The sequence below is a fragment of the Oncorhynchus mykiss genome, chromosome 2 (genome assembly GCF_013265735.2).
Source record: "Oncorhynchus mykiss isolate Arlee chromosome 2, USDA_OmykA_1.1, whole genome shotgun sequence".
NCBI lineage: Eukaryota > Metazoa > Chordata > Actinopteri > Salmoniformes > Salmonidae > Oncorhynchus > Oncorhynchus mykiss.
The window spans coordinates 85,991,269-86,121,025 of record NC_048566.1 but is presented as its reverse complement, the minus strand read 5'-3'; the positions used below and the strand labels follow the sequence as shown (position 1 = coordinate 86,121,025).

Genomic DNA, 129,757 nt, shown 5'->3' with positions numbered 1-129,757 from the left:
TGAGGTAATAAAAAAGTATCCATTTCACTTCTAGATGCTGAGATGAGCTGTCATCTACTGACAGGGCAAGGTCTCCACCATTTATGTATGGCAAGCACCCATTCAAAGTGAAGGGGACAGATGAAGCTTCTCCACCCCTTATATAATACTGATAAAATAATAAGCAGCAATTAATGGCATATCTGTAAGTTCTAATACAAAGTAAGCTACCGAAATATACATATAAAGACTGAATAAATACTATCATATAGTGGTATTTCTTTCTTTTTCAGTCCATTTGTATTGGTGTATACAGTATAATGTTACCTGGACAACAATCCACATGTGCAAATAAGTGAGCTATTGCCTGCCAGTTTTGCTCATATTCGGGGGAGGAAGTGTGTCACAGTCATGGCAGTGGTGGCCTTTTTGCCTCTCTTCAGACGGCCATGCTTGCTGAGAGCAATGTAGGAGCCTCTGTAAACGGAAGACTCATAGGCGTTGTAGTTGTTTGGAAGCATGCTCTCTCTGAACTTGCACTCATCATGGAAGACTGTCTGAAAATAACAAAGGAGAAAAGGTCAAAGAAAAAGTATGGCCAAGTTAAGCTTCAGTTACCAGTTTTATACAGTTGTACAAGATGCACTGAAAAATACATGCCATGCATACATTTCATCCTCACCCAGAATTAGTTCACATGTATAGTAGGGGAGCCATGCACTAACATATTGTAGCAAATTTGGGGTTGTTGGAAGAACCTGTAAACCTTTGTCTCTGAAGACTAGCACATATCTTGCTCCATCCAAAATTCATAATAAACTAAATTGTTTATCATGTATGTTCTTGCAGCTAACTGAACAAAAACAAATGTTGGTTTACTAACTCCTATAGACTACAGGTCTATAGACTTATTTATGTGTAGTAATAAGTAAACGTGAACTAGCCTTTTAAAACATCAATGAATGTGTATCATACACAGGTAGCACTGCTGTACAACTTATTTCTCACCCATATGGGTAATTAATTAGCCTATTAACCAATGAATTATTAGTGCAATAATTAAAGAGATTATCTAGTACTTTTGTATACTTTTTAGCCAGTAGTTCTGAATGTATCACTCACGAACCAAAAGTGGTCCCTGAAAATTGCGTACTACGTCACACATGTGCACCATGTAATTGCGCTCTCTCTCTCTACTGTGTCCACTGGGCCGTGCAACCTCATTGGATAACACTCTTGCTAGCTGTCAATCAAAGGCTTGAGGGGCTGAAGCTCATTGGTTAAAACTCGAATTGCTAGGAGGCTGGCCTACATTGCATGAAATGTAGGGAAAATGGCACAACACAGCTTCAAGAAAACAGTTACTTTCAAACTAGGGATTTCGTGGCTAATTGAGGTAAGGCAGTAATTCTGATCATAGATTATGCATGCATGAACTACACATTGACACATCCAGCCCAAAGCGAGAGGTTTAAAAAATACTTTATTAGTTACCAAAATACCAGAGTATGTCTTAAATGTAAACGTGTTGTTAATTGCATGCACTATGTAACTGTATCCTTTAGGTGATGCTCATTGATGCACAATTGGAAAGCTGCATGGACCTTCTTTTGCTCACCTTGCAAGTTGTTCATTGTGAATCGTATTTGTCTATCCTAATAAACATTTCACAAATAATATTTTTCAGAGTGTTATTTTTCGGACAATTTCTGCAATAATTAGTTGTGAAAAGATAGCATGTGCTGGGACTATCGACAAGACGGGGAGCTGGTGAAGTCCATCAGATACCCTAATACAGTGGTCTCCAACCTTCGAGAGCTAATTAAAAATTATTTTGTTTTAATTCTAGCTTTCAAATAGGCACATTCTTTCCTTCTCTCTGCAACTCTTTCTGGGTCCTTGGGGTACAAGAGAAAGTAGTGCATTGTTTTCTGTCAATATACCTGGAAGAATAATAGTTCATCAACAACTCTAAGGGGGCTCTATAAAATCTGTATTTTTTTTTCTCCAATTCTGTTTTATATTTTCACAAATTATCTTTTCTCAGTTTTCTTTTTCCTGGTTTTCGATGTTTTTTGTTTTTAACTCTCAAATGTACAATTGTTCATAAAGAAACAACAACATTGGAATGTTCTGAGTCCATGTTAATGCTTAAATCACATCAGAAGACAATTTTGGGGGGGTCTGGAAGAAAACGAACACATTTTGATTCGAGTGTAATTCCCCTTTAATTGTGCATCTGGCCCCTTTAATTACGCATCTAGCAAACGAGGAATGTGTAATCTAACGAGCCGGTCTAGCATGGTTATGTACTGCTGCTGCTCATTTAATTGCAAAGTTTGCAAATAACACATAATAGATACAAATACTTACTCATGATATACTTCTACCAGATAATCCTACTTTGCAGTTAACATTTAATTGAGAAGGTTTTGGGGAAAGTATTTCTGTCAAAATCACGTCAACTGGCTACACACGGAGTGATAGACAAACGCGCGCACCACAGACAGACAGGGGCAATATTGCTGGAAATTAATTGGCAGATATTGTGTTAGGTTTGGCCAATAGTGGCTAACCTGGGGTGGGATAATGTCAATGTTGCGTTGATTAGATAGTAGGCTAGCTGGGAGCTTGCGGTGTCTGATACTTGTGAGAACACCTGAAAATTGCATGTATACTGAACAAAAATATAAACGCAACATGGAAAGTCTTTGTTCCATGTTTCATGAGCTGAAATAAAAGATCTCAGACATTTTTCATACACATAAAAATCTTATTCCTCTCAAATGTTGCGCACTAATTTGTTTACATCCCTGTTAGTGAGCATTTCTCCTTTGCCTAGATAATCCATCCACCTGACAGGTGTGGCATGTCAAGAAGCTGAATAAACAGTAAGATCATTACACAGGTGTACCTTGTGCTGGGAACAATAAAAGACCACTCAGTTTTGTCACATAACACAATGCCACAGATGTCTCAAGTTTTGAGAGAGTGTGCAATTGGCATGCTGACTGCAGGAATGTCCACCAGAGCTGTTGCCAGAGAACTGAGTGTTAATTTCTCTACCATTAGCCGCCTCCAACGTCATTTTAGAAAATTTGGTAGTATATCCAACAGGTCTCCAACCACAGACCACATGCAACCATGCCAGCCCTGGACCTCCACATCTGGTTTATTCATCTGTAGGATCGTCTGAGACCAGCCATCTGACAGCTGATGAAACTGTGGGTTTGCACAACCAAAGAATTTCTGCACAAACTGTCAGAAACCATCTCAGAGAAGCTAATCTGGGTGCTTATTGTCCTGACTGCAGTTCGGCATCATAACCGGTTAGGTTATGGTATGGGCAGGGAGAAGCTACTGGACAACGAACACAATTGCATTTTATCAATGGCAATTTGAATGCACAGAGATACCACGACAATACCCTGAGGACATTGTCATGCCATTCATCTGCCGCCATCACCTCATGTTTCAGCATGATAATGCATGGCCCCATGTAGCAAGTATCTGTACACAATTCCTGGAAGCTGAAAAAGTCCCAGTTCTCCCATGGCCTGCATACTCCCAAGACATGTCACCCATTGAGCACTTTGGGATGCTCTGGATCGACATGTACGACATCGTGTTCCAGTTCCAGGAAAATATCCAGCAACTTCGCACAGCCATTGAAGAGGAGCTGGACAACATTCCACAGGCCACAATCCACAGCCTGATCAACTCTATGCGAAGGCAATGTGTTGCGCTGCATGAGGCAAATGGTGGTCACACCATATATTGAATGATTTTCTGATCCATGCCCCTACCTTTCTGTGACCTACAGAGGCATATCTGTATTCCCAGTCATGTGAAATCCATAGATTATGGCCTAATGAATTTATTTCAATTGACTGATTTCCTTAAATGAACTTTAACTCAGTAAAATCTTTGAAATTATAGCATATATATTTTTGGAGTGTAGTTTCAGAATTGTTTGGTGAGCTACTCACAGGTGGGCAGTGAGCTACTGGTAGCTCTTGATCGACCTGTTGGAGACTAACTCAAGCCAAACTCAAAACTATTTGTTCAACATCCATAGTCAGAGGATGCACTTCACTCAAGCCCCATTTATACCTGGTTCTAATTTGCGTTTTTTTGTCCTGATATTGTCCACATTCTGATTTTGACCACATTTGTAGACAGGTTTGTAGACAGGTGTAGACAATCAAAAGACACATTGTGATCTGATTGTGGTCAGATCATCCTGCCCACCTCCGGAGGTAGTCAGTCAAACATTGTGTCTGGATATCTTACAAGTGTAGACAGATCTGGACAGAGAAACCATTTTAAATCCTAATTATTTTGCCCTCTAAAATCATTGACAGGGGGCACCATTAACTGATTACATCAATATGTGTCTTACAATAAAGAAATATTATTATCAATATTATTATCAGAATGTATATAAGATCAGGACAAAGGTCCCATATTAGCACCAGGTATAAACGGGGCTTCAGTGATAGGCATAACCTACAAATGTAACCTAACATGTAAATAATATTCATCTTTAATGGACGAATTTCATATGGTCCCAAGTCACGATGGCAGGTTATGGAGTGTCGGTGGGCTTTCCCCCGCACGCAGGGCCATATTACTGAGCGTGACAAAATGATGCGTCTGTTAACCTCATCATTATTGCCAAAGGCAAGTCGACCATGAACAGGCCCCTAGCTCATTTGCTGCCTACAATTAAATACGAACGCATAATAAGGGTAAACATATATATAATGAACCATCAAAAATACCAAAATAGCATTCCACTAACGTATCACATAATTCACAGCACATGTTAAGATAGGCACACCCAATATCTTTACATGTCATGCAAATAAAACCCGATCAGTCAAAATAGCAAATGCCACGCGGAAACATTCAAACAGATATTGCAGGACAATAAATGTAATACTGAGCATACCTACCGTTCCGTATAACCTTCCTCGGCCATTCATTGCGACAAACAGCTCACTTTTCACACCATACAAGCTAACCACTCCTCGCTCTACCGTTGAGATCTCTAATAGACCTAATTGAACAAAATACCAAATATTAGATGTTGGAAAAACACATCCGATCAGATTGGCACAAAATATGTTTCGAAATGGTTGTAGGCTAGGCTATAGCTAGGATGTGCTCTACGTCTGTGGGTGTAACCTTGCAGGTTGCTACGCATGATGCTGAGTCTTTGTTCTATATACATTCCCACATTCAATTTTCGATATTTGCTCAGTTTAGGCTATCGTGTAATAATTGCCGTTTTGGACGTGTGCGGTGTCGGTGACTGTTCGTTTCTGGGCCGCTGTAGGAGTCAGTGTAAAAATAAGTTGTTGTCTAAATACGTCCATACATTCATGTCATGTTTGAGCTTAATGAGATATTTAGCACTGGTGGATAGTGTTTTTAATAGATCTGTCTTTGCTCTAGAAGTCATCCAATGTTCCCTTCGCGTCTTATGACACATCATGCAAAATATGGGCTATCGGCTCTGTTAGATGCATAATTATTGACGTCCCCTTTATGTGATGTCTATTGCATTACATCTGTGGAAGCAACTCACTGTACTGGTTTTCATTATGTACACCATTTATCCTGCCGTCTGGGAGGACCTGGAGGTGAAACCCGATGCCCACGTTGCAGTAGAGCCTCCGCACTCTTTTGATACCTAGCAAATAGTCACTCTCCCAGTTCAGGTCCGATCTCTCCCCCGAGATGCCCAGAATGGAGCGGGAGAAGAGGGTCTCCCATCTTTTCTCCAATAAAGTTGCATTTGTCCTGCTTGGAATAGGATATGATGACACAATCCCGACTAGGTACCCCAAGAGAACAATCGCAGTCAACGTCCAGTGCGTGCTGGCCTCGTAGGACATACTGATGAGGAGCCTTTGCGCAATGGCCTTCCGGTTTACCTTCGGGGCACGTGGTCAAAATTAATGGCCCTAAAAATACCACTCTTCTTGTTTTTCTTCCTTCGGCATGCTGGCAGTGGATTATTTTTGGAACGCAAGTCTGAACTCTGGGTATGAAACGAGAGCCCCGGTGCAGAGGGGTAGAAATAGGAGAGTGCGCGGCAGAGCTTGAGGTGGTGGCGGTGATGATTACCATGTTTTGCAGCTCCGCGCCTCTCTCTCTCTGTAGGCAACGCAGGCCGTGGAGAAAACCACTCACCAAAACTCTGTTTCACCTTGCCAGGCTATCGCATATCTAGATGACGTCATGCTGACTTCACCGCTGCCAAGTCGAACAATACAAGGGCCGAGGATGGAGAGAGTGAAGTTGCGAGCAAGCAAGAAAAGAGTCGCTGAACTGCAGTGCCTTGTCTGTGGAGAGTTCAACGGAACACTGTCACAGCGCCGGTGAAACCAAGGAAGGGAGAGACCTCATTGGTTGGCGTTAAGCAACTGCGGGACATGATGGACACTTTGGCAGCTCCCAAATTGGGTCGGTGGTCATATGTCTGACAGGCTGTTTCCTTATTTAGAAGGAAGGTGTAAAAACAGTCCACTTGTCACCGGAGAGCAATGGCACCCTTGCAGGCCACATCCTATGCTGCTTGTTTATTAAGGCTAGGCCTAAGTGCGCAATTCGGTTACCCCGAAACGTCTCTCATAGCCTATTCCTTCCCCTTGCCTTAAACATAGAAGCATATAATATTTTATTTTTAATGCCACCACGGAGCATGCCTATACGTCAATTGATTATTTACAGTTGCGCGCTTCCACCGGACCCCTTAACACATGCCATCCATTTGGTTGGAAATTCCGATGGAAGGCGCTATTTCCAAAGGTTTTAATAACTGTGCTTCATACGCAACCACCATTGACCATAGTTCAAATCCTTTTCACAAACTGTACAAAGTTGTTCTTAGTGACATACAACATCTCAGACAAGCATTTTACAATGCAGTACATTTATTTGTATACAAATATATTTGATGACTGCACATTGATATCCAATCTGGATTTATAATAAAAATGATTCGATTTCTATGAAGGCTGAAAATACCAAGGACAACACATTCGGAGCATCAGTGAAAACTGAGGACATAATAGCAGATTCACAATCATACAGTCATCGGCAAATAGGCCCAATGTGAAGATCCTTGGCACTTGCTATCATGAAGCACAACTAACCCAAACACTGGACATTTGGACAAATAAAGGACCAAAACATTTGCTAACTTTTTGAAATTCAATGGTTACTTATGTCTATGAAATATCAACAAAACTAAATATGGGGGGAACTCAAAACAGAGGAACAATGGTTATAATTGACCCAGATGCAACAGTATTGACTACTTCCTATTTACAAATAAATAATGATACACGATGCGTTTACCATATTCTGCACAGGCATTAGTCATCATCAGGAAATGCACATTCAGCAAAGTTGCTCTTTTAAAACCAGAACTAATACAGGAAATGGTCAGGAGGAATGAATATATATATATATTTAACTTTAAAGCAAACAAAACCATATTTTTAAATATCATGAGTGTACTATTCTGCAGGATCAACCAGGAAATCATTAACTTTGTGACAGCAGTCGAGATCAATAAACTATCTGAAAGTAAGCAGCCAATGATGAAAGAGTGGGATGGAAGAATATCCCAATAAATTATAGAGCAGAAGATGTCTTTATACCACATTTATACTAAATAATCATTTATCATTTTTTCACAGAAATAGCTTTTGCACCTTACACCTTTGACAGATGGAATGAAAAGAAGGCAAAATACTTTAATATGTGCTTATGATTTTAAAAAGAACAATAACTACCGACATATGTACAAAAAATACTGACATTTTTAATAGAGGCACTTGCAAAATTAGTATTCTCTGAGTGTGGGGGGAATTTCCAAAAAGTAAATCTGTTATTTTGAAAAAGTTAACCAGTGTCTGTATTCTTTTGCCCATCTTCATCTTTTCTTTTTATTGGCCAGTCTGATGTATGTCTTTTTCTTTGCAACTCTGCCTAGAAGGCCAGCATCCAGGAGTCGCCTCGTCACTGTTGACGTTGAGACTGGTGTTTTGCGGGTACTATTTAATGAAGCTGCCAGTTGTGGACTTGTGAGGCATCTGTTTTTCAAACTAGACACTTTAATGTACTTCTCCTCTTGCTCAGTTGTGCACCGGGGCCTCCCACTCTTTTTATTCTGGTTAGAGCCAGTTTGCGCTGTTCTGTGAAGGGAGTAGTACACAGCGTTGTACAAGATCTTCAGTTTCTTGGCAATTTCTCGCATGGAATAGCCTTCACTTCTCAGAACAAGAATAGACTGACGAGTTTCAGAAGAAAGCTATTTGTTTCTAGACATTTTGAACCTGTAATCGAAACCACAAATGCTGATGCTCCAGATACTCAACTAGTCTAAAGAAGGCCAGCACAACAGTTTTCAGCTGTGCTAACATAATTGCAAAAGGGTTTTCTAATGATCAATTAGCCTTTTAAAATGATACACTTTTATTAGCTAACACAATGTGCCATTGGAACACAGGAGTGATGGTTGCTGATAATGGACCTCTGTACTTCTATGTAGATATTCTATTAAAAGTCAGCCGTTTCCAACAACAATTGTCATTTACAACATTAACAATGTCTACACTGTATTTCTGATCAATTTGATGTTATTTTAATGGACCAATTTGTTTGCTTTTCTTTCAAAAACAAGGACATTTCTCAGTGACCCCAAACTTTTAAACGGTAGTGTATGTTTTCAGAAACTTTGCTATGAGACTCGAAATTGAGCTCAGGTGCATCCTGTTTCCATTGATCATCCTTGAGATGTTTCTACAACTTGATTGGAATCCACCTGTGCTATATTCAATTGATTGGACATGATTTGGAAAGGCACACACCTGTCTATATAAGGTCCCACAGTTGACAGTGCATGCCAGAGCAAAAACCAAGTCATGAGGTCGAAGGAATTGTCCGTAGAGCTCCGAGACAGATTTGTGTTGAGGCACAGATCTCGGGAAGGTTACCAAAAAATGTCTGCACCATTGAAGGTCCCCAAGAGCACAGTGGCCTCCATCATTATTAAATGAAAAAGTTTGGAACCACCAAGACTCTTCCCAGAGCTGGCCGCCTGGCCAAACTGAGCCATCGAGGGAGAAGGGCCTTGGTCAGGGAGGTGACCAAGAACCCGATGTTCACTCTGAGAGAGCTTCAGAGGTCCTCTGTGGAGATGGGAGAACCTCCAGAAGGACAACCATCTCTGCAGCACTCCACCAATCAGGCCTTTATGGTAGAGTGGCCAGACGGAAGCCATTCCTCAGTAAAAGGCACATGACAGCCCGCTTGGAGTTTGCCAATAGGCACCTAAAGACTCTCAGACCATGAGAAACGAGATTCTCTGGTCTGATGAAACCAAGATTGAACTCTTTGGCCTGAAGGCCAAGCATCACGTCTGAGGGAAACCTGGCACCATCCCTACAGTGAAGTATGGTAGTGGCAGCATCTTGCTTTGGAGATGTATATCAGCGGCAGGGACTGGGAGACTAGTGAGGATCGAGGGAAAGATGAACGGAGCAAAGTACAGAGCGCTCAGGACCTCAGACTGGGACAACAACCCTAAGCACACAGCCAAGACAACGCAGGAGTGGCTTCCAGACAAGCCTCTGAATGTTCTTGAGTGGCCCAGCCAGAGCCCGGACTTAAACCCGATTGAACATCTAGCTGTGCAGAAACGCTCTCCATCCAACCATTCAACCTGACAGAGCTTGGGAGGATCTGCAGAGAGAAATGTGAGAAACTGCCCAAATACAGATGTGTCAAGCTTGTAGCGTCATACCCAAGAAGACTCAAGGCTGTAATCACTGCCAAATATGCTTCAACAAAGTACTGAGTTAAGGGGCTGAATACTTATGTTAATGTGATATTTACATTTGTAAAAAATATTCTTAATACGTTTTCAAAATTTCGAAAAAAACGTTTTTTCTTTGTCATTATGGGGTATTACGTGTTACGTTGATGAGAGGAAAAAACAATTCAATCAATTTTAGAATAAGGATGTAACGTAACAAAATGTGGAAAAAGTCAAGGGTCTGAATACTTTCCGAATGCACTGTATATCCAATAGTGCCAACTGTATTTAGCAACCTCATAATTTAATAGTCCATTTATGCAATGATGTGTGGTTATTATATTTTGATAATGAAAATGTAGGCACTCACTCACTACTTACTTTAAGTCACTCTGGGTAAGAGTGTCTGCTAAAATGCAAACTATTATTTAAATATACAGTAACAGATGAGATATAGAAAGACTGCAGTATTCTCTTAGGTGAGGAGAGAATGCACTTATCCAAAGTCATACCATGTTGCCCTGCTCTCTTCACGGCACTCACACTTGCACTTTGAAATTTTCTCTCTCTCTCGCACGCACGCACACACACACGCACATGCACACACACACACACACACACACTTATGGTACACAGAGCAAAGTATAAAAAATTTAACAGAACACAGAGAACTGTCATCATACCAAAACTGTTTTCAGGAACCCAGTTCACAGTATCACTGCAGTGTTGCTAGTATGACTTTTTGGTATTTTGCTCATGGGAATATTAATGGAGTTCCGAAAATAAGTGTACCTGGATTTTTAAAGTGTTGGATAATTCACCTCATTTACTTTCCTAGATTGTCATGAGGTTGAACATGGGATGATAATGGCAGTAGAGATTATGTAATGAATGGCACTAAATGGCACTGTCTGATATTTCTTGAAAAGAGGGAGAAAGAAATTCCAATGAAAGCTTTGAACCACTTCATCCTAACAACAATGCAGTTACACAGATTACCTCATAGATGACCTCTACCAAACAGGTCGCATAATACATTCCCATAGGGATATACATATATGTACTGTATTCATATACAAAATATATATGATAAACCTGTTAATTCCCAAAAAACATCCAACACTAGGGGCCAGTGACACTTAACATTCCCAATATTTCAACCTGGCTGATAACAACAAACAGACAGAAATTCTTTCCCAAGCAGGTAATGGGCTCTCCAGATTAACTTGTTCCTATCTTCCTCGGCCAGTCTGCATGAGAACTGACCAATAATCTCCTGTTGACTTCGACTAATAGCAGACTATTTTAAAGATATAGCATTGACAAACTCCACCACTTCACACATAGATGAGAGTAAAATGGTAATACATAATTTCAGTTGTCTAAGGTCTGATGGAGTCTGATCAAGCTGTGTAGCTAGTTGTACCTGAGGAGAAGGTGAAGGTACCTATCTGAGCGGTCTTCTATGTGACTGAGGGGAACAAGGTGAGAAACGCTCTTAAGTACACAGACAGTGTCAACAGACCAGCTAATGCCAGCCAGTCTCTCTCTTGTAGCCATAGTAACTGCCTGCAGTAATCTCTGGAGGTAACAATTGTCACGGGTTTACATTTTCTTTTAATTCTGCAGCACACATACATACAAACGTACAGACAGGCTGCCTCATTGCAATGTGTTGGTAAAGCCATAGCAACGGCCAGCGATGACACTGGAGTGTTGCATGCTGGAAGCAGTCGTGCATTCCTTCACTCCTGGTTACTGAATCTTTCAGCTATTGAGGTCCTTTTGGTCAAAGATGATCTGGTTGGCCAGATAAATGGCGATGATGCCGAAGATGGCGGAGGAGGCCATATAGGCAGTGACGGACTTTGTGAATTGAACAATCATGCCCATGAAAAGAGTGGGAAAGACCTGAGAGAGGAGGAAGGTGCTGTCCAGGATGGCAAAGTCCAACCCTACACCGCGCTTCTCGTAGCCCTCCGGTTCCTCCTGCTCGGGGGCTGTGGCGCTGAGGGACGATCCATTCTGGCCGTGGGGAGGGGGGTAGTAGTCTGAGTCTTCCTGGCTGAAGATGGCATGCCCTTTGGTGTCCCCCAGTTTGTGGGTCAGGCCCCCCTCCTCGTCCATGGCTGTCAAATGAGTGATCGAGTCCCGCTTGACCGCAATCCCGTTCTTAAGCATGTTTTTGGTTTTCTTATTTGGCATGTAAACCTGAAATACAAGGAGATACAAGTACATTCAATATACAGTCTAGGCCTAGGCAGTGTGTGCAAGGGATTTTGTGTGTGTAGGGCTAGATATGAATATGTGTCAGGAGAGAGCTAGAAAAATTATGCGCAAGATGTGAGCGTTTGTTTGTATTGGAATATGAGTAAGATACATGGCTGTTGACTCAGCCGATACATGGCTGTTGACTCAGCCGATACATGGCTGTTGACTCAGCCGATACATGGCTGTTGACTCTTATAGCGTCGAAAGGAGTCAACAGAAATGTATCAGGGTTAGAATATGATCCCATATGGGTCTTTCTATAAATAATGGGGCCAATGTGTGACATTGGGATCCAAAAATGTCAAAATGGTTTGAAACAAAAATAAAAATGATTTTCATGCAGTTCCACAGTGAATATATGCAAATTGGCCCATAACTCCACAGTGACGACTCTCCCACTCTGTCTGCCGAAATCTTTCTCTTTGCTCTTGTTTTCCTTTATATGATGTCGGTGGGAGGGTCGTCAGCGAAATGGGACACACCTGGGCTCGGGTGTGTTCCGGGATAAATACACCTCTTCCCCATTCATTGAGGAGACTCTCTCCATGTAGACATACTGTTAGTGTTTGTTTGTTTGTTTGTTTGTTTGTTGCCATTTTGTTTGTTTGTTGCCATTTTGTTTGTTTGTTGCCATTTTGTTTGTTTGTTGCCATTTTGTTTGTTTGTGGCCATTTTATTTGTTTGTTTGTGGCCATTTTATTTGTTTGTTTGTGGCCATTTTATTTGTTTGCTTTTGCACCTTTCAACACCCCTCATTATCACATTTATGCATGCAACCACTCACTTACACTACTGACTACACACACACACACACACACGCACCATTGTTAATTGTATTTAGCTTACTTCAGTTAATAAATCTATTTTTGTTACTCCCCATCTCTACGTTGTCTCCCTTTTTGTCATGAACTTCGAGCCGGTTTGTGACAAGTGGGGGCTTTTGCCCGGGATCATAAGGTTGGTTCCTAGACATTTTGGTGTATAGCACTTTGTTGCATTATGAAGGTCTAATACTAGTATCGTTTGGCTTACTAGTATGTGTATTGTGTTTGGGAGAAAAAATAGAGTTAATGTTAAACTCCTTAGGTGCTTTGTTTGCATCTTTTGTTACAGCTTTTTTGAGTTGTAATGTTTGGTGCCCAGAGTTGGTTTCCTTTGTTTGTTTGGTAAACTTGCCACTGCGGTGGATAGTTGGTTGTGCGCTGCATTGGAGAGAGTACATTGGTTAGTTTCCAGGCCCCTTCCCAGGCTGGAGACACTTGCTCTACTCGCTGTTGGGACATCGGTCTGAGGTGAGTACAGTCGACTGTGTACCTCAGTGGGAGATTTGGGTACGGTAGTGAAACTTGCTACCCGGAGCTATAGCCTTTCTTTTTCCCCTGTTAGGCTTAGCAATGTGTTTCACTTTGGAATATGTTGGGCATGGTTACTTTGTTTTGTTATTTTTATGGTGTCTGTGGACTGAGCAGTTGTCTCGGGGGCACTTTTAACCAGGTAAATGAGAACTTGTTCTCAACTGGCCTACAACTGCGACCTGGGCAAGATAAAGCAAAGCAGTGTGACACAAACAACAGTTACACATGGAATAAACAAATGTACAGTCAATAACACAATAGTAGTCTCTATACAGTGTGTGCAAATGGCGTGAGAAGGCAAGGCAATAAATAGGCCATAGTAGTGAAGTAATTACAATTTAGCAAATTAACATTGGAGTGATGTGCAGATGATAATGTGCAAGTAGAAATACTGGTGTGCAAAAACTTAATTTAAAAACAATATGGGGATGAGGTAGTTGGATGGGCTATTTACAGATGGGCTGTGAGATTTTTTTTTTTGTATTTACTTGTGACTATGGCGTCTTACGTAGATGAGTTCATTCGCTTTCCATCAGAGGAATGGTCAGAATTATGTACTAAAGAACAGCTGTTTAAGATGGCTGAACACTACAAGGTTGAAATTAGTGATAAACGTCAAAAAAATAAATAATTGTTAGGTTGATCTTGAAGGCCAATCTGATGGAGAGTGATATAGACGTTACCACGGGGGCAGCTTCTGCTGAGGACTCGCCATCTCCCCGTTTCGTTACAATAGCTGCTCCATCTGTTAGCCCTAGTAGTCTTCTTTTTGAACAGCAGAAAGAACTGTTTCTGTTACAGATAGAGTATGAAAAGGAATTGGAATTTAAACAGGATTTGGAGCATGCTAAAATCAAGCTGCAACAAAAGCGGCTAGAGTTGGTTAGGGAAGGAAAGCTCTCAGGGGAGAGTGTGCTCTGGGAAGGTGACCCAGATTCACCTAGGGGTCGCTCCTCTTTCGGTCGTGCCCCGGATACATTTGATATTGTTGGAAACTTAGTTGCCAAAATTTAATGAGAAGGACCCTGAGACATTATTTTAGTTGTTTGAGCGTGTTGCTGACGTTAAGAGTTAGCCTGATTCTGACCGCACTTTAATGTTGCAGTGTGTGTTGAATGGTAAAGAGCAGGAAGCATATTCAGCTCTTAGTGTTATAAGGGTAAAATGGCTGTTATAGATTTACGAATTGGTTCCTGAGGCTTACCGCCAACGATTTAGAACTTTAAAAAGGGATGATCGACCGACTCATGTTGAGTTTGTGTGAGTTATCTTCACAGTTTAATCACTGGTGTTCCACCTCTGCAGTTATGACTTTCCAAGGGCTGTGTGATTTGATTAATTTAAAGGACACAATCCATGATCGTATAGCCACGTACATTAACGAATGAAAAGTAAAGACTGTCGATGAAGCTGCGGTTTTGGTGGATGAGTGTTTTGACTCAAGTGTCTTTGCAGAGCCCTGTATTCGGAGTGAGTGGGGGCGTTCAGCAAGATTTGGGCTTCGCTCACCGAGATACTCTGGTGCAAGGGCAGAGTTTCATTCAACTGGGGTTGAACCTGACTCCTGTGGTAAAGCTGACTTTGGTCAAGTGTCACTGTCAGGGTTCAGGTCATTGGAAAAACAAATGTCCGGTTCTCAGGGCTCAGGGTAAATTCAGTACTTGCGCTTAAGTTAAATCTAAGCCTAAGGCGTTAGCAGTGCCTGTCCCACATCAGTTCACTCCGGACACACTGTCTCATGCCCAGGGGCATGTGAAAGTCCATATTGACCCAGACTATTTACCTTTCATTACGGACGGTTTTGTGTCTGTTAGGAAGTAACGACCTAGCGCCAGTGAGGATCCTGAGAGACACAGGTGCCTCTGAGTCGTTTGTGTTGGAGTCTGTTACCCTTCTCTGCTGAGACTTATTTGGGGAATAGTGTTTTAATTAGGGGAATAGGTTTGAACTCTGTCAGTTCCATTGCATAAACTGATGTTGGATTGTGGACTGGTGAAAGGTGAGGTTGTTGTGGGGGTGCACCCTTCGTTGCCTATTGAGGGTATTGACATTATCCTTGGGAGTAACTTGGCTAGTGAGCGTGTATGACCTGTTGTGTTTCCATCTCTAGTGATTTCCGCTAAGCTGTCATTTGTAGGGATTCCTGATGAGTGCGCAGAGTTTCTCAGAAGTGTTCTCTGCGTGTGACGTGTTCTATGAGCCGTGGCAACCTGGTCACTGTGCCGGCTAACAAGAATGGCACAAAGAAATCTGTCACTACTTTCCTTGTTATCCTATTATCTGTACCCCGCTCCGATGTAATCAAGGAGCAACGGGTTGACCCCACATTAGAAGAGTTGCGTTACCAAATTGTGCATGTGGAACAGTTGGGAGGTGTCGCCCATGGCTATTTTCTCCAAGAAGATGTCCTGATGAGAAAGTGGGTGTCATGGTGGTAGTTTTGTGGGAGGCTATTAGTCAGGTTGTTGTACCAGTTAAGCTTTGTGAGTTGGTGTTGACAACTTCCCACAACGACGTTGCTGGACATATGGGTGTGAGGAAAACCTACAATCGCATATTAAGAAATGTCTTTGGCCTAGGTTAAAGAGGGAATGTTTCTGAGTTCATCAAAACTTGTTACACCTGTCAATTAAAGGGCGACAGGGTAGCCTAGTGGATAGAACGTTGGACTAGTAAGGTTGCCAGTTCAAACCCCCGAGCTGACAAGGTACAAATCTGTCGTTCTGCCCCTGAACAGGCAGTTAACCCACTGTTCCTAGGCCATCATTGAAAATAAGAATTTATTTTCCCCATGGAAGTTTGAACATGTACCCCCATGGATTTGAGACGCAGGCTGCGTCATTTGGGACGCAGGCTGGGTCTTCTATTAGGATCCAGGGCAATATTTTGTTTGTGACTGGTATGATGTTCCGGGGTCCTTGTTGGTCCCCAGTTTTATGGGGGGGTGTGATGACCCTCCCACTCTGTCTGCCAAATTCTCTCTCTTTGCTCTTGTTTTCCTTAATAGGATGTCGGTGGGTAGAGCTGGGAGGCTGTGTTCCGGGATAAATACACCTCTTCCCCATTCATTGAGGAGACTCTCTCCATGCAGACACTGTTAGATTTTGGTTGTGGCTGTTTTGTTTGCTTTGGCACCTTTTCAATACCCCTCATTATCACATTTATGCACGCAACCACTCACTTACACTACTGACTACACACACACCATTGTTAATTGTATTTAGTTCAGTTAATTAATATATTAGGTCATTAATTCATATATTGTTATTCCTTATCTCTACGTTGTCTCCCTTTTTTTTGTTATGAACTTCGAGCCAGTTTATGACTCCACCTACACAACAACATAGGTCTGGGACTATACATCCTTTCAGTAGGGTTCATACAAGTCAAATTCAAGGACTTTCAGGGACTTTTTCAAGCACTTCATTGTAATTTTCAAGGATCTCAAAGTTATATAATTGTACATACAGGGTTTAATATACAGTGGGGCAAAAAAGTATTTAGTCAGCCACCAATTGTGCAAGTTCTCCCACTTAAAAAGATGAGAGGCCTGTATCATTTTCATCATAGGTACACTTCAACTATGACAGACAAAATGACAACAACAAAATGCAGAAAATCACATTGTAGGATTTTTAATGAATTTATTTGCAAATTATGGTGGAAAATAAGTATTTGGTCACCTACAAACAAGCAAGATTTATGGCTCTCACAGCCCTGTAACTTCTTCTTTAAGAGGCTCATCTGTCCTCCACTCATTACCTGTATTAATGGCACCTGTTTGAACTTGTAAGCAGTATAAAAGACACCTGTCCACAACCTCAAACAGTCACACTCCAAACTCCACTATGGCCAAGACCAAAGAGCTGTCAAAGGACACCAGAAACAAAATTGTAGACCTGCACCAGGCTGGGAAGACTGAATCTGCAATAGGTATGCAGCTTGGTTTGAAGAAATCAACTGTGGGAGCAATTATTAGGAAATGGAAGACATACAAGATCACTAATATCCCTCGATCTGGGGCTCCACGCAAGATCTCACCCCGTGGGGTCAAGATGATCACAAGAACGGTGAGCAAAAATCCCAGAACCACACGGGGGGACCTAGGGAATACCCTGCAGAGAGCTGGGACCAAAGTAACAAAGCCTACCATCTGTAACACACTACGCCGCCAGGGACTCAAATCCTGCAGTGCCAGACGTGTCCCCCTGCTTAAGCCAGTACATGTCCTGGCCCGTCTGAAGTTTGCTAGAGAGCATTTGGATGATCCAGAAGAAGATTGGGAGAATGTCATATGGTCAGATGAAACCAAAAAATAACTTTTTGGTAAAAACTCAACTCATCGTGTTTGGAGGACAAAGAATGCTGAGTTGCATCCAAAGAACACTATACCTACTGTGAAGCATGGGGGTGGAAACATCATGCTTTGGGGCTGTTTTTCTGCAAAGGGACTACTGATACATGTAAAGGAAAGAATGAATGGGGCCATGTATCGTGAGATTTTGAGTGAAAACCTCCTTCCATCAGCAAGGGCATTGAAGATGAAACGTGGCTGGGTCTTTCAGCATGACAATGATCCCAAACACACCACCCGGGCAACGAAGGAGTGGCTTCGTAAGAAGCATTTCAAGGTCCTGGAGTGGCCTAGCCAGTCTCCAGATCTCAACCCCATAGAAAATCTTGAGGGAGTTGAAAGTCCGTGTTGCCCAGCAACAGCCCCAAAACATCACTGCTCTAGAGATCTGCATGGAGGAATGGGCTAAAATACCAGCAACAGTATGTGAAAACCTTGTGAAGACTTACAGAAAACGGTTGACCTCTGTCATTGCCAACAAAGGGTATATAACAAAGTATTGAGATAAACTTTTGTTATTGACCAAATACTTATTCCACCATAATTTGCAAATAAATACATAAAAAATCCTACAATGTGATTTTCTGGATTTTTTTTCTCATTTTGTCTGTCATAGTTGAAGTGTACCTATGATGAAAATTACAGGCCTCTCATCTTTTTAAGTGGGAGAACTTGCACAATTGGTGGCTGACTAAATACTTTTCTGCCCCACTGTAGAACCACTCCTCCCCCCAAATAGCATGCAAAAAAGTGGTCATTACCTCTTGCAGAATAATTTATATTTTAGGCCTTGCCAATGCATTGATATTCAAAGTATTATTACATTCTAAAATATGTGTGAATAATTAGGACAATTCCTGATTTGAATAGACTGGATCCATGCATGGCGATTTTTGGGCCGACAGAGTCCCACAAAGTAATGAATAGCTTTAGCGTTCATCTCACCATCACTGTTTAAGTAATGAGAAAGTGACCAAAAAACAGGTTCCTTTTCTAATGGAAGGATTTGTATGGAAAGCCAAGATTAGATATCGTCCTCATAATAACCGCATGTGGTTTTACAGCAACAGAGTAGCGCAACACCCTTCAATTGAAGTGGAGGGAAATAAACGAGTGGCCACATCTCTCAAAAAAATTTATAAGGGAGCAGGAGAACATAAATTGGCTACAATAACTTTTTACCAAATTGAGGACATGTCTGATTTTCAAGGTAGGCTGATTCCAGTACTTGAATTTCTGAGCTCCCAGTTCAAGTAAGCTACTTCAAGTCCCTTGTATTCTTTAAAATTGCAGGTCTAACATGGAAAACCAAATGCTTTTGTCATGTTATTTATTTACCAGGTTATATTGTGAATAAGCCCACTAGGCTATGTCATTTGTTTTCATTATATCTTAAATAATTCATAGAAGAGCGTTGGGTGTTGCACACAATTGTAGACTGCGTCCAATCCGAGGCACAAAAACATGAACTCATTACCTTGATTCTTTCTCTTAAATCTAAGGAGACCCTGCTGGAAATCAAGCAGTCAACAACAGATTATCAACATCAATTCGCTAGGGATATTAGATCCAACAGTGGATCCAGGCACAATGGTCTTCACCGGTGAAATGAACGAGACACCAAAATATTCTGGACATTCCTTGCATTTCTTTTTCCAGCACTTGAGCTGTTGCATGGCATGTGCTATCACAACAGCTGTTCCTCACTTGACTGTCATTTGTAAAATTCCTTCCTGAATCAGATTATGTGTGAAAATATCACGGCATAACTAATCAGCTGGACACCAAATGCTCATCCAATAAGTATTGTGCATAATTATTGAAGAACTACATTAATGACAGTATCAATTTAGGTGTTAACTATCAAGGTAAGGTGACTCTTTATCGGTTAGAAGCATTCGATTTTGCAATGCATACATTATTTTGAATTTGTGTGCCCATGAATACCAGTAACATAAGGAGACCCTAAATGTACCTGTACTTACACTGCATGTTCCGACAGCTCGATCCAGGATTCTTACAGGGTTCAAGTTCAATGTCTAATTTAACCGACTAATCCTTAACATATATAAGAACAACTTACATTGCCATAAATGCAAGAACAGAAATGTTATGTTTTATGTCACATGATTTTGGGCAAATCTGTCAAGACACCAACAATGATAAAGGGTAAAACATAGGTTTTAAATCAACTTGTTAATTTGATTGAACCCCCCTTATATCAATGTAATAACAGGAAAAAGGCATTATCAATGACTTATCAACAGCTGTAACAAGCTGTTAATTGTAAGAAATCCTCACTGGTACCCTAATTTATAGAAAGACCCATATACACTATTCACAGTGCAGAGTCCTGTATGTAAGTGTGCCTTTCGGTCCTTACCTCCATTTCCTTGTGGTAGTGACATGTGAGGGTGTAGGGCAGCGTCTGCAGCGTGGCATAGGCAAAGCCTGTCAGAGCTGACATCAGGCTGACCAGGACCACACTCTTGGACATACATATGACCAGGGCAGAGATGGTGAAGCTCACCATGCTGCTCAGGTAGACCTGGCGCGAGCCAAAATGGCGAACCAGTCGGCTCATGAGCAGGGAGAAGACGGTTGAGGTAGCACACTGAAAGAACAGGCCCAGGCTGCCCATACGGATGCCTGCAAGACAGGATTGAAATTGTGGCAACAAATTAAGATAAACTATTATGTTATATTAATTCTATGCACTAACACTCAAACTGGACAGTTTTATCTCAATCTCTGCATTCAAAGACTCAATCATGGACACTTACTGACAGTTGTGGCTGCTTTGTGTGATGTATTGTCTCTACCTTCTTGCCCTTGCCCTGTGCTGTTGTCTGTGCCCAATAATGTTTGTACCATGTTTTGTGCTGCTACCATGTTGTGTTGCTACCTTGTTGTTGTCATGTTGTGTTGCTACCATGCTGTGTTGTCATGTGTTGCTGCCTTGCTATGTTGTTATCTTAGGTCTCTCTTTATGTAGTGTTGTGTTGCCTCTCTTGTTGTGATGTGTGTTTTGTCCTATATTTATATTTTATTTATTTTATTTTTAATCCCAGCAGGGAGGCCGCAGGAGGCCTTTTGCCTTTTGGTAGGCCGTCATTGTAAATAAGAAGATGTTTAACTAGGTTAAATAAAAAAATATATACATTTAAAAAATGGTTATTGGTTACAGTATTGGTTCTTCATTATTCTAATTCTATTTATTTTTGTATTTTTTTTACCCCCTTTTCTCCCCAATTTCATGGTATCCAATTGTTAGTAATTACTATCTTGTCTCATCGCTACAACTCCCGTACGGGCTTGGGAGAGACGAAGGTCGAAAGCCATGCGTCCTCCGAAACACAACCCAAACAAGCCGCACTGCTTCTTAACACAGCGTGCCTCCAATCCGGAAGCCAGTCGCACCAATGTGTCGGAGGAAACACTGGCTACCTTTGTTAGCGCGCACTGCGCCCGGCCTGCCACATGAGTCGCTGGTGCGCGATGAGACAAGAATATCCCTACCAGCAAACCCTCCCTAACCCGGACGACGCTAGGCCAATTGTGCGTCACCCCACGGACCTCCCGGTCGCGGCCGGCTGCAACAGAGCCTGGGTGCGAACCCAGGGTCTCTGGTGGCACAGCTAGCAGTGCCCTAGACCACTGCGCCACCCGGGAGGCCCATTATTCTAATTCTAGTTAGTAAGCTAGCCATTAGATTGCTAATCGCCTCAGGTGTACATATCGCCTCATGCACACATATCAGGTATGAAGGTAAGACCCAGATGCAGACCACATCAAATAAACAATAGTTTAATATTCCAACAGGGGCAGGCAATAGACAGATCAAGGCAGGCAGGGGTCTGTAAACCAGAGGTGGGGCAACGGTACCAGTTAGGCTCAGGGTCAGGGTAAGGCAGAGGTCGGTAATCCAGAGCGGGGCAAAGGTAGGCTCAGGGCCAGGGGCAGGCAGAGTGGACAAGCAGGTGGGCTCAGAGTCAGAACAGGCAAGGGTCAAAACCAGGAGTGCGAGAAAAGAGAGACTGGAAAAAGCAGGAGCTGAGACACAAAACGCTGTTTGACTTGAACAAACAAGACGAACTGGCAACAGACAAACAGAGAACACAGGTATACATACACAGGGGATAATGGGGATGATGGGTGACACCTGGAGGGGGGTGGAGACAATCACAAAGACAGGTGAAACAGATCAGGGTGTGACAATACACGAACAGGAAGGTCAAACACAATACTAATACACCACAACCTGCAGTGGTTGCAAATGTAAAATACAACCAGTAGCCTCATCCGGACACTAAGTATTCAAAACTACCCCTGTAGGATCCGGGTTATGATCTGTGTTCTAAGTGTGTTTTTTCCATTTCACGTCATACTTTCAACCCGTCTAAATATACAACACACTTTACCACAGATGAACCTATAGCTGCATTAATGGTTCTTTATGTGTTTTGTAATTCTGTTTGCATATGCCATCAACACACAGAAGATATCTGCTCAGTGAGGAATTTAAAGACCAGCAAACAGTTGAGTCAGCAAACAGTTTGACTGGACTGTATCGGAAACCATCACAGACCAAATTGACATGTTTGCTGAGGTGGTAGCTCTTGCTCAAGTTCCACCAGATCTGGGTTAAAAAACTATTTGATATCTTTTCAAATACTTAATATGTGCTTGATTGAACTTGCCTGGCTTAATGGACTAATAGAATAGTCCCAAAACTGAAAACCCTGTCCGTCTGGCACTCCAGGTGGGATATTGCAAATGCTCCAAAGAATTCAACTACAGTGCCTTGCGAAAGTATTCGGCCCCCTTGAACTTTGCGACCTTTTGCCACATTTCAGGCTTCAAACATAAAGATATAAAACTGTATTTTTTTGTGAAGAATCAACAACAAGTGGGACACAATCATGAAGTGGAACGACATTTATTGGATATTTCAAACTTTTTTAACAAATAAAAAACTGAAAAATTGGGCGTGCAAAATTATTCAGCCCCCTTAAGTTAATACTTTGTAGCGCCACATTTTGCTGCGATTACAGCTGTAAGTCGCTTGGGGTATGTCTCTATCAGTTTTGCACATCGAGAGACTGACATTTTTTCCCATTCCTCCTTGCAAAACAGCTCGAGCTCAGTGAGGTTGGATGGAGAGCATTTGTGAACAGCAGTTTTCAGTTCTTTCCACAGATTCTCGATTGGATTCAGGTCTGGACTTTGACTTGGCCATTCTAACACCTGGATATGTTTATTTTTGAACCATTCCATTGTAGATTTTGCTTTATGTTTTGGATCATTGTCTTGTTGGAAGACAAATCTCCGTCCCAGTCTCAGGTCTTTTGCAGACTCCATCAGGTTTTCTTCCAGAATGGTCCTGTATTTGGCTCCATCCATCTTCCCATCAATTTTAACCATCTTCCCTGTCCCTGCTGAAGAAAAGCAGGCCCAAACCATGATGCTGCCACCACCATGTTTGACAGTGGGGATGGTGTGTTCAGCTGTGTTGCTTTTACGCCAAACATAACGTTTTGCATTGTTGCCAAAAAGTTCAATTTTGGTTTCATCTGACCAGAGCACCTTCTTCCACATGTTTGGTGTGTCTCCCAGGTGGCTTGTGGCAAACTTTAAACGACACTTTTTATGGATATCTTTAATAAATGGCTTTCTTCTTGCCACTCTTCCATAAAGGCCAGATTTGTGCAATATACGACTGATTGTTGTCCTATGGACAGAGTCTCCCACCTCAGCTGTAGATCTCTGCAGTTCATCCAGAGTGATCATGGACCTCTTGGCTGCATCTCTGATCAGTCTTCTCCTTGTATGAGCTGAAAGTTTAGAGGGACGGCCAGGTCTTGGTAGATTTGCAGTGGTCTGATACTCCTTCCATTTCAATATTATCGCTTGCACAGTGCTCCTTGGGATGTTTAAAGCTTGGGAAATCTTTTTGTATCCAAATCCGGCTTTAAACTTCTTCACAACAGTATCTCGGACCTGCCTGGTGTGTTCCTTGTTCTTCATGATGCTATCTGCGCTTTTAACGGACCTCTGAGACTATCACAGTGCAGGTGCATTTATACGGAGACTTGATTACACACAGATGGATTGTATTTATCATCATTAGTCATTTAGGTCAACATTGGACTGAACTTCTGGAGAGAGTTTGCTGCACTGAAAGTAAAGGGGCTGAATAATTTTGCACGCCCAATTTTTCAGTTTTTGATTTGTTAAAAAAGTTTGAAATATCCAATAAATGTCGTTCCACTTCATGATTGTGTCCCACTTGTTGTTGATTCTTCACAAAAAAATACAGTTTTATATCTTTATGTTTGAAGCCTGAAATGTGGCAAAAGGTCGCAAAGTTCAAGGGGGCCGAATACTTTCGCAAGGCACTGTATTTCCCTCTACAACTGGATCCTGGACTTGCTGACGGCCGTCCCAAGGTGGTAAGGGTAGGCAACAACACGTCTGCCATGCTGATCTCTCTCAGGGGAGTGTACTTAGTCCCCTCCTGTACTCCCTGTTCACCCACGACTGCGTGGCCAAACACCGGTACCCCTTGTATATAGCCTCGTTATTTTTATTTTATTGTTTTACGTTTCATTATTTTTTACTTTAAATATTTTCTTAATTATTTTTCTTGGTTAAGGGCTTGTAAGTAAGCATTTCACGGTAAGGTTTACACTTGTTGTATTCGGCGCATGTGACAAGTAAAGTTTGATTTGATTTGATTTAATAATACATGCTTTGTTATAACTTCAATAAATATGATGTCAGGCTTCAGACTTTTGTGCTTGGCCTGTCCTGTACTTGAATGAACATGCTTGAATGAACATTAAGAATGCATTGAGCGACTCCTCTCACAGGTACGCTTTCACTTTTCAGAATTAGAAGTGTGTGGCAACGGAATGACTATTGTAAATAAAGGATTTGAAGAAAAATATATATCTGCCTCGTGGGACTAGAACTCACAACTATGAGCAAACTGTCTTGTGGAATGTGCCACCAATCAGTCATAGCGATTGAAAGAAAATACGAGCTGAAATGACCACCATTGTCAACTATTTCTTGTTACGATGGATGTAGCTACAACTTTAAACGTGTAATCTTCATAGCATATATGTTTTTTTCTTCTTTGTAACAGCACATACAGTATCTGGATTGAAATGTACTTAAGTACAGTGGTGGAAAAAGTTGTACATTTTTATACTTGAGGAAAAGTAAAAAGTAAAAGTAAATGCTATACATCAAATCCCTTATATTAAGCAAACCGGACAGCACAATGTTATTTTTGTTATTTTTATGGACAGCCAGGGTCACACTCCAAGACTCAGACATAATTTACAAACACTGAGTCCGCCAGATAAGAGGCAGTAGGGATGACAACGTGTTATATTGCTAGGTGCGTGAATTGGACCATATTGTTGTCCTGCCTGAGCATTCGAAATGCAACAAGTACTTTTTAGTGTTAGGGAAAATGTATGGGAGTAAAAAGTACATATTTTATTTAGGAATGTAGTGGAGTAAAATTTTAAGTTATGAAACATAAATAGTAAAATACAGGTACCCCCAAAAAAGACTTAAGTAGTACTCCAAACAATTTTTACTTAGTTACTTTACACCACTGCTCTATTGGCCACTTGAGAACTTTGGGTTCTCTGATTGTGAATCCATCAAATATCAAGGATCTATACTCCCAATGAAGCAGAGCTTGCTGAGCCCAAGTGTTTATGTGATAATATCAAATAGTGTCTACATGAGAGATTGAGAGGCACTCTGAAGCTTGCCCTGCCAAAGTTAGTGATAGAGTCACACAGTATATCTAAAAAAAAAAGAGTCAACTCACCATCCTCGTAGCGCTGCCTGGAGGCGGTCCCGGGGGCGGCGCTGGGCATGCCTTCGTACAGCCCCTCCCCCATAAAATCTGTGTAAAAGAGCATGAAGGACATGACGGCCATCCAGCTGCAGAGCTGGGCCATGCACAGCTGCCTCATCACCCGGGGCACGTGGCAGTAGCTGCGGTAGATGGCCGGAGTCATGGACCAGCACGTCCTCAGCAGGCACAGTAGCGGAATCGACTTGAGCAGGTAGCAGCAGGAGCGCGGCACACCACAGCGACCTGCCTCCAAGAGAGGACCAGGCTCCAGGGCCGCGGTGCACGGCGGCTCCTCCGACACCCTCATGGTGATCAGCACGCTGGTCACGAAGATGAGGATGAGCATGAAGAAGAGGCACTCTGCCTGGCCACCCAGGTAGACTGACAGCAGGCCCCGGCTCCAGTCCAGCGCAGGCAGCAGGTAGCCCACACAGCCTCCCAGGCTGACCATAAAGGAGAACATGGCAAAGGCCTGGTTGCAGTCCTCCTCATTGCGGTACAGGTCAGACAGGAGCGCCTCCAGCGGAGTGAAGCACACCTGGCCACAGAAGTCGAGCAGGCCCACACCGAGGATGAGGAAGGCTACCTGCAGGGCGCATCCGCCCCAGGTGAAGTAGGCAGCCAGCAGGTCGGCATGGGGGATGATGAGGAGGGCTAAGAGGACTCCCAGGGACAGCAGCCAGATGAAGGGCCGGCGGCGGCCGTAGCTGCTGTTGCAGTGGTCACTGGCTGAGCCAATCAGAGGGATGAAGATGAGACCTAACACTGGGCCGATACCTGGGAACAGAAATAAGGGAAGTAGTGAGGTTGATTCATTGGTTGTCAGTATCAAAGTCAAAGCCAACATAATAGTTATTGGATTTGAGTTTTACCACAATATTTACCTGTGAACTGGGAAATGTGCAATCCAACAAATGTCCTGGCTGCATCTGATGTTTTCTGGTATCTTCCAGCTTACTATTTCACTACCTTCCCCGTGCTGACAGGGCTTGGAGGCAGGCTCTGTGGCCCCACTGGCCGCTTTACTGCTACATCCATCTCTTTGAGTGCTTGTGAAGGATGCCTACAGATGGTTCTGTGCCCCGAGCTAACTCACCGTCAACCTCCCTCTCCTCCCCACTGCTCCACACTGCTCCCCACTGCTAGCTTGGGCTAATTGGAACACCTCATGACAAAGGCTGCTTGTGGAGCAACACGACTCACATTCGACTCACATTCCCCACAATGGCCAGATGTATGCCTCTGGTTTCACAGTGGGAACACGCACGGAATGCTTCTTTTGAAAACTTCCATCAAAATAAAAAATAAAACATATTAACTAGATCCACATGAGGGACGTCAATGTGTCAATCTGATTAAATGTGTGCGGAGACTGGAGAGTATAATGAATATTCCATTATTCCATTCCCAGACAATGACCTTTTATGTTTGGGATTTTTCTACCTGGATGGATATGTGACAACAACACTTTGTTGGAAACTGTTACACAATGAAATGAAAGAAACCAGATATTATTTTATTGGCATTAAGTTGTGTAATGGTTCCCAGGAAAACATTTCCTGAGGTAAAAAAAAGTGGTTGGTTGGGGGTTTATATCATGTTGACAGGCTCTCAGTGGAGCAGCCCCACAGACAGACTGACGGACGGACAGACAGGCGGACGGAAGGCCAGAGACAGAGACATACAGAATGGGTCACTGCAGTCAGACCCTCACTCACATTTCTGCCTGGCTGCCACAGCTGTGGAAGCCCATCATAACAATCCAGTGTGTAGAGCCTGATGGTACAGTCTGAACTCTCACACACACAGTCCTACTCTGCTAAATATGAGCTCTCTTTCCCTCACCACACACCACAAGCATTTCGCTACACCCGCAATAACATCTGCTAAATAAGTGTATGTGACCAATCAATATGATTTGACATACAATCCCAGTATGTATGCACACCACAATGTACTTTCTCATATAGAATATACACACAGCAATGTGCTTTTAAACTTGATACAGTACACACGCACCACACGCACCACACACACACCCACCCACCCACCCACCCACCCACCCACCACCATGTGATCACTAACTTATAAGCAGTATAAACACACCACCATGTGAACTCTAATTATAAGCAGTATAAACACACCACCATGTGATCTATAACTTATAAGCAGTATACACACACCACCATGTGATCTATAACTTATAAGCAGTATACACACACCACCATGTGATCTATAACTTATAAGCAGTATACACACACCACCATGTGATCTCTAACTTATAAGCAGTATACACACACCACCATGTGATCTATAACTTATAAGCAGTATACACACACCACCATGTGATCTCTAACTTATAAGCAGTATACACACACCACCATGTGATCTCTAACTTATAAGCAGTATACACACACCACCATGTGATCTATAACTTATAAGCAGTATAAACACACCACCATGTGATCTATAACTTATAAGCAGTATACACACACCACCATGTGATCTCTAACTTATAAGCAGTATACACACACCACCATGTGATCTATAACTTATAAGCAGTATAAACACACCACCATGTGATCTATAACTTATAAGCAGTATACACACACCACCATGTGATCTATAACTTATAAGCAGTATACACACACCACCATGTGATCTATAACTTATAAGCAGTATACACACACCACCATGTGCTCTCCAACTTATAAGCAGTATACACACACCACCATGTGATCTATAACTTATAAGCAGTATACACACACCACCATGTGATCTATAACTTATAAGCAGTATACACACACCACCATGTGATCTATAACTTATAAGCAGTATACACACACCACCATGTGATCTATAACTTATAAGCAGTATACACACACCACCATGTGCTCTCCAACTTATAAGCAGTATAAACACACCACCATGTGATCTATAATTTATAAGCAGTATATACACACCACCATGTGATCTCTAACTTATAAGCAGTATAAACACACCACCATGTGATCTCTAACTTATAAGCAGTATAAACACACCACCATGTGCTTTGCACTCATATACAGGACACACACTATAATGTGATTTTCTAACATAAGACATGCCCCTGAGCCACTCTACAGAAAGCAGAGTAGAAGAGTAGATTAAATAATTAAAGGGAGGCAACTGGGAAGTATAAATCCAGAGAAGTAGCCATTAGATAAAGTAGATGGACTGCATCTGAGAATCTGACATTACTGCTAGGAAAACCAGACATAAGCCTCCAGGACACAAGTTCCATCTCCAATAACTTAACACTTGACCGTTCCATTAGAAGAAGCTAAAGCAGAAAGTGAAGGAGGTTTTGTGCCATTCCCCGATCAGGTTTACGGGTTGTGTGGGAACGATACAAATACATTTTTTTCTCCTGTTTGCGTGCAGCTGTTTAGAGAGAGGGAGAGTGGAGTGTACGTTAAGACACCTCATAGTATCCATCCACTGGAGTTATATATATAGCTATATATACACAGAGCCAGTGGTGCAGCACGGTGGCTATATATACACAGAGCCAGTGGTGCAGCACGGTGGCTATATATACACAGAGCCAGTGGTGCAGCACGGTGGCTATATATACACAGAGCCAGTGGTGCAGCACGGTGGCTATATATACACAGAGCCAGTGGTGCAGCACGGTGGCTATATATACACACAAAGAGCCAGTGGTGCAGCACGGTGGCTATATATACACACAAAGAGCCAGTGGTGCAGCACGCTGGCTATATATACACACAAAGAGCCAGTGGTGCAGCACGCTGGCTATATATGCACACAAAGAGCCAGTGGTGCAGCACGGTAGCTATATATACACACAAAGAGCCAGTGGTGCAGCACGGTGGCTATATATACACACAAAGAGCCAGTGGTGCAGCACGGTGGCTATATATACACAGAGCCAGTGGTGCAGCACGGTGGCTATATATACACAGATCCAGTGGTGCAGCACGGTGGCTATATATACACAGAGCCAGTGGTGCAGCACGGTGGCTATATATACACAGAGCCAGTGGTGCAGCACGGTGGCTATATATACACAGATCCAGTGGTGCAGCACGGTGGCTATATATACACAGAGCCAGTGGTGCAGCACGGTGGCTATATATACACAGATCCAGTGGTGCAGCACGGTGGCTATATATACACAGAGCCAGTGGTGCAGCACGGTGGCTATATATACACAGAGCCAGTGGTGCAGCACAGTGGCTATATATACACAGAGCCAGTGGTGCAGCACGGTGGCTATATATACACAGAGCCAGTGGTGCAGCACGGTGGCTATATATACAGAGCCAGTGGTGCAGCACGGTGGCTATATATACACAGAGCCAGTGGTGCAGCACGGTGGCTATATATACACAGAGCCAGTGGTGCAGCACGGTGGCTATATATACAGAGCCAGTGGTGCAGGACGGTGGCTATATATACACAGAGCCAGTGGTGCAGCACGGTGGCTATATATACACAGAGCCAGTGGTGCAGCACGGTGGCTATATATACACAGAGCCAGTGGTGCAGCACGGTGGCTATATATACACAGAGCCAGTGGTGCAGCACGGTGGCTATATATACAGAGCCAGTGGTGCAGCACGGTGGCTATATATACACAGAGCCAGTGGTGCAGCACGGTGGCTATATATACACAGAGCCAGTGGTGCAGCACGGTGGCTATATATACAGAGCCAGTGGTGCAGGACGGTGGCTATATATACACACAAAGAGCCAGTGGTGTAACACGGTGGCTATATATACACAGAGCCAGTGGTGCAGCACGGTGGCTATATATACACAGAGCCAGTGGTGCAGCACGGTGGCTATTTTGCACACAAAGAGCCAGTGGTGCAGCACGGTGGATCTATATATACACAGAGCCAGTGGTGCAGCACGGTGGCTATATATACACAAGAGCCAGTGGTGCAGCACGGTGGCTATATATACACAGAGCCAGTGGTGCAGCACGGTGGCTATATATACACAGAGCCAGTGGTGCAGCACGGTGGCTATATATACACAGAGCCAGTGGTGCAGCACAGTGGCTATATATACACAGAGCCAGTGGTGCAGCACGGTGGCTATATATACACAGAGCCAGTGGTGCAGCACGGTGGCTATATATACACAGAGCCAGTGGTGCAGCACGGTGGCTATATATACACAGAGCCAGTGGTGCAGCACGGTGGCTATATATACACAGAGCCAGTGGTGCAGCACGGTGGCTATATATACAGAGCCAGTGGTGCAGGACGGTGGCTATATATACACACAAAGAGCCAGTGGTGTAACACGGTGGCTATATATACACAGAGCCAGTGGTGCAGCACGGTGGCTATATATACACAGAGCCAGTGGTGCAGCACGGTGGCTATATATACACACAAAGAGCCAGTGGTGCAGCACGGTGGCTATTTTGCACACAAAGAGCCAGTGGTGCAGCACGGTGGATCTATATATACACAGAGCCAGTGGTGCAGCACGGTGGCTATATATACACAAGAGCCAGTGGTGCAGCACGGTGGCTATATATACACAGAGCCAGTGGTGCAGCACGGTGGCTATATATACACAGAGCCAGTGGTGCAGCACGGTGGCTATATATACACAGAGCCAGTGGTGCAGCACAGTGGCTATATATACACAGAGCCAGTGGTGCAGCACGGTGGCTATATATACACAGAGCCAGTGGTGCAGCACGGTGGCTATATATACACAGAGCCAGTGGTGCAGCACGGTGGCTATATATACACAGAGCCAGTGGTGCAGCACGGTGGCTATATATACACAGAGCCAGTGGTGCAGCACGGTGGCTATATATACACAGAGCCAGTGGTGCAGCACGGTGGCTATTTATACAGAACCAGTGGTGCAGCACAGTGGCTTTATATGCACAGAGCCAGTCAGGCAAATTAATTACTTAAAAATCATACAATGTGATTTTCTGGATTTTTGTTTTAGATTCCGTCTCTTACAGTTAAAGTGTACCTATGATACAAATTACAGACCTCTACATTCTTTGTAAGTAGGAAAACCTGCTAAATCGGCAGTGTATCGAATACTTGTTCTCCCCACTGTAGATACTGTTCTACCTGTTCCCTCCAGCATCTTCACAAGGTTCTTTGCTGTTGTTCTGGGATTGATTTGCACTTTTCGTACCAAAGTACGTTAATCTCTAGGAGACAGAACGTGTCTCCTTCCTGAGTGGTATGACGGCTGCGTGGTCCCATGGTGTTTATACTTGCGTACTATTGTTTATACAGATGAACGTGGTACCTTCAGGCATTTGGAAATTGCTTCCAAGGATGAACCAGACTTGTGGAGGTCTACAATTGTTTTTTTTTAGGTCCTGGCTGATTTCTTTTGATTTTCCCATGATGTCAAGCAATGAGGCACTGGGTATGAAGGTAGGCCTTGAAATACATCCACAGGTACATCTCCAATTGACTCAAATGATGTAAATTAGCCTAACAGAAGCTTCTAAACAATGACATCATTTTCTGGAATTTTCCAAGCTGTTTAAAGGCACAGTCAATTTAGTGTATGTAAACTTCTCACCCACTGGAATTGTGATACAGTGAATTATAGGTGAAATAATCTGTCTGTAAACATTTGTTGGAAAAATTACTTGTGTCATGCACAAAGTAGATGTCCTATCCGACTTGCCAACACTATAGTTTATTCACAAGAAATTTGTGGAGTGATTGAAAACGAGTGTTAATGACTCCAACCTAAGTGTATGTAAACTTCCGACTTTAATTGTACATAGAGCCAGTGGTGTGGTGTCTATTTTAAACCTAAACATCTAATTCAGCATTAATGTTAGGTCAAATATAAGAGCATGCCACAGTTTGCAGGCAATGAGGTCTAACAACAACAAAAACCCCTCTTTGTATCTATTGGCAAGAGTAGGCTGCTGTTGTTAGTGTAGAACAAACCCACAGCCACAGTCCAGAACCACATTTGAAACTCAACTATGGGGATCAAAAATGAGCCTGTTCCATCAGGAGGACAAGACAGTGAGTATGTTTTTGGAAATGTGGTCCTGTGCCAGCAGCCACAGGAGACAGCAAGCTGTTGTAGATACATTTTCTAACGGGCTGTTGGGGCACTGCCCTGTCCACTGCCATTAGGACAGGACCCCTCCAGAGCACTGGGACTCTGTACCTCCACACTAAGCCCTCTGACACCCCTAACCAGTAAAAGCAATTATTTCAATTTCAATTAGCACCTGATTATGACCTGAACAAAGCAACAGGTGATTTGGCCTCTGATTAAGGTAACGGCCTCATTGACGCCTACAAGGCCAGTGGGAAACGGACTAATAGCGAGAGACCTGTGACCCTGCCCAACCCTATCTCCCAGACACAGTCACACACAGTCACAGGCCCGCTAACAGACAAGCACACACACACACACACACTTTAATAAGAGGTTTGTCTCCTATCCTTTACCCTTCCTACAGAGGACATAATCAATTTGAATATCAAGTCTGAGCCACCAACAACTGATAAATCATTCACATATGCTATACAGTTGTTCATCAACCTGCAGAATACATTTCCATTTGTTTGGCTTTCATACACATTTCCTGGGACTACATTAATGAGTCTCAAATTAGATTGACACTGCAATCTGCAGGCAGTTTCTTTAACTGCAATAAAAAGGGACATAATAATTATGCGATGGGGTATAATCATATTTTCTACTATAAACATGAAAAAGGCACGGCAGAAACACTGGGAAAAGAGAGAAGTGTCTAATGTATTAAATAATGGGAAACAGTTGACACCCAACAATCCATCAAGTGGTCAGCTAGAGAACAACAGAAGAGACGGATGAATCCTATTCTCCAGTTTCTCTCCCCAAGGGAGTGTGTATGTGTGTGTGTGTGTGTGTGTGCGCACGTGCGTGCGTATGAGCATGGGCGTGTGCACACGACTGTTTCTGTGTGTGTGTGTGTGTGCATGCATGCATGTGTGTGTGTTAGGTGATATTTAGCTAATGGGGCGGGGGGGGGGGGGGGGGGGGGGGGGGGGGCTCTCATCTTCCCCTTAGATGAAGACTCTTTCATGTCTATTGAATGTCCTGTCAGAGAGAGTGGACAAGGGGGGAGTAACCAGAGCTGGCTTACCTAGTACCATAGTCATGTACTGTTCCTCTACCCCAGCCTCCAGCAACAGGGGGGGAACGTACGTGATCCCAGCTGCCACGCAAATCTCCAGGCCGCAGGTCAGGGAGTTCAGCAGGACGAGACGCCATTGAGACCTCCATCCAGACATATTTACAGGGTCGCCTTTCCACTGCTACTCCGCAACTGGGGGCTGCTGCCGGAAGACGGAGAGCCAGATGGGGCCCCGAGGGACGAGGCTCGGGGATGAGGGGGCCGTCGCAGACGGAGAACAGGGAGAACACGCGGACCGTCTCAGATGACCTGTAGGATCCATCCTGGCTTCAGCATTCTGGATCTGAAAGAAGAGAACCTAGGAGAGAGGTGTTGAGAAAAACAAAATAACAGATTGACTCACGTTGGAACGCATGGAGGCTGATAGCTAAGACCGGCCTGAGGAGGGAGGGAAGCTGGGAGAGAAAAGGACCGAGACAGGTCCCTCTAAGGCTAAAGCACCTGGTGGTCAGCCTTTCTCACAAGACAAGGAAGAGGATTCCAACATGTAGAGACAGTGACAGGGACTGTTAAGCTCGAAACAGCTTGTGCATACATAATGACAATATTTTGTGATGTTTTTGTTCGTTTTGAACTCCAGTAAGTTTTTTTGGGGCAATTCAGGCACACAACATTTTTTCTCAAGGCCAGCTGAAGTTCAGGAGCCGAAGTCTACGCCCCTTGTCCATAATTGGTCAACTATAACGATTATTCAAGAAAGTCTTTGTTGTCAACGACTCGTTTTCAAGCAAATTTCTTAATTGAGAAATACTGAAAAAATATCTTAGATGTAAAATTGCGCGACTAAGATCTCCTCTGCATTTTTTTTAATATTAATGACAGATTCCTTAGATTAATACGGACTATTTTGAGGACGTATATACTGGCTACGTCGTCTCGAATAGGAAAAACAGTACTATTGTCACTTTCTTCTTGTTTTTCAAGTGAAGATCTTGTAAGGGAGAGCACACTCGAGCACACTCGTTTGGTTCGCCAATAATTTCGCCAATAATTTTGCACGCCCAATTTTTCAGTTTTTGATTTGTTAAAAAAGTTTGAAATATCCAATAAATGTCGTACCACTTCATGATTGTGTCCCACTTGTTGTTGATTCTTCACAAAAAAATACAGTTTTATATCTTTATGTTTGAAGCCTGAAATGTGGCAAAAGGTCGCAAAGTTCAAGGGGGCCGAATACTTTCGCAAGGCACTGTATGTTCATCTCTAGGAGACAGAACGCGTCTCCTTCCCGAGCGGTATGACGGCTGCGTGGTCCCATGGTGCTGATACTTGCGTACTATTGTTTATATAGATGAATGTGGTACCTTCAGGTGTTTTGAAATTGCTCCCAAGGATGAACCAGACTTGTGGAGGTCTACAATTTTCTTTCTGAGGTCCTGGCTGATTTCTTTTGATTTCAAATCAAATCAAATTTTATTTGTCACATACACATGGTTAGCAGATGTTAATGCGAGTGTAGCGAAATGCTTGTGCTTCTAGTTCCGACAATGCAGTAATAACAAGTAATCTAACTAACAATTCCAAAACTACTGTCTTGTACACAGTGTAAGGGGATAAAGAATATGTACATAAGGATATATGAATGAGTGATGGTACAGAGCAGCATAGGCAAGATACAGTAGATGGTATCGAGTACAGTATGTACAAATGAGATGAGTATGTAAACAAAGTGGCATAGTTTAAAGTGGCTAGTGATACATGTATTACATAAGGATACAGTCGATGATATAGAGTACAGTATATACGTATGCATATGAGATGAATAATGTAGGGTAAGTAACATTATATAAGGTAGCATTGTTTAAAGTGGCTAGTGATATATTTACATCATTTCCCATCAATTCCCATTATTAAAGTGGCTGGAGTTGAGTCAGTGTCAGTGTGTTGGCAGCAGCCACTCAGTGTTAGGGGTGGCTGTTTAACAGTCTGATGGCCTTGAGATAGAAGCTGTTTTTCAGTCTCTCGGTCCCAGCTTTGATGCACCTGTACTGACCTCACCTTCTGGATGATAGCGGGGTGAACAGGCAGTGGCTCGGGTGGTTGATGTCCTTGATGATCTTTATGGCCTTCCTGTGACATCGGGTGGTGTAGGTGTCCTGGAGGGCAGGTAGTTTGCCCCCGGTGATGCGTTGTGCAGACCTCACTACCCTCTGGAGAGCATTACGGTTGAGGGCGGTGCAGTTGCCATACCAGGCGGTGATACAGCCCGCCAGGATGCTCTCGATTGTGCATCTGTAGAAGTTTGTGAGTGCTTTTGGTGACAAGCCGAATTTCTTCAGCCTCCTAAGGTTGAAGAGGCGCTGCTGCGCCTTCTTCACGATGCTGTCTGTGTGAATGGACCAATTCAGTTTGTCTGTGATGTGTATGCCGAGGAACTTAAAACTTGCTACCCTCTCCACTACTGTTCCATCGATGTGGATAGGGGGGTGTTCCCTCTGCTGTTTCCTGAAGTCCACAATCATCTCCTTAGTTTTGTTGACGTTGAGTGTGAGGTTATTTTCCTGACACCACACTCCGAGGGCCCTCACCTCCTCCCTGTAGGCCGTCTCGTCGTTGTTGGTAATCAAGCCTACCACTGTTGTGTCGTCCGCAAACTTGATGATTGAGTTGGAGGCGTGCGTGGCCACGCAGTCGTGGGTGAACAGGGAGTACAGGAGAGGGCTCAGAACGCACCCTTGTGGGGCCCCAGTGTTGAGGATCAGCGGGGAGGAGATGTTGTTGCCTACCCTCACCACCTGGGGGCGGCCCGTCAGGAAGTCCAGTACCCAGTTGCACAGGGCGGGGTCGAGACCCAGGGTCTCGAGCTTGATGACGAGCTTGGAGGGTACTATGGTGTTGAATGCCGAGCTGTAGTCGATGAACAGCATTCTCACATAGGTATTCCTCTTGTCCAGATGGGTTAGGGCAGTGTGCAGTGTGGTTGAGATTGCATCGTCTGTGGACCTATTTGGGCGGTAAGCAAATTGGAGTGGGTCTAGGGTGTCAGGTAGGGTGGAGGTGATATGGTCCTTGACTAGTCTCTCAAAGCACTTCATGATGACGGATGTGAGTGCTACGGGGCGGTAGTCGTTTAGCTCAGTTACCTTAGCTTTCTTGGGAACAGGAACAATGGTGGCCCTCTTGAAGCATGTGGGAACAGCAGACTGGTATAGGGATTGATTGAATATGTCCCATGATGTCAAGTAAAGAGGCACTGAGTTTAAAGGTAGGCCTTGAAATACATCCACGGGTACACCTCCAATTGACTCTAATGATGTCAATTCGCCTGTCAGAAACTTCTAAAGCCATAACATAATTTTCTGGAATTTTCCAAGCTGTTTAAAGGCACAGTCAACTTAGTGTATGTAAACTTCTGACCCACTGGAATTGTGAAATAAGTGAATTAATCTGTCTGTAAACAATTGGTCGAAAAATGACTTGTGTCACGCACAAAGTAGATGTCCTAACCGACTTGCCAAAACTATAGTTTGTTTACAAGAAATTTGTGGAGTGGTTGAAAAACAAGTTTTAATGACTCTAACCTAAGTGTATGTAAACTTCCGATTTCAACTGTATGTGGCGACGTGGAAAATGCACCCACTTGGCACTATCTTTCCCTCTCTGTTTTCTTAAGGCGAAGAGAGGGAAGGAGGGAGGGAGCTCATAACAAAAGTGGTGGTTGACAAAGAAAGAGAAAGAGCGAGAGAAACAGTCCAGATGAGCTTTCTCTCTCAGCAGGTGGGAGTAGGTGGGGTCTGGGGCCAGCCCTCCACATCTTGCTGCTCTGTCATTAAACTCTCCCATCCAGGCCTGATTACACCATACCAAGTCAAGAGGCTCCTAACAAGGAGAACCTCACTCTCATTTTCACCCATTGTTCTCCTGGATCGCTGCTAATGAGCCTGTTTCTACCACTTCCTCCTTTGAGAGGACGAGGACCTCACACACAACGAACAGTGACATTGGCAGATCCACTCAGACCAAAAGTGATTTTAAGTCAGTGTCATTTTCTGCTACACTTAGAAAAGGAACACTACGATACACAGGGGTCTTTTATGCAAGTTTTCATGATGCGGATAGACTCCAGGCAGCAGTCATCCATTCAAATTGGAGTAAAAAGCATAGTCAGCATAATGAGACACTGTCTAGATGAGGGCCAATGGTCCCAATAGCAAAATTATATTTCCTGGTCTCCCAATAAAATATGAGCAAAGTGGCATTATCTTTACTTCCACTCCATTAGACAGAAGGAAAGCACACCCTGATCTGCAAATGCACGCTGCAACAACAGAGCCTCAACAGATCTAGGCCTACATCATTTACCAATTATGATTTCACATTTCCTCAAAAAACTGCCCCATCACACGCACACACACACACACACACACACACACACACACACACACACACACACAAACACATACAAACACATACACACACACACACGCACACTCTCATGCGCAGACACATGCCTATACAGACACACAGGTACAGACACACACACAGACACACACACCCACGAACATGCACACACACACAGAGAGCCCAACCCAGCTCCATTCCATGCGTAACACAACACCACAGTGTACCCCATCTATCATTTCCTCTCATAATCCTCCTGGGCCTGATACATCAATCTCCTCTGAAGAACATCTCCCCCCAACGATGACAAGTGTACCTTACTGCCTGCACAGCCCTCCTTCACTCACCCTGTGTCCTTTCCACCCTGTGTCCTACTAGAGCTGGGAATTGGCAGGGACCTCACTATACGTTATGATCATGATAAATAGGTGCTGATATTATATGTATTACGATTATCACGATTCTATATGAGATATATTGCGATTCGATACTTTGATTTTATTGTGATTTGATGTTCCAAACATATTGCTCACTATGTCTGCTGCAGAGAGACAAGAGAGAGCATGAGAAAATGATTTTTGATCAGTCATGGAAATTAAAGTGATGAAAAGATGGACAACAAAGATGGACAACAAAAATTCCAGAGTTTTGGCAAAGGTATAGTACAGCCGCCTAGCGCTAGCTAACGCTACCTATAAAAAATATGTACAAATTGATACTTGGAGTCAAATATTGATATAATATCATCCCAAAATAATATTGTGATATGTAACTGTATCAATTTCCCCCCCTATGAATAACAAATATCCTTATTTTTTCATACATATTATTTTCTCACGAGAGAAAAGCTTGATTTTTATGTGAAGAAAATAGAACAGGAAAAGCACAAAGTGAGATGGGTATAGTATCAAGCAACAGCAGCATACTCTAACCATCAACTGGACTAATTTACTGAGGTGATGCAATATCACATATAAGAACAATAAAAGAGCATGGATCAGGTGTTCTTCAAGTCGGTCACTCTGGAAAAATGTATTGGGAGAAACCCCAGCTGTTATAGGACAGGATTTCATCAGCCTAGGTACCGGACTGATTCTGAGTCAGGCATAAAAGGAACTCTTGACATGTTCCCAAGAGAAAAGACTCAGCCTACTGCCAAGGTGCCATCTGAGCAAGAGATGTGTGAGAAGACTGAGAACAGTTGCAGACGCAAAAACAACAAGATGTTAAATTCAGATTTGATGTGAAATTCCTCCACCACTGTGGTCCATCTCCTTAGCAAACCAAATAGATACAGTTGAAGTCGGAAGTTAACATACACTTAGGTTGGAGTCATTAAAACTCGTTTTTCAACCACTCCACAAATTTCTTGTAAACAAACTATAGTTTGGGCAAGTCGGTTAGGAGATCTAGGGTGTGCATGACACAAGTAATTTTTCCAACAATTGTTTACAGATAGATTATTTCAATTATAATTCACTGTATCAATATTCCAGTGGGTCAGAAGTTTACATAAACTAAGTTGACTGTGCCTTTAAACAGCTTGGAAAATTCCACAAAATTATGTTATGGCTTTAGAAGCTTCTGATAGACTAATTGACATCATTAGAGTCAATTGGAGGTGTACCTGTGGATGTATTTCAAGGCTTACCTTCAAACTCAGTGCCTCTTTGCTTGACATCATGGGAAAATCAAAAGAAATTAGCCAAGACCTCAGAAAGAAAATTGTAGACCTCCACAAGTCATCCTTGGGAGCAATTTCCAAATGCCTGTAGGTACCGTGTTCATCTGTACAAACAATAGTACGCAAGTATAAACACCATAGGACCACGCAGCCATCATACCGCTCAGGAAGGAGACTCATTCGGTCTCCTAGAGATGAACATACTTTGGTGCGAAAAGTGCAAATCAATCCCAGAACAACAGCAAAGGACCTTGTGAAGATGCTGGAGGAAACAGGTACAAAAGTATCTATATCCACAGTAAAACGAGTCCTATATCGACATAACCTGAAAGGCTGCTCAGCATGGAAGAAGCCACTGCTCCAAAACCGCCATAAAAAAAGACAGACTACGGTTTGCAACTGCACATGGAGACGTTCATACTTTTTGGAGAAATGTCCTCTGGTCTGATGACACAAACATAGAACTGTTTGGCCATAATGACCATCGTTATGTTTGGAGGAAAAAGGGGGTGGCTTGCAGGCCGAAGAACACCATCCCAACCGTGAAGCACAAGGGTGGCAGCATCATGTTGTGGGAGTGCTTTGCTGCAGGAGGGACAGGTGCACTTCACAAAATAGATGGCATCATGAGGTAGGGAAATTATGTGGATATATTGAAGCAACATCTCAAGACATCAGTCAGGAAGTTAAAGCTTGGTCGCAAATGGGTCTTCCAAATGGACAATGACCGCAAGCATACTTCCAAAGTTGTGGCAAAATGGCTTAAGGACCACAAAGTCAATGTATTGGAGTGGCCATCACAAAGCCCTGACCTCAATCCTAAAGAAAATTTCTGGGCAGAACTGAAAAAGCGTGTGCGAGCAAGGAGGCCTACAAACCTGACTCAGTTACACCAGCTCTGTCAGGAGGAATGGACCAAAATTTACCCAACTTATTGTGGAAAGCTTGTGGAAGGCTACCCAAAAAGTTTGACCCAAGTTAAACAATTTAAAGGCAATGCTAGCAAATACTAATTGAGTGTATGTAAACTTCTGACCCACTGGGAATGTGATGAAATAAATAAAATATGAAATAAATCATTCTCTCTACTATTATTCTGACATTTCACATTCTTAAAATAAAGTGGTGATCTTAACTGACCTAAGACAGGGAATTTTTACTAAGATTAAATGTCAGGAATTGTGACAAACTGAGTTTAAATGTATTTGGCTAAGGTGTATGTAAACTTCCCGTCTTCAACTATATGTCATTTACAATAATAGACTAGATAGTAATGAAGCACAACAGAGCACAGTAAATGAATACTATTCAGGTGCACGGAATGAATTGGCTGCATTTCCATGGTGAGTTTTTATAAAAATAAAAATAAATTGAACCTTTATTTAACCAGGCAAGTCAGTTAAGGACAAATCCATATTTACATTGACGGTCTACTTCCTCCAGGAAATATTTTCAGTAGTGAATATTTAGTAGTTCAGCAACAATGATCAGTTGTGAAGAAACAGAAAAACAAAAGCCAATTTGTAGAGTGGGGAATGTAGTTCTATAAAATGTTCTATTCAGCATTGGATACCATTACTGATGTCATCATCATAGGCGATTGGAGTGTCAGTAAGCAACGTGAGAGGACTGTGAGAGAAAGAGACGTGAGAGGTGTGTCAGTGAGCAACGTGAGAGGACTGTGAGAGACAGACGTGAGAGGAGTGTCAGTGAGCAACGTGAGAGTAGAAGGGGAACAAAGCAAATGCTTTAGCAGCCTGGGGCCAGCAGGGTCCTGGGTCACTACTATGGAGGAGAGAGGGGACTTTCACACTCGTCAAATCCCATTCCCACCAGACTCAAATACCCTGAAAAGAGCCCATCAGGAGACCAGTCAGCACCTCCAGTGCCTGCCCAGTGCCCACCCCCTCCCGTACACCTGTCTTCTTCCCCTCCCTAAACCATCCTCACACTCCTTGGCTCCAAGGTCACCTTCAGGGCTGACCTGTAGTCTTAGAATTCTAAGAGGACTTCTGACATTTCTGCACATGACTGGCTATTTTTTGATGACTCTCAATCACAGTTTGAATGCCCTCTTTTCCCAGTCCCAGTCAGACTTTCTCACTGAAACCACAAGTCCCACATGACATGAACAGATAAAGAATCTTGTTTTGTGCAGGTCAGACAGACTCCAGGGTTAGAAAATGGAATGGCTGCAGAGGTATTGACCTAAGCATTGGTGGCCACACTGGGCTGAGGTAGGGAGGGATGTGAGGGAGTAGAGACTAGACAGACTACTGTGCAGAGAATTTATCAGCAGGTTTAGCGAACCCTGAATTATGTGTAAAATAAAACACAAATGTGTTTGGTTCAAACCTGGCTCTCCTCGAAAATAACATCAACATAGCACGGCGCAGAGCTTTAGGGGGCAAACTCCTAGACGGAGCAGAGTGAGGGAGACAAGGTGCACACAGCAACCCACACAACAGCCATTCCACACAAGTTTAATGACACCTCTGGCTCCACAATATATTCCAGTCATGCCCATCGATCGTCAGCCATAATCAGTACTTAATCAGAGCATCTCAGAGTCTTCTGGAGTGATTATACACACTGGGCCTAGGCACAAGGGCACAGAAGTGGCTGAGGGGGGAAGAGATGGGAGGTAGAGGGGGGAGAGGGGATATTGTCATGACAGCCCTGCTCTCCCTTTGTGCCATTACCAAGCCCATTCAGGCCCAGACCCCCAAATCAGCCTTAATGGCCCCGAGGAGTATTATTACAACACCAAACCGGTTTTGTGTACATTGTGCCAATCTGAGTAGTAGCACTTTGATCTATTTTTTGAAGACCTGTTCAATTGGGGCTTTTATTAATACGGGGGTTCATATAAAATGGTATAAAAAAAAACAGCAACTGGAGAGACAGGAGCAGGAGAATTGCTGCGATATGACATCAGAACCACAAGGACTCTTGTGGTGTTCTGGCTCGCTCTGAATGTCTCCAGGCCTGCAGCACAGTAGTTCTCCCCCTCTGTGTTCCTGTTCAGGGATTGCTGGCAGGAGTTAAAGGAACAGAGCCGTGTCCACAACAGCAGGCCGCATGTGTGGCTTTAACCTCCAGTCATCTAGACAGTGAATTCCAGTTGAGGTTGGGCAGGCTGGGGACTGGGCTGGGGAGGAACTCAGAAGTGAAAGGCCTTCTCTTTGGGCTCGGAGCCTTGGACTTCCATCACATCAAATCAAATCAAGTTTATTTGTCACGTGGCTCGAATACAGCAGTGAAATACTTACTTACAGGCTCTAACCAATAGTGCAAAAAAAGTATTAGGTGAACAATAGGTAAGTAAAGAAATAAAAACAACAGTAAAAAGACAGTGAAAAACAGTAGCGAGGCTATAAATGTAGCGAGGCTATAAAAGTAGAGAGGCTACATACAGACACCGGTTAGTCAGGCTGATTGAGCTAGTATGTACATGTAGATATGGTTAAAGTTACTACGCATATATGATGAACAGAGAGTAGTAGTAGCGTAAAGAGGGGTTGGCGGGTTGTCAGTGGGACACAATGCAGATAGCCCGGTTAGCCAATGTGCGGGAGCACTGGTTGGTCGAGCCAATTGAGGAAGTATGTACATTAATTTATAGTTAAAGTAACGTAAAAGAGGGGTTGGCGTAAAAGAGGGGTTGTTGGGAGGGGGGGGAGTCTTATGGCTTGGGGGTAAAAACTGTTGAGAAGCCTTTTTGTCTTAGACTTGGCACTTCGGTACCGCATGCCATGCGTTAGTAGAGAGAACAGTCTATGACGGGTGGCTGGGGTCTTTGACAATTTTTAGGGCCTTCCTCTGACACCGTCTGGTGTAGAGGTCATGGATGGTAGGCAGCTTAGCCCCAGTAATGTACTGGGTCGTACGCACTACCCTCTGTAGTGCCTTGCGGTCGGAGGCCGAGCACTTGCCGTACCAGGCAATGATGCAACGAGTCAGGATGCTCTCGATGTTGCAGCTGTAGAACCTTTTGAGGATCTCAGGACCCATGCCAAATCTTAGTTTCCTGAGGGTGAATAGGCTTTATCGGGCCCTCTTCGCGACTGACTGTTGGTGTGTTCGGACCATTGTAGTTTGTTGGTGATGTGGACACCAAGGAACTTGAAGCTCTCAACCTGCTCCACTACAGCCCGTCGATGAGAATGGGGGCATACTCGGTCCTCCTTTTCCTGTATTCCACAAGGTCTCTGACCTCCTCCCTATAGGCTGTCTCGTCGCTGTCGGTGATCAGGCCTACCACTGTGGTGTCGGCTGGAAACTTAATGATGGTGTTGGAGTCGTGCCTGGCACGCACCCCTGGGGGAGCTCCAGTGTTGAGGATCAGTGTGGCAGAGGTGTTGTTACCTACCCTCACCACCTGGGGCGGCCAGTCAGGAAGTTCAGGATCCAGTTGCAGAGGGAGGTGTTTAGTCCCAGGATCCTTAGCTTAGTGATGAGCCTTGAGGGTACTATGGTGTTGAATGCTGAGCTGTAATCAATGAATAGCATTCTTACATAAGTGTTCCTTTTGTCCAGGTGGGAAAGGGCAGTGTGGAGTGCAATAGAGATTGCATCATCTGTCGATCTGTTTGGCGGTATGCAAATTGGAGTGGGTCTAGGTTTTCTGGGATAATGGTGTTGATGTGAGCCATGAGCAGCATTTCAAAGCACTTCATGGCTACGGACGTGCGTGCTACTTGTCTGTAGTCATTTTGGCAGGTTGCCTTTGTGTTCTTGGGCACAGGGACTATGGTGGTCTGCTTGAAACATGTTGGTATTACAGACTAAATCAGGGACATTTTGAAAATGTCAGTGAAGACACCTGCCAGTTGGTCAGCACATGCCCGGAGCACTGTCCTGGTAATCCGTATGGCCCCGCAGCCTTGTGTATGTTGACCTGCTTAAAAGGTCAAGTCGGCTACAGAGAGCGTGATCACACACCGGAACAGCTGATTCTCTCATGCATGCCTCAGTGTTGCTTGCCTCGAAGCGAGCATAGAAATGATTTAGCTCGTCTGGTAGGCTTGTGTCACTGGGCAGCTCACGGCTGTGCTTCCCTTTGTAATCTGTAATAGGTTGCAAGCCCTGCCACATAAGACGAGCGTCGGAGCCGGTGTAGTATGATTCAATCTTAGCCCTGTATTGACGCTTCGCCTGTTTGATGGTTCGTCGCAGGGCATAGCAGGATTTCTTGTAAGCTTCCGGGTTAGAGTCCCGCACCTTGAAAGCGGCAGCTCTGCCCTTTAGCTCAGTGTGAATGTTGCCTGTAATCCATGGCTCCTGGTTGGGGTATGTACGTACAGTCACTGTGGGGACGACGTCCTCGATGCACTTATTGATAAAGCCAGTGACTGATGTGGTGTATTCCTCAATGCCATCGGAAGAATCCCGGAACATGTTCCAGTCTGTGATAGCAAAACAGTCCTGTAGTTTAGCATCTGCTTCACCAGACCACTTTTTTATAGAACGAGTCACTGGTGCTTCCTGCTTTCATTTTTTCTTGTAAGCAGGAATCAGGAGTATAGAGTTGTGGTCGGATTTACCAAATTTAGTGAACATTACCTGGCTGTTGATCAGTTGACTGAAAGACCTCTGTCTGGTCTGAGGAGAAAAGACGTCCTTGTCTTATTTCTGGAGAGTCTAATCATACATTTGGCCATGGCACTCTCCATCTACATAATTAAGCCAATGTCTCAGCACAATTCATCTCAGAAGTAAGTTGAATATGAAGCTGATGTTTATCTTTAATGTAACATTTTTGGCAATTAATTAGAGTTATTAATTATTTTGAAACTTTCTCCATGGTTGTGTATTAAGTCCGATCATGAAACTGAAGTTGTAACATATACAATTCACGCAATAAATAACAATAAAATTAAATATATTTGTTTATTTTTCTGAAAATACAGATTTAATTGTCCTTTACACTTTTGAGGGAACTTCAAACCCAATCAGCTCTCCTTTCGGAGTCCTGGCAGAGCTGTCAACTGTCACAAGAATTTTCAATCCCAATGATAATAACTGACAATCAATAGCTCTGACCAATCCCCGAGATCTGTAAGACCATGGGTTTAATAAAAATTAGGCAAAGACTCAGCTTATGCAAAAAGATAGTACAGTTTATTCAGAGAACGTTCTGAAGTCCATTATACAAAGACATCCATTTTATAGCTACCCACATACATCCACACAAACAGTAGATATCCTACCCACATACATCCACACAAACAGTAGGTATCCTACCCACATACATCCACACAAACAGTAGGTATCCTACCCACATACATCCACACAAACAGTAGGTATCCTACGCACATACTTCCACACCAACAGTAGGTATCCTACCCACATACATCCACACAAACAGTAGGTATCCTACCCACATACTTCCACACCAACAGTAGGTATCCTACCCACATACATCCACACAAACAGTAGGTATCCTACCCACATACATCCACACAAACAGTAGGTATCCTACCCACATACTTCCACACAAACAGTAGGTATCCTACCCACATACATCCACACAAACAGTAGGTATCCTACACACATACATCCACACAAACAGTAGGTATCCTACCCACATACATCCACACAAACAGTAGGTATCCTACACACATACATCCACACAAACAGTAGATATCCTACCCACATACATCCACACAAACAGTAGGTATCCTACCCACATACTTCCACACCAACAGTAGGTATCCTACCCACATACATCCACACAAACAGTAGGTATCCTACCCACATACATCCACACAAACAGTAGGTATCCTACCCACATACTTCCACACAAACAGTAGGTATCCTACCCACATACATCCACACAAACAGTAGGTATCCTACACACATACATCCACACAAACAGTAGATATCCTACCCACATACATCCACACAAACAGTAGATATCCTACCCACATACATCCACACAAACAGTAGGTATCCTACCCACATACATCCACACAAACAGTAGATATCCTACCCACATACATCCACACAAACAGTAGGTATCCTACCCACATACATCCACACAAACAGTAGATATCCTACCCACATACATCCACACAAACAGTAGGTATCCTACCCACATACATCCACACAAACAGTAGGTATCCTACGCACATACATCCACACAAACAGTAGGTATCCTACGCACATACATCCACACAAACAGTAGGTATCCTACCCACATACATCCACACAAACAGTAGGTATCCTACGCACATACATCCACACAAACAGTAGGTATCCTACCCACATACATCCACACAAACTGTAGGTATCCTACGCACATACATCCACACAAACAGTAGGTATCCTACCCACATACATCCACACAAACAGTAGGTATCCTACCCACATACATCCACACAAACAGTAGGTATCCTACGCACATACATCCACACAAACAGTAGATATCCTGCGCACATACATCCACACAAACAGTAGATATCCTGCGCACATACATCCACACAAACAGTAGGTATCCTACGCACATACATCCACACAAACAGTAGATATCCTGCGCACATACATCCACACAAACAGTAGATATCCTACGCACATACATCCACACAAACAGTAGGTATCCTACGCGCATACTTCCACACAAACAGTAGGTATCCTACGCACATACATCCACACAAACAGTAGGTATCCTACGCACATACTTCCACACAAACAGTAGGTATCCTACGCACATACTTCCACACAAACAGTAGGTATCCTACGCGCATACTTCCACACAAACAGTAGGTATCCTACGCACATACATCCACACAAACAGTAGGTATCCTACGCGCATACTTCCACACAAACAGTAGGTATCCTACGCACATACTTCCACACAAACAGTAGGTGAGTTTTATCTCTATAGTTCTCACCACTATGTATCACTGCCCAGCCGACAGTTCCATTCCCCCGTGATTAGGGAAACCTTGAGAAGTACTCCCTATGCTCTCATAGGTTCCTCAGAGTTCCTGCCAGGTCGGTTCAAACAGTTGAATGGTTCTTCGGTATTTTCTTAGGCACACACACATTTCTCTCTCTCCCAGTCCAACCTAACTGTTCTTCTGTATTTTCTTAGGCACACACACATTTCTCTCTCTCCCAGTCCAACCTAATTGGACTTATGTTTAATACTTTAATTATTCCTTATACATGCTACATAAACTATACTCCGTAATGGTTACGTTTCAGGGTAGAATTATTTAATCATTACCTTTAAACATTTCAATTATCTTATCACGACCCTCCCGGGGAAGCAGCGCTGGTTAGCCTATCTGACAGACAGATGGACAGACACGGGATTCACACACTGACACTTATCAGGTGGACCCAGAGGAGAGGAATGCACGCTCGGGATAACTGATCTGGAAGTGAGGAGAGGAGGGTCAACACCTCTCCCAGTCCTTTGAAACTGTTGAAAGGAGAAAGGGGGATTCCTTGTCCGTTGTACAACTGAATGAATTCAACTGAAATGTGTTTTCCGCATTTAACCCAACCCCTCTGATTGGAGATAGTAAGAGATCTGGGAGGGGACTCATCCCTCTTGGCATGCAAATAGCACAAAATGGATTGCCACAGAGTCCACTCCTTTAGCCTTTTGTGAATCAATGCCTGATAACATCCCTGAGGACTCCTGCCTTTCAGTGCCTCAAAGCCTATTATGTAAAGCTGCAATGACTAATATGAGTAAATTGCATCTCAATGACTTTCAAAAGAACAACAACATATTTATTTGCACAAAGTTAATTGAGAGGTCAAAACCTGAATTTAAGCCTAAAAGTTTTTTTGCTGTAGAGTTGAAGAAAATTGATCTTGCTCATATTTTTAGTATTACCTCAAACAGAGCTCTCCAACAGTTTGCCCTCAAAAAGTCCATCCATGCCTTCTTCTTGGCAGGGCTGGCACCGTTCCTTCATTGTGAGCAAATAATCGGTGTAGTCAGCCCTCCTCAAGTGCAATAAGCATTGCGTGGACTGGCATCATGCATGGCTGACACCAATGAGCACTGTGTGGACTGGCATCATGCATGGCTGACACCAATAAGCACTGTGTGGACTGGCATCATGCATGGCTGACACCAATGAGCACTGTGTGGACTGGCATCATGCATGGCTGACACCAATGAGCACTGTGTGGACTGGCATCATGCATGGCTGACAACAATGAGCACTGTGTGGACTGGCATCATGCATGGCTGACAACAATGAGCACTGTGTGGACTGGCATCATGCATGGCTGACACCAATGAGCACTGCATGGACTGGCATCATGCATGGCTGACAACAATAAGCACTGCGTGGACTGGCATCATGCATGGCTGACACCAATGAGAACTGTGTGGACTGGCATCATGCATGGCTGACAATAATGAGCACTGCGTGGACTGGCATCATGCATGGCTGACAACAAGGAGCACTGTGTGGACTGGCATCATGCATGGCTGACAATAATGAGCACTGCGTGGACTGGCATCATGCATGGCTGACACCAATGAGCACTGTGTGGACTGGCATCATGCATGGCTGACAACAATGAGCACTGTGTGGACTGGCATCATGCATGGCTGACACCAATGAGCACTGTGTGGACTGGCATCATGCATGGCTGACACCAATGAGCACTGCGTGGACTGGCATCATGCATGGCTGACACCAATGAGCACTGTGTGGACTGGCATCATGCATGGCTGACACCAATGAGCACTTTGTGGACTGGCATCATGCATGGCTGACAACAATGAGCACTGTGTGGACTGGCATCATGCATGGCTGACACCAATGAGCACTGCGTGGACTGGCATCATGCATGGCTGACACCAATGAGCACTGCGTGGACTGGCATCATGCATGGCTGACACCAATGAGCACTGTGTGGACTGGCATCATGCATGGCTGACAATAATGAGCAATGCGTGGACTGGCTTCATGCATGGCTGACACCAATGAGCACTGCGTGGACTGGCATCATGCATGGCTGACACCAATGAGCACTGCATGGACTGGCATCGTGCATGGCTGACACCAATGAGCACTGCGTGGACTGGCATCATGCATGGCTGACACCAATGAGCACTGCATGGACTGGCATCATGCATGGCTGACACCAATGAGCACTGCATGGACTGGCATCATGCATGGCTGACACCAATGAGCACTGCATGGACTGGCATCGTGCATGGCTGACACCAATGAGCACTGCATGGACTGGCATCATGCATGGCTGACAATAATGTAAAAAACCTAAAAGTCAATTAACATACACAACTGAGTGAATATCTGTTTGATAACTGTCACACTTACAAAAGGATCATATAATAACAGTATTTGCATCTTTGAATTCACAGTCTGATGGTTCTGACCAGTTAGCGCATTCAATTAGGAAACTTTATCATAATTCAAAGTAATGGGTAGTAGAATTTACTTACTATGTAAAGTAGAGTAGTACAGCTGACGACCAAGACAATTGCATTGCCGCTATCTGACCATCACAGTCTTGTCCCCTAGCCATTCACACACACAGACCACTGGATATGTGCATGCCCACCTTATCCTACCAATACTCCACTGCCACTGGAGGACAGCTACATAGATCCCTCTTCTGACTACCTAGCCAAACTGTGAATATCTACTTTCTGCTCTCTCCCTATGTCTCCGCCTTCTTACTGCCCCTCCCTCTATTATCTCTCACTCTCTCTCTCACTCTTTCTCTCACTCTTTCTCTCTGGCCCAGCCTGTAAGGTGGAAAAACCCTGAGCACTTCAGGAATCTTCTCCTCGTGGAAAACATACTGGCTCAAACCTTGTCCTAAAACCCACACACCTACTCCTTACTCACCACACACACACACACACGCACGCACACACACACACACACACACACACGCACGCACGCACGCACGCACGCACGCACGCACGCACGCACGCACGCACACACACACACACACACACACACACACACACACACACACATCTATCCTCATGGGGTCCTACAATTAATTTCCATTCAAAATCCTATTTTCCCTAAACCTATCCCTAACTCTTAAGATAACCCTAAACCTAATTAATAACCCCTTACCCTAACCCTAATTATAACCCTACAGTAAGTGTAACCCTAACCCTAAACCTAGCCCCTAAGCCTAAAAAAGCCTTTGAAGGAGAATTTTCCTTGTTTTACTATCCTTGTTGGGACATAAAATCTCCCAATGTCCCCACAAGGACAATAAAACAAGGAACATTCTATAGAAGAACAAACCGACACACACACACACACACACACACACACACACACACACACACACACACACACACACACACACACACACAATCACTTCCCCTCCCCCCCAAAAGTTAGTACAAAAGCCCCTGGCCCTGTATCATGTTAAATAGCCTATCAGGGATCGTACCTCTCACCCCCTCCCAGCCTTAATCCATACCCCTGCCTCAGTCACAGGTCCATTCACACACACTAACTCCACTAACCCCCCGGCTGCTGACATGTCTGCGCCTCACGCCTGCAGGCAGGCTCAACCCCCCACAGAAACCTTTTAATTTGATAAACGACAAGAGAAGTGGAGCTGCGTGGAGTGGAATCAGAGACGGTAACTCATTCATGCCTGTAGTTTAAGGAATGTCCATTCCTGCAGCCTGTGGACCAGGGGCAGATCAATATGAAGACAGAGGGCAGCAATTGTCTGCTAGTAACAATTCCCTTTGCCCACAAGAGTGGCTTGCATCGAATTAGATGAGCTTTAGAGAGCTCAAAGCTTAGGGAATGATGTGAGTTTGTTAGAAGACTGTTTCCTGACTATCAAAAGCCTCTTCTCTAGTATCGTTTTCCCATTTAGATACATTGGGCTAACACAACAGAACAAAATAATTCTGTCCCCAGTCATGAGATAAGCATGAGATATTTATACGACTGAACGCTAGTTAGTCTAAACACACCTCTTTTGCTATTCATTAACAGAGTAAAAGCAGAACGTAAAAGACTTTTAGTGTGCCACAGAGTTAAAGAAGACATACTGTACAGTGGGGAGAACAAGTATTTGATACACTGCCGACTTTGCAGGTTTTCCTACTTACAAAGCATGTAGAGGTCTGTAATTTTTTATCATAGGTACACTTCAACTGTGAGAGACGGAATCTAAAACAACATTTTTTAAGTAATATATTTGCATTTTATTGCATGACATATTTGATCACCTACCAACCAGTAAGAATTCCGGCTCTCACAGATCTGTTAGTTTTTCTTTAAGAAGCCCTCCTGTTCTCCACTCATTACCTGCATTAACTGCACCTGTTTGAACTCACACCTGTCCACACACTCAATCAAACAGACTCCAACCTCTCAACAATGGCCAAGACCAGAGCCAGAGAGGACATCAGGGATAAAATTGTAGACCTGCACAAGGCTGGGATGGGCTACAGGACAATTTTTTATTTTATTTTTGTACCTTTATTTAACCAGGCAAGTCAGTTAAGAACAAATTCTTATTTTCAATGACAGCCTAGGAACAGTGGGTTAACTGCCTGTTCAGGGGCAGAACGAAAGATTTGTACCTTGTCAGCTCAGGGGTTTGAACTTGCAACCTTCTGGTTACGAGTCCAACGCTCTAACCACTAGGCTACCCTGCCGGCAATAGGCAAGCTGCTTGGTGAGAAGGCAACAACTGTTGGCGCAATTATTAGAAAATGGAAGAAGTTCAAGATGACGGTCAATCACCCTCTGTCTGGGGCTCCATGCAAGATCTCACCTCGTGGGGCATCAATGATCATGAGGAAGGTGAGGGATCAGCCCAGAACTACACCGCAGGACCTGGTCAATGACCTAAAGATAGCTGGGACCACAGGCTCAAAGTAAACCATTAGTAACACACTACGCCGTCATGGATTAAAATCCTGCAGCGCACGCAAGGTCCCCCTGCTCAAGCCAGCGCATGTCCAGGCACGTCTGAAGTTTGCCAATGACCATCTGGATGATCCAGAGGAGGAATGGGAGAAGGTCATGTGGTCTGATGAGATAAAAATAAAGCTTTTTGGTCTAAACTCCACTCGCTGTGTTTGGAGGAAGAAGAAGGATGAGTACAACCCCATCCCAACCGTGAAGCATGGAGGTGGAAACATCATTCTTTGGGGATGCTTTCTGTAAAGGGGGCAGGACGACTGCACCGTATTGAGGGGAGGATGGGTGGGGCCATGTATCGCGAGATCTTGGCCAACAACCTCCTTCCCTCAGTAAGAGCATTGAAGATGGGTCGTGGCTGGCTCTTCCAGCATGACAACGACCCGAAACACACAGCCAGGGCAACTAAGGAGTGGCTCCGTAAGAAGCATGTCAAGGTCCTGGAGTGGCCTAGCCAGTCTCCAGACCTGAACCCAATAGAAAATCTTTGGAGGGAGCTAAAAGCCGTATTGCCCAGCGACAGCCCCGAAACCTGAAGGTTCTGGAGAAGGTCTGTATGGAGGAGTGGGCCAAAATCCCTGCTGCAGTGTGTGCAAACCTGGTCAAGAATTACAGGAAACGTATGATCTCTAATTGCAAACAAAGGTTTCTGTACCAAATATTGTCACGTTTCTTCAAAAATCGAACCCAGAAGCAGACCAGGACAAGGAGAGTAGGAAGAAGGTGAGTATTTATTTACAAGTGAAAGTGAATGGTTAGATATATCCAGGTGGCGTAGCGGGCAGCGGTGGTGAGTTGATGGGAGTAAATAGGTGTATCCAATGGGGAAGCGGAATCCTCCGACGACCAGGCGGGAATGGGGTAAATGATCCGGGTGAGTAACTGAAGACAAAACAAACGGAGGTAAGTTTAAGGCAAGCAATACGTAACAAACAACAAAACAAATTCTATCCAACTTGAGGCTGATACTCTGGCACAACATACTGTTCATGGCTAACGATCCGGCAGGGAATGGATGTCAGGTCCGGGCTTATGAAGAGGAGAGATGATGATCAGGACCAGGTGTGCAGATAGCTGATGGGATACAGGTGCGGGTAATCAGAAACCCCAACTGGCTACATTGCCCGGCAACCAGACAGGGTGCGTTCCAGGACGCCGGAAAAAACACTCCAGGACAGAACATAGGCAAAAAACAGACTCAGGAAACGGGATTCGTGACAAATATTAAGTTCTGCTTTTCTGATGTATCAAATACTTATGTCATGCAATAAAATGAAAATGTATTACTTAAAAATCATACAATGTGAGTTTCTGGATTTTTGTTTTAGATTCGGTCTCTCACAGTTGAAGTGTACCTATGATAAAAAAATTACAGATCTCTACAAGCTTTGTAAGTAAGAAAACCTGCAAAATCGGCAGTGTATCAAATACTTGTTCTCCCCACTGTAATATAAAATCAAAACTAAATGTATTGGTCACATACACATGGTTAACAGATGTTCATGCGAGTGTAGCGAAATGCTTGTGCTTCTAGTTCCGACCGTGCAGTAAAATCTAACAAGTAATCTAAAAATTTCACAACAGCTACCTTATACAGTACACACAAGTGTAAAGGAATGAATATGAATATGTACATATAAATATATGGATGAGCGATGGCCAACGGCATAGGCAAGATGCAGTAGATGGTATAGAGTACAGTATATACATATGAGATGAGTAATGTAGGGTATATCAACATTATATAAAGTGCCATTGTTTAAAGTGACTAGTGATACATTTACTACATCCAATTTTTTATTATTAAAGTGGCTAGAGATTTGAGTCAGTATGTTGGCAGCAGCCACTCAATGTTAGTGACGGCTGTTAACAGTCTGATGGCCTTGAAATAGAAGCTGTTTTTCAGTCTCTCGGTCCCCACTTTGATGCACCTGTACTAACCTCGCCTTCTTGGTGATAGCGGGGTGAACAGGCAGTGGCTCGGGTGGTTGATGTCCTTGATGATCTTTTTGGCCTTCCTGTGACATCGGGTGGTGTAGGTGTCTTGGAGGGCAGGTAGGTTGCCCCCGGTGATGCGTTGTGCAGACCTCACTACCCTCTGGAGAGCCTTATGGTTCTGGGCAGAGCAGTTGCCATACCAGGCGGTGATACAACCCGACAGGATGCTCTCGATTGTGCATCTGTAAATGTTTGTGAGTGTTTTTGGTGACAAGCCAATTTATTCAGCCTCCTGAGGTTGAAGAGGCGCTGTTCACCACGCTGTCTGTGTGGGTGGACCATTTCAGTTTGTCCGTGATGTGTACGCTGAGGAACTTAAAACTTTCCACCTTCTCCACTACTGTCCCGTCGATGTGGATAGGGGGGTGCTCCCTCTGCTGTTTCCTGAAGTCCACGATCATCTCCTTTGTTTTGTTGACGTTGAGTGTAAGGTTATTTTCCTGACACCCCACTCCGAGGGCCCTCACCTCCTCCCTGTAGGACGTCTCGTCATCGTTGGTAATCAAGCCTACGACATGTTGCTGTCTGAGGCTATCTAGAACATATCCCAGTCCACGTAAAAGGAGGGCGAGGGAGGGCTTTGTATGCATCGCGGAAGTTAGAGTAGCAATGATCCAGAATTTTGCCAGCCTGGGTCACGCATTCAATATGCTGATCAAATTTATGGAGCCTTGTTTTCAGATTAGCCTTATTAAAATCCCCAACTACAATAAATGCAGCCTCAGGATATGTGGTTTCCAGTTACATAAAGTCCAATTAAGTTATTTCAGGGCCGTCAAAGTGTCTGCTTGGGGGGGATATAGGGCTGTGATTATAATCGAAGAGAATTCTCTTGGTAGATAATGCGGTCTGCATTTGATTGGAAGGAATTCTAGGTCAGGTGAACAAAAGGACTTGAGTTCCTGTATGTTGTCATGATCACACCATGAGTCGTTAATCATAAGGCATACACCCCGCCCTTTTTCTTACCAGAGAGATGCTTGTTTTTGTCGGCACAATGCGTGAAGAAACCGGGTGGCTCTACCGACTCTGATAAGGATTCCTAGTGAGCCATGTATCCGTGAAACAGAGAATGTTACAATCTCTGACATCTCTCTGGAAGCCAACCCTTGCTCGAATTTTGTCTACATTGGCGAGTATTATACTCGGGAGAGGTGAGCAATGTGCCCTTCTGCGGCGCCGTTGTTTTGGGTCGCCTACTGGGATCTGATCCATTGTCCTGGGTGGTGGTCCAAATTCACTTCGGGAAAGTCATATTCCTGGTCGTAATGTTGGTAAATTGACGCTGCTCTTATATCCAATAGTTCTTCCCGGCTGTATGATATAAGACTTAATATTTCCTGGGGTAACAATGTAAGAAATAACACATTAAAAAAAGTACTGCATAGTTTCCTAAGAACGCGAAGCGAGGCAACCATCTCTGTCGACGCCATCCAAGTTGCTGGGTCTTTAACAAATAATGAGGTTGATGCTGAGTAAATAATGAGGTTGGTGCAAGGAACTGAGTTCCACCCAGTCTCATTTCTATATCCAGCTGGACTCTTTCTCCACAATGCCCAAAGGACTCAAATCGGAGCATATGACAAGTATACATAGGCCTATAACTTAAGACTATAGACCTTAATTTAAAGCCACAGCTCTAGACATACACCACAGTATCTTTGGCCTGCAAACAGTCAGTAGAATCTGGAATTTTCTAGAAGTACTATCTCACAGAAGTGTAGATGTTAATCTAGTCTAATTAAAGTTGTTCATGGTTCATTACAGCGGGTCTTGGCTGATGACATATCAGCCGGCTAGGCTACATGGGTTTGGGTATTCTGCAAACCCTGCTCCAGGACTTAAAGCCAAACCCAGAGTGTCCATTATAAGACTTCTCTGCACTTTGATAACTGAGGAGACAAAGGTGACCATGTCAGAAATGGACTAGAAGAGCTACTCCTCTTGGCATCGAGAGGAAGGACCCAATAAAACTTACATTTCACCCACATTATAGATGAGTCGCTGGACAGATTAAGGATCAATCACTCATTGTGTGTTCCCATAGCAAATTAACCTACGTTAAATACATGATTCTGATGCTAAAACGCAGCTCTGCACATTCATTAGCTTAAGCACAGATCCTGTTTTCCATTCTTAGAGATTGCCTTGCAAGTAACCAGCTATATTGTTCTCTGCTTGCTCTAAATAGATAGCTTATTAGTTTGGGGGAGCTCATGAGAGACTGTGACAATGAAGGAGTACTGTTGGCCCCAGGGAAAGACAACACTTATTAGTGTGATTTCTCTGTGAAAAGGAGCCTCACTGCAGGACATTAGTTAAGCTGCTGGGAAAAAACAGGCCACCATTTTGATAACTCACTACCTATTACTGTTACATCTGTTGTTGGAATGAGACCATGGTGCAGCGTGGTAAGTGCACATCTTTCTTTATTTTGATGAACACCAAAAAACAACAAAAGATAAACAAACGTAAAGTTCTGCAGGCTATACAGCAACTAACAAAATCAAGATCCCACAACTTAAGGTGGGAAAAGGGGCTGCCTAAGCATGATCCCCAATCAGAGACAACGATAAACAGCTGCCTCTGATTGGGAACCATACTAGGCCAACAAAGAAATAGAAACATAGATTTGCCCACCCAAGTCACACCCTGACCTAACCAAATAGAGAATAAAAAAGCCTCTCTAAGGTCAGGGTGTGACAATTACAGACCCAACAAACAGCACGCATGGGCCTATACCAGAGATGCATTCATAAGAGTCCACTGCTGAATGAAATCTGTATATCTCTGATGCATTGGGGAACACTTCAAAATCTGTTTGCCGGGATCTGTGTGAAGTTCCTGGGATTGGGAGTCGTGGCGCACATGTGTAACCCTTCTAGATGTTTCTGTTAAGTATGCTGGGAGTGTAGGGCCACGACCTCACACAGATCTGTCTTCAGAACGAGAGGGACCCAGAGTTTGGCTGTGGCTCGATATTGGTGGGACATCCACAGGTCCATGTCTCCAGCTGCTATCAGACTGCAGAGAGCCTTATGACCCAATGATTAACGCCTCAGTCAAACGCTACACAGAACCAGATGGTGAGACCCAGGAACGGATGCTCTGCCCCATATGAATATTCATGTACAGACACACAATTGCTTTGTGTGTTTATTAGCAGCAGCGTTCTCATCACACCACTCCCTCACACACATACAGACATAAAGTCATTACAACACAAAATCAAAAGGGAAAAAAAGCCTTTGAAACATAACTGGCATGGTGAGCACAACCCACAGCGGAGAAGCCAAAGTCGGGTGGGACATAAGGCATGTCAATCGTCAGCTACAACACACAAAAGGCATCCACAGAATGGAAAAAGCAACCAAGTTGAACATTTCCTTCCTTTACTTTGATTAGCCTCTCATAAACACTTTCAAACAGACACTACACTAGACATCAAATGGTCAAGTTCATATCAAATTGTCCATTGCTGGCATTGGCAGAAATCCCATCACTAGGCCTAACCTTATTATAAAGAAAGACTTAAAATCACCTCACTAAATAGGCCTCTCTCATGGTTCACCGAGTACAGAAATTCCCTTCCATTTCAGGTACATGAGAGTGTGAGAAGGAGCAGAAGCCATGTGTCACAGGAGCACAATGGCCATTCATCCAATTTCTGATGAGGAATTACAGGTCTAATACAGGAGAAAAACATGTCAGGAACACGTGAGCAAGAACATTTCTTTAGATCTATGATCTTGCTCAATCCAGCACAGCACATAGGCCTACCTCATACAATGTAACAACAACCAAATTATCATAATTCCTTTGCATTCCACTCTTAACCGCTGTCATTCAGTGGTCTTTCTGACAATCAATGGTGAGTATGAATCATTTGTATAGTAGCAATACTAGTTTCTGTGTGTGAAAGTAACAAAAAGTACAGGTACAGTGGGGAGAACAAGTACTTGATAACCTGCAAAATAGGCAGTGTTTCCTACTTACAAAGCATGTAGAGGTCTGTAATTTTTTATAATAGGTACACTTCAACTGTGAGAGACGGAATCTAAAACAAAAATCCAGAAAATCACATTGTATGATTTTTAAGTAATTCATTTGCATTTTATTGCATGACATAAGTATTTGATACATCAGAAAAGCAGAACTTAATATTTGGTACAGAAACCTTTGTTTGCAATTACAGAGATCATACGTTTCCTGTAGTTCTTGACCAGGTTTGCACACACTGCAGCAGGGATTTTGGCCCACTCCTCCATACAGACCTTCTCCAGATCCTTTAGGTTTCGGGGCTGTCGCTGGGCAATACAGACTTTCAGCTCGCTCAAAATATTTTCTATTGGGTTCAGGTCTGGAGACTGGCTAGGCCACTCCAGGACCTTGAGATGCTTCTTACAGAGCCACTCCTTAGTTGCCCTGGCTGTGTGTTTCGGGTCGTTGTCATGCTGGAAGAGCCAGCCACGACCCATCTTCAATGCTCTTACTGAGGGAAGGAGGTTGTTGGCCAAGATCTCACGATACATGGCCCCATCCATCAATACGAAATCAATAATCAATAATAATAAATCAATAATCCCTCAATACGGTGCAGTCGTCCTGTCCCCTTTGCAGAAAAGGAAAATCCCCAAAGAATGATGTTTCCACCTCCATGCTTCACGGTTGGGATGGTTTTCTTGGGGTTGTACTCATCCTTCTTCTTCCTCCAAACACGGCGAGTGGAGTTTAGACCAAAAAGCTATATTTTTGTCTCATCAGACCACATGACCTTCTCCCATTCCTCCTCTGGATCATCCAGATGGTCACTGGCAAACTTCAGACGGGCCTGGACATGCGCTGGCTTGAGCAGGGGGACCTTGCGTGCGCTGCAGGATTTTAATCCATGACGGCATAGTGTGTTACTAATGGTTTTCTTTGAGACTGTGGTCCCAGCTATCTTCAGGTCAAGTCCTGGTCAAGTCCTATCATTGACCAAGTCCTGCGGTGTAGTTCTGGGCTGATCCTTCACCTTCCTCATGATCATTGATGCCCCACGAGGTGAGATCTTGCATGGAGCCCCAGACTGAGAGTGATTGACCGTCATCTTGAACTTCTTCCATTTTCTAATAATTGCGCCAACAGTTGTTGCCGTCTCACCAAGCTGCTTGCCTATTGTCCTGTAGCCCATCCCAGCCTTGTGCAGGTCTACAATTTTATCCCTGATGTCCTTACACAGCTCTCTAGTCTTGGCCATTGTGGAGAGGTTGGAGTCTGTTTGATTGAGTGTGTGGACAGGTGTCTTTTATACAGGTAACGAGTTCAAACAGGTGCAGTTAATACAGGTAATGAGTGGAGAACAGGAGGGCTTCTTAAAGAAAAACTAACAGGTCTGTGAGAACCAGAATTCTTACTGGTTGGTAGGTGATCAAATATTTATGTCATGCAATAAAATGCAAATTAATTACTTAGAAATCATACAATGTGAGTTTCTGGATTGTTGGTTTAGATTCCGTCTCTCACAGTTGAAGTGTACCTTTGATAAAAATTACAGACCTCTACATGCTTTGTAAGTAGGAAAACCTGCAAAATCGTCAGTGTATCAAATACTTGTTATCCCCACTGTATGTGCATGTGTAGTTGATTTATACTGACACATGCATGTTGGTGATTCACTCACTGGTCAGACATTTACTGAAAAGGAAAAGGTGCAATGCTCGCTCATCATTAAAAATGATGTATATACAGTGAAGGAAAAAAGTATTTGATCCCCTGCTGATTTTGTACGTTTGCTCACTGACAAAGAAATGATCAGTCTATAATTTTAATGGTAGGTTTATTTGAACAGTGAGAGACAGAATACCAACCAAAAATCCAAAAAATGCATGTCAGAAATGTTAGAAATTGATTTGCATTTTAATGAGGGAAATAAGTATTTGACCCCCTCTCAATCAGAAAGATTTCTGGCTCCCAGGTGTCTTTTATACAGGTAACGAGCTAAGATTAGGAGCACACTCTTAAAGGGAGTGCTCCTAATCTCAGTTTGTTACCTGTATAAAAGAAGCAATCAATCAATCAGATTCCAAACTCTCCACCATGGCCAAGACCAAAGAGCTCTCCAAGGATGTCAGGGACAAGATTGTAGACCTACACAAGGCTGGAATGTGCTACAAGACCATCGCCAAGCAGCTTGGTGAGAAGGTGACAACAGTTTGTGTGATTATTCGCAAATGGAAGAAACACAAAAGAACTGTCCATCTCCCTCGGCCTGAGGCTCCATGCAAGATCTCACTTCGTGGAGTTGCAATGATCATGAGAACGGTGAGGAATTAGCCCAGGACTACACGGGAGGATCTTGTCAATGATCTCAAGGCAGCTGGGACCATAGTCACCAAGAAAACAATAGCAAGGTCCCCCTGCTAAAGAAAGCACATATACATGCCCGTCTGAAGTTTGCCAATTAACATCTGAATGATTCAGAGGACAGCTGGGTGAAAGTGTTGTGGTCAGATGAGACCAAAATGGAGCTCTTTGGCATCAACTCGACTCGCCGTGTTTGGAGAAGGAGGAATGCTGCCTATGACCCCAAGAACACCATCCCCACCATCAAACATGGAGGTGGAAACATTATGCTTTGGGGGTGTTTTTCTGCTAAGGGGACAGGGCAACTTCACCGCATCAAAGGGATGATGGACGGGGCCATGTACCGTCAAATCTTGGGTGAGAATCTCCTTCCCTGAGCCAGGGCATTGAAAATGGGTATTGGATGGGTATTCCAGCATGACAATGGCCCAAAACACATGGCCAAGGCAACAAAGGAGTGGCTCAAGAAGAAGCACATTAAGGTCCCGGAGTGGCCTAGCCAGTCTCCAGACCTTAATCCCATAGAAAATCTGTGGAGGGAGCTGAAGGTTCGAGTTGCAAAACATCAGCCTCGAAACCTTAATGACTTGGAGAAGATCTGCAAAGAGGAGTGGGACAAAATCCCTCCTGAGATGTGTGCAAACCTGGTGGCCAACTACAAGAAACGTCTGACCTCTGTGATTGCCAACAAGGGTTTTGCCACCAAGTACTAAGTCATGTTTTGCAGAGGGGTCAAATACTTATTTCCCTCATTAAAATGCAAATCAATTTATACAAATTTTGACATATGTTTCTCTGGATTTTGTTGTTGTTATTCTGTCTCTCACTGTTCAAATAAACCTACCATTAAAATTATAGACTGATAATTTCTTTGTCAGTGGGCAAACGTACAAAATCAGCAGGGGATCAAATACTTTATTCCCTCACTGTATATATATAATATAAAACAATTATTTCCAGACATTTACTGACCCATCATCGGATTCAGGGCAGATCCCATAAGCCTTTGGTTTGAAACCATTTCTGACAAAACATTAGTCCATTCCAGCCAAAACAGGCATCAAAGCAGTCACACATATATTGACTTAAATAATTTTGTCTTGATCCTTTCAGAGGGTATATGGTTCTCAGATATCAAAGGTCTCTCACACTCCCCTCAAACACTGGCCTAGAATCCCTTTCAGCTCACGGCATGAAAAACAATACGGTGGTATCTCATACTTTTCAACGTCTCACAGAAGTGTAGCTAAATCACTGTCAGAGTCGTGTGTATAGGTGGCAGGGAAGTCAGGCGCAGGAGAGTCAAAACGGAGTGTAAATGGAGTATTTTAATATAAGTACACTTAACATGCTCCAAACACTAAATACGTACATACATAAACGAACATGGGTACGAGGACCCGTCGTGCACCTATACAGCATAAAACAACACTTGACATATAACAATCTCTGACAAAGACATGAGGGGTAACAGATGGTTAAATACACAACAGGTAATGAATGGGATTGAAAACAGGTGTGTGGGAAGACAAAACCAAAACCAATGGAAAATGAAAAATGGATCAATGATGGCTAGAAGGCCGGTGACGTCGACCGCCGAGCACCGCCCGAACAAGGAGAGGCAACGACTTCGGTAGAAGTCGTGACAATCACAAACTTTTTTCTTAGTTGGTAGCTTCCTGGCACATTCATAAAGAGCTAGCTTGGCAGCAGTGGCATCCATACTTGGTACACTTTAGGGCTGTTCCCGACGAAAGAAAAAATCTTGGTCAACCGAGAGTTGTCCGGTTCTTTCGACCAATCGATTGGTCTAAATGTATAGACAGACATATAGAAATATAGAGACAGACATACCCTATGTGTTTGAATAAAACCAACTACATATGCACTGAGCTTGTCTGATGCTTTAAACACACGGATTGTTTAAATTATTAAGACATACAAATGACTCAAGAAAAAGCCCGATTGGTCACACTGTGTTAAATGTTTTTACAGCGAGTGCCCGTGTGACTGGCCCACGTTGTCTCGCTCTCCACCCTACTGCAGTGAAAAAGCACCACAGCACTGCAAGTGTTTATTGGGCTGTCCACGAGGAAGCTGCAACATCATTACAGCCATTTAGTTTCTAACTTGTTTCTGACTGAAAAGTTCTGTTACCGAAATCCCTAATTTGTTTAGAAAAAACATTCCCTATTCCCTCAACCCTTGCTCTCTTTACGTGAAACATGTAAGCATCGCATTCATGTGCCCAATAGGGCCTGACCTATAGCCTATCATAATCACATCAATAAATTGGTTATAACAAACTCCGAACACAGTAATGTCGACAGCAAAATGGATACGGAGGATGTGAAAAACAAACTCGAAACGGGTGCTCACGGAATCAGTAGGCTATTAAACAAACACTCTAACAGGCAACAGAAGCTAGATCTGTCTTATTTCTGTAGATGTACAGTGCATTCGGAAAGTATATTTTTCTACATTTTATGTTACAGCCTTATTCTAAAATAGTTTAAATAATTGTTTACCTCTTCAATCTACACACAATACCCCATAATGACAAAGTATCCCTTTGTTATCAGATGCAAAATTGAGCTCAGGTGCATCTTGTTTCCATTGATCATCCTTGAGATGTTTCTATGACTTGATTGTAAATTAAATAGATGATTTGGAAAGGCACACACCTGTCTATTTAAGGTCTCACAGTTGACAGTGCATGTCAGAGCAAAAACCAAGCCATGAGGTCAAAGGAATTGTCCGTAGAGCTCCGAGACAGGATTGTGTCGAGGCACAGATCTGGGGAAGGGTACCAAAAACTTTCTGCAGAATTGAGAGTCCCCAAGAACAAAGTGGCCTCCATCATTCTTAAATGGAAGAAGTTTGGAACCACCAATACTCTTCCTAGAGCTGGCAGCCAAGCTGACAGCCAAGCGGCACGTCAAACCTGCCACCCTGCCTATGTGGAAGCATGGTGGTGACAGCATCATGCTGTGGGGATGTTTTTCAGGTGCAGGGAGACTAGTCAGGATCGAGGGAAAAATGAACGGAGAAAAGTACAGAGAGATCCTTGATGAAAACCTGCTCCAGAGAACTCAAGACCTGAGACTGGGGCAAAGGTTCACCTTCCAACAGGACAATGACCCCAAGCACACAGCTAAGACAACACTGGCCCAGCCAGAGCCCGAAATTGAACCCAATCGAACATTTCTGGAGAGACCTGGAAATAGCTGTGCAGTGACACTCTCCATCCAACCTGACAGAGTTTGAGAGGATCTGCAGAGAAGAATGGGAGAAACTCCCCAAATACAGGTGTGCCAAGCTTGTAGAGTCATACCCAAGAAGACTCGAGGTTGTAATCGCTGCAATCGCTACATTTGCAAAAATGTCTAAAAACCTGTTTTTGCTTTGTCATTATGGGGTATTGTGTATAGATTGCTGAGGATTTAAAAAAATATATTTTAGAATAAGGCTGTAATGTAACAAAATGTGGAACAAGTCAAGAGGTCTGAATACTTTCCGAATACACTGCATATGGATGATTTATAAAGCCAGGCACATTTAACAGTTAGGCTGTTGATTATAGACCTAATTAAATTGGGGTTTGCTCTCTCCGCAATTTTATTAAACAATTAGGCTAAGTCCCTAATCGCACGGAACAAGTATTACTAGAGAACGTTGGTTACGTAATTGTTATCCCAGAATGTTCGTTATACTGTACCTGAGGACAATTTGGACGGGTTTCGTTTGCTCCAAACTGCCCCCTGTAATTCTTTCTTTTTTCCAATAAATTGACAGTTATGATGGAAGCCTGGAGGTTTTTTTCTAGGCGTGAAGATATTTCAACAAGTCCAAGCGATAACAGGGCTACACTGATTTTTTAAATTTTTTATTATATTTATTTAACCTTTATTTAACCAGGTAGGCTAGTTGAGAACAAGTTCACATTAACAACTGCGACCTGGCCAAGATAAAGCAAACAACATAGAATTACACATGGAATAAGATGGAATAAACAAGCCAATAACACAATAAACAAGTCAATGACACAGTAGAAAAAAATAAAGTCTATATACAGTGTGTGCAGAAGGCATGAGGAGGTAGGCAATAAATAGCCCATAGTAGCGAAGAATTACAATTTAGCAGATTAACACTGGAGTGATAAATGAGCAGATGATGGTGTGCAAGTAGAGATACTGGTGTGCAAAAGAGCAGAAAAGTAAATAAAAACAGTATGGGGATGAGGTAGGTAGATTGGGTGGGCTATTTACAGATGAACTGTGTACAGCTGCAGCGATCGGTTAGCTGCCTAGACAGCTGATGTTTAAAGTTGGTGAGGGAAATATAAGTCTCAAGCTTCAGCAATTTTTTCAATTCGTTCCAGTCACTGGCAGCAGAGAACTGGAAGGAAAGGCGGCCAAATGAGGTGTTGGCTTTGGGGATAATCAGTGAGATATACCTACTGGAACGTGTGCTACGGGTGGGTGTTGTTATCGTGACCAGTGAGCTGAGAAAAGGCGGAGCTTTACCTAGCATAGACTTATAGATGACCTGGAGCCAGTGGGTCTGGCGACGAATGTGTAGCGATGGCCAGCCGTCAAGAGCATACAGGTCGCAGTGGTGGGTGGTATAAGGTAATTTGGTAATAAAACGGATGGCACTGTGATAGACTGCATCCAGTTTGCTGAGTAGAGTATTAGAAGCTATTTTGTAGATGACATCGCCGAAGTCGAGGATCGGTAGGATAGTCCGTTTTACCAGGGTACGTTTGGCGGCGTGAGTGAAGGAGGCTTTGTTGCGAAATAGAAAGCCGATTCTAGATTTGATTTTGGATTGGAGATGTTTAATATGAGTCTGGAAGGAGAGTTTACAGTCTAGCAAGACACCTAGGTATTTATAGTTGTCCACATATTCTAGGTCAGAACCGTCCAGGGTGGTGATGTTAGTCGGGCGGGCGGGTGCGGGCAGCGAAAGGTTGAAAAGCATGCATTTAGTTTTACTAGCGTTTAAGAGCAGTTGGAGGCCACGGAAGGAGTGTTGTATGGCATTGAAGCTCGTGTGGAGGTTAGTTAGCACAGTGTCCAAGGAAGGGCCAGAAGTATACAGAAGGGTGTCGTCTGCGTAGAGGTGGATCAGGGAATCACCCGCAGCAAGAGCGACATCATTGATATATACAGAGAAAATAGTGGGCCCGAGAATTTAACCCTGTGGTACCCCCATAAAGACTGCCAGAGGTCCGGACAACAGACCCTCCGATTTGACACTGTCTGCAAAGTAGTTGGTGAACCAGGCGAGGCAGTCATTAGAGAAACCAAGGCTGTTGAGTCTGCCGATAAGAATACGGTGATTGACAGAGTCGAAAGCCTTGGCCAGGTTGATGAAGACGGTTGCACAGTACTGTCTTGTATCGATGGCGGTTAAGATATGTTGTGGAAATTTCCTCTATTTACCAAATCATGGCAGCAAACCACACACAAGTCAGAGTTAGTTATCACAAAGTCCATGTTTAATTATATGAGCTCTATCACAACCCTGTGACTCTCAGATCAATTCAGTGTCTATCAATGAATTCTCTGAGAGCCCCCTCTACATTGCAACTGAGATCCTTTAATAGAAAAGATCCACCCCCCCTAGACGACATGACAAACCACAGGTCTTATGGAACTTACACATAGAAATGACTTTACTTCAGAGAGGAGTATCCCCTAGCCAGACAGAGTTGGCTATAAATTATCGTTCAGTTTGGTCTCCTAAACAAAGCTCTTATTTCATCCTTGGTACAAAATGGTACTAAGACATTACCCCCACCCTATGATATATATCAAATTGTCATTTATATACAACCAATTCTAAATACAACCAATCCTCCATATCAACAGGCATATATCAAATCCATCCTATCTTGACAAGATCACAGAGACACACTGACTGGCACACAGACATTGTGGAGCCAAGAGATACACGCTTGACCTCTCCCCTCTCTCCGGCCCAAACAACTTAGTCTTGACATAGAACAGATACTGCAACCCTGCCACAGTATTATACAAAAATAACATTATTGATGAGAAGTAACTTATGATGAATATAAAACATCTTACCTAATGTTACCACCTAATTCTGATTATTCCCCAACAGATATCGTTTAGAACCTTGAGCGTGGCTGAGGTGCACCCGTGACCAGCTCGGAAACCGGATTGCACAGCGGAGAAGGTACGGTCGGATTTGAAATGGTCAGTGATCTGTTTATTAACTTGGCTTTCGAAGACTTTAGAGATGCAGGGCAGGATAGATATAGGTATATAGCAGTTTGGGTCTAGAGTGTCACCCCCTTTGAAGAGGGGAATAACCGCGGCAGCTTTCCAATCTTGGGGATCTCAGACGATACGAAAGAGAGGTTGAACAGGCTGGTAATAGGGGTTGCAACAATAGCGGCGGATAGTTTTAGAAAGAGAGGGTCCAGATTGTCTAGCCCAGCTGATTTGTACGGGCCCAGGTTTTTGTAGCTCTTTCAGAACATCTGCTATCTGGATTTGGGTGAAGGAGAAGCTGGGGAGGCTTGAGCGTGGTTCCCAACTTTCTAAACAATACCTAACCATATTTGGTATAGTGTCGCAATAATATTTGAATTGAGGAAGTGTACGATCCGCAGTAGACGTCCTAAATGCCTCCAAGCCTTCAGATGTGAGCTAAACAGTGCACTTGCACTTGAGATGCCTTTTAAGGCAATGGATGTGAAAGTGAGCTTGTAATTTCCAAATGTTTAGGTCAGTTGTATGCTGCTTTGCGATCTATTAACAGCAAGGGTTACAATAAATAGGCGCAATGTTTTTTACTGATGCATTTGAAAATATTCAACTCATACGCACAAAACATATGAACAAAAGCATTCACTGGGAAAGTTGATACATGTAGGCTGTTCATATATAGGCTATTCGTAAAACTTATTTCAATGTATCGAATCAGATATTGTTTTCTTGCTGAAATCTTGAGCAACACCTGCCAAACATAGACATTTCTCTCAAAACGCACAGGACTAGTATTATCAGAGGACCTTGGAGTTATTCTGTCTGGAATTGTTACTCTCCTGCCATGTACAGATTACTGACATGGCAGATTCGGACGGAACAAAATTGACAGATGTGGTGTTTTGTGCTTGTGCACATAATTACATTACCTGACCACCCCCAGTAAAACTAATCCCATCCGAAAAGGGCTTAAAACAAGAGCTGTTTCCTCGTCTCTGCTGCTGCTGCTTCCACCACATTGTTCTCAAACCCAATATGCTGGTTCATTTTGCAATTATGCACATAGCATCATAGGGAAAGGAGCCAATTCTACAGAGCACTGAAGATTATGTTTCAGAACCGCGGACAGCGACCATATTCAACACAGGAGAAGGCGCATTTGTTACAAATGAATTGAGTCATTAGTGTTGCACCATTATTTTAACAATATAACCATATACATTTTCAGTATCATGTCTCAGAGTGATGGACTGTGCCATCCCCGTGGCCTCCGCAATAAATTAGTCTACTGAGACAGGCGTGAATCAGACAGATGTCTTGTGCTCCATGAAAAAAAAATTGCGAATGCCCGACTAAAGAAATCTCGGTCGACCAACAGCCTATCGACCAAACAATCTACCAGTCGACTAAATGGGGTCAGCCCTAGTACACTTACTGTATAGCCCCTTCTACCACACTTCACTCAAGTAATGTGGCTGGGGCTTTGTGTGTATTGCAAACATCTGGCCGAGTTCTTATCACCATGGGAAAAGGTCGGAGGACAAGACTCTGTGTTATCCTAGCTATGAGGCCCAGTCTCAGTTTGACACACCATGACAGCCATGACAGCCATGACAGTGGTGTGGGGTTTTATTTGAACAGCATCAGACTGAAGATGTGCTTCTCATTACTGGGGAATTTGTGCTTTGTACCCTCCCCTCCCTGCTTCCGTGAGAGAATGCCTGCAGCATTCTCTTCAGTCTCCTCAGATGACAAGCCCATGAACACACTTTACCAAGTGGGCGAAATTGAGTAAATTCACTAAATTGAATTATGCAGAGAGAGGGGGTGTAAGACTGCAATGAGGCATGAGGAATAGTTAGGTTTTGATTTCTCTCTCAACCAGGAAGTGAGCATTGTTGTGTGAGTACTTCAGCCTACTCTCAAAAGCATTGGGGGATCGTGAGGGAGAGACAGATAGCTTTTCAATCGATACATAATTAGGTTCTGCTTATGTATGCTTATAACAGCGAAGAACCATATCATTAACCACTGTGTGTAATCAACAAAATATTGTCTAGCTACCCAACCACTAAAAATATATATTAATTACATATCGGGGTGGTTATTTTTAACACAAGCACAGGGACCACAAAGAATGCAGTGATTGACAGCGTCGAAAGCCTTGGCCAGGTCGATGAAGACGGCTGCACAGTACTGTCTTTTATCGATGGCGGTTATGATATTATTTAGGACCTTGAGCGTGGCTGAGGTGCATCCATGACCAGCTCGGAAAACAGATTGCATAGCGGAGCAGGTACAGTGGGATTCGAAATGGTCGGTGATCTGTTGGTTCACTTGACTTTCGAAGACTTTAGAAAGGCAGGGCAGGATGGATATAGGTCTGTAACAGTTTGGGTCCAGAGTGTCTCCCCCTTTGAAGAGGGGGATGACTGCGGCCGTTTAAAATCTTTAGGAATCTCAGACGACACGAAAGAGAGGTTAAAAAGGGGTTGCAACAACGGCGGCGGATAATTTTAGGAAGAGAGGGTCCAGATTGTCTAGCCCAGCTGATTTGTAGGGATCCAGATTTTGCAGCTCTTTCAGAACATCAGCTATCTGGATTTGGGTGAAGGAGAAACGGGGGGGGGCTTGGGCCAGTTGCTGAGGGGGGTGTAGAGCTGTTGGCCGGGGTTGGGGTAGCCAGGTGGAAAGCCTTATTGAAAGTCTTATTGAAATTCTCGATTATCGTGGATTTATCAGTGATGACAGTGTTGACTAGTCTCAGTGCAGTGGGCAGCTGGGAGGAGGTACTCTTATTCTCCATGGACTTTACAGTGTCACAAAACTTTTTGGAATTAGTGCTGCAAGATGCAAATTTCTGTTTGAAAAAACTAGCCTTAGCTTTCCTAACTGACTGTGTATATTGGTTCCTGACTTCCCTGAAAAGTTGCATATCGCGGGGACTAGTGCAGTACGCCACAGGGTGTTTTTGTGCTGGTCAAGGGCAGTCACGTCCGGGGTGAACCAAGGGCTATATCTGTTCTTAGTTCTACACTTTTTTTAGAACTAAGAATGTCTTCGTTTTTAGAACTAAGAAAGTATAAGTCTTTGCTAGGTAAAGCCCAGCCTTATCTCTGCTCACTGGTCACTATAACAACACCCAACCGTAGCACGCGCTCCAGCAGGTATATTGCACTGGTAATCCCCAAAGCCAACACTTACTTTGGCCGCCTTTTCTTCCAGTTCTCTAATGTCAATGACTGGAGTGAATTGCAAAAATCTCTGAAACTGGAGTCTTATAACTCCCTCTGTAACTTTAGGCATCAGCTGTCAGAGCAGCTTACCGATCACTGTACCTGTACACAGCCAATCTGTAAATAGAACACCCAACTCATCCCCATATTATCACTTACCCTCGTCTGCTCGTCTGCACCCCAGTATTTCTACTTGCACATGCTCATCTGCACATCTACCACTCCAGTGTTAATGCTAAATTGTAATTATTTTGCCTCTATGGCCTATTTATTGCCTTACCTCCCTACTCTTACCGATCACTGTACCTGTACACAGCCAATCTGTAAATAGAACACCCAACTCATCCCCATATTATTACTTACCCTCTTGCTCGTCTGCACCCCAGTATTTCTACTTGCACATGCTCATCTGCACATCTACCACTCCAGTGTTAATGCTAAATTGTAATTATTTCGCCTCTATGGCCTATTTATTGCCTTACTCTTCTACATTTGCACACACTGTACATAGATTTTTCTATTTTTCTTTTCTATTGTGTTATTGACTGTACGTTTGTTTACGTGTAACTCTGTGTTGTTATTTTTGTCGCACTGCTTTGCTTTATCTTGGCCAGGTCGCAGTTGTAAATGAGAACTTGTTCTCAACTGGCCTACCTGGTTAAATAAAGGTGAAATAAAAAAATTAAAATATAAGCAGTCAGAGGTCAGAGGTCATACACGCTGTGAGGTGTTCACCCATGTGCATCAAACCCCACTTATCTGTCTCATCCTCTGGATACCAGAGTAAACACAAAATGTACATAGCGCTCTTCATCCTATCTCTAACACCGATGAGCACCTTCAAGAATTCTGAAAAGTCAGCCACGAAACACATCTACACTAAAGGCATAGCAACAACAAAAAATAAAAAATAAAAAGGGAGTAAACATAAAACATAGAACAAGACGATGTAGAACTATCAGGTGGGACACAAAGGAGACTTTCCGAGCTAGGTTAGCTGTCATCTGGCTTATTGATTTGGCCGATTAGAGAAGCCACAGCTAGACTGCATTTTCCTCATCCCAGCTGGCTACAGCAGACTATTAGAGGGAAGCTGTGTGGACTCTGACCTTGAGGGCTGAGAAATGCTTTTGTGCTCCTCAGCTCCTCATAATGAATGGTCCAGTAGGAGATTTCATGGACCAGACGACCCTGCTGTGAGTTATGGATGGTGATCCAATAATGTGCATTCCAGAACACAACAGTTTCCTCAATTACGGTGCAGGAAGTGGTTTGAGGATTGTTACCCTCTAGGGGCAAAACATCAAGAAATAACGAGAGAATACAACACTTCGTTTTTGCCATCACATTTAACTTTTACAGTGCGTTTCCCCACACTTGTAACAACAAATAATGTCATGATGTTTATTATGATTACAGCTGAAGGGACATCCAACTCAGCAATGAAAGCATGGAGCCTAATTGGTCTCTTTGCCCAAAGACAAAGATAACTAAGAATATTCCACTGATTAAAGAAAAGAACTCACGCTATGTAGCCTAAGAGATTAACTCACACATTGACAAAAGATAAAGGGCTAGACTTTGCTGCTTGGAGCCAGTCGGGTGGTGATGATGGCCCAGTACATTACTGGGGCCATGATCCCACCCATCCAGGACATCTACTTTAAACGGTGCTACACACACACTCACGCTACACACATCACAACTGCCACTACCAGACTCTTATTTTGCTATTGCTAATACTGCATAATTTAAACACTTGCCCCTGGTTGGAGTGGTGTAAAGCTCGCCACCATTGTACTCTGGATCAGTGGAAATATGTTCAGTGGAATGATTAATCACGCTTCACCATCTGGCATTCCGTCAGATTAATCTGGGTTTGGCGGATGCCAGGAGAACGCTACTGACCGAATGCATAGTGCCAACTCTAAAGTTTGGTGGAGGAGGAATAATGGTTTGGGCTAAGACCCTTTGTTTCAGTGAAGGGAAATCTTAACGCTACAGCATACAATGACATTCTAGACGAATCTGTGCTTTCAACTTTGTGGCATCAGTTTGGGGAAGGCCCTTTCCTGTTTCAGCATGACAATGCCCCTGTGTACAAAGCAAGGTCCAAACAGAAATTGTTTGTCGAGATCGGTGTGGAAAAACTTGACTGGCTTGCACAGAGCCCTGACCTCAACCCCATTGAACACCTTTGGGATGAATTGGAAAGACGACTACGAGCCAGGTCTAATCGCCCAACATCAGTGCCCGGCCTCACTAATGCCCTTGTGACTGAATGGAAGCAAGTCCCAGCAGCAATATTCCAACATCTAGTGGAAAGCCTTCCCAAAAGAGTGGAAGCTGTTTTAGCAGCAAAGGGGGACCAACTCCATATTAATGCCCATGATTTGGGAATGAGATGTTCGACGAGCAGGTGTCCACATACTTTTGGCAATTTAGTGTATGATACGAGCATAGCATACAAGGCTTTAAACAGGAAGAACAGCTTAGTGGATGAATAGCTTCTTAGCTACCACAACACTTTTTTCAGCTGCTCTTGGTGAAAGGCGTTGAGCTAATTTCACTCACAGGGGTCATGCTAAACTTATCTTAGAGCCAGACTTCAATAATAAATGCGGCTACAGTTAACATCATGGAGTAGCACGAGATACAGGCCTAGGGCTAGGCCAATATGTGTGTGTTTAAAGGTCTTGAGTAGCTTTAAGTAGCTTGCAGGGTGGGGTGTGATTTTCCTGCTCTCTACAGCATTAGGGAGCAGATTTCAGCTGGTCTAGCAGGAGCATTCAGGGTGAAGGACATTTTTCCCCCAGGATGGAGCAGATGTGGCCCTAAGGAGATCAACCCAAGGCTCTCTGACTGGCTGCTACAGGCTCAGTGAACAACCATGGCCCAGGGTACTGTACATATTGTGTCTGTCAGTGTCTACCAATGTGTTTCATACATACGGAGTGTAGGCCCTGCAGGCATATTCAGCATAGGAACTTGTAAAAATCCCTTTTTACAATGTGTTATTACGAAGGGATAATCAGCTTATTACTGAGCAGGCTGAATGATTCTTGGATGTTGATTCTTAGCCTAATACACGTTAATAACAGGATCATAAAACTTAACCCTAGTTAATTTCAATACTTGTTAAATGTTAGGAAGAATAGGTTGGGAAGTGAGATGCTAATTTGATGATGTTATAACTGGACTGTACAGAAACTAGCCGAGAACAGAGCAAAACTGATAAGGACAGAAGAGGAGAGATAGACCCTGGCAATAGGACCGAAAATAATTCTGTATTTCGCTGAAACATTAATAACACACTCAATTTTGCAGAGGGAAAGAGGCCTTTGTATGTAGGTAGAATCATGGCCACATAGACAATAAAAGTCCCTTTGTCATGATTTGAAGTTGTTTAAAATTGTTCGTTTTTTTGTAAGTGCTGTTGGTTTGGCCATTCAGTTCCTGGTAAGAGCAAAGCATCTGAAATAGCCTAGAAAAAAACCTTGGAAACTTTTAGTTGTAATTGACATTTGTGACAAACTCTGTTTATAGAATGAGCCTAATGGAAAACCCAGTTCCTGTTATTTTGTTACTTTGTTCTCTGGTCAGGGAAGTTTTAATAGAAACAGAAAAAAACACACAGATTATTTGACTAATAACTCTACAGTCCTATGTGTAGCAATGGGAGCAGTTCTCTCAAATCTCAAACGGAGTAAATGTGTCACTCCAATCACTGAGTTGAAACTATAGGCCTAAGCATCAACAGGTGGATTGAATGTCTAAGATCCACCATCAACAAATTATGTTTGATCTCCAGGAACGTATGAAATTGGACAGAATTACTTTTGATGAAGGTAAAATAGGAGGGCATAAGTATGAAAAGGTCAGTTATTGTGGCTTACTATAAAATAAGAAAAAAGTGGTAACACTGTAGCCTACAGTCTTGCATCAGCAGGTCTAACATTACAAGTGTGAAGTTATCTACAGATTTATGGGGTAGAAATGATTTGGGACATTTGTGTCATGTGGCACTGGTATACAATTTACTTTGCCTGGTGAATTATTTTGTATTATATTAAGCCTACCCCTATATGGAAATATGTTTAGAAGTATTCCTCCTAATTGAAAAATACTCTAATAATAGGTCTACTACTGTGTTAGAATACCGTTCTTCACTTTGCCAATGAGTGATGTTTAAAAACGTTATATCTCTGTGAACTCAAAATACACTACATGACTAAAAGTATGTGGACACCTGCTCATGGAACATCTCATTCCAAAATCATGGGCATTAATATGGAGTTGGTTTGCCTGTTGCTGCAAAACAGCCTCCACTCTTCTGGGAAGGCTTTCCACTAGATGTTGGAACATTGCTGCGGGGTCTTGCTTCCATTCAGCCACAACAGCATTAGTGAGGTCGGGCACTGATGTTGGGCGATTAGGCCTGGCTCGCAGTCAACGTTCCAATTCATCCCAAAGATGTTCAATGGGGTTGAGGTCAGGGCTCTATGCAAGCAAGTAAAGTTCTTCCACACTGATCTCGACAAACCATTTCTGTGTGGACCTCGCTTTGTGCACGGGGCATTTTCATGCTGAAACAGGAAAGTGCTTTCCCCAAACTGGTGCCACAAAGTTGGAAGCACAGAATTGTCTAGAATGTCATTGTATGCTGTAGGGTTCTGACTTCCCTTCACTCGAACTAAGGGGCCTATCCCGAACTATGAAAAACACCCCCAACCATTATTCCTCCTCCACCAAACTTTACAGTTTACATTTCACATTTTAGTCATTTAGCAGATGCTCTTATCCATACGTTTTTGGCACTATGCATTATGGCCAGAGCATGTGAGCAGAGCGGAGCGAAGAGTGGAGTGTGCCTAATTTGACTGGAGCGTGGAGCGAGATTCTCAAAAGTATAGGAGCTTTCGCCTTCTTGCCCGCTCCAGTAGTGCTCACTTCACGAGCTCAGGTCATGCCCGCCCCAGCATAGCCCCTTGCTTTAGTTACTGTCATGGAGTTCGCTAAATATTTTCATAAAGAAACTGGTAAAACACAGTTACTAAATCAAGGTGACTTACAAAGATGAGAACCAAGAGGAAGAGAGGGAGTGCGGTGATGTAGTGTCGACAACTAATCATTATGGAATCTGAAGACACTTATCCCAAAAGCATTATGGTGTACTTACTACGTGCACATGCTAAAAGAAAGTAACGAGGTGGGTCGTTAACCAAGTGTGTCATTGTAGCAAAGTATTTATAAACTAAAAATCTGATCTCTTAAAAGTTTCGTTCATCTTCGTTTTATTATCTATATGTAACAGTACAAATTTACTACTTCAAGGTCTCAGAGCAAGTGACGTCACTGATTGAAACGCTATTTAGCGCCCACGCTAACTAAGCTAGCCGTTTCACATCCGTTACATATACAATGGGCCATAATTGATTTTGGCCCAATAGGCCTGGCATATTCCCAAATTCAAGGAGCTTTCCGTTTTGATTGGGTTAATTTGCCTAAAAACCTCTACCTATATAAACCAATTGTTTAAAAAAAACTTTGCATCTCTGCCCAGCCTGGCAAGAGTGGCCAACGGGGTGTTTATCATCCCCAGTGGCTTTGCAAGTGTGGAGAGGATATTCTCCGCTTCTGGCCTGTTCTCCAGGCACCATCACATGAGCCAGAAGCCACAGACTGGCCAGACTCGTTTTTCTAAAAATGTATTCTAAAAATGAATTCAAAGGCACTAAGTCATTTCATGTTTAATTTGTATTTAATTCTAAGTAAGTCACAACCTTTATGCGCAATGTATAGACTATAATAATTTAATACAATGAAATGTTGTTTAATTAAATGCTGAGCTCTTTATGTTCCCACCAGCCTATTGTGTCGCACTCGCAAATGCTTCACAGTGTATTTCTTTTTAACGTATAGTCTTGAAATAATTTAAATAATATATAATAAATTATTCATTTTCGTTCCTTCTCAGGCTCCCTGTTTGGCTCCTCACCTATTTAAAGTGTTTATATGCTGTTTAATATGACATGTAGGCTATTTTAAATTATGTTCACTTCTAACGTTCACCTTGTCATGTTTATTAAAATACTTTTAATTAAAATCCATATGGTTTAGTTTCAATACTTAAAAAACAATTGGTAGGTCCAGGTAGTCACAAAAATAGATGGGTGTGGTTAAATTGTGATTTTAATGAATGGAGCGAATTTGGGCCGGGAGTGTTTTTTTAGGAAAGGACAAGGAGCGCAGGTGAGCAATGAGCGGGATTTCCAACCGCTCAACTCCGCATACGTGTTCTAATTGGGGCATGTAGAGTTCTCCTGGCATCCACCAAACCCAGATTCGTCTGTCGGACTGCCAGATGTTGAAGCGTGATTCATCACTCTAGAGAACGCATTTCCACTGCTCCGGGGTCCAATGGCAGCTGTACACCACTCCAGTCGACGCTTTGCATTGCGCATGTTGATTTTAGGCTTGTGTGCGGCAACTCGGTCATGGAAACCCATTACATGAAACTCCAGACAAACAGTTATTGTGCTGACGTTGCTTCCAGAGGCAGTTTGGAACTTGGTAGTGAGAGTTGCAACCAAGGACAGACGCTTGTTATGTACTACGCGCTTCAGCACTCGGTGGTTCTGTTCTTCACAGCTGAGTCTGTGTTGCTCCTAGACATTTCCACTTTACAATAACAGCACTTACAGCTGACAGGGGCAGCTCTAGCAGGGCAGAAATTTGATGAACTGACTTGTTGGAAAAGGTGGCATCTTATGATGGTGCCACGTTGAAAGTCACTGAGCTCTTCAGTGAGGCCATTCTACTGTAAATGTTGGTATATGGCGATTGCATGGCGGTGTGCTCGTTCGTGCACACCTGTCAGCAACGGGTGTGGCTGAAATAGCCAAATCCACTAATTTGAAGGTGTGTCCACATACTTTTGTATACATAGTGTACTTCCAAATGGCTCCTCCCCCTCGCCCATGTGTCAAAGCAGCAGGGTTCTCGCCAACAGAGCCAAATGTTTACAGCGAAGACAAAATGTACGCAATCGTTGCTACCATGGCACAATATCAATTCACATAAATCAAAGTAGCCTATATGGAAACTAAGCCGGTATAAAACATCAGGACGTCAAAAGCCACAACGTCGTGATCATTTCGACTGGAACATCATTATCACATTGATTTAGGTTCGATAGACAGACCATAACCGCGAGAGGACTTCAAATCATTATGTTTTTCAAAAGCAAACTCATGCAGTGGGCGCATTTAACATTGTATAAAGCGGAAGTTATACATTGAATACGATTTACATATTAGTAGTCCAGTTATAGCGAGCTGCGGCGCTACATTTGGAAACAAGCGGAAAGTATGTGGCACACCAAAAAAATACAAGAACGGCAAATTATTAGATCGAATAGCGAAATACTTTCGGCCTACCTTTTCTACAAAACTCCCGTAAATCTATGCAGCAACTTGTCCACTATTCTTGATGTTCAGTCGTTGCCCAACTTTTAGGAACTTGGGACTCTGCTGTGACGTTCAGGGATACTATGGAGCGAGGAGAGAGATTATGGGAGGATGGAGGCGACTGTTTTCGGGAGGAATGCTGAGACGCTCAATGGTAGGCAAGACTTCATTCTGGATTTTATGAAGCCGATATTTTTTCTACAAAGTATCCTCCTGTTTGTTTTTCGCTCCACTTGTAATAATATGATGACACGATGTATCAACTATTAATTATATGATGTAGTATCAGATACTGACTCAATGTAACATGGACAGTTGAATCACTTTATTTTGAGGGTCAAATGTGTGTTGAACACAACAGGGAATTTGTGGCTTTAAAGACACATCCTGCATTATTTCTAAATACTGACTCAAACACAGAGGGGATACATACTGTATTTCACAACTATTTTACATTACACTCCCTCTACTTCATTGTCAAACAAGTTCAGAAGACATGTTGAATACCATCTGAACCATCATGTTGCCTGGCCAGAGGTTTAAGGAGTTGGGGAACTAATAACACTAGGAAGCCAATGCAGGCAGAGTTGAATAGCCTTGTGGTCACCTCCATGCTTTGTGTAAAGCAGTCACATCTAGCCCCCTGGAGGCCATTCCCTAGACTTCAATTACAAGCTGGTGAGGTTGGGAACATTCCATTAAAATTCATTTTCACTGTATAATTGTTTTAGTTTCTGATATCACACATTACATTCCAAGATGGCATAGCAGTTCATACGTCTTTTGTCCTCGTCTTGTCGTGTCATATATATATATATATTTAAAATCACATACCTTTTTATATATATATTTTTTACATTTTCCATAAACTCATCTTCAAAACACTCTCCTGCAACCCGCCTCACCAATTTATATTTATAAAAAAAGTATTATTTACCTCAAATCTGTAATCCTCCAAGAAGCTAGCCAGAAACTAGCCAGAAGCTAGCCAGAAGCTAATCCAGAAGCTAATCAAAAGCTAATCAGAAGCTAATCAGAAGCTAGTTAGCTTCTTTACTGGCTAATCGTTAGTATTCAGCTAACCACGGTTTGTGGTCATCAGCTATCCTTTAGCTCGAAAATCTATGGCCAGTTTTGTACGGCGCAGCGCGGCTCGGAACGGAACATACCGGACCAATTTTTCTCTCCATGTCCCTGGATTTCAACCGCTAACTCTGAACATTCATACCCGGCTCTCGCGGCTAGCTAGCTGCTATCCGTGTGACTATCGGCTTTCATCGATTCCGGAGCAAACATCAATTATTCCGGAGCTAGCCAGCTGAAGAATTCCATCAATCACTCCTGGGCTACAATCACCTATCCGGACCCGTTTTACTGCCTACGCGGAGCCCCATCGGGCCTTCACAACTGGACAGCCAACGTTATCTACCCGAAGGAGTTATCCGGCTGGCTCCTCCGTCGCGACGTTACCTGAACGCCCATCTGCGGCCCGCTAACCGTTAGCTGTCTTATCGGCTGCTATCTGAATAGACAATCGGACAATTTATTTATTTTTATTATTATTTATTTTTTTATTTTTTATTCTTGGGCCTCTAACTATATCTATTGTTTTTTTGTTGTTGTGTGATTTGGATTAATCCCCTCTACCACACGGAACCCCACTAATCTACTGACGGAACGCAAGAGGTGGCTAATAACAGACCTCCATCCTATGCTAGCTTGCTACCGATGGCCTGGCTAGCTGTCTAAATCGCTGTGACCCCCAAACAACCTCTCTACTCACTGGACCCTTTTGATCACTCGACTAAGCATGCCTCTCCTTAATATCAATATGCCTTGTCCATTGCTGTTCTGGTTAGTGTTTATTGGCTTATTTCACTGTAGAGCCTCTAGTCCTGCTCACTATACCTTATCCAACCTATTAGTTCCACCACCCACACATGCAATGACATCTCCTGGTTTCAATGATGTTTCTAGAGACAATATCTCTCTCTTCATCACTCAATACCTAGGTTTACCTCCACTGTATTCACATCCACCTGACATCCACCTGACAGTCCACCTGACTGTGCTGCTGCTCCAGTTTCAACTATTCTGCCTTATTATTATTCGACCATGCTGGTCATTTATGAACATTTGAACATCTTGACCATGTTTTGTTATAATCTCCACCCGGCACAGCCAGAAGAGGACTGGCCACCCCACATAGCCTGGTTCCTCTCTAGGTTTCTTCCTAGGTTTTGGCCTTTCTAGGGAGTTTTTCCTAGCCGCCGTGCTTCTACACCTGCATTGCTTGCTGTTTGGGGTTTTAGGCTGGGTTTCTGTACAGCACTTTGAGATATCAGCCGATGTACGAAGGGCTATATAAAATAAATTTGATTGATTGATTGATCCTACCATACCTTTGTCTGTACATTATACCTTGATGCTATTTTATCACCCCCAGAAACCTCCTTTTACTCTCTGTTCCAGACGTTCTAGACGACCAATTCTTATTGCTTTTAGCCGTACCCTTATTCTACTCCTCCTCTGTTCCTCTGGCGATGTAGAATTGAATCCAGGCCCTGCAGTGCCTTGCTCCACTCCTATTCCCCAGGCGCTCTCTTTTGACGACTTCTGTAACCGTAATAGCCTTGGTTTCATGCATGTTAACATTAGAAGCCTCCTCCCTAAGTTTGTTTTATTCACTGCTTTAGCACACTCTGCCAACCCGGATGTTCTAGCTGTGTCTGAATCCTGGCTTAGGAAGACCACCAAAAATTCTGAAATTTTAATCCCAAACTACAACATTTTCAGACAAGATAGAACTGCCAAAGGGGGCGGTGTTGCAATCTACTGCAAAGATAGACAGAACTCTGCAGGCTTACTATCCAGGTTTGTACCCAAACAATTTGAACTTCTACTTTTAAAAATCCACCTCTCTAAAAACAAGTCTCTCACCGTTGCCGCCTGCTATAGACCACCCTCTGCCTCCAGCTGTGCTCTGGACACCATATGTGAACTGATTGCCCCCCATCTATCTTCAGAGCTCGTGCTGCTAGGCGACCTAAACTGGAACATGCTTAACACCCCAGCCACCCTACAATCTAAACTTGATGCCCTCAATCTCACACAAATTATCAATGAACCTACCAGGTACCTCCCCAAAGCCTTAAACACGGGCACCCTCATAGATATCATCCTAACCAACTTGCCCTCTAAATACACCTCTGCTGTCTTCAACCAAGATCTCAGCGATCACTGCCTCATTGCCTGCATCCGTAATGGGTCAGCGGTCAAACGACCTCCACTCATCACTGTCAAACGCTCCCTGAAACACTTCAGCGAGCAGGCCTTTCTAATCGACCTGGCCGGGGTATCCTGGAAGGATATTGATCTCATCCCGTCAGTAGAGGATGCCTGGATATTTTTTTAAAAAATGCCTTCCTAACCATCTTAAATAAACACGCCCCATTCAAGAAATGTAGAACCAGGAACAGATATAGCCCTTGGTTCTCCCCAGACCTGACAGCCCTTAACCAACACAAAAACATCCTATGGCGTTCTGCATTAGCATCGAACAGCCCCCGTGATATGCAGCTGTTCAGGGAAGCTAGAAACCATTATACACAGGCAGTTAGAAAAGCTAAGGCTAGCTTTTTCAAGCAGAAATTTGCTTCCTGCAACACTAACTCAAAAAAGTTCTGGGACACTAAACACCTCCTCCCAGCTGCCCACTGCACTGAAGATAGGAAACACTGTCACCACTGATAAATCCACCATAGTTGAGAATTTCAATAAGCATTTTTCTACGGCCATGCTTTCCACCTGGCTACTCCTACCCCGGTCAACAGCACTGCACCCCCCACAGCAACTCGCCCAAGCCTTCCCCATTTCTCCTTCTCCCAGATCCGTTCAGCTGATGTTCTGAAAGAGCTGCAAAATCTGGACCCCTACAAATCAGCCGGGCTAGACAATCTGGACCCTTTCTTTCTAAAATTATCTGCCGAAATTGTTGCCACCCCTATTACTAGCCTGTTCAACCTCTCTTTCGTGTCGTCTGAGATTCCCAAAGATTGGAAAGCAGCTGCGGTCATCCCCCTCTTCAAAGGGGGGGACACTCTTGACCCAAACTGCTACAGACCTATATCTATCCTACCATGCCTTTCTAAGGTCTTCGAAAGCCAAGTCAACAAACAGATTACCGACCATTTCGAATTTCACCATACCTTCTCTGCAATCTGGTTTCAGAGCTGGTCATGGGTGCACCTCAGCCACGCACAAGGTCCTAAATTATATCTTACCCGCCATCGATAAGAAACATTACTGTGCAGCCGTATTCATTGATCTGGCCAAGGTTTCCGACTCTGTCAATCACCACATCCTCATCGGCAGACTCGACAGCCTTGGTTTCTCAAAGGATTGCCTCGCCTGGTTCACCAACTACTTCTCTGATAGAGTTCAGTGTGTCAAATCGGAGGGTCTGCTGTCCGGACCTCTGGCAGTCTCTATGGGGGTACCACAGGGTTCAATTCTTGGACCGACTCTCTTCTCTGTATACATCAATGAGGTCGCTCTTGCTGCTGGTGAGTCTCTGAACCACCTCTACGCAGACGACACCATTCTGTATACTTCTGGTCCTTCTTTGGTCACTTTGTTAACAACCCTCCAGGCAAGCTTCAATGCCATACAACTCTCCTTCCGTGGCCTCCAATTGCTCTTAAATACAAGTAAAACTAAATGCATGCTCTTCAACCGATCGCTACCTGCACCTGCCCGCCTGTCCAACATCACTACTCTGGACGGCTCTGACTTAGAATACGTGGACAACTACAAATACTTAGGTGTTAGAATACGTGGACAACTACAAATACTTAGGTGTCTGGTTAGACTGTAAACTCTCCTTCCAGACCCACATCAAACATCTCCAATCCAAAGTTAAATCTAGAATTGGCTTCCTATTTCGCAAAACAAAGCATCCTTCACTCATGCTGCCAAACATACCCTTGTAAAACTGACCATCCTACCAATCCTCGACTTTGGCGATGTCATTTACAAAATAGCCTCCAATACCCTACTCAACAAATTGGATGCAGTCTATCACAGTGCAATCCGTTTTGTCACCAAAGCCCCATATTCTACCCACCATTGCGACCTGTACGCTCTCGTTGGCTGGCCCTCGCTTCATACTCATCGCCAAACCCACTGGCTCCATGTCATCTACAAGACCCTGCTAGGTAAAGTCCCCCCTTATCTCAGCTCGATGGTCACCATAGCATCTCCCACCTATAGCACGCGCTCCAGCAGGTATATCTCTCCAGTCACCCCCAAAACCAATTCTTTCTTTGGCCGCCTCTCCTTCCAGTTCTCTGCTGCCAATGACTGGAACGAACTACAAAAATCTCTGAAACTGGAAACACATCTCCCTCACTAGCTTTAAGCACCAACTGTCAGAGCAGCTCACAGATTACTGCACCTGTACATAGCCCACCTATAATTTAGCCCAAACAACTACCTCTTTCCCTACTGTATTTAATTTATTTATTTTGCTCCTTTGCACCCCATTATTTTTATTTCTACTTTGCACATTCTTCCATTGCAAATCTACCATTCCAGTGTTTTACTTGCTATTTGTATTTACTTTGCCACCATGGCCTTGTTTTGCCTTTACCTCCCTTATCAAACCTCATTTGCTCACATCGTATATAGACTTGTTTATACTGTATTATTGACTGTACGTTTGTTTACTCCATGTGTAACTCTGTGCCGTTGTATGTGTCGAACTGCTTTGCTTTATCTTGGCCAGGTCGCAATTGTAGATGAGAACTTGTTCTCAACTTGCCTACCTGGTTAAATAAAGGTGAAATAAAATAAATAGTTTATATGCATGACCATCATAAGCTTGTGTCAAGCATCCACATGGGCACAGTAACAGAACACAAAACACTGTTGTTGGCTTCTGTGAGCCAATAGAGGAGTCTCTTCTGGAGACACGATGTATTGTGCTATTCAGAGGGGGTACAACTTCACTGAGTAGCTCGTGTCTGTGTAGTAATTCAATAGGAATAACATTGTATTAACACATTGTTGAATGATCCTTATTCAACTTGTACTAACAATAACCCCTAAACTCAATTTCTACACAATAACAAAGCAGTTATTAAATTGTTTTAATAAAGATATAAGCTCAAGTATACAGTACAAGTTAATTCTCAGAGGAGTTAAATATGAATCCTGCTTGGTAGAGAAGAAGCCCCACTTTCCCATCAATCAACAGTGTGAAACTTAAATAATCTCAGATTCATGCATTTCTTGCTGTGCAAGAGGAATCATGTCTTCGGAAACAATTATTTGCAGCTTTGATTGAATAGGGCCCTGTACTGTAGGTTTCACTGTTGTATGTACCTGAACCCAGGAACCTGATCAGCCAATCAGCCCCCTAGGGGGTCAACTGTTCCAGGGATTTGCTGTCCTCGTCAAAGGACCTGTGAGTGTGTGTGTGTGTGTTGCTCTGATGGCCAGGCTGCCTTGCTGCACACAACACTAGGGAGAGGGGACAGGCACGGGGTCCGGCCGGGGAATGATGCTGCCGAGTCGGCACCATGGTCCCTCTGCCCCAGGGAACCCAATACTTAAGGCCACCGAGACCAATGCCACACATTTCCGTAGGGTTTTGCAGGTTCTCACCACTGCAGTACGGTATAAACAGTACAGCAGGTTAACACGACACCGACTTGGGAGCTCTGAGGTGAATGGCCACAGCCATCTGTTTTTCCCTTGAAAGACACTTTTGATGGTGCACTTGATCTGTTTAATCATCTTAATACTATTGCTGTTCATCATAGCAGGCAAACCTCTGACAAGCATCAATTATTTCATCCAACTAAAATGACTTACTTCAAAACAGACATGGAAGAATGTAATTACCATGTCATATTAGCTTCAGGTAGATTAGTCGATCGTGGACTACTCAAACAGTAAATTAAATTGTGCACAAACTGCAATATGGGGTAGGCTATACTCCAATGTTTACAAGCCCAGTAAAAAAAAACTAACAAATGTCAAATCTGAAACATTATTTCACAAAGAGAAGATTTAGGATATAGTCACATTAAACACTTTTTACATACATTTCGACTAAAAACATATAGTAAAGATGTGTGTAAACAGTACATTATGATCAGTGCACAGTAAGTTGTGATCAGTCAATTGGAATGCCACATCAAAAATGAGTTGAGAAGTGCTGAACATGTGTTGGGCAAACATTCAGGGGTATGGGCTATAGAGTTTAGGCTGCAACAACATAAGAAACAAACTTTCTGTGTCTCATAGTAAATGTTTAAATCAATGTTTTGGCACGGAGTAGATAAAACATCATCTATCAGAGTGCTTCTTTATCTCTGAGAACAGTGCCCTCTGCTGTTACTGGGGTGGAGTGAGATGACAAAAAGTTCACTGATTCACTGCAATGCAGTACACACACACACCTGCATAATGCTTGCCTCGGCAACAACACAATCCATCTTTTTTGGGAAGATGGGCCAAGATGATGTCACCTTGCCCTAAGATGATGCCAATTATGCAGGCATCGCTAAATCTATTGACAGTCATCCATCACACTAACCTCTGTAAAATGCAACTATTTAAATAGGTTAGAGGGAACTCAATTATCAAAACTCTTGAGGCCCCTCTCTATATTGTAAAATCATTGCAATACAAAAGCACTGAATCTCATACTTTTGACTGGAATGCTGTAACAATCTGAGAGTACAGTCACTCCTTTGGTTAGTTTATTTTCATGATGGTAGACTCAACTGTGACTTAACCACAGACTGCAAGACTAAAATGCTAATTGCTATAGCATGATGAGGAAGAGGCTGTAGAATCTGTCAAAAACAGCATGATGTTGACAGTTGCCAAGCCTCCATTATTGGCCCTGTGTCTCCGTCAGCGTTTGGAGGTGAGTGTGAGGGTGGACGAGACACGGAAGATCTGAGGCAGCATGTTGCTCAACTGGTAGAACATCTCCTCAGAGATACTCTGTCAATAAAACACAGACAAAGTAGATATCAATGTTTAATGCACATTGGAACGGATGAACATATGGAACAGCCACTTTCCAAGAGAGTAGCCTACACAGACAAAGACAAACTACTAACATGCAAGACATCTATTAGGGGGAAATTCTTAACATTCAAATTCACAACATATATTGTTTTGCTTGTACAACAGTAAGTGTTAACAACCACCTAAGCAGGGACATTTAGCTCAATGTCCCATTTCCCTTGGGACCAGTCAAGATGCTGAAATTATGCGCTCTCTGACAGCTGTCCCTTTAATAGGTAGCATGGCCTTCAAATAAGCATTTTAAGTATTAATATCTCCCCTCACAACTCGTCTACTGCTTGTGTATTTAGACCTACGTGTCTGTTTGAGGTGTACAACAAAGCTGTTTTAGAGGTGCTATTTTGAATGGTGTTGGAGCGTAAATCTGGCAGCCGTAAATGCTGTTAGGGGCCTTTGATGCTGGTTTTATCCCGAGACTCAACATATAATCATACTATAGGTGACCCTCTCTACAGGGACACAATTTCACCCATGCCTGTAACCAAAGACTTGTATAACTAACCCGTAACAGAGCCATATTAATGAAGGGGGATGCTTTTGAGAAATAAGAGCGCTCCAGAATATAATTTCTCGGTGAGATGTAGACGGCCAGTACGTTGCTTTTAAACTTTACTGAACTATTAACAGAATGTATTTACAAAAGAATACATATAGGAGCAGTCAGCATAATATTATTTGACCTAAACAACGTATTATTATTATAATTAATGTCATAACATTTATCACACAGTGACACTATAGACAGACCAAGTTACATATGTTTTATGTTGAGCTTCCGGGAATCTTTTTTTGTAATGGTAAATTGAATGTAGGTACACTGTGTACACTCCGAAGTGTATTTGGAGAGTACACAAGACCAGCTGTGCCTTTGTGAGACACTGTACAGGGGTACTATTGTTGGATGCTGAATGGCTGGGACAAGCAATAGCTCCAACTCCAAAGTGTGTTTAACTTCCTGTTCCAAAAGAAATGATCAGAATCTTCTCCTCAAGTACTTGTTTTTGCTTCAAATAGGGTTCATTCTGGGGCTCCACTAAATCACATTTGGCAGGCAACACTTAATCAACCTATAATACTAGTTATATGAGTGGTGTCAAAGACTAATCAGCCCTGAATAGTGAATACTGACAATGCTTTGGTGTTGTTTTCTGAGTCCTTGTCAGAGACATCTAACCTGTCTGGTTGTGTACATTCAACTGTAGTGATACAGTTCTAAACCTAAATAATGTCGCTAAAAATATATATTCCGCAATACAATGCATACTATGTGTGAGTCAATTCGGTTCTGACCAGATCAGCAGCAGCCAGCCAGACCTGTTTTCTTACCTGTGGAACTAGAAACTGGACTGTCCGTGAGATCCCCCCATCCCACGATGCCATCTCCATCATGAAACCTGTAGAGGGAAACATCTTAAGTTAGGACAGAGGTCTCAGAGGTAAGACAAGAGGGGAAAATGACACTGGTACATCTTACTCTCTCACCTTTGACACATTTGAAGACCAGCTCAGCCCGCCTCAGGCACCATGGGATAGTCATCTCCTGCAGGGGAGAGAATAAAAGGAGTCAGTCGGGCCACAGGATGGTGGAACATAAGCCTTCTATCCTCTGTCATCCCCTCACTGTTCCCTTCTCTTCTGCCTTCCTGACATTGTCAAACAACAGCTTTTCATAGAGAATAAAAGTAATGTTCCTTGAAAGACATCTGTGGGTGTACAGCTCATTGCCTTCTATGGCTCCTTTGACCAACTATGCTGGTCATTATGCTCCTGTATATAGGCCTGAGTTGGGCAAAAGTACAATCCATCAGTAGGAAAAAGCACTGGAAAAGAAGACTCCAGACAGAAATGCTTTTAAATGATAAAATGACAGATAAGTTTCTTTGGTTCCTGCAGCTTAGGAAGCGAGAACACCACACAGAGTACATTTGTGAGCGAGCTCATGCTTTGACTTGAGAGAAAATGTTTCATCAGGCATGTTGTGGCATGATAAGGACAGAGCCCTCTAGACTGCAGTGAGGAGGTCTACTCTACATCAGGTAGCAAGCAGCTTGTTGAGTTGTGGTTGTTTTTCAATTCTGGGTGCCTCCATGTGGACTCAGGAGTGCTGCTGTCTATCAATGCTACCGCTGTCCCCCCACCCTGTGTGTACCGTGCGCTGTATACTCAGAGTTTGAGTAAACACAACAGTTCAAGACTCTCCACTTTTCCCTCTTCTACTCCTGAATGGAGAAAATGCTAAGAGCACTGCTTGGGTTGTACTGAATGAACAAGTAGAGAGATGTGGAGGAGGAGGTCATTAAGGGAAACAGTATCAAAGGCTTGTGAATGTGCCATGGGACAGGGTAGGAACATGTCAGGATGACACTGGGGGATGAGGACAACAGACTGACGAACACACAACTGTTTAACTGAAGGGCATGAGGGGCATAGCAGCACTCAAAGACAAATCAGTTCCTAAGGCAGGAAATAGGACACATTCATTACTCCTCCTCTCCTTCTTCGTCAGTCCATTTTTCATCCATTTCTCCTTTCTCTACTAATCATCTAACCATGGAATGACGAGTGGTCAGTTCACTGGGTTTACTCACAAAACTGAATCATACACCATAAAGTTAAATATAAAATTGGGTGATTAAATCATTTCTCATTATTTAGGCTACATTGATATTTTTTTTTTAGAGCTTGTGATAACTGACTGTACAGTTAGATAATAAGTAATCAAATATTTTCTCACACCCATTTTCTTCTACAAAACATCACCATTGCCAAAACCATGACTGAAAATGGTGTTGTATGATGCAAGGAGCCACTTCATAAAATACATTCATTATTATCACTGGTATTGACAATGAAACACTCCTGGTCTCTGATCCAGTGCATTATATCTCCTGCCGTTGTAGCCTTAAGCAAGGTACTTAACCCACAACAAGGTAAAATACTGCATTTATAGGTTACTGTATAAAACACGTGTTCCGTCAACCCTCCATCCAAAGAGCTACTGGGTATGCAGGCTTTTGATTCAACCCTGCGCAAACACACCAGTCAGCTTATCAAGGTCCTGTTGAGCAGCTGATTTTTCTTTACAATGTGGTGTGTTCATGCAGGGCTGGAGCAAAATCCTGCACACCCAGTAGCTCTCCTGGAGGATGGTTGGCCACTCTGCAACATTACAATTACAACCAATGAAACAGTGATCAAATGGCTAAGATGGGCAAGGTAGCTAACAAAGACATGTTTATGTAAGGCTAAAATATTCCGTGTTCAGGGGAGATCTTGACAGCATAGGAGTTACTTGTCAATTAGGCTATTATAAGAATATTTTTTTACTTTGTCAAAATTACCTGACCAGTATTGAGTAGAGGGGAATCCTTCCTTTCCAACGGTGTCAGAATTATTTCTCAGACAATTTTGAGTGTTTGAGTGACGGTTTTACAGCCGGAGTATGCAGCATTTGCGCACCCGTATCAGCTACGTGTCGGCCATTGGCGGTTATACTTTGCCGGTGGAAAGTTATTTTAGGACATCGGACATGACAATGACATTAATACATGCTAATAGTTAACTAGCCATTCAAAACAGTGTAGTTTGGCTGGTTATCTAGTTTTACCTGCTGCGCAATGTCTCTCTCTCTCTCTCTCCTCTGGAAATAGCCCACTCGCACTGGAACACATGCAGGTGATGCACACACCCTGACCTTTCCAGGATTTTCATTGCTGCCCAAAAATGTGCTATAACTGGGCAAATAAGTCACTAGCTAGCAATTAATATCAACAAATGTGCACACTGTGCGGCAGGTAGCCTGGCGGGTAGGAGCGTTGGGCCAATAACAGAAAGGTTGCTGAATCGAATCCCGAGCTGACGAGGTAACAATCTGTCGTTCTGCCGCTGAGCAAGGCAGTTAGCATACTGTTCCCCGGGGCGCCGATGATGTGGATGTCAATTAAGGTAGCCCCCCACACCTCTCTGAAGACACATTTCAGTTGAATGCATTCAGTTTTACAACTGATTAGGTATCCCCCTTTCGCTTTCCATTATCTCAAAAACACATCTCGCGACTGCATGATTGAAAGACCGATCATGCCTGTCAATGCGAGCCTCCAATAATTATACTCCAATGCGCTCTGCAGAGATTGGGAGGACAGTGCGCAACACATCGCAGGAGACTTTGATCAAATTCTGATCAGTGTAGCCTAATTGTTTGATATTTAGATGTTTTTGTCAAGTCAGACAACTTAAACCTATAATCTGCTTGTCCGACAATTTGTTTTACTTGCCCTGGGCAAGCAGAGAAGCATTAATGTCGAGCCCTGAACCAATTACACATACAGCATAGCATATGTATAACTAACTGTCATCTCTCACCTGTAAATAATGTACGGTTGTACATGCATTATGAATCTGACTTCTGGGACCTCGAGGTATATATATATTACCTTCTGCTTTTACACATATAACATAAGGCTCTCTCTCACCTCTGACATGTCGTGGACCAGTAGCAGAGGGATGGTGATGTTGGTGACATCATGCGTGCAGCAGACCTTGAGGATGTTGCGCAGGCCCATGATGGCAGGTTCCCGGGCCGTAATGTTACCTGAGCGGACATTGTCATCCACACACAGGTGGAACACTATGTGGACCTCAGACAGGTTGGAGTGGCGGGAGATGTAGAATTCACCTGGAGAGGATGATAGAAGAAGATAAAGTTTAGAAATGACTTAAGGTTGGTTTCATTTAGGAGTGAATCCTTTCTTCCACTTAAGCCAAATGTTCACCTAGTCTCCCATTGACATCAATGCACAAAGTTAGGATTTGCCCCTTAAAGACTTAGGCCAAGATAAAACCACATATTCAGTCAACTTTACCTGGTAAGATATTGGAAGAATTCTTTTCCACATTTTGGTTCTTATCTTCACAACTACTTCCATTCCTAGGAACCTCTGTCAATGGGAAAACAAGAGATGACTTCTGCATTTCCTGTATGGAAAACTTGTGCAAAGATAACCTTTGAGGAAATAGATGACAATAGCAACAGAGGTCATAGGTCCATCCGTATAAAGCCTGATAGCTAGGAGGAATGTTTCTATACTCAGCTTTCTGATATCTCTCCACTTAAACAACCATTCAATGGGGATTCATTGTAATAAGGATCTTGACTGAGGTTTCCGACAACACACGTTGGCAATGATGTCAAAAAAGTACTGTCCCTTCCGTCCTGACATAATCCCCAACAGGCCACTGACTTTGCCCTTGCTCGAACGTTGAACAAACATTACTTTACTGGGCCAGCAGGATCTTTAACATTGTTCTAACTGTACCTTGTATTCAGATAACTGCCAAAATTAAGGAAACACTTGAGTAATTCAAAACACCAAGTGGAAGAAGGGTGTCGCATCCGTCTAATAGAGTTAGACACTTGTAGATTCTATGTTAAGGCGCATTGAAGCTGTTCTGGTGGCTCAACGCCCTACTACTATTAAGAAACGATGTTGGTGTTACCTTTATTTTGGCAGTTACCTGTATTTCATAGTTACATTATCACGGTCTATCCAGTCCTCTTACAGAGAACACTCATCTCAATCATCATGTAATTCAAGTCAGAGTCTGGGGAAGAAATACAAGTGAATTAACGCATCTTTGTTCAGACTTTTTCACTGTGATACCACAAGGCCATATTTGCAAGTTATATAGAGAATGGTTGGAAAATCGGCAGTTTCTCATTGCAGCTATTGGATATACACAGTATAATGATTAAAAAACACTCTCAGAAGTATGATTGACTGTTCGCCAGTGGTGGGCTGCTGGTGTGTGTGACTGACTCACCAGGCTGGTCTTTGTGCTTGCTGGTCTGAGACCGGGCATAAAGCATCACTTGCTGGACAACCTCCAGCTGCTCCTCCAGCCGAGGGAAGTGGAAGTCTGTACACTCTTTAGATACTGTGGCAAAGTCTGGGGAAAACATATAAACACATGATGACAGGATTCATTACATTGATTCATTATAATCTCACAATGGTTACGGAGGTTTTGGGGTTGGAGAATGTTTTTACTGTGACAAAACCTTTGAGCTATTGTCATGCTAAAATGCTAAATCATGCTAAAACTTAACTCACTGGTGCCATAAAGCCAAAGAAAAACACCTTCAAATGTGGTCATGGCAATAAGATTTGATTTATTCCAATTATAAATGTGTTTCATCCTCTCACTTAACTAACAGGGTCTAACAGTGTGGTCCCCCTGCTTTGTTGGCCCCTGACATTTGGCCCTTGACCTCTCACCTCTCTTGATGCCACTGTAGGAGTTGACCCTGTTGTCCACCAGCAATACCAGGCCACACAGGGACGAGGAGTAGAGAGACAGAGCAGTCTGCAGCCGCCTCAGCTTGGTCCCTCTGCTGCCATGGCGACGGTGCTTACAGAAGTCCAGTACGTCCGCCCGCACCAGTCGCAGGTTGTGCATTGTCTTCAGCTGTGCACCTGGACAACACCACAGCAACAACACCGTCAAAATACATACGGAAACAAACACAAAAATATATAATGTACAGGATGTCTTTACATTTTACGATGTCAGGAAGTTCAGTGTAAATTAATTCGCTGTCATCAAGGTTTATTTTTATCATGGGCATGTTGGACCAGGCAGCAGTGTTTCCATGGGGACACAGACAGTATAGTACCTAAGTGGATGGTGAAGCTCTCCTCCAGCTGTCGCTGCTCCTCATACAGCCTGACCCCAGGCTCAGACTCCTCTGTCAGCTGGCTCGGCTGCACCTTGATCTCCTCACTGACAAACACAACATCACACTGTAAAGGATACGGTTCACAAGATGCCTTGTCCCGGATCTGTTTGTGCTGTCTTGCCCACGCCAATGAGCATAGAAGTTGGCAAGACAGCACAAACAGATCTGGAACCAGGCTGGAAGATGAACGGACACAAACCAACCCCAGATGAATTACATTGGGACTGACAAACTACACTGTACATAAAAAATAATTAAGACATATATAGCAAAGGAAAAAACATTTGAGCTCGGATGCCATTTCAATGTCTCTTGAAAGTGCTGCTGTGTGTGCAAATTTCATTCAACTGTTTCTGCAGGCTTTCTTTCCCATTTAAGCACGACTCGTCTATTCATTATCTGATTTAACCAATTTTGCTTCACTGTAAGAAGGTGAAGATTAGTGAGATTAAGGAACATCCCCCTAGAAAACAATTGAGTACATTTCTGCACACATGCATTCACAAGCACACACACACACACACTTACTTAATAGTGCTGTTATTGGGGTTCTGCATGTCCTGGTGCAGTTTGATCACCCACTCCTGATACTCCTGCTTCTGAATATGAGTCACCTGTTTCAGTTCATTGGCCCACTTGTTCTCCAGCACCTGACCAGACAGAAGAATCACCAATCGTACATCTCTATGACTGTGTATCTTTGTACATAGAGCATTACAATGCTTGTAGCTTAAATGGCCAACCAGATTGGCTCTGTGTCTTACCTGCTGGGCATCGAAGTGTTGAGATGCAACTGCATTTACATCCTGGTCAGTCATGGTCTTTCCCAGTTCTTGCATGACTTTGTCCATCTCTGTTGCCTGCCTGGGAGTTGAAAACGGAACAATGCAAAACACTTTAGGCATTTGTTATAATGACACTAACTTCAATTACGATGATTTAATTGGCTACTTTGCACTTGAGGACTCATCTCTATGGTCATACCAACCTCTCTTGTAACTTCTTCAGCTCCATGTCTCGCTCACTGATGAGCTCTGAGACACTGACAAAGTAGTTGTGTTCCAGGTTGAGCAGAGTGTCAGAGGCCGGGGAGTGGATGAGCTCGTGGTAAACATCTGCAAAGTCCTCATCCCAGCTGGGCTCCTCAGGACGAGCATGTTCCAGTGTAGTCTAAAGAGTAACAAGCAAAAGAGAATAATGGCATTGGTGTGGGAGTAACCTTCTGAGAGCGAAGGAAAATCACAGGAAGACATTGTTCAGTAGATCACAGGACATTGTAGGAAGTGCAGAAGTGAGTGACACAGCACAGAATGAAAGACCCAGGCAACTACTGACTGAAAAGCATTATATGGTTTTCCTAAACAAACCCAATAGAGGCAAAGCTAAGAGAGCGACCTCATACTTCTGTCATATTTAGAATGTATAGAATAGTATTTAGAGTATGAACTTCCTCTATTAATACATGTCTGGGAATCTTTATGCAACAAACATGATAGACATTAAAAGACCTTTGGAGTTCCTTAAAATACACTGGACATTGTCTATGAGTACTTCTGTGCTAGTGCAGAAAAATGTTAATGGTAATCCTGTATGCACCACAGCAGTGAGCCAACAGAGCTTTATAGGAGGGGCAGCCTTCTTTCTTTTTATAAGTGCTTGAGCAAGTGGCAGCAGAATTTAAAGTCCAGAGCTTTGAAGTGCATAAGGCAGATGATCTCATTGACCTTCTTAAAAAACAAAATAAGGAAGATATGTTTCAAAGGGATTTTTTCACGAGGGGTCTCTGCTTTTTGATCCATTTAAATTGAAAGCCATAATGTCTATTAATATCTCTCATCAGACCACAGCTGTTTTAATGATATACAATATACACTTCAGACTGTCAGACAGATGATGCAGGTCTGGAATTGCAACATTCCCTGCAGTGTATAAAATCGATGAGCTGCAACTTATCAAAGTCAAACACTACAACTTGGCAACTCCAGGCAACTGTTGGCAAAAATTGTTTAATACATTGTTCCAAACTTAAGGAGCAGTCAACTGTCTGACTTACTAACTTGCCCAGCAACAGCCCCAAAACGTCACTGCTCTAGAGGAGATCTGCATGTAGGAATGGGCCAAAATACCAGCAACAGTGTGTGAAAACCTTGTGAAGACCTACAGAAAACGCTTGACCTCTGTCATTGCCAACAAAGGGTATATAACGTATTGAGAAACTTTTGTAATTGACCAAATACTTATTTTCCACCATCATTTACAAATAAATTCATTAAAAATCCTACAATCTGGATTTTTTTCCCTCATTTTGTCTGTCATAGTTGAAGTGTACCTATGATAAATTACAGGCCTCTCATCTTTTTAAGTGGGAGAACTTGCACAATTTGGTGGCTGACTAAATACTTTTTTGCCCCACTGTATGTATATACTGTACTCGATACCATCTACTGCATCTTGCCAATGCCGTTCTGTACCATCACTCAATCATATATTTTTATGTACATACTATTCATTCCTTTACACTTGTGTATAAGGTAGTTGTGAAATTGTTAGGTACAACATCCCGTTCACGAAAACGGATCACTCCTACAGACAGGGAGTCACGTGGCCGTGGCTTACTATATAAAACAGGCAGACAGGCATTGAGACATTCAGTTACTGAACGTTAGAATGGGCAAAACTTACTTAATTAAGCAACTTTGAACATAAATAAAAATCATCCACGGGCCAAATTCTGCTTTAGGGTGAAAGTTTATACGAAAAAAATGCTTGTAACATGGTCTTTGGTTTTGATTAATGATTTTACCTCTGAGTAGGTCTTGGCCCATGTGTTTGTAAGCTGGTTGATGTCCACCTCTCCTGTTGTCAGTCTCTGTAGGGCCAACTCTGCTTCTCTGTCATAGTCCTGGATGGTTTCGCTCTCAATAAACATGGACAGTGTGCTCCTCAGTTCTAAACCAAGATACATCAAAGTAGTAGTACCAAAGGGTATGTGTGGATGAATAAAAGAGACTAAGTTGTTGAATATATCAATGTGCTTGGTTTTGAATTGAATTACATTTAGTTTATTGGAAATCTCATTACCATTCTCAACAAAGCAAGGTATTTTGTGCAGCAGCATAAGTCGTCCATGAAGGTCACTGACATTTTCTTGGACAGGGAATTGCAGAGGTACTTTGAGGACACAGTCATTCCTCCCTGCCCTGAACCCAAACACAAACTCCTTCTCAGTGGTGTTCACCTTTCCCTTGTTTTTCTTCATTTTCTCAGCTGAAAGCAGATAAAATACTGACTACTTGTACAGTAATGATAATGCAATCGAATCGTACCAAGTCATTTCCGTAAGCCATGACACCAACTATCTCAGATTGTTCTGTAGTTTAATTTAATCTCTGACAAATTAAGCTAATAGATTGCACCCAAATTGGCCATTTTAATTTATAGTATTTAGATCATATTCAATAAATATAGTACCCAACATCCGATTTGGACCAACCTTTTTCCTACCAATGAGTAAGACACGAGGAATACAAATAAAAATGTCAAAAGCCACCCACGGAGACCCCACACCCCATGCCAATCCTTCCCCAAACCAGTATACAGTAGAAGTTCTCTGTTTGACAAGTAGTATGAAGTTGCGGCTTGAAGTATTGCTTCTCCATACCATGTAATGTATTCCCTCAGAATCTGGTGATGTTTTTTTTCCCCTGTTCAGAGAAATGTGTAATTTAAGTTGCTTGCATTATATACAACAAAGTAGTGTGAGAGTACTGGGTTTTGACCACTAGATGTCGTTGTTGCTGCTATACGGACACACTTTCATCCATTTTGCTGGTCTCTTGTGGTTATTAAATCAAATCAAAGTTTATTTGTCACGTGCGCCAAATACAACAGGTGTAGACCTTACAGTGAAATGCTTACTTACAGGCTCTAACAAATAGTGCAAAAAAGGTATTCGGTAAACAATAGGTAGGTAAAGGAATAAAAACAACAGTAAAAAGACAGTGAAAAACAGTAGCGAGGCTATATATACAGACACCGGTTAGTCAGGCTGATTGAGGTAGTATGTAGATATGGTTAAAGTGACTATGCATATATGATGAACAGAGAGTAGCAGTAGCGTAAAGAGGGGTTGGTGGGACACAGTGTAGATAGCCTGGTTAGCCAATGTGCGGGAGCACTGGTTGGTCGGGCCAATTTTTTTTTTTTTTCACCTTTTATTTAACCAGGTAGGCAAGTTGAGAACAAGTTCTCGTTTACAATTGCGACCTGGCCAAGATAAAGCAAAGCAGTTTGACACACACAACAGAGTAAAACAAACATACAGTCAATAATACAGTAGAAAAATAAGTCTATATACAATGTGAGCAAATGAGGTGAGATAAAGGAGGTAAAGGCAGAAAAAGCCATGGTGGTGAAGTAAATACAATATAGCAAGTAAAACACTGGAATGGTAGATTTGCAGTCGAAGAATGTGCAAAGTAGAGAGAAATAATGGGGTGCAACGGAGCAAAATAAATACAGTAGGGGAAGAGGTAGTTGTTTGGGCTAAGTTATAGATGGGCTATGTACAGGTGCAATAATCTGTGAGCTGCTCTGACAGCGGGTGCTTAAAGCTAGTTAGGGAGATAAGTGTTTCCAGTTTCAGAGATTTTTGTAGTTCGTTCCAGTCATTGGCAGCAGAGAACTGGAAGGAGAGGCGGCCAAAGGAAGAATTGGTTTTGGGAGTGACCAGAGAGATATACCTGCTGGAGCGCGTGCTACAGGTGGGTGATGCTATGGTGACCAGCGAGCTGAGATAAGGGGGGACTTGACCTAGCAGGGTCTTGTAGATGACATGGAGCCAGTGGGTTTGGCGACGAGTATGAAGCGAGGGCCAGCCAATGACAGAGTACAGGTCGCAGTGGTGGGTAGTATATGGGGCTTTGGTGACAGAACGGATGGCACTGTAATAGACTGCATCCAATTGATTGAGTAGGGTATTGGAGTCTATTTTGTAAATGACATCGCCAAAGTCGGGGATCGGTAGGATGGTCAGTTTTACGAGGGTATGTTTGGCAGCATGAGTGAAGGATACTTTGTTGCGAAATAGGAAGCCAATTCTAGATGTAAAACTTTGGATTGAAGATGTTCTGGAAGGAGAGTTTACAGTCTAACCAGACACCTAGGCATTTGTAGTTGTCCACATATTCTAAGTCAGAACCGTCCAAGGTAGTGATGCTGGATGGGCGGGCAGGTGCAGGCAGCGATCGGTTGAAGAGCATGCATTTAGTTTTACTTGTATTTAAGAGCAGTTGGAGGCCACGGAAGGAGAGTTGTAAGGCATTGAATCTCATCTGGAGGGTTGTTAACTTCTCTAGGGTAGGGGGCAGCATTTGGAATTTTGGATGAAAAGCATGCCCAAATTAAACTGCCTTCTACTCAGGCCCAGATGATAGGATATGCATATAACTAGTAGATTTTATAGAAAACACTCAAGTTTCCAAAACTGTTAAAATAGTATAACAAAACTGATTTGGCAGGCGAAAACCTGAGAAAAATCCCTTCAGGAAGTAGGATCTTTTTTTTTCTATTCAATGCCATTACAATATCCATTGACTTAGGACTCAAATTGCAGTTCCTATGCCTTCCACTAGATGTCAACAGTCTTTAGAAATTGTTTCAGGCTTGTATTCTGAAAAATGAGGGAGTAAGATCAGTCGGAATGAGTGGACCCTGCCGTGTCACAGAGCTTTTTCATGCGCACGACCGAGAGAGTGCCTTTCTTGTTTACCTTTTATATTGACGACGTTATTGTCCGGTTGAAATATTGATTATTTAGGCTAAAAACAACCTGATGATTGACTATAAACATCGTTTGACATGTTTCTATGAACTTTACGGATACAATTTGGATTTTTTTGTCTGCCTGTTGTGACTGCGTTTGAGCCTGTGGATTACTGAAGAAAACGCACGAACAAAATTGAGATTTTCGGATATAAAGAGAGACTTTATCGAACAAAAGGAACATTTATTGAATAAATGAATGTCTGAGTGCAAACATATGAAGATCATCAAAGGTAAGTGATTAATTTTATCTGTATTTCGGACTTGTGTAACTCTTCTACTTGGCTGGTTACTGTTTGTAATGATTTGTCTGCTGGGCTATGTTCTCAAATAATTGTAAGGTATGCTTTCACCATTAAGCATTTTTTAAATCTGACAGTGGTTGGATTCACAAGAAGTTAATCTTTAATCCTATGTAAAATAGTTGTATCTTTCCTGAATTTTTATAATGAGTATTTCTGTATTTGAATTTGGCGCTCTGCAATCTTACTGGATGTTGGCCAAGTGGGACGCTAGCATCCCACATACCCTAGAGAGGTTAAGACAGTGTCCAAAGAAGTATACAGAATGGTGTCGAGGAAGTATGTACATATGTACATGAATGTATAGTTAAAGTGACTGTGCGTATGATAAACAGAGAGCAGCAACAGCATAAAAAAAGAGGGGCTGGGGGGAGGGCACACAATGCAAATAGTCCAGGTACCCATTTGATTACCTGTTCAGGAGTCTTATGGCTTGGGGGTAAAAACTGTTGAAGACTTTTTGTCCTAGACTTGACACTCCAGTACCGCTTGCCATGCGGTAGTAGACTATGGTGGTCTGCTTGATACATGTTGGTATTACAGACTTAATCAGGGACATGTTGACAATGGCAGTGAAGACACCACATAGATCACAACATTTTCTATGCAACTTTGGGTAGAAAATCAATAGATTTGGCTCATGATGAAAATAAAGTGAGTGGTCATCCTCACAATTCAAGCCAGTCCTCCATGAAAGCAAATCAGTTTGTCCTTCTTTTACGCTTAATCTGTGTCCATGTAACATACCCTTTGTGTGTGGTTCATTCCCTTCAAAAAAAGGTCTGGATTAGTTACTGTTTGACCATTCCTGGTGAACAAGCAAACCATTAGGCTACAGTAGTTCTAATGGTTTCAATGTTATGGTCTCAAATGGTCTTCAATAGTAAACGTCCCAACCACACACTTTTGCAATTGTAATGGTTTTGGTTTGGTTTTAATAGTAAATGTCACTAATCACATTACATATAGAGCTGTTTCCTGATAATTGTATTGAAAAAAACACAGGACTGCCATGCAATTCATTATATTATTAGGGTTGTCACAACATTTTAGTCCCTAGCCCATTTCTCCATCAAAGTTTGTAGGAAAAGTCTTGCATTGAAATATCTCTCCCAGAGAGTGGCCACTTGTTGGACTATTCAAGCAGAGTTGGGTTGAAGCATTAGGTTGCTATTATGACAAACACAATTGCTTTCATGGAGGACTGGCTTGAATTGTTAGGATGACCAAACAATTTATTTTCATAATGAGACAAATCTATTGGGTAGAAAACCAAAGATGCAAAGGAAACGTTGTGATATACAGTACCAGTCAACAGTTTGGACACCTACACATTCCTGGGTTTTTCTTCATTGTAGAATAATAGTTAAGACATCAAAACTATGAAATAACATATATGCAAACATGTAGTAACCAAAAAAGTGTTAAACAATTCAAAATAAATTTTATATTTGAGATTCTTCAAAGTAGCCACCCTTTCTTTGCCTTGATGACAGCTTTGCACACTCTTGGCATTCTCTCAACAAGCTTCATGAGGAATGACTTTCCAAAAGTCTTGAAAGAGTTCCCACATATGCTGAGCACTTGTTGGCTGCTTTTCCTTCACTCTGCAGTCCAACTCATCCCAAACCATCTCAATTGGGTTGAGGCTGGCGATTGTGGAGGCCAGGTCATCTGATGCAGCACTCCATCACTCTCCTTCTTGGTCAAATAGCCCTTACACAGCCTGGAGGTGTGTTGGGTCATTGTCCTGTTGAAAAACAAATGATAGTCCCACTAAGCCCAAACCAGATGGGATGGCGTATCGCTGCAGAATGCTGTGGTAGTCATGGTGGTTAAGCGTGCCTTGCATTCTAAATAAATCAGAGAGTGTCATCAGCAAAGGAGGAAAAAAAGGAGAAAAACACCAGATTCACAGGGAATATGTTACATGGTATGGAGAAGCAATACACCAAGCCACAGCTTCATAATACTTGTCAAACAGAGAACTGATACTGTATACTGGTTGTTGGGGTGGGATTGCCATTGGGTGCGGGGGGTCCGTGGGTGGCTTTCAACATATTTTTGGGGGATTTCTCATGTTACTCATTAGTAGGAAGAATCTTTGGCCCAAATCAGATGTTGGGTACTACATTTATTGAATACAATCTGAATCCTATACATTAAAATTGCCAATTTCAGTGCAATGATTTAGCTTAATTTCTCAGATCAAATTATATTTCCACAAAATAATGTTTCAGGAATGCTAATTGTATCTGTTACTAAGTACAGAAATGATTTCAGAACAATCAGATGGTGGGTGTAAGGACCGACACTGGAGTCGAGAAGCAGGTACGGGGAGTCAAACATTTAATAAGGAACAGGATAGGAACAGCATCAGCACACGGGTAACAAAACAACATACGAACGTTAATGTGGAAACAGGGAACACACGCGGGAGCAGGGGGGGGGGGAGCGGGGGGAGGAGCGGGGGGGGGGGGGGGGGGGGGGGGGGAGCAGGGGGGAGAGCGGGAGCGGGGGGAAGCAGGGGGGAGAGCGGGAGCGGGGGGGAAGCAGGGGGAGAGCGGGAGCGGGGGGGAAGCAGGGGGGAGAGCGGGAGCAGGGGAGGGGGAGCAGGAGGGAGAGCGGGAGCAGGGGAGGGGGGAGCAGGGGGAGAGCGGCAGCAGAGGAGTTGGGAGCAGGGGGGAGAGCGGGAGCGGGAGCAGGGAGCAGGGGGGAGAGCGGGAGCGGGGGGGGAGAGGGGGAGCAGGGGGGAGAGCGGGAGCAGGGGGGGGAGAGCGGGAGCAGGGGGGGGAGAGCGGGAGCAGGGGGGGGGGGAGCGGGAGCAGGGGGGGGAGCAGGGGGGAGAGCGGGAGCAGGGGAGGGGGAGCAGGAGGGAGAGCGGGAGCAGGGGAGGGGAGCGGGAGGGGAGCGGGGGGGGGGGGGAGCGCGGGAGCAGGCGTTAATCCTTTTTCTTTTGCTTTTTGAGTTGGAACGATCCAATGGAATCCTGTATACCAGATTTTTTTATTTAACCTTTATTTTCCTAGGCAAGTCAGTTAAGAACAATTTCTTATTTACAATGACGGCCTACCAAAAGGCAAATGGCCTCCTGCGGGGACGGGAGCTGGGATTAAAATAAAAATACATTCATAAAAATATAGGACAAAACACACATCACGACGAAACACCACAACATAAAGAGAGACCTATAAGACAACAGCATGGTATTAAAACAACATGGTAGCAACAGAACATGGCAGCAACAGAACATGGCAGCAGCACAGGGTACAAACATTATTGGGCACAGACAACAGCAAAGGGCAAGAAGGTAGAGACAACAATATATCACACAAAGCAGCCACAACTGTCAGCAGTAAGACTGTCCATGATTGAGTCTTTGAATGAAGAGATTGAGATAAAACTGTCCAGTTTCAGTGTTTGTTGCAGCTCGTTCCAGTCGCTAGCTACAGCGAACTGAAAAGACGAGCAACCCAGGGATGTGTGTGCTTTGGGGACCTTTAACAGAATGGCAGAACGGGTGCATCTCATTCTGAGCTTCTACAGAAATTATAGTCATAGTTTGCCTTTAATGGGAAATAGACTACTTTAGCTTCGCTACCAGGCTTGTGAAATTCAGATTATTGCTGACAGATGAATATATAGTAAAAACAAGGCATTAAAATGTGGGTCATCACTAGTTAACACAGCCAGAAAGTAATAAATGTGCCTATTTCTACAATTTCTCTTCCAAAAATCTGGTTTTATACCTAATGCAAACCTTAACCACACTGCTAAAAACGAATGCCTGGTCCTAACCTTAAATGAAGATCAAAAAGCAAATTTTTGTTTTCATACATTTTTACAATATAGACAATTTTGACTGTGGCTGTGTTGTCTAATGGAAATAATTGGTCCCTTCAATGAGGGCTGGGATGCGTCCGTTTTATTTAACGTTTGCTACATTGCATAACGGTTTCTACTGAACAACACGTTTCCAACAAAATGTTTAACGTTTTTGCACAGACCGAGGTACGTTTGCGCCATAGGAGGCTGGCTCATAATAATGTCTGGAAGTCGCGAATGGCATGGAACACATGGAAACCATGTCAAATCAAATGTTATCTGTCACATGCGCCAAATACAACAGGTGTAGGTAGACCTTACAGTGAAATGCTTACTCACAAGCTCTTAACCAACGATGCAGTTAAGAAAAATACCCCACCCCCCAAAAAATTAAAATAAAGTAACGAATAATTAGAGCAGCAGTAAAATAACAATTGCGAGGCTATATACATGGGATACAGGACCAGCCATGTTTGATGTAGTTGATACCATTCCACTATCCACTCCAGCCATTACCACGAGCCCATCCAACCCATATAAGGTCCCACCAAAGTCATGGTTTGCTCTATTTGGTAGGCTTGAAGCAATATGGGTGGCATGTTTAAATGGAAGTCGCTGTGCTTGACAGCCTTCTTCAACCGGCGTGTGTTCATTAGTCGGATTCCGTGTCAAAACGTTTCGCAACGGAAACCTTTCACAGTTTAATATATGAACCAAATGGAAGCAAACGGAACGGAGAGGGACCAACCTACATTTGTCCAATATAAACTATAGTTTTCGTTGCAAAACGTTTTCTGTTTGGAGTAAACAATTTGTTGCCAAACGTTTGTCAATAGACCAAACGTTTTCCAATGGAATCAGACTAATGAATACATCCCTGATCGTTCAGAACAGCACCGTTTCGGTTTAATTGAACATTCCACTAACCTACGGTTTTTCGTTGAAGGTAGCCCTGCCGTATTAGCTAAATCGCTGGTTATTTAGCATTGTTAGCAATGGTAGCGAACATTGCAGTGGTCGCTGCCTAGCTTACTTAGTGCAACCAATAACAATATTGACACTAGTCATACTGCAATCGTGATATATTTGCTTCAGAATAATAAAGATTATCGTAGAAGTCTAGTTTTACCTGTACATTCGTATTTTGTGGATGTAAAAGGACGACCGTGTTCATTCCCTTGTTTGGACAACCAGCTGACGGACACAGCTGAGTTAGCTGTGCTTTTTAAATACAACTTTCGTCAGATTTTATTTTCAAAACAGTAATACATCAAATCAATCTACACGTAGGACAGAAAAGTAGAAGCATGTGGATTTGTACATTTTTATTCGTAGAATAATGGTATTGAGTAATTAATAATACATATTTTAACATTATGCCTATGTAAAGTTACACAGAACGAATCCCCTAAATAGAAACCCAAGATATACATGTGAAAGATTCAGTTTGTCGCGGGATAGCTTGAAAAAAAACAACATGCGAAATTGTACTGTTTTATTTCAATGTGGTCGTTTATCTAAGTTATTCAGTATTTCATTTTGTTTCTAGTTTGGACACTGTTAAGAGACTTAATTTACGTCATTAAGTAACTAGCTACTAGTAGCGTTTGGTTTCTCAAGCTGGCTGAATACGATATTATGGCTCGACCAACAAGGTGTGTAACGTTCGTTAAACTAATCTACAGCACAAGAGGTTGGTGGCACCTTAATTGAGGAGGACGGGCTCAAGGGTAATGACTGGAGCAGAATTATTCCATTCGCTTCGTTCCAGCCATTATTATGAGCCGTTCTCCCCTCAGCAGCCTTCACTGATCTACAGGTAGCAGGCTGACAGTAGCTGCAAAGATCATGATAACTGTTTTGTTTTAGTGTGATGAATGATGACTATTTGTTCTCGTCAAAAGAGCCAAGAACCAATTGAATTACTCAGACTTGATGGAGCTTGATGATGGTACGTGATGATGATGTCAACTGTTTGGACATTCTCAACTTTTACATATTGTCATAATGTTAATCCGCCTGCTTTTTGTAATGTTTTGTCTTTTTTTGTTCAATCAGATGAAGATTTTGCCTGTATGAAAGGGCCTTCCAGCAAGAAAGCCCGGGTCCTTGTCAAAGAACCACAGAGAGACAAGGGTCTGCATCAATCAAGCAAATCTTTCGGTCAGGATTCAAAGAACACGTAGGCCTATCATTTTTTTTTTATAGAAAGCTAGAAAACATATGTAGCAATAAGTTATGAGAAAAACATCTTCACACGCTGCCAACAAAGCACACACTGCCAACAAAGTCAGACACTATTTTGATTAGTGTGCAGGTAGGCTGGTAGTCACTGTTTTGTGTGTGTGTGTATGGGTTTCAGATTGTCTTTAGATGACAAAGATCCTTTTATAAAGCCTTAATGAACATTCATTATTTAGGGAAACATGCCAAACCTACTGTATTTCATCTCAGACATAATTGAACATGCTGTAAATCACAATACTAACAATAAACCCTGCCTATAGTCTCTTTGTTCTAATGATTTTCTCTCTCCTAGAACTTCATGAGGTCACAAGTGAGTGGGGATCCAATGTCAACCCCTCCAGCCAGAGATGGGCAGCTGTCAAAGCTAAAGATCAACAGAGATCCATACTGAAAGTGGAGAGGATCAGCCAGGTTGAGAGTGGGCGGGAGGATAAGGATTACCAGCCTACCTGCATACCACGTAACCACCATCTGTCATCACGTTAATGCCCTCAATAAGAAATGTTCACCCAATTATAATGGATGTAAAGTATATTGTGCTGCTATTAAATTTCTCCGTGCTTTCCTCTGTTACTCCCACCACAGAGAGTTGTAGTCCGACTCCAGCAACATCAAAGCCTGTGTCAACTCAGAGGAAGCTTGCTGACACTCCCACTTTACCTGTTAGATCATCCCCTATCAGCCCAGTAGGTGGCAGGCTTCTAAAGTGGAATCCACCAGGTGAGGCTCAGTGACACAATTGGAGATTCTCTACTGGACAAAAGTCTGCCCTTTACTTAACTCCTTCGTTCCCCGCGACCCGGAAACCGATAAGTGGTCGAGGGGAGAGTCAATTCGTTAGTAGGCAAACTGAGGAGTATGCTTCCCTCCTCGATTACAGACTTCAGCAAAGGATGCACAAGAGTATCTTCCTGGTGGCTAGCGTGGAAGTGTTTTAAAATCCGCCACACAGGCCTTTCTAATCGACCTGGCCCGGTTATCCTGGAAGGATATTGACCTCATCCTGTCAGTAGAGGATGCCAGGTTGTTCTTTAGAAGTGCTTTCCTCACCATCTTAAATAAGCATGCCCCATTCAAAAAATGTAGAACTAAGAACAGATATAGCCCTTGGTTCACTGCAGACTTGACTGCCCTTGATTAGCATCTAATAGCCCCCACGATATGAAACTTTTCAGGGAAGTCAGGAACCAATATACACAGTCAATTAGGAAAGCTAAGGCTAGCTAGCAGAAATTTGCTTCCTGTAGCACTAATTCCAAAAGTTTTCGGACACCGTAAAGTCCATGGAGAATAAGAGCACCTCCTCCCAGCTGCCCACTGCACTGAGGCTAGGAAATACTGTCACCACCAATAAATCTATGATAATCGAGAATTTCAGTAAGCATTTTTCTACAGCTGGCCATGCTTTCCACCTGGCTACCCCTAACCCGGCCAACAGCTCTGCACCCCCCGCTTCTCCTTCACCCAAATCCAGATAGCTGATGTTCTGAAAGAGCTGCAAAACCTGGATCCCTACAAATCAGCAGGGCTAGACAATCTGGACCCTCTCTTTCTAAAATTATCTGCCAAAATTGTAGCAACCCCTATTACTAGCCTGTTTTACCTCTCTTTCGGATCATCTAGATCCCCAAAGATTAGAAAGTTGCAGCGGTCATCCCCCTCTTCAAAAGGGGAGACACTCTAGACCCAAACTGTTACAGACCAATATCCATCCTTGACTCTGTCAATCACCACATTCTTATGCAGACTCAATAGCCTTGGTTTCTCAAATGACTGCCTTGTCTGGTTCACCAACTACTTCTCAGATAGAGTTCAGTGTGTCAAATCGGAGGGCCTGTTGTCCGGACCTTTGGCAGTCTCTTTGGGGGTGCCACAGGGTTAAATTCTCAGACCTACTATTTTCTCTGTATATATCAATATCATCGCTCTTGCTGCTTGCTGCTTTGATCCACCTCTACGCAGACAACCACATTCTTTATACATCTGGCCCTTCCTTGGACACTGTTAGCAAACCTCCAAATGAGCTTCAATACCATACAACACCCATTCCATGGCCTCCAATTGCTCTTAAATGCTAGTAAAACTAAATGCATGCTCTTCAACCGACTGCTGACCGCTCGTCCAGCATCACTACTCTGGACAGTTCTGACTTAGAATATGTGGACAACCACAAATACCTAGGTGTCTGGTTAGACAGTAAACTCTCCTTCCAGACTCACATTAAGCATCTCGAATCCAAAATGAATTCTAAAGTCATCTTCCTATTTCGCAACAAAGCCTCCTTCACTCATGCTGCCAAACATACCCTCGTAAAACTGACTATATCCTACCAATCCTTCACTTCGGCGATGTCATTTACAAAATAGCCTCCAACACTCTACTCAGCAAATTGGATGTAGTCTCCGTTTTGTCACCAAAGCCCCATTTACTACCCACCACCGTGACCTGTATGCTCTCGTTGGCTGGCCCTTGCTACATTTTTGTCGCCAAACCCACTGCCTCCAGGTCATCTAAAAGTCTTTGCTAGGTAAAGCTCCGCCTTATCTCAGCTCACTGGTCACCTTAGCAACACCCACTTGTGGCACGTGCTCCAGCAGGTATATTTCACTGGTCATCCCCAAAGCCAACACCTAATTTGGTCGCCTTTCCTTCCAGTTCTCTGCTGCCAATGACTGGAACGAATTGCAAAAATCACTGAAGCTGGAGACATATCTCCCTCACTAACTTTAAGCATCAGCTGTCAGAGCAGCTTACCGGTCACTGTACCTGTACACAGCCCATCTGTAAATAGCACACCCAACTAACTACCTCATCCCCATATTGTTATTTATTTATTTTTGCTCTTTTGCACCCCAGTATCTCTACTTGCACATCATCATCTGCACATCCATCACTCCAGTGTTAATGCTAAATTGTCATTATTTTGCCACTATGGCCTATTTATTGCCTTACCCCCCCCCCCCCCCCCCCCCTAACCTTACAACATTTGCACACACTGTACATAGATTTTTCTACTGTGTTATTGACTGTAAGTTTGTTTATGTGTAACTGTGTTGTTTTTGTTGCACTGCTTTGCTTTTTCTTGGCTGGCCTACCTGGTTAAATAAAGGTAAAATGTATTGCACAACTAGCTACAATTTGATTTGATCACTTTACACATTTATTTGGGGATTCCACCTCTGTAAATGTAATTTGCCTGATGGCGCATGAGTAGAGAGGGAGTCTCCTTTCATACAAGCGCATTTGTGTCCGTGTTTCGTCGCCTCTGCTCCTCGATCCTTGAACTTTTTCAAAAGTAGGCGACGAGAGGCCGGAGGCGAGGAAAACCAATTGAGATTCTCCAAATATGTATATTTATCTGTCTTAATTCAATTCTCTGTTCTTTATCACTAGCACAGAGTGGAATAAGTCCCAACTCAATCCTGAATTCCACCACAAAGTCTCCGGGACAAGGCTTGCGACTGGGATTGTCCCGCTTAGCAAGGGTCAAACCTCTGCACCCCACTGCTAGTAGTAACTGACTCTTGCCCTATTAAACAGAGTGAAGTCAGAATCTCTTTTTCTTTGGTGTACTGTGTGTTTAGCCTGTTACTCTTGTGTTGCATTGCTAATATTGGAGTTCTGTAATCATTTTTGTTTAAATGTTGTATCTAGTGATTGCTATTCATCAAAATGTTTCTTTTTTAAACATTTGTTTCTTACCATGCCTGCAATTGTCCAGTATTTTTTGTAATATTTAACAAGTGTTTGATACTTTGCATACAGGTGTCATTTTTTTGGTGGTACGGTATTTACTCTGGCTCTAACTCGGATTTCACTAATGTCCATCATGGTTATTTCCATTCTCAGACTATAGAAGTTTGCTTGATCCAGCTATCCCCCTGCTGGAACATTAATTTAATGTTTCCCATTGAAGGAAACACTGAGGAATAAAGAAAGGGATATTTCAAAATCTTCTGGAACTGTGAACAGTAGCTAGGTTTCCATCCAATTGGCAAGATATTGTCATGTGAATATTCTAGAATCCGCATAAAGAAAATGTACCCACCAGTGGTACAGTATGTTTCTACCAAATGGACTTGATGTGGATAAAAAAAAAACGTGTGATGACAGATTTTTTTTCCCTCAGTCTACACCCAATGTCCCATAATGACAAAGCAAAAATGGGTTTTAAATTTTTTTGCAAATGTATTGAATAAAAAACTGAAATATTACATTTACATAAGTATTCAGACCCTTTACTCAGTACTTTGTTGAAGCACCTTTGGAAGCGATTATAGCCTCGAGTCTTCTTGGGTATGACGCTACAACCTTGGCACACCAGCTCTGGAACAGATTTTCATCAAGTATCTCTCTGTACTTTGCTCCGTTCATCATTCCCTCAATCCTGACTAGTCTCCCAGTCCCTGCAGCGTCCCCACAGCATGATGCTGCCCCCACCATGCTTCACCGTAGGGATGGTGCCAGGTTTGTGATGCTTGGCATTCAGGCCAAAGAGTTCAACCTTGGTTTCATCAGACCAGAGAATCTTGTTTCCCATGGTCTGAGAGTCCTTTAGGTGCCTTTTGGCAAACTCCAAGTGGGCTGTCATGTGCCTTTTATTGAGAAGTGGCTTCCGTCTGGCCACTCTACCATAATGGCCTGATTGTTGGAGTGCTGCAGAGATGGTTGTCCTTCTGGAAGGTTCTCCCATCTCCACAGCGTGACCATCAGGTTCTTGGTCACCTCCCTGACCAAGGCCCTTCTCCCACGATCGCTCAGTTTGGCCTGACGGCCAGCTCTAGGTTGGTGATTCCAAACTTCTTCCATTTAATAATGATGGAGACCAATCTTCTTGGAGACCTTCAATGCTGCAGAATTTTTTTGGTACTCTTATCCAGATCTGTGCCTCTACACAATCCTGTCTCGGAGCTCTATGGACAATTCCTTCAACCTCAAGGCTTGGTTTTCGCTCTGATAAGCATTGTCAACTGTGGGACAATATATAGACAGGTGTGTGCCTTTCCAAATCATGTCCAATCAATTTAATTTAACATAGGTGGACTCAACATCTCAAGGATGATCAATGGAAACAGGATGTACCTGAACTCAATTCCAAGTCTCATAGCAAAGGGTCTAAATACTCATGTAAATAAGATAGTTCTGGTTTTACATGTTTTTATGAATTCGCAAAAAAATATCTAAAAACCTGTTTTCATTTTGTCATTGAGGGAAAAAAAAATAGATTTGAGAATATGGCTGTAATGTAATAAAATGCGGAAAAAGTCAAGGGGTCTGAATAGCTTCCGAATGCACTGTAATTTTAGTTATATCAATATTTGCGCATAAAGGCGTTTCCACCGATATTTCCTGCATAATTAATTTTACCGACACAAATGACAAAACTATCTGTCGGCATTTACATAAAATTACACCGAAACGTCCTGTTTCCGTCACAGTTGTCATGATATTTTTTTTATACAATGAATGAATTTACTCGCATAAAAACGATGGACAGAAACCTGGTTATTGAGAGAAAAACTATGTTTTTGGTCAGTGTACCAATGTCTATAGATCGGTTAATTTTCCAAATCAGCAATCTTGCATTTTTTATTTTTTTTTGGTAAGGTTTCATAAGTAAGCTCTTCAATTAGCCATTTTACAATTTATTGATCTATCTATTTGAGCTTTATGGTGAAGTTATGTAGTGACAAAAGTAACAGAAGTCACTTTCTGTGAACGAAAGTCTTATTTTGCAAAGGTTTCTCTTTCTTTTTTCTCGTACACTTCTCTCCTTCCTGGATGACAGTTTTCAGTCACAAATCACATGTAGGTTGAATTTAGCAAGTGTCTCAAATATCCTACCATTATCCAGAATTATTGGGATGTTTCATTTATTGCAGTGACTACATGATAAGCATTACATGGTTTTCACTGAATTTAATCAGGAAATATCTTAAGTTGCAACTTAAGGGTATTGATTCATTCAGTGGAATTGTTCAAGTAGCTTATTGGACTGTTGGCTGATGATGAGTAAACTCAGTGACAATTAGCACATTTCCTAATAACAACAAACATGAATGTGTGAAGATCATAAAGTTACATAGCCCATCTATAAATAGCCCAAACAACTACAGTGCCTTGCGAAAGTATTCGGCCCCCTTGAACTTTGCGACCTTTTGCCACATTTCAGGCTTCAAACATAAAGATATAAAACTATTTTTTTGTGAAGAATCAACAACAAGTGGGACACAATCATGAAGTGGAACGACATTTATTGGATATTTCAAACTTTTTTAACAAATCAAAAACTAAAAAATTGGGCGTGCAAAATTATTCAGCCCCCTTAAGTTAATACTTTGTAGCGCCACCTTTTGCTGCGATTACAGCTGTAAGTCGCTTGGGGTATGTCTCTATCAGTTTTGCACATTGAGAGACTGACATTTTTTCCCATTCCTTCTTGCAAAACAGCTCGAGCTCAGTGAGGTTGGATGGAGAGCATTTGTGAACAGCAGTTTTCAGTTCTTTCCACAGATTCTCGATTGGATTCAGGTCTGGACTTTGACTAAACTTAGACTTATTATAAAATCAGGAACATTGGGATCAATCAAATATGGGCCACGTTATTGGTTCAGCCAGAGCCTTCTACAGTATTTCAAAAGAGGGCTTTCGGTACAGTAGCCTACCATTTTTCTGATGAGAGCTCCAGCAGCTCTAGCAGTGCAGGTGTGAGTGTGACCTAGTATGGGCCAGCTGGGTATGGGCCTCCGGGAGATTAGTGTGGCCAATACATCACCTGTCAGCACCAGGCCAGGGTTCCACTCTGGTTCCACTCTCCGTTGATACATTTTTCATACAGGCCACTCAACTGCCATGGGAATTGACAGTCTCCGGCAAGCAGGAATTACTAATTCCCTTTGAAATGAGACAGAACAGGAAGTGGCTTCCATGCTACCTGCGACTGGGTCTATTAATAACTACATCAACGAGATGTCAGTCTGGAATTAGACTGAAAACAAGGTAATCATGGAATAATCATCATGAAGTATGATTTCAGCAGAGACAGGAGATCTTTTGGATGAGTGTTTAAAAGTGGTTAAGTTAAGAATGTAATTTCAATCTCAACATAAATTACATGTAACCTGTCAGATTGCCACAATATGGAAAAAATCACAGAAGAAATATGGCAACTTCAATATGCTACTACAGTCAAGTCATTTAAAGAGTGACTGCACTTCCTGATTTGGCCTCGTTTAATATTTGGATCATTAAAAAATGCTAGCCACCATGACTGAATTAAAACGTGACTTGGTTTTGGGGTGTGGTTTAATGTGGGTGTCTCTTGTGTGTGTAATTGAGACAATGTTTTCATGTTGCACACCATTTAGTTTTATCATTAAATGCTTATATTATTTGCATATTAATTTATAGTTGGTTTAAGTTTTTTATAGTTGGTTGAAGGTTTTTAAGTCATTGACATTTGGAGCCATTGGAATTTTACCACATTGTCCTATTACATTGTGTAATTTACCGATGGTCCCTAACTAATTTAGCCCTATAGGGATATCAACCCAAAATTACTGCAGGTATTACGCTACCGGTCAAAGGTTTTAGAACACCTTCTCATTCAAGGGTTTTTCTTTATTTTTCCTATTTTCTATATTGTAGAATAATAGTGAAGACATCAAAACTTTGAAAAAATACGTATGGAATCATATAGTAACCAAAAAAGTGTTGAACAAATCTAAATATATTTTATATTTGAGATTCTTCAAATAGCTTTGCACACTCTTGGCATTCTCTCAACCAGCTTCATGAGGTAGTCACCTGGAATGCATTTCAATTAACAGGTGTGCCTTGTTAAAAGTTAATTTATAGTATTTCTTTCCTTCTTAATGCGTTTGCGCTAATCAGTTGTGTTGTGACATGGTAGGGGTTGTATACAGAAGATAGCCCTATTTGGTAAAATACCAAGTCCATATTATGGCAAGAACAGCTCAAATAAACATTTCAAGAACTTGGAAGTTTCTTCAAGTGCAGTCGCAAAAACTATCAAGCGCTATGATGAAACTGGATCTCATGAAACTGGCTCTCATGAGGACTGCCACAGGAATGGAAGACTCAGAGTTACCTTTGCTGCAGAGGATAAGTTCATTAGAGTTGACTGCACCTAAGAAATTGCAGCCCAAATAAATACTTCACAGAGTTCAAGTAACAGACACATCTCAACATCAACTGTTCAGAGGAGGCTGTATGAATCAGACCTTCATGGTCGAATTGCTGCTAAGAAACCATTACTAAAGGACACCAGTAATAGAATACACTTGCTTGGGACAAGAAACACAAGCAATGGACATTTGTCCTTTGAGATGTTTGGTTCCAACCGTCATGTCTTTGTGATACATGGTGTGGGTGAACGGATGATCTCTGCATGTGTGTTTCCCACCGTAAAGCATGGAGGAGGAGGTGTTATGGTGTGGGGGTGCTTTGCTGGTGACAATGTCTGTGATTTATTTAGAATTCAAGTCACACTTAACCAGCATGGTTACCACAGCATTCTACAGCGATACACCATCCCATCTGGTTTGGGCTTAGTGGGACTATCCTTTGTTTTTCAACAGGACAATGACCCAACATATCTCCAGGCTGTGTAAGGGTTATTTGTCCAAGAAGGAGAGTGATGGAGTGCTGCATCAGATGACCTGGCCTCCACAATCACCCGACCTTAACCAAATTGAGATGGTTTGGGATGAGTCGGACTGCAGAGTGAAGGAAAAACAGCCAACAAGTGGGAACTCCTTCAAGACTGCTGGAAAAGCATTCCAGGTGAAGCTGGTTGAGAGAATGCCAAGAGTGTGCAAAGCTGTCATCAAGGCAAAGGGTGGCTATTTGAAGAATCTAAAATATATTTTGATTTGTTTAAAACTTTTTTTGATACTACATGATTCCATATGTGTTTTTTTATGGTTTTGATGTCGTCACTATTATTCTACAATGTAGAAAATAGTAAAAATAAAGAAAAATCCTTGAATGAGTATGTGTTCTAAAACTGTCACTGGTAGTGTATGTTTGGGTTGCGTGCAGCTGCACTCTGAATTAGTGATTACTTGTGTGCCCCTAGCCGTGTGCATGTGGGCGAGATTGAAACAAATCCAACCTTCATTTATGTTGTGATGCAGTCAAGACCACAAGTCTTACAAAACTCTGTTTTGGACGAGACTGACTTTATGACCAAAATGATCCTATTTGCACTTTAGTGAATTTTGACAGAACATTTTTTTCTGACTCATATCAATGCCATATAGGCTGTTTTCTAAATGAGTAGTCGGTTTTTAGGGACAATTGCTCTTTAAAACCTCTTAGAGTGGAAATCCCGTTACCGGGATCAAATTCGACAACATCCGATGATATCGGAGAGCGCCAAATTCAAAATACAAAATCATAATATTAAACTTTCATGAAAATGTAAGTGTCTTACAGTGTTTAAAAGCTTAACTTCTTGTTAATCCAGCCACTTTGTCAGATTTCAAAAAGGGTTTACGGCGAAAGCATACCATGCGATTATCTGAGGACAGCGCCCCATGTACAAAAGCATTACTAACATTTTCCAAAGATGCAGAGGCGTCACGAAAGTCAGAAATAGCGATAAAGTAATTCACTTACCTTTGAAGATCATCCTCTTTTTGCAATCCCAAGGGTCCCAGCTACATAACAAATGGTGCTTTTGTTCGATAAAGTCCTTCTTTATACCCCAAAAAAGTCTGTTTAGTTGGCACGCTTGATTCAGTAATCCACCGGTTTCCCTCGTTCAAAATGCATACAAATGAATCCCAAAGTTTACCAATAAACTTCGTACAAACAAGTCAACAACGTTTCTAATCAATCCTCAGGTACCCTAATATGTAAATAATTAATCAAATTTAAGACGGAGAATAGTATGTTCATTACCGGAGATAAATAACAAACCTTAATTCTTCCAAAAGATTCAGCATCAACAGAAGTGTACGACAGGGATGCCCAATTTCGCCATTTTTATTCATTTTGGTTGTGGAACTTCTATCTCTAGATATTCTGAATAATGCAAATGAACCATTTTTAACAAAGAAATCAAAATTTCCCAACTGGCTGATGATGCTTCTCTTTTCTTTATTATGAGACAAAGACCAGGTCGCCCATGCCCTTAATGCTATAACTGCATTTTCTATTGCATCAGGATTAAAACTGAATGTTCCTAAATGTGAAATCTTATGTTTATTTGACTCTGATGATAAAGAAATAGAAAATATTCCTGTAAAGGACTGTTAAATATTTAGGAATGCATCTGTCAAAAAACCACTTAGTCAGATAACATTTGAATTTCTCTCCTAAAATTAAGAGAACAAAAAATATATTTAATAATTGGCTACAAAGAGATCTTTCTATACTTGGGAGAGTACTTCTGTCCAAGGTAGAGGGACTGTCTCGTTTTGTGTACCCCTCATTATCGTTATGTGTAAATCCTGCTACTTGTAAAGAGATCAATAGGACCTTTCTTGACTTCATCTGGAAAAATAAGTCTCACAAACTAAAAAAGTCAGTCCTTTCTAACAAAAGAGCTGAAGGTGGTCAAGTGTTGGATTTTGTTGACATAAATAACACTTTCAAGATAAACTGGTTGAAAAGATGTTTGATCAATACTGATTCAATATGGTTTTTCATTCCAAATAAGTTGGGAGGTCTTCAATTTTTACTGAAATGTAATTATATTCCTGAAACATTACCTAATGTTGGCTAGGTTTCACCAACAAGCTTTAATGGCCTGGAAAATATGTTTCCTGCACAATTTTTCCCCACATAAAGCTCTTTTGTGGAATAATTCAGACATAACTGTAAGGAATAAGTTCTACCCCAGCTAGCATGAGAGGAATATTGACTTTGTTCTTGATGTTTTTGACAACAAGGGTAATATTCTCACGTATGAATAATTTATAACATTGAAAGAGTTTCCAATACCTTTCAGAGAGTTTATTTTGGTGATTAAAGCCATTCCCAGTGGTCTAACTACACTAATGAAAACTCAGCTTTGGTAATGATCACAAAGTTTATCCAGAACTCAGATTGGAAGGCGTAGGCTTACTTGAGAAATCTTGTTGTAATAAATATATTAGACAAATTCTTCATTCACAAAACCAACTTACACCGAGAGGAAAGTTTTTCTGCAAAATACTTATTTACCATTATGAACACTACCTATGTTTTTGACATGAAAGATATAATATGTTACTATTGCAATGATAACAAGACCACTGAAATGATTGTGATTTTCTTATTCTTGTTGCCAAATACTTCATACACACAAAAATTCTATACCAAAATGAATTATGTTTTTGATTGAATTTAACTATCTTATTAAAACATTAACCCTAGTGAGCAATAACAAGAATAACATTTTTCTAAATCATTACAATAAGATTTTTTCAGAGTGATTACAATTCCACTAGAATTGTTTTTTTTTAAAATATTATTTGTTTGTTTCAGTATTTTCTCGTTAATACCTGCATTCGGTTTTGTATGATGTAAGAATGTATATTGTTGATCTGTATTTTGATTTTTTTTAAATAATACTTAAATAAATAAATAACGAAGTGCGCGCCCTCACCGACGTGTGCCACAATTCTACAGCCAAAATGGGAGCCACTTTAAAAAACAAGCCTGAAACTCTTTCTAAAGACTGTTGAAATCAGCTGGAAGCCCTAGGAACTGCAATCTGGGAGGTATTCCTTTGATAATCCCATAGACAGCCATTAAAATGAGTGGTGAGCTCAAAAAAAAATGTTCCCGGATGGATTCTCCTCGGGTTTTTGCCTGCTAGATCAGTTCTGTTATACTCACAGACATTATTTTAGCAGTTTTGGAAACTTCAGAGTGTTTTCTATCCAATTCTATCAATATGCATATCCTAACTTCTGGGCCTGAGTAATAGGCAGTTTACTTTGGGCACGTCAGTCATCCGAAATACCGAAAACTGCCACCGGCCTACAAGGAGTTAACATGGTCATTCATCAATAATGTAAATCATCTCTTTTTAGTCACGTAGATCTGATTGTAGCACAACTTTTTTTTGTAGCACAATTTTTTCCCTGTATAGTGCTTTGAACTTAACATTGCAGCCTCAGACTAGGATATTTTATTAGTTGGCATTAACGCTGTCAGCATTTGTCTGAAGAACTTATAACTTCAGACTGAGATAGACAAACAGCATTGATACCTCTTGCACCTCTGAGAAATGTTTCAACAAGGACTGTTGCCAAGGTTTTAGCGGAGGCTGATTATCTTTCAGGCTCTTTTATCGGCTAGTGATGTTGTTGTTGCTGCTCTCGCTAGACAGCCTTGAGAACCCACTGCGTCATTTCCAGACACAGAGACATCAAGTGCCTCACTCACTGCAGTTCAACTTCTGCAGGATGTGAAATGTTTAATGTTATTGTGCTGCATTGACGCTTTCCACAGAATTATTCAATCCACCAAGGAGAAGTTATTTTACATGAAAATACACTTTTAACACCCCAACTGCTTGATACCTTTGTTTTTAGAGGATACAACATTTTAGTGAAGTGAGACCAGGTGCACATTCTCCAATGAATTGTGCCTGGCCTGGACCATGTTGTATGTTCCAGCCCTAAGGCTCAGCTCCCACTCCTAGTTAGCGCAACCCAGCCTGCCAGCCCATTGGGCACCAGGCCACAGTGGGCACTGCATTGCCACCCAATATTCTGATGAACTCTGTCCCTGATAAGGTTTCTCATCGTAGGTTTGTCCTCGACTGACACCGGACACTGAATTAAAGCAGGAAATTTAGAGAGAACTCACCTGCGCTAGATTACAGAGCTGTATCAGTGTCATAGAGCAGGGGGTTCACATGTCACTTTACTTGCTTGATAGGAGCCCAGAGGCCTGGTGACAATGTCAGCCCTGGTGGGTGTTGCCCTACAAATTGAGATTAAAATGAGGCTAAAAATAATCCCATTCATGAGTACTGCAACTGAGAATCCTAACCTATACATTCAAATCAAATCAAATTTTATTGGTCACCTACACATGTTTAGCAGACGTTATTGCAGGTGTAGCGAAATGCTTGACAGTGCAGTAATATCTAACATGTAATATCTAACAATTTCACAACATATACCTAATATACACAAATCTAAGTTAAGGAATGGAATTAAGAATATATCAATATATGGAAGAGCAATGTCAGAGCGGCATAGATAAGATACTAAGATACAGTAGAAAGTATAGAATAAAGTCTATACATATGAGATGAGTAATGCAAGATATGTAAACATTATTAAAGTAACTAGCGTTCCATTTATTAAAGTGGCCAGTGATTTCAAGTCTACAGTTGAAGTCGGAAGTTTACATACACTTTAGCCAACTACATTTAAACACAGTTTTTCACAGTTCCTGACATTTAATCCTAGTAACAATTCCCTGTCTTAGGTCAGTTAGGATCACCACTTTATTTTAAGAATGTGAAATGTCAGAATAATAGTAGAGAGAATTATTTATTTCAGCTTTTATTTATTTCATCACATTCCCAGTGTTTCAGAAGTTTACATACACTCAATTAGTATTTGGTAGCATTGCCTTTAAATTGTTTGACTTGGGTCAAACATTTCGGGAAGCCTTCCACAAGCGTCCCACAATAAGTTTGGGGAATTTTGGCCCATTCCTCCAGACAGAGCTGGTGTAACTGAGTCAGGTTTGTAGGCACACGAGCAAGGAGAAGCTTTCCACCTTCTCCACTGTGGTCCCATCGATGTGGATAGGGGGGTAGCCCATCTGCTGTTTCCTGAAGTTCACAATCAGCTCCTTTGTATTGTTGAGAGGTTATTTTCCTGGCACCAAACTCCCAGAGCCCTCACCTCCTCCCTGTAGGCTGTCTCGTTATTGTTGGTAATCAAGCCTACTATTGTTGAGTCGTCGGCAAACATGATGATTGAGTTGGAAGCGTGCTTGGCCACGCAGTCATGGGTGAACAGGGAGTGGAGGTGTTGTTTCCTACCTTCACTACCTGGGGGCTGCCCGTCAGGAAGTCCAGGACCCGGTTCAGACCCAGGGCCTCGAGCTTAATGATGAGCTTGGGGGGGTACTATGGTGTTGAATTCTGAGCTTTAGTCAATGAACAGCATTCTTACATAGGTATTCCTCATGTCCAGATGGGATAGGGCAGTGTGCAGTGTGATCGCGATTGTATCGTCTGTGGACCTATTGGGGCGGTAAGCAAATTGAAGTGGGTCTAGGGTGACAGGTAAGGTAGAGGTGATATGATCCTTGACTAGTCTCTCAAAGCACTTCATGATGACAGAAGTGAGTGCTATGGTGCACTAGTCATTTAGTTCAGTTACCTTTTTCTTTCTTGGTTACAGGAACAATGGTGGCCATCTTGAAGCATCTGGGGACAGCTGACTGGGATAGGGAGAGATTGAATATGTCTGTGAACACGCCAGCTGGTCTGCGCATGCTCTGAGGACGCAGCTAGGGATGCCGTCTGTGCCGGTAGCCTTGCGAAGGTTAGCAAGCTTAAATGTCTATCGTCGGCCACGGAGAATGAGAGCCCACAGTCCTTGGTAGCGGGCCGCGTCGGTGGCACTGTTTTATCCTCAAAGCAGGCAGAGACTGTGTTTAGCTTGTCCGGAAGCAAGATGTCGGTGTCCGCAACGTGGCTGGTTTTCCTTTTGTAGTCCGTGATTGTCTGTAGACCCTGCCACATACGTCTCGTGTCTGAGCTGTTGAATTGCGACTCCACTTTATCTCTACTCTGACATTTTGCCTGTTTGATTGCCTTGTGGAGGGAATGACTACGCTGTTTGTATTCTGCCATATTCCCAGTCACAAAGTGGTTTTCACTTTGCATGAAGTCCAGTGAAGTTCTTTCAGGGCCGTTGTGGTATCGGCTTGAGTGTGGATATACACGGCCGTGACTATAACCAAAGAAAATGATCTTGGGAGATAATAAGGTCTGATTTGATTGTGAGGTATTCTAGGTCAGGTGAACAAAAGGACTTGAGTTCCTGTATGTTTTCGCAATTAACCATGAGTCCTTGATCATGAAACATACACCCCGCCTTTCTTCTTTCCGGAGAGGTATTTATTCCTGTCTGCGCGATGAACTGAGAACCTAACTGGCTGGACCAACTCAGACAGTATATCACGAGAGAGCCATGTTTCCATGAAACAGAGTATGTTACAATCCCTGATGTCTCTCTCGAAAGAAACCCTCGCCCTGAGTTTGTCAACTTTATTATCCAGAGACTGAACCTTAGTAATATAGTTGGAAGCGGTGGGTTGGGTGGTGTGCTCGCCTCCTAAGTCGGACTAAGAAGACTACTCCGAGTACCTCTTCTCCGCTGGCATTGTTTTTGGTCGGCCTCTGGAATCAGTTCAATTGCCCTTTGGGGTGCGAACGAAGGATCCGCTTCAGGAAAGTCATATTCCTGGTTGTAATGCTAGTAGTGCTGGTGAGTTACCGCCGCTCTTATATCCAATAGTTCTTCACGGCTGTATGTAATAACATCAAAAACATTCTGGGCTAGTAATGTAAGAAATAATTCATAAAAAACGAAATACTGAAAAGTTTTCTAGGAGCTAGAAGCAAGGCAGCCCTCTTCTGTGTGTGATCCTGACCCCACACACGTCAGGATCACACACTCCCACCCATCACTCATCCAACTTATGAAACGTAATTCAACCTGTTATTCACTGTCCTTACTATTTTTTCCCAACTTAATTTGCTGCTCAGTCAGTGTTGAGATTGAGGTGGTAATGTGTCAGTCAAAGGGCCGCTGAGACGTATGTGCTGGGTCACAGTGCCCAGAGAGTACAAAGGCTGTCAGGCTTATTGTCACAGGTCGTCACATGGTAGAGGCCACTCAGTGTGTGGCGCTCGACACTGCCGCCACCACAATGGAGCCAGGGAGCAAAGCAGTGTTCCCTCTGCCAGGTGTGGTTGTTATCTGTCCCATTGTTCCACAGGGCCATGATAGCTCCGGGACGGGCTGTTGTCCTGGACGCTGTTTCCATGGCACAGTTGTTGTGGCATCGCTGAGAGAGGACAGCTGGGCGTCTCCTCAAGTCTAATGAACATTAATTGGATTTGCAGGGAATGCTGTGTAAACCCCAACCCAGGCGGGATGTTAATTAGTGACTGGTTTTGTTACATTAGTCTCTGTTGCTCCTGTTGTTCATGGTAGGGTACAGTTCGATAGTAGTGCCAAAACACAGCCCGGCTCCTCCTCTATGGGGACCGGGCCATCATTGTGTAATGTGTGAAGACTTGCCTGCTCCGAAAGAGACTACAAAAGAAGGTTGATTTTTGTATTTATTTTTTGAGAGTTTTGCTCATGAATTGAGATCTGAGTTGATTTAAGGAACATAATAATGCATTGTTGTCTAGTAAAGAAAAAACACTTTGAACTCGACAAATATATAACATAATGAAAAATAAATAAAAATAAAAATAAATATATAACATAATGAGAGATGTGTCGTTCAGAAAAGGCCAGTGTTTCAGTGAATGGGACGGCAGGTGGTTAGAGCGTTGGACTTGTAACCGAAAGGTTGCAAGATCAAATCCCTGAGCTGACAAGGTACAAATCTGTCGTTCTGCCCCTGAACGAGGCAGTTAACCCACTGTTCCTAGGCCGTCATTGAAAATAAGAATTTGTTCTTAACTGACTATCCTAGTTAAATAAAGGTTAAAAAAATGTTTGCCTTTTGAATGAGCCAGGCCTGAATGGAGCCTTACTTGATTACAGCCATAGTGTCTCTGAGAAGCTATCTCTATCAAAGACCCAGCTATCGATGTGATTTGATTACACGCTTTGGAACAGCCCTTGTATTTGGCGGCTTTTGGCCCATGAAAAAAACAAGTGTACATTCCCATTGTACATTGGCACATGATGTCATCGGGTTAATTCCCCCATCTGTGGTAATTGTTCCTATTTGAAAGGAGCTTATTGTTCGTGTCTCACTGGTTTTGGACAACACCTTTGTGTCCAGTCTGTGACTAAAGGGGTTAAGGGGATCACCTTGCACCATCCACAACCGCAGGGCTCTCCAGAGGGTGGTGCAGTCAGCCCAATGCATTACTGGGGGCACACTGCCTGCCCTGCAGGATATCTAGAGCATTAAATGTCACAGGAAGTCCAAGAAGATCATCAAGACCTCAGCCACCCGAGTGACGGCCTGTTCACCCCGCTATCATCTAGAAGGCTATGGTCAGTACAGGTGCATCAAAGCTGGGACCGAGAGACTGAAAAACAGCTTCTATCTCAACGCCATCAGACTGTTACATAGCCATCACTAGCCGGCTACCACCCGGTACTCAACCCTGCACCTTAAAGGCTGCTTCCCCATATACATAAACATGGAATCACTGGACACTTTAATAATGGAACTCTAGTCACTTTAATAATGTTTACATACTGCTTTACTAATCTCATATGTATAGACTGTATTCTATTCTACTGTATTTTAGTCCAATGCCACTCTTACATTGCTCGTCCTATTATTTATATATGTCTTAATTTGATTTTACTTTTAGAGTTGTGTATTGTTGTGAATTGTTAGATACTACTGTGCTGTTGTAGCTAGGAACACAAACATTTCGCTACACCCGCAATAACATCTGCTAAATACAGTACCAGTCAAGAGTTTGGACACACCTACTCATTCAAGGGTTTTTATGCTTTTCCTTCACTCTGCGGTCCAAATCATCCCAAACCATCGCAATTGGGTTGAGGTCAGGTGATTATGGAGGCCAGGTCATCTGATGCAGCACTCCATCACTCTCCTTCTTGGTCAAATAGCCCTTACACAGCCTGGAGGTGTGTTGGATCATTGTCCTGTTGAAAAATGCATCATAAGAGCTAACCAAATGGGATGGGCGTGTCGCTGCAGAATGCTGTGGTAGCCATGCTGGTTAAGTATGCCTTGAATTCTAAATAAATCACTGACAGTGTTACCAGCAAAGCACCACCACACCTCCTCCTCCATGCTTCACGGTGGAAACCACACATGCAGAGATCATCCATTCACCTACTCTGCGTCTCACAAAGACACAGCGTTTGGAAGCAAAAATCTCAAATTTGGACTCATCAGACCAAAGGACTGATTTCCACCGGTCTAATATCCATTGCTCGTGTTTCTCGGCCCAAGCAAGTCTCTTCTTCTTATTGATGTCCTTTAGTAGTGATTTCTTTGCAGCAATTCGACCATGAAGAACTGATTCACGCAGTCTCCTCTGAACAGTTGATGTTGAGATGTGTCTGTCACTTGAACTCTGTGAGGCATTTATTTGGGCTGCAATTTCTGAGGTGCAGTTAACTCTACTGAACTTATCCTCTGCAGCAGAGGTAACTCTGGGTCTTCCTTTCCTGTGGTGGTCCTCATGAGAGCCAGTTTCATCATAGCGCTTGATGGTTTTTCAAACTGCACTTGAAAACACGTTCAAAGTTCTTGACATTTTCCGCATTGACTGTCCTTCATGTCTTAAAGTAATGATGGACTGTCGTTTCTCTTTGCATATTTGAGCTGTTCTTGCCATAATATGGACTTGGTTTTTAGGGCTATCTTCTGTATACCACCCCCACCTTGTCACAACACAACTGATTGGCTCAAACACTTTAAGAAGGAAAGAAATTCCACAAATTAACTTTTAACAAGGTACACCTGGAAATGTAAGTGCATTCCAGGTGATTACGTCATGAAGCTGGTTGAGAGAATCCCAAGACTGTGAAAAGCTGTCGTCAAGGCAAATGGTGGCTACTTTGAAGTATCTCAGATATAAAATATATTTAGATTTGTTTAACACTTTTTTTGGTTACTACATGATACCATATGTGTTATTTCCTAGTTTTGATGTCTTCACTATTATTCTACAATGTAGAAAATAGTCAAAATAAACAAAAACCCTTGAATGAGTAGGTGTGTCCAAACTTTTGACTGGTACTGTATGTGTGCGACCAATAACATTTGATTTGATTTTATATACTGTATTCTAGTCGGGTGTCACGCCCTGACCTTAGAGATCATTTTATTTCTCTATTTGGTTAGGTCAAGATGTGACTAGGGTGGGCATTCTAGTTTTTTCGTTTCTGGGTTGGCCTAGTATGGTTCCCAATCAGAGGCAGCTGTCATTAATTGTCTCTGATTGGGCATCATATTTAGGCAGCCTTTTCCCACCTGTTGTTTGTGGGATCTTGATTTTGTATTGTTGTTTTTGAGCCCTACAAAGCTGGACGTTTTGTTTTGTTACTCTTTATTTGTTTTGTTGCTGGTTCACATTAATAAATATGATGAACGCCTTCCACACTGCACCAAAGTCCAATCCTTCCAACAATGATCGTTATAGAAGATCACACCAACAACGGACCAAGCAGCGTGCCCAGGAGGAGCAGACATCCTGGACGTGGGAGGATATATTGGACAGGAAGGGATCCTGGACGTGGGAGGAAATCCTAGCTGGAAAGGATTGCCTTCCATGGGAGCAGACGGAGGCAGCGAAGGAAAAACAATGACGACACTGGGGTTCGCGGCCACGACGGAAGCCCAAGAGGCAGCCTCAAAAAAAAATTGGGGGGCACACGGGGTGGTTGGCGGAGCCAAGGTGGGAACCAGAACCAACTCCCTGTACTCACCGTGTGGAGTTGGTCACCGTTCAGGTGCCATGTTTTCCGGTTCTACGCACTGTGTCTCCAGTGCGCCTCCACAGCCCGGTGCGTTCTGTGCCAGCTCCCCACACTTGTCGTGCTAAAGTGGGTATCTGTCCAGGACGGGTTGTGCCGGCTCAGCGCTCCTGGTCTCCAGTACTCCTCCAGGGTCCAGTACATCCTGCGCCGGTTCTACGCACTGTGTCCCCAGTGCGCCTTCACAGCCCAGTGCGTCCTGTGCTAGCTCCCCGCAATTTCCGTGCGAAGGTGGTCGTTTGTCCAGGACGCGTTGTGCCAGCTCTATGCTCCAGACCTCCAGTGTGCCTCCACGGTCCAGTACATCCTGTTCCGGCTCTATCCACCTTGTCTCCAGTGCGCCCTCACAGCCCAGTGCGTCCTGTGCCAGCTCCCCGCACTTACTGTGCGAAGGTGGTCATTTGTCCAGGACGCGTTGTGCCAGCTCTACGCTCTAGACCTCCAGTGATGATCCATGGCCCGGAGCCTCCAGTGATGATCCATGGCCCGGAGCCTCCAGTGATGATCCATGGCCCAGAGTCTCCAGTGATGATCCATGGTCCGGAGCCTCCAGTGATGATCCATGGCCCAGAGCCTCCAGTAATGATCCATGGCCCGGAGCCTGCAGAGACGATCCAAAGTCCAGCGCCTCCAGCGAGGGTTCCCGGTCCAGAGTCTCCGGCGACGATCTACGGTCCAGAGTCTCCGGCGACGATCTACAGTCCGGAGTCTCCGGCGACAATCTACGGTCCGGAGTCCCCGGCGACGATCTACGGTCCGGTTCCTCCGGCGACGATCCACGGACCGGAGTCCCCGGCGATGATCCACGGTCCGGAGTCCCCGGCGATGATCCACGGTCCGGAGCCTTCGACGACGATCCACGGTCCAGCGCTTCCGGCAACAATCCCCGCACCAGAGGCGTCACCAACGCTGGCGGATCCGCGAGTGGAGTGGGGTCGGCGTCCCGCACCGGAGCTGCCACCGAGGCTGGATGCCCACCCGGACCCTCCCCTATAGAGTCAGGTTTTGTGGCCGGAGTCCGCACCTTTGGGGGGAGGGGGGGGGGTACTGTCACACCCTAACCTTAGAGATCCTTTTATTTCTCTATTTGGGTAGGTCAGGGTGTGACTAGGGTGGTCATTTTAGTTTTTTCGTTTCTAGGTTGGCCTAGTATGGTTCCCAATCAGAGGCAGCTGTCATTCGTTGTTTCTGATTGGGGATCATATTTAGGCAGCCTTTTCCCACCTGTTGTTTGGGATCTTTATTTTGTATTGTTGTTTTTGAGCCCTACAAAGCTGGACAATTTGTTACTCTTTATTTGTTTTGTTGCTGGTTCACATGAATAAATATGATGGACGCCTTCCACACTGCACCAAAGTCCAATTCTTCCACCATCGATCGTTATATCGGGGCTCATCCTATAAACCTTATTTGAGTATTTTTCTGGATGATGTGTGTTGTTTTGTATTGTTAAATTGTTAAGTTTGTATTGTTAAATTGTTAAGTTTGTATTGTTAAGTTGCTGCACTGTTGGAGCTAGAAACATAAGCATTTCGCTGTACATGTGATAACATCTGCAAATATGTGTACGCGACCAATCAACTTTGATGTCATTTGCAGAGTCTGTTGTGAAAGGTGACAGGTGTGTGAGTTCTAACACATGAAAGAAGGGCTGGTGGTGACATCATGATTGTCACGTTCTGACCTCTATTTCTGTTGTTTTGTATTTATTTAGTATGGTCAGGGCGTGAGTTGGGTGGGCAGTCTATGTTTGTTTTTCTATGTTTTGGGGCATTTCTATGTTTTCGGCCTAGTATGGTTCTCAATCAGAGGCAGGTGTCATTAATTGTCTCTGATTGAGAATCATACTTAGGTAGCCTGGGTTTCACTGTGTGTTTGTGGGTGATTGTTCCTGTCACTGTGTTTGTTGTCACAGGATAGGACTGGTTTGCGTTTTCACGTTTCTTGTTTTTGTTAGTTTGTTCATGTGTAGTGATTTATTGAAACATGAATAACCACCACGCTGCGCTTTGGTCCGCTTCTCTTCCTCCTACAGACGAACGCCCTTACAGAATCACCCACCTACCAAGGACCAAGCGGCGTGGTAAACAGAGGCAGCAGCAAAAGCAGCAGCAGGAGGAGCAACAGCAGCAGCAGCAAAATCAGCAGTGGGAGAGGCTGCACTACTTGGAGAGATGGACTTGGGAGGAGATTCTAGACGGGAAAGGACCCTGGGCAGAGCCAGGAGAATATTGCCGCCCCAAGGCCGAGCTGGAGGCAGCAAAAGCAGAGAGGCGGCATTATGAGGAACTAGCACGGCAGAGCGGATGGAAGCCCGAGAGTCACCCCCAAAAATTTCTTGGGGGGGGGCACAGGGGGAGTGTGGCAGAGTCAGGAGTCAGACCTGAGCCAACTCCCCCCGTTTATCGTGAGGAGCCAAGGAGGAGCTCAGAACCAGAGCTGGTGTTGGAGGTGAGCGAAGCAGAGACTGTGAAGGAGTTAATGGGGAAATTGGAGGAGAGTGATATGAGGGACTTGCTGGTTTGGTGCATGAGGCACGACATTCACCCGACGGAGCGTGTCAGGGATTTAATCGCACCGGGGTCAGCTCTCCATACTCATCCTGAGGTGCGTGCGAGGGGTCTGGTGAAGACTGTGCCAGCCTCACGCACCAGGCCTCCTGTGCATCTCCCTAGCCTTGCACGTCCTGTGCCATCTCAGCACTACAGTGCTCCTAGCAGTGCTAACTGTGGCGGGCGTGGTGCTGGTCAGGCACCGTGTTATGCAGTTGTGCACACGGTGTCCCCAGTACGCGTGCTTAGCCCGGTGCGCTACATCCCAGCTCCCCACATCTGCCGGGCTAGGGTGAAGATCCAGCCAGGGCGGTTGGTGCCAGCCCTGCTCTCAAGATCTCCAGTACGCCTTCACGGCCCGGTCTATCCGTCACCACCTCCACGCACCAGCCCTCCGGTGGCAGCCCCCCGTACCAGGCTGTCTCTCCGGCCCATCCTTACAGGGGCTTCCTCCTCTCCAGCGCTGCCGGAGCCTCCCACCTGTCCGGCGCCTCTGCCGGAGCCTCTCGCCTGTCCGGCGCCGCTGCCGGAGCCTCCCGCCTGTCCGGCGCCTCTGCCGGAGCCTCCCGCCTGTCCGGCGCCGCTGCCGGAGCCTCCCGCCTGTCCGGCGCCGCCGCCGGAGCCTCCCGCCTGTCCGGCGCCGCCGCCGGAGCCTCCCGCCTGTCCGGCGCCGCTGCCGGAGCCTCCCGCCTGTCCGGCGCCTCTGCCGGAGCCTCCCGCCTGTCCGGCGCCTCTGCCGGAGCCTCCCGCCTGTCCGGCGCCTCTGCCGGAGCCTCCCGCCTGTCCGGCGCCTCTGCCGGAGCCTCCCGCCTGTCCGGCGCCTCTGCCGGAGCCTCCCGCCTGTCCGGCGCCTCTGCCGGAGCCTCCCGCCTGTCCGGCGCCGCTGCCGGAGTCTCCCGCCTCTCCGGCGCCGCTGCCGGAGTCTCCCGCCTCTCCGGCGCTACCAGGGCCTTCCTCTTCTCCAGCGTTGCCGGAGCTTCCCGTCTGCCCAGCGCCAGCTGAGCCTCCCGTCTGCCAGGAGCCGCCAGTGCCGCCCATCTGCCAGGAGCCGCCAGTGCCGCCCGTCTGCCAGGAGCCGCCAGTGCCGCCCGTCAGCCAGGGGCCGCCAGTGCCGCCAGTCAGCCAGGGGCCGCCAGTGCCGCCAGTCAGCCAGGGGCCGCCAGTGCCGCCAGTCAGCCAGGGGCCGCCAGTGCCGCCAGTCAGCCAGGGGCCGCCAGTGCCGCCAGTCAGCCAGGGGCCGCCAGTGCCGCCAGTCAGCCAGGGGCCGCCAGTGCCGCCAGTAAGCCAGGGGCCGCCAGTAAGCCAGGGGCCGCCAGTGCCGCCAGTCAGCCAGGGGCCGCCAGTAAGCCAGGGGCCGCCAGTGCCGTCAGTCAGCCAGGGGCCGCCCGAGCAGCTGCCCCTCTGTCCAGAGCAGCTGTCGCCCCTCTGTCCCAAGCTGCTGCCGCTCCTCTGTCCCGAGCAACTGTCCCTCTGTCCCGAGCAGCTGTCCCTCTGTCCCGAGCTGCTATCGCCCCTCTGTCCCGAGCAGCTGCCCCTCTGTCCCGAGCAGTTGTCCCTCTGTCCCGAGCTGCTGCTTCACCTCTGTCCCGAGCTGCCCCTCTGTCCCGAGCAGCCCCTCTGTCCAGTGGGGTCATTGAGAGGGGTGGCCATGGTGAGTAAGCCAGGGAGGCGGACAATAAGGCGGACTAAGACAATGGTGAAGTGGGGTCCGCGTCCCGCGCCAGAGCCGCCACCGCGGACAGACGCCCACCCAGACCCTCCCCTATAGGTCAAGGTTTTGCGGCCGGAGTCCGCACCTTTGGGGGGGGGTACTGTCACGTTCTGACCTCTATTTCTGTTGTTTTGTATTTATTTAGTATGGTCAGGGCGTGAGTTGGGTGGGCAGTCTATGTTTGTTTTTCTATGTTTTCGGCCTAGTATGGTTCTCAATCAGAGGCAGGTGTCATTAGTTGTCTCTGATTGAGAATCATACTTAGGTAGCCTGGGTTTCACTGTGTGTTTGTGGGTGATTGTTCCTGTCACTGTGTTTGTTGTCACAGGATAGGACTGGTTTGCGTTTTCACGTTTCTTGTTTTTGTTAGTTTGTTCATGTGTAGTGATTTATTGAAACATGAATAACCACCACGCTGCGCTTTGGTCCGCTTCTCTTCCTCCTACAGACGAACGCCCTTACAATGATGACATCATGATGCTCATCTTACCTGGGTGACACATTGCTCCTCTGCTTGTCACCTGTCCAGGACCATGGAGAGTGTCCAATTTTTTTATTTAACTTTTATTTAACCAGGTAGGCTAGTTAATAACAAGTTCTCATTTACAAATGCGACCTGGACAAGA

The 129,757-nt window shown here is 43.4% G+C and overlaps 4 protein-coding genes across 16 annotated transcripts in view; 1 reads left to right on the top strand and 3 right to left on the bottom strand.

The window, feature by feature from the left end:
* LOC110498346 (fibroblast growth factor 6) overlaps window positions 1-6,401 on the bottom strand; it is a 6,514-nt gene extending 113 nt beyond the window's left edge. Inside the window, exons 1-3 of one of the 2 annotated variants that reach the window (XM_021574974.2) lie at window positions 5,573-6,385; window positions 4,938-5,041; window positions 1-536 (exon numbers count right to left, since the gene is read on the bottom strand). The exon at window positions 1-536 is cut by the window's left edge and continues 113 nt beyond it. In XM_021574974.2, coding sequence (XP_021430649.1) covers window positions 360-536; window positions 4,938-5,041; window positions 5,573-5,882 — 591 coding nt within the window. In that variant the 5' untranslated portion in view covers window positions 5,883-6,385 and the 3' untranslated portion in view covers window positions 1-359. Of the gene's footprint in view, window positions 537-4,937; window positions 5,042-5,572 lie in introns of both variants that reach the window. The other variant, XM_036957762.1, reaches the window with a different exon arrangement.
* A 3,397-nt stretch (window positions 6,402-9,798) lies between these two features.
* LOC110498335 (solute carrier family 45 member 3-like) lies at window positions 9,799-78,226 on the bottom strand. 2 transcript variants are annotated; one of them, XM_036957747.1, is made up of 5 exons: window positions 78,094-78,226; window positions 33,838-34,186; window positions 25,647-26,453; window positions 20,178-20,443; window positions 9,799-12,025 (listed from the first exon to the last, which is right to left on the bottom strand). In XM_036957747.1, the coding sequence occupies exons 2-5, from the start codon at window positions 33,983-33,985 to the stop codon at window positions 11,582-11,584; spliced, it is 1,665 nt and encodes a 554-aa protein (XP_036813642.1). In that variant the 5' UTR covers window positions 33,986-34,186; window positions 78,094-78,226; the 3' UTR covers window positions 9,799-11,581. The 2 variants fall into 2 exon arrangements, with proteins under 2 accessions (XP_036813642.1, XP_036813637.1); XM_036957742.1 differs by lacking the exon at window positions 78,094-78,226 and adding an exon at window positions 50,358-50,511.
* Window positions 78,227-84,254: 6,028 nt separating this feature from the next.
* LOC110498298 (protein C12orf4 homolog) lies at window positions 84,255-104,139 on the bottom strand. Of its 5 annotated transcripts, none has more exons than XM_021574933.2 (14): window positions 104,045-104,129; window positions 96,047-96,232; window positions 95,769-95,914; window positions 93,954-94,135; window positions 93,730-93,829; window positions 93,494-93,615; window positions 92,903-93,009; window positions 92,505-92,702; window positions 92,050-92,175; window positions 91,092-91,166; window positions 90,702-90,904; window positions 87,712-87,769; window positions 87,556-87,623; window positions 84,255-86,142 (listed from the first exon to the last, which is right to left on the bottom strand). In XM_021574933.2, exons 2-14 carry the CDS (start codon window positions 96,222-96,224, stop codon window positions 86,050-86,052), a joined length of 1,656 nt encoding a protein of 551 aa, XP_021430608.2. In that variant the 5' UTR covers window positions 96,225-96,232; window positions 104,045-104,129; the 3' UTR covers window positions 84,255-86,049. The 5 variants fall into 5 exon arrangements, with proteins under 5 accessions (XP_021430608.2, XP_036813598.1, XP_036813592.1 ...); XM_036957691.1 differs by lacking the exon at window positions 84,255-86,142 and adding an exon at window positions 86,178-87,184 and having other exon boundaries at window positions 96,047-96,165; window positions 104,045-104,125; XM_036957686.1 differs by lacking the exon at window positions 84,255-86,142 and adding an exon at window positions 86,179-87,184.
* On the top strand, window positions 103,462-108,868 carry LOC110498321 (RAD51-associated protein 1). 7 transcript variants are annotated; one of them, XM_036957718.1, is made up of 6 exons: window positions 103,462-103,861; window positions 104,820-104,866; window positions 104,974-105,078; window positions 105,455-105,622; window positions 105,748-105,882; window positions 108,556-108,868. In XM_036957718.1, exons 2-6 carry the CDS (start codon window positions 104,851-104,853, stop codon window positions 108,681-108,683), a joined length of 552 nt encoding a protein of 183 aa, XP_036813613.1. In that variant the 5' UTR covers window positions 103,462-103,861; window positions 104,820-104,850; the 3' UTR covers window positions 108,684-108,868. The 7 variants fall into 7 exon arrangements, 6 of the variants coding, with proteins under 6 accessions (XP_036813613.1, XP_021430632.2, XP_036813617.1 ...); XR_002469817.2 differs by lacking the exon at window positions 103,462-103,861 and adding an exon at window positions 104,216-104,570 and having other exon boundaries at window positions 104,974-105,097; XM_021574957.2 differs by lacking the exon at window positions 103,462-103,861 and adding an exon at window positions 104,216-104,570.
* Window positions 108,869-129,757: the final 20,889 nt, after the last annotated feature.

Coding starts and splice junctions, on each gene's coding strand:
- LOC110498335 (XM_036957747.1), bottom strand. CDS start 33,985: ATGTCTGGATGGAGGTCTCAATGGCGTCTCGTCCTGCTGAACTCCCTG. Junction 26,454..33,837: donor GTACATGACTATGGTACTAG/GTAAGCCAGCTC, acceptor TTCTGTTCCCAG/GTATCGGCCCAGTGTTAGGT. Junction 20,444..25,646: donor CAGGCAGCGCTACGAGGATG/GTGAGTTGACTC, acceptor CCTGTCTTGCAG/GCATCCGTATGGGCAGCCTG.
- LOC110498298 (XM_036957686.1), bottom strand. CDS start 96,224: ATGAAGAAAAACAAGGGAAAGGTGAACACCACTGAGAAGGAGTTTGTG. Junction 92,703..92,902: donor GAGCTTCACCATCCACTTAG/GTACTATACTGT, acceptor GGTGTTGTCCAG/GTGCACAGCTGAAGACAATG. Junction 91,167..92,049: donor CAAGCACAAAGACCAGCCTG/GTGAGTCAGTCA, acceptor TCCCATTGACAG/AGGTTCCTAGGAATGGAAGT.
- LOC110498321 (XM_036957704.1), top strand. CDS start 104,649: ATGACTGGAGCAGAATTATTCCATTCGCTTCGTTCCAGCCATTATTAT. Junction 105,079..105,454: donor TCAATCAAGCAAATCTTTCG/GTCAGGATTCAA, acceptor TCTCTCTCCTAG/AACTTCATGAGGTCACAAGT. Junction 105,623..105,747: donor CCAGCCTACCTGCATACCAC/GTAACCACCATC, acceptor CTCCCACCACAG/AGAGTTGTAGTCCGACTCCA.